Source organism: Trachurus japonicus, chromosome 7 (genome assembly GCF_045865225.1).
Source record: "Trachurus japonicus isolate A0001 chromosome 7, Traja_1.0".
NCBI classification, from domain to species: domain Eukaryota; kingdom Metazoa; phylum Chordata; class Actinopteri; order Carangiformes; family Carangidae; genus Trachurus; species Trachurus japonicus.
In genome coordinates this window covers 1,000,696-1,116,047 of record NC_140913.1, presented here as the reverse complement: position 1 = coordinate 1,116,047, position 115,352 = coordinate 1,000,696, and the positions used below count along the sequence as shown (strand labels likewise).

General features: G+C 43.3%; 1 protein-coding gene across 5 annotated transcripts; it reads left to right on the top strand.

Annotated features, from left to right (window-relative positions):
• The first annotated feature begins 1,254 nt into the window (after window positions 1–1,254).
• On the top strand, window positions 1,255–53,984 carry LOC146983911 (paired box protein Pax-7-like). 5 transcript variants are annotated; one of them, XM_085780699.1, is made up of 10 exons: window positions 1,341–1,491; window positions 1,711–1,779; window positions 2,436–2,671; window positions 2,867–3,011; window positions 3,298–3,426; window positions 23,181–23,380; window positions 31,623–31,788; window positions 31,893–32,092; window positions 48,091–48,358; window positions 53,601–53,983. In XM_085780699.1, the coding sequence occupies exons 2-10, from the start codon at window positions 1,725–1,727 to the stop codon at window positions 53,714–53,716; spliced, it is 1,515 nt and encodes a 504-aa protein (XP_085636825.1). In that variant the 5' UTR covers window positions 1,341–1,491; window positions 1,711–1,724; the 3' UTR covers window positions 53,717–53,983. The 5 variants fall into 5 exon arrangements, with proteins under 5 accessions (XP_085636823.1, XP_085636821.1, XP_085636825.1 ...); XM_085780697.1 differs by having other exon boundaries at window positions 1,255–1,779; window positions 2,870–2,996; window positions 53,601–53,984; XM_085780695.1 differs by having other exon boundaries at window positions 1,255–1,779; window positions 2,870–3,011; window positions 53,601–53,984.
• The last annotated feature ends 61,368 nt before the right edge of the window (window positions 53,985–115,352 follow it).

Sequence of the window (115,352 nt, the reverse complement as noted above, 5' to 3'; positions counted from 1 at the left end):
AACAGGATTTGATGGCCAAAGTGGTGCTGGGTGTTCTACATATTTGTGGTTTTTCAACCAAAATAAATCAATAAGTACATAAAAAACTAACACACATAACACTCCGTAGCAAATAATAATAATGTGGTACTGTTAGATATGCTGCTAATTACATTCATCAATAACTGTGAGTCAAAACTGATTTGAAATGATTCATGCTCCTTGTTCTTGGCAGAGCCAGTGGTCCCTTGTATGTGTGTGTGTGTGTGTGTGTGTGTGTGTGGCCCAAGGGGATCCCCATACACAAATATAATATATCACATATAAAACAATAAGACATTTAAATTGCATACAATTTCATATGGAACCTGTTAGAAATTGGAACAATGTGGTATATTGACATTTAGCCTATACAAATATGTACATGAGGTTATATTGCACATAAATATACATCCGTCTCAAAGACTGTCAGTACATATTAATATTATATGCAGTAGTAGTGGATAATAAAGTTTTCGTATTCGTATTCGTATTCGTAGATTAATGTATTTAGAAAATAAACAGGAAAATAAACGTTGATTTTATATGCTGTTGCTGCATAGCAACCAACAGAACACTAATTCATATACTGTAAACATACTGATGACGTCCAATACCTCATGAAAAAACAAAATATAGATAATTAATCATTTAAGTCCACAAAGTTTAATATTCTTTTACAATGTCTTTTATTACATTTTTGTATGGGTCTCATGGGACAAACCTTAGTGTGCTGTATATCACACGTTACATAGGTATAATCAATCATAAATGTATAAACTACATCACATAGATATTTCTCTTAGCTTCACATTATATATCTTCCCTTTATCATAATGTTTTTGTTTTTTTAATGATCTTGTAGCCGGACAGGCAAAACCACAAAAGCACAGCTGGACATTGTGCTGTTAAGTTAAACCAACCTGCCACTGAGCTCGCGCTGCGCTGCATCATTGGAGGTAAGGTGTTTTGTCTCCAGCTGTGGATAATCATTAAAGACACACACACACACACACACACAGGAAGCAGCGCTGTCTCAACACACACTCGGCGTGTGTGGATGTGTGTGTTATAGATCCGTGGCATGTGACACGATCTGACATGTTGTGTCCAGTGGGTTTTGTGCTTTATTGGCCAATGATGTAGTTACACTGTGTGTGTGTGTGTGTGTGTGTGTGTGTGTGTGTGTGTGTGTGTGTGTGTGTGTGTGTGTGTGTGTGTGTGTGTGTGTGTGTGTGTGTGTCTTTATCCCTCCCTTCCCATTGGCTGCTGAAACTTGTTGGAGCTTTTCCCTCTCGAATAAGAGAGTGCTCCAAGAACCTATCGGTGCTCGCCCCCAGCCCCCCCCCCCCCTCTCCGAGCCCGCCTGGCCCAGACTGGTCCGGGGACTGTCAGAGTAGTCCAGCCTTCACACCGGTTAAATAAGCTGGTGTCAGAGACGGAGCAGCTCCATACTGTGAACACATTAACAGAGTAAGGACTCCCGTTGGCCCTGGTGCTCCGTGGGCTTCCACCCCCACATTAACCCTCCTGTTCTCTCTGGATGTGTCAGACATTTTCTACCTTCACCTCTCTGTGACCAACACGGCTGCACTTGAACGGGACATCTAGAAACTTGTCCATTTTTTTCCTTTTCTTTTTCCATCTTTTCCCTTTCTTTTTTTTTTAATGGTACCATGTCATCTTTGCCAGGAACGGTACCGCGGATGATGCGCCCGGCTCCCGGACAGAACTATCCCCGCACCGGATTCCCTTTGGAAGGTAGGCAGCAGCAGCAGCAGCAGCAGCAGCAGCAGCAGCAGTAGCAGCAGCATTAACAGCAGCAGCAGCGGCCGCTGAAGGAGCGGCTTCCCCCGGCCACTTGAAGCCGCTCGCCGGGCCTTTGCACCGGGAGACAGGACGACGTTAGCCTTGACAGAGACCCTGAGTGCAGGATCAGCACATTATTTTGTTAGTTTTCTAAAGTGTGATGTGTAACAGCAACACAGGAGCTGGTGCTCCTCATTTATTAAACCATTTTACCAACAATTTTAAATCCCGGCGCAAAGCACCTGCAACAGAGGGATTTCTTCAAGTGTCATGCACCTGGAAATTCAAATCAAATTAGACGACAGCACGGAGGAGAGGATGACTGGTGGCTCTTCACCTCCTCTCTAGGGTCACCGGCTCTGAACCAAACATCTCGTCTCCACAGTTTAGGCCTAGATGTCCGTTAACATCTGGAATATAACAGGCCAACATTAGCCGCCTTTATTCACTTTATTCATTTCTTCATTGCATTTATCTGTTCAGGCCTACATTCATTTGGTCAGGCTACATTAGGCCTCTAATTAATCGAATCACCTCTATTTAACCGGTGAAATGTTTCCTCGATGTGTCTGATCCAGACTGTGTCCTGCTGTCCCCCCACCCCACAGTGTCCACTCCTCTGGGCCAGGGTCGGGTCAACCAGCTCGGCGGAGTCTTCATTAACGGCCGGCCGCTTCCCAACCACATCCGACACAAGATAGTGGAGATGGCCCATCACGGCATCCGGCCCTGCGTCATCTCCCGGCAGCTGCGGGTCTCACACGGCTGCGTCTCCAAAATCCTCTGCCGCTACCAGGAGACCGGCTCCATCAGGCCCGGAGCGATCGGAGGCAGCAAGCCCAGGGTGAGGGCCGGCAACAACAGCATAATAATAATAATAATAATAATAATAATAATAATAATAATAATAATAATAATAATAATAATAATAAAATATTTTTTCTAAATAGCCTATTAATTCTTTCTTTCTTTCTTTCTTTCTTTCTTTCTTTCTTTCTTTCTTTCTTTCTTTCTTTCTTTTTCTTTTCCCTCCTTGCAGCAGGTGGCCACGCCGGACGTGGAGAAACGGATAGAGGAGTACAAGCGGGAAAACCCCGGCATGTTCAGCTGGGAGATCCGGGACAAGCTGCTGAAGGACGGTGTGTGTGACAGAAGCACAGTCCCTTCAGGTGAGGCCTCCCCTGGTAAGCTGCATTTCATTCTATTCTCGTCTTTACATGAACAAAACACATAGGAAAACATGTAAAAGTGAACAACGGGCATGATGATGATGATGATGATGATTATTGTTGTTGTTATTATTACAATTATTGTTGTTAATGCTGTTTTATTATTATTATTATTATTATTATTATTATTATTATTATTATTATTATCATTATTATTATTATTATTATTATTATTATTAGCCTATTATTATTCTTAGTGTTGTTGTTATTCTTAGTATTGAGGGTGCCTGTGTGTTCGCAGTGAGCTCCATCAGTCGGGTGCTTCGAGCTCGATTTGGGAAAAAGGATGATGAGGATGAGTGTGATAAAAAGGATGAAGACGGAGAAAAGAAAACCAAACACAGCATCGACGGCATCCTCGGCGACAAAGGTAGGCCAGTTCCCCGGTCTGATCCCCGGTCTGATCCCCGGTCCAGACCGTGTTCCCAGCTGCTGCTCTCTCTTGGTGTTAAACGGCTCGTTTAGCGGCTGCGGCGCGGGGCCTCCTCCCCGCGCGCGCCGGGTCTCCCAGGCCGCTTAATTATTAATGAGGGGGATCCGGCTCCCGCGGTGCCGCTAAACGCTCCCTTGAAAGCGATGCTGACAGATGACCGATGTGCCAGTCAATATCAATTACAGGCGGCCTGACGGGGACTGGAGGGGGGGGCGAGGGGCCGCGGCCTCACAGCGGCCTGAGGAGGCTGCTGGGTGGGAGAATTCACATTTAAAAAAAGAAAAAAAGGGGAAAAAAAGGAAACGTATCATTGATTGTCTGATTTAATAATTCGGCTAAAATCTGATCTGAAGGAAGTGTAGAAATATTTATGAAGGAATAATCATCCAAATAAAAGCATTTCTCGGAGACTAATAATAAACCGAGGCCTGCTATTGGGCAGCGTTTGGCAGTCCGTTTATTGTCGTGTTTGTGTGAATACCGTAGATGCAGTTGTGGTTCTGACTGATGTGACTGTTTGCGGCCTGCTGCTGGGTGCTCGCCCTGGTCCCGGTCCCGGTCCCGGTGCAGCAGACCTGTCCTCCCGCTGCCGCTGCTCGGCAGATCAGCCCCGTGTGTGTGTGTGTGTGTGTGTGTGTGTGTGTGTGTGTGTCATCCCGGCCTGCCTGTCTAATCATTTGAAGACTTAGCCTATTACAGCTGGTAATGAAACCGGTGTTTGTTGAATAGGCGTCTGTGTTGGAGAGGGGTGTAATAGCTCGCGGGCATGGTAAGAAATATATTTATCCCCTATCAGCCCTCACTCTCACAGTTCCAGGCTCACTCGTCCTGTTGAAGGCTTTAAAGCAGATTAAATTGAGCCTTTTATTTCTTTTCACTTTCATCTTTCAGCCGCTGACTTCGCGGTGTAAAGCCCGCGGCGAGAACTCATGAGATTTGAAGGGTTCCTCTCGTGTTGTTTAGATTGTGACTGCGCCTGTGTGTTTGATATATATATATATATATATATATATATATATATATATATATATATTAAATATTCATTCCATTTGTTTTAGTTGGATTGATTTTGGTGGCGTGTTGGCACAGAGAGAGAGCGAGAGAGATACAGAAAAAGAGAGAGTGGGGCACATGGATGAGCTGATGTCTATCACAGGACTTTTATGTGTGTGTGTAGCGGGGGGGGGGGGTTGTGCTTCACAAATGAATCAACTTTATTTATTTTAGCTGCATAGCTATTAAAATCAATACATTCAACAGCCTGTATTTATAATTAAGTCTTTAATAACGAAGTAATAAAATCACGTGATTTTGCGCATCAGAAATGAGTTGTGGAGTTGTGTGCTTTACACTGAGCACCATCACATCTTCTCTATTGCACTTCACTTAGTTTATAGAAGATCAAATATAAAATGATGAAGCAGTGCAGTGCTGCTGGTGGTCACATTGTAAAGTGAATGTGAGATTCTAGGCTGATACACAGTCTCCTCATCTGCTCTTGAAGGCAGCATTTAGTCACACACACACACACACACACACACACACACACACACACACACACACACACACACAACCGTGTCAGAGTCCAGAGTAAGCCTGGCTGAGAGAAAAGAAGTTCGACAGTGAGGATGGAGGAAGAGGACTTCAAACAAATCCAGTGGAAGTGACAAGAAGCAGCTTTACGGAGTGCAGGGCTGTGGGAAGTTCTATTGCAGCTATTAATAACACTTTTCCCCGGGCAGCCGCGCTCGCTCCACTCCATCTGCACTTTCTCCCAGCTATTTTGCCGGGTTGAAATTGAGGGAGACCCAAATGTTGGCTGGAGATAACACAATCATCACAGCCTCGGTCCTGGGCTGTGCATCTGTGTATTAAAGTGGGATTAACCTCCCCTCTCTCCTTCTGCCACACACACGCACACGCACACACACACACACACACATACATACACACACACACACACACACACACACCACAAATTCACATTTTTAAGGGACATATTAAAAAGGGGGGAGATAAAAGGGGGGCGCCAACCTGCAGTGCTATATCATTTATCATATTATCATCATTGTCTTCATGATAATGCACTCACCTCCTCTGTCTGTGGAGGTTTGTTGACCCCACACACACTAAAATAATTCATGTAAAAAAAAAAAAAGAATCAAACAGAATAAAATCACCTGCACCATTTTTCACATCCCAACACCGTACAGTAGCTTCACCATCGTCAACACAACTCAGAGGTGATCACTACAGCCAGAAACATTAAAGGGGCACAGCTGTGATGACAGACACATCTGGATTTATTTGGGTCAGTTAAATGTTTACAACCTGCGATTAATTCAAGCTTTTGCTGCCAATACGTTCTTTTTGACTGCTGGTTGTTTTACGTACAGTAGTCGCTGTGGTGGCTCATGACTGTGAGCAGGTTCAGGCTTCCTGCAGACGTTAAAGAAAAGGGTTCGTTGGACTTGATGGTGAAATGTGACTCTACGGTGTAGAAGACACCAGCAGGGACATGGAGCACAGAGATGTCAGGGGACATGTGTGGGAATTTGTTTTTAATGGGAGTCTGGAAGACAAGGCTCTGTGCTTGGATAGAGTGAGAACAGTGGATGAGGACAGTGGACAGTGGGTGAGGACAGGAGGAGGCAGCTGGAGCTCAGAGGTTCTGATCCTCTGCTGCTCAGAGACACTTGACTTGTGGTGACACTGACACAGTGAGGATTCATCACATAGCTGTGTCAGTGCTGCTGTCAGTGCTGCTCCGTTAATTAAAGACCATTTACCATGAGAGCCCCTCTCCACCAGCATGACCCCCCAGTGGCACTGCTGCCACCCAGCTGATGGTTGTTCAGAATGTCTCCTCACCTCCTCAGGGCAAACCCCTGTGGTCAGTCCCACCCTCTCCCCTCTTTTTTTTTTCTTTCTCGCTTTCAAGAACTGGGAAATTAAATTTCAGCATCACCTCAACACAATAATGATACTATTAAGAAACAAATAGAGTCTGCACACTAGAATATGCTCCTAAATATTTACTATGACTATCACCAGCCTGTGATGACATACTGTAGGTGTCAATATCAAAAACTAATGACAAAAATATGAAAAATATATACATATATACATATACACAACAAAGAAAAACCTGCACAGTACAACAATCCACATAAGAAAAGCATCAAACACTGCGTCATGTAATAATACATTCAATTTACTGAAACTACTAACTATATATAAAAAAATGTATTTAATATATTTGAATAAGAAAATATGTATAATGATATTTGTTGAGGATGTGTTCAAATAACCAACTCACTCATAATGAGAAAAATCAGGATGTATAAAATAAAATACAACACACTTAAAAAATATATAAAGTTGATGTTGTGACTTTTTGGTGTCCAGGCTCAACAAAGCTTGATTGATTAATTGTGCATAATAATAATAATAATAATAATAACAATAATAATAATAATAATAATTATTATTATTATTATTATAACAATAATAATAATTTGCATCAGTGGTTCCCTCTATCACACAAATGAATGAATTTAATTTGTTTATTGATATTTTTTGGTCCTTCATCACTGATGAAAGAATGTGATGTAATGATAATTGGTTGCCGCTGCATGTGATTAGCTGCAGTTGTACTAATTAAAGCTGCAGCTCCAGCTGACTGCTGCTCTCTCCTCTTCCATTAACATGTCTGTCAGGCCTGACCTACTTGTTGATTTCCTTGGTGTCTTGTAGCACTTCTGGACTCCTCGTCAAACGTCTTTTGACAAAACAAACATATAATATAAAGGCGAGCTGCCGGACTGGGAGGGGGCTTTGAATGGGAGAATAGCAGCCCACTTTTTTGCCATGGAGTGTTCAGTAGCCATCCCTTAATCCTCCTTTCATTTTGCCGACAAATGCCAAGAATCTTGTCTGGCGACCCGTTGGGAAGCTGATCAGCCAACAAAAGAAGGAGCAGCGCAGAGAGAACAAACAGGCCGGCCGGGGGTGAGGGCAGTCAGGAGCCTCAGGCAGCCCATTAACAGCCCATTTGCAAAAAGGATACACACAGCACAAAGGCAAACACAACAAGAACAACACATAGTGCAAACAATATGGCGACAACAAATTAATAAAATGTCAATTGAGCTGATCCCTCGCTGCGGAGCCTGAGTGTGTGCAGCACACACGTTTCACACACAGACGAGTAGTTACGAACCACTGAGGAGACTGAGCTTTGTTCAAACTCTAAACTTCACTTAAAATGAGCAAAGATCTAATGTCTCCAGACCCGTCAGAATGAATCTAGGGATGAAAAGCTGCAGTTTAAATTCTTTTATTATTGAAGAACATGGAGAATATGAAGGGAACAAACAGAGCATTTAAAGAGGTTAACTTGCTGTCCTGTGATTGGCCTGTAGCTGCCACTGTGTCAGGATTTGGCAGAGAGACATCTACTTTAATCCAACTGATTTGGCCCCCGGAGCCCGTTCTGAGGTCTCCTCCTCCTCCTCCTCCTCCTCCTCTACCTCGGCTCCTCTCAGCTCGCTGCAGGATCAAACGCTGTTGGCGTCAAACACACAGCTCCTCCACTAAACGCTGCTGTGCTCCACAAGCCTTTAGCTCCATTCTTTCATCCACAGAAGAATTTATTTATACACCAGAGACACAAGTTATTTGTCTCTTTAATTAAATACAGGATAAGATCATCTGCATATTGTCACAGTGACAATAGATTACATGTTGATTTACATTATCTCGTCACTTGCTGTTCAATACGACGACACATACGGCCCCTGAGCCCTGAGAGGTGGAGGACTTTCAGAAGAAAAGAACAAGGTCTCTGGTCCCATTTTGAAAAACCCTGCTGAATATTTTATTATTTCGGATCCAATTATTAGCTGCTTTTTTTTTTTCTGTTTTCATCATTATTATTTTTTTTAGAGACGGTGAAGATGGAGCCGGAGTGTGTATAACTGATTATTCACATTAGCAATGCATGTTGGGATGGCATGCTGGAGATGGCTGCAGTGGCTGAATGCAGCTCTGAAATCCTGATTGAAATTTCCATACAGAGGTCTGTGTGCGTGGATCTATTAGATGGCTTATTCATGGTCTTCTCCATCAATCCATGGAGGAAATCACATTCACCAAATGCACCCATCCAGTGTAATTGGCTAGAAAATGACCTTAAATATACAGAGATTACTGGGGCATAAAGGCCCGGTAATTTTGGGGGTGTAGAGAAAATGTTCACGCTGCTGAAAGGTATGAAAGTGGATTAATGGCCATTTCTCCGTCACTGCATTAAAATAATTTGAGCCACACATTTAACACACTCTCAGGCCAGGGAGCTGAGAGAAGTGTTCACCATGTGGGAATAACACAGGGAGCAGCTCCAGGTTCAGGGAAAACTTCATTTTGAAATGACTGAAGACTGTTGTGGAGGTGAGGAGGAAGAGAGCAGGACTGTGGGGATGAAGGAATGAAGTACCGGACCTTTCCAAAAGACAGACACTGAATTATTTTTCCGCAGAAAACAGGTTTTTATTATGATGGAGTGAAAAACACACTTTGCATATGGAAGATTTCTACTGACCTTTAATGTTGAATATATTCATTTATATATATTTTTTTATTCTTTTTACCGGTCCCTGATGATCAAAGTGTGTGTTTTATTAAATAAATTACTTTTTTTTTTGTTGCCTTTAATCGACAGGACCGTTGCGAGAGACAGGAAATGGGAGGCAGAGAGGGGGGAATGACACACAGGATAGGGCCACCCGGTGCGAGATTCGAACCAGGGCCGTCTGCAGTGAGGACTATAGCCTCAACACATGGGGCGGCTGCTCTACCAACTGAGCTAAACACCGCCCTTTAATTAAAATACTTGAAGCAGTATTTATTTCTCCTTTCTGTTAATATGTCCAACTGTTTATTAATTGCTCCCTCATTCATTTTAAACTACTGTTAATTACAGCTGTACAATTACTAGAAATATTATAAAAATCACACTATAGCCATTTTAAACATTGTGAGACGCTCCGGCCTAAACATAATTTCCCCAGATGTAAGGAAAATTAAATGCAAAAATAACCAATCCCTTTAAAATGCTCACTCATAAATATCTGTCAAAATAATACAATATATATTTTTTATTATCAGTGGAGCTAATTTATCAACAGATGATTCATGCAATCAAATAAATTCTGGGCTGTTTAGAAAGTGTTCCTGAATGTTGTGGCTTCTCTGCTGATAAATGTGCTGAGACCCAGTGGAACAAAATGAACTGAAAACCAATTCATACTTTAAACAAATAGCGTTGTATTTGTATTAGGCCCAAAATGCAGCGCAGCAGTCAGCTGAGCCTCCAGAACATCAGTAATAAGCAGAGCGATGCTTCAGTGTATCCCAGCATCGTTACCATGGAGGCTCACAGCTGATCTCTGTCCTCTGAAGGTCACAGACTCTAAAATCAACCTGCTCATCTGTTCAGTAAAACACTGACATATAAATAGAAACATTTTATTCTTATTTCCTTTTATTCTGCTAATTTCAAATTCCAGATTTTATTTAAAAACAGTCATGGAACCGTTTATAATTATATTTATTTCATGTCAGGGTGAAATGAGGATTATGTCTCTAAGACATTATAGATTTACAGATTTGCTGTCGTCATACTGTATTTTCACCGTTTATACTGACACATGTATAATACTATTTCTGGATGGCCGTGAATGTGAGAGGAGCTGTTTGGTGGATATAACAGATTTACAGTTTTTTTTTTTTAGATGAATGAAATTTATTTTTCAGGTTTTTAAGTGATAAGCTCTCCACACACAGACAGTTCTGTGAAACCATGAATGATTCTCAGAAAAACACCATGATATTGTAGAATAAAATCATGTTTTCCTGTAACAATAAGGATTTATCATTTACCCTCAGAGCTGACTTCAGTATCAGACACATTTACAAACTCATACATCTTTTTTAAAGCTCTGCTGCAAAACCATATGATGTTTGCACACAACATTTTAAATACAACTTCATTTAAATGATCTGATTAATGTGATTAGCTGAGTAATGTGATGATAGGTGAGAGTGTTTAGCCTCAGTGCTCCGTGTCCTGAGAAAGTGGCAACAATGTGCCGAGTTGAGGAGGACTCGGTGAAACGGGTTCAGAAAGACCTGGTCTGAAGAATCTCCCTCTTCTCTGTTTGCTTTGCCTTAAAGTCAGTTGCGTTTAATATCTGTAGCCGTGGAAACTGAGCATGTATCATATAAACACAGTAACTAACAAGTGAAAGAACCTAAACTGGACCAGGAGGCCTGGTCTCTGCTGTTTGTTCCTGGATTTACCATTGAAGGAGTTGATGAACTCCTCCAAGTTTATTAAAGAGAGGGAAAAAAAGATGAACCAAAGGCTCGAGGCGAGCAGGCTGACAGTTTATAAAGTGGCGGCCATTGTGGCCTGAAGGCAGATGCATGAATACCTCTGAATAGACTCCCTCAAAGTGACACGATTGAGCTAGACAACAGCAAAACAGTGAAAGGAAAGCTTCTCCTCTGTGAGCTGAGCTGAGCGGCATTTCTAATGCTCCGGCTCTGAATGGACCTACATCTGCAGGGGGAGGGTCTGCCATACCCCCCCACCGCCCCCCACCCCTCCTTCAACAATTTACACTAACCCTAACCCTGTTAGACTGGAAGTACAACTAGAAACCTTCCTATAGCCTGAGCAGGTCTGGAGCTGCAGTTATCTCCTGATGCTAAGACTCTTTCATTTCATTTGAGGAGGAAAAGAAAGTTAAAGAGAAAAGACAGATAAAGTGCAGGTTGTTTCTCACAGACAGATATAGTCGGTTCAAAACAACGCAAAAACAACGATCATATCAATAGATGTTCTCTCTGTGAAAATGTTTGCGGCCTGCTGTATCCCTGAAGGTGGAACTAAAACTATTCAATCAAAATCTATTCAAAAAAATAAAATATGAACACATTAATAGTATCTAAATGCTGGAACAGTTGTGTCATTCTTAATTAAAATCATATATGCTATAGTAAATGTGTTTGATTGATGAGAGTCAGCTATGAAGATTGTGCCAGAAGCAAGTTAGCTTAGCTTAGCATAAAGACTGTAAGCAGGGTGAACAGCTGCACCAGTGATGAACGTGTTGTGTATCAGATCTGTTTTGAAACAGACAAGACCGACTGCAGGTTTATCTGCTGCTCTGGGATCAGTGATTTTCTGGCATATGTAGCATACTGACATTGAACCTTTCCACCACACCGTACCCTGTTCCCTGTAGCTAAGACCAGCTGAAGTTCAGGTTCTTTGGTCAGACTAGTGTTTCTGACACCTCTGTGTCCATCTGTGAAAGCATCAGACCAGAGCTGACACACAAGCACCATGTTTGACAGAAGAGGTGGAGGCTTTGAGTCATGAGCTGTCTTCTCTTCCCGTCCAGTAAGGCTGTTTCCCTCCACAGACCTTTATTTTTGAAGGTTTTCGTGATCTTTACCCTGAACTCTGTGTTTCTGAGGTTTACAGACATTTGGATCTGGTGCTGAATCCTCTGAGGTTCTGTTCTTGAAGTCTCCTTATGTCCAAATAATTCCTGGACAGGCCTCTTCTCATCAGGGTCTTTTTCTTCTTCACAACCCATCACGACCCATTTAGAACATTCTAATCTTTCAAGTGCCCATACTGGACACTTCAGTCACATACATGCTGTTTGTAACAATTAGAGACAAGATCTCACAGAAACTCACTTGTTCAGATGTGAGTTCAGAAGGAAAACCGATGTGGAGGACGATGGGCTGTGTGCTCTGTTTACAGTAATGCAGCGAAAAACCAAAATAGAGAAAAATGGATATGGCTGAGAAAACAGTATCAGCACAACAACATCTGGTTGATGACGATTCCCGGTCTGTTCGCTCTCATGTTTGATACGCACAATTCCCGATCAGGAACCAGTAAATAATTATATTGACTCAACACATTTGAGGATTATTTGGTTAAATAATCATCAAAGATTAAATTAGGCCACACCCCAGAATGAAGCCTAAAAGTGTCTGTAACCAGATTAATGAACCAAACGAACTAACCGGTCACAGCCTTTAGTAAAACACTCTATATAATAAAGTCTTTGAGATCTCCTGTCTGTGACTCAGACCACTCACAGTGGTTTAGATGGCACATGCAGTATATGAAAAGGCCCAGATCAGCCTGAAGTGACATGAGCAGATGAAAACTCACCTCTCCTCCATTTCCTACAAACGCATCAGTGCTTCTTCTAAGCTTTTGGACCAGAGAAGAGTCAACAAGCACAGATCACTTCATTTTCTTTGCTCGGCTCTGATTGTTAATCTACTTTCTTCCAAAATAAGATTATTCTATTGCTCTTTAAAACTTCCTGCAATTGCTTTCTCTAAGCCTGCAGCTGTCCACTGAGGGCTTTGCTGTGTCGAATATATCTTAAGAGGGCCTCTTATTATTATATTTGCTCCCAGCTCTAATCTTTATCAGTATTTATATTGACAGTCCGCAATTTTTGTTTATGGCTATTTTTTATCTGCTAAATAAAGACACATGCGTGCCAGAGCCTGTGGAGAGAAGAAGATAAAGACTTTGCATTAATAGCAGTTTGCTAAGACATAATGCCCTGATAAAGCAGCATCTTTGTGTGGGCTGGATTGAGTTCAGTGCCAGTTCTATGTAGCGTTCAGTGGCAGCGCTCTCCTCTCCTGTAGCAGCTCCTGCAGCTCTCTGTCTGAGGCTGCACTCAACTGTTCCTCACAGACAAACAACAAAAGTTGGGATTTCTCAGAGTTCCTCCAAATATTTGATCCATCATTTGTGAAAGTGCCTACGTTGCACACACGCTGCACTCCTGCTGCTTACTGTATACTTCTGCTGCATTAGTTGTGACTAAATACCATTGTGCGGAGCTGTGTTGGAACAATGGCGGGAACAATGCTGAACTGTGTGAATGGGAGAGCGAGCAGAGGCAGCGTCGTCGTCGTGCCGCTGGTCTCCGCTTCAGCTCTGTTTTGCCCATTTGGGCTCGAATTTGAGGCCTTTGTTGATGGAGTGGCTCCTCGTGCCAACTGGCAGATTTCATTTCACTTTCTTTTGTGTTCTTGGAATAATTTTTAAAACTTTGGCTTTAGCCTCATTAGTTTAGTGTTCAGACCTTCAATTCAAGGCTTCATATTGTGCAGGAATAAAAAAAAAAAAAAAAAAATCTGCAATTCAAATGAAAATATGCTGCTGCAGCAAAAAATGAAATGAACCTGTGACTGATATCGTAGTAAGCTGCGTTACAAAATCCAGATTTATTGAGTGCTGTTTCACCACAGAAAACAATTTGCAGCAGCAGTATGAAGTTATTTACATTTCAATAGGTGACTACAGTAGTTCAGATTCATTTAGACTCAGTGTTGTGATCCAGCTGATGAATCTAAACGTGTAAAACACCTAAACTCAGGATCATGTCCCCCCTCCCCCCTCTGTGTTCCATTTGACCTCTTTAATTCTTAAAGTGCCGGGCCGCTCAGCTCCACTGACTCGCCCTGGAAGTGTTTACTGAAGCCCTGCAGAGTGCAGCGGGGCTGTGTGCGCTCTTTCATGGCCACCGGCCCCCTGTGGTTCTTCTTCTATTGGCCCTGAAAGGCTCCGGGAGGCTCCTGGCTCTTTAAGGTGAGCCCACTTTGTCACTGAGGCAGCTGAGCAGTAAGAGCTGCACAAAGGACTTTCAGGGCCGGGACAAGAGAGACACAACCTCCACTTAAGGAAACATAGTGCAACATTTTAGTTCTGAAACACGTCTCCTTTGCTACATTCACCTCCTGTCCACACGGCAATCTCCATCTCTACTAGTTCCTCATGCCAAGACAAAATGAAGATGGGGTCAGTTGACTCTGTAGGATGTTTAGTTCAGTAGCTAAATAGATTTTAAGTTTTCATTTTTCACAGCTGGCAATCCAAGATGGCCACAAAAGATGGTCAGAAAACCAGACATGTGATTTGCAGGGATCATCAGAATTAATTTAGGCTACTAGACATCTTAAAGGGACAACGAGGAGTTTCTATTTGGTTATAAAAAAGTCTCACGTTAATGTGGATGAATCTACGTTACCCACACTTGTTAATGGCTCCATTTTCGATAAATATATTGTTTTGTCTCTGTCGTTATTTTGTTATTTTAATTAATGGTGGAAATGCTGGGCGAGCCGACCAGCGTTTCCTTACTTTCGGTTTCGTGGACGCTCATGAGAATAACGCCGCCGTATTGCCGTTTATGGTCGGAACTACGACGGTAACTGAACCTCTTTGAACCTCTGACTTTAATTCTTGATGAATGAAAACATGAGTCTGTCTTGCGCCGGTCGAAGAATTCTACGGTGCGCGCGGAGGCTCATAAATGTAGTGTGAAAACGCTTTGCTTTTCCAAAACTCCTCATTGTCCCTTTAAGGATCACAAAAAGCTAGGTTAGAAAAATATATTTTTCAGAGCATGGGAACCTACAAAGAGTTTCCAACTCCTGAGGCTGAGACTTTTGGAAACGCTGCTAGTCCACGTTTAGTTTGAAACAAAAACCCACAGTGGCTCCCTGACTGGCTCCCAGCAGGTTTACTGTCTGACCTGGTTGTCTTTTCAGTTCAGGAGTTGAATTCTGCATTTTAACAGTGCTACTAGTATTTTTGTCATTAACTGTAGAGTAGACAGTCTGCTTCCTGTTTACACCGGCTCACATGGGCTCAAGTTTCTTTGTGCTTCCAGGTGTTATATTCTGGTCTGTTTCAGTAGCAGTGTGGACTCATTGTGTCCCTGGTTACTGATGCTGGAGGTGTCAACCCTCTGGTCCAGCTGCTGAGCTTTCTGTCTCTGACTCTGTCTCTTGCTGGGTTGCATTGTAATTTTGAACATGAGAAGAGACATTTAGATAATAGTTTTTTCTTTCTTTCTTTTCTTTTCTTTTCTTTCTCTTTTAGAAATGTTGATAAAACACATGAAGGCTAATTAAGTCTAATTAGGCATTTTCAGTCTCTCAGCTCGATTGTTAAAACATTGTGTAATTTGTCCTTATGCTGTGTCAGATATTCTGAGGAGCCACCTCATACAGTGTTTTATACTTTTTGCAACATTTGAGATTGTTTTTAATTCATGTGTTTCCATTTCATCTATTTAAAATCTGAATAAAACACGGAGAGACTGCAGATGTGTTCACAGCGTTACACCTCACACACACACACACCGATACTATGTTGAATGCAGCTAAAGATGTTCAGTGTCAGAATAGAAGGAGGGTCCCTGAATGCATCATATCCACCTGTAAGTGGACATAAGGAGATAAAACCTGACTCAGCATCATGTACATGAGCTCCAGGTGTGTGGCGTTGTGCAGCAGCTGGTGATGAGGAGTGAGTGGGTTGAGCAGGTAGATCCTCATCAGAAAAGACTTGTGCCACTTCCTGCTTCAGTGGTGAGCCAATGTGGGGCCTTTTAATAAACTCATCAGCTGAGTCAATGTGGTCTGTACAACTGGTCAGCGCCTGTGGAGCACAACTGAGAGCAGATCCTGGGTGTAATTATACTGGAACTAATATGATTTTCAAAATGACTCATAATTAGTTTCATGAAGCCCCTCAGTCATTGTCCCAGTGTCTTGGACAAAGTGGGAACAGGGCCGTCAGTGGACTGTTAGACAGTTGTAGGACAGTCATCCACCTGTCTTCCACCTGAGCAGTTCAGTGACTCATCCAGCCAGACACAGTCACACAGTCCACTAGTGTTTCTCACTAGATTGATAGAATGGTTTCAACCTCACAGGCTTAAAATCAAACTCAAGGTATTACAATACACACACAATGAAATAAAACATACTGTAGCTGAACAACAAAATTCTGAATTACAGAAAGCTTTAAAGCAGCTTATATTCATATACATAACCTCACACATAAAATTGATAATATATGATAATTTAATATGAGAGACCAAGTCAGAGTCTGTGAGTCATGTGACCTCCAGTGTTTCTGACCACTAACTGTCATCTATGGAGCTCAGGACATTAACAACACATTTCCCTACTAAAATAATATTTCACACAGATTTGATTATTTCACATGTGTCAGCAGAATTTCCTGTCTACTGCTGTTTCAACCAGTGGAACCAGTTTCCTTGCTTCCCACTGGTCCCACTGGGAAACACTCCCAGACTAAAACCAGACAGAAACACTGTGTTGGTTTAATTCACTTCTTTCAGGAAAGTCAGGGCTTCATTATGAAGCTGCAGACTCAGAGGGACTCTTACTGATCTAACATCCTAAAAACATAATTAGGTATTAATGTGGTGATACATCTCTCCCTGGAACAGGAAATTAAATTACAGCCATCATTAATAACTCATCAGAGTGTCTGTAATTGTTTAATATTAGAGGAAGACTCTCTCTCTCTCTCTGTTTGATGTGAGCATGGATGTGTTCCTATATAACCACATTCACTGTGCAACAAAACCAGGCTTTTGTGTGTTTGTTATTTATACTGCAGCACATTTGTAAACCGTGTGTTGTATGTGTGTGTGTGTGTGTGTGTGTGTGTGTGATAAAACGTAGCATGCCAATCGAGGGATCTGCTGGAGACAAAGATGAAGTCCAGGTTTAGCCTCTCTCTAACGGCTCTAGGCGTCTGTCTCATTACCATAATCTCTGCTCTCCATTATCAGCTGCAGAGAGTGGCCGACCCTCCTGATCCACCGGCCTGTCAAACTTTATTCTCCTCCATCCTGGGGATCTCATTGTGCTGCCATCCAAATCAAGTGTGGAGCTGCTGCTAGCATGCGATACCAAACCACCAGTGCAGTTGAGTCTGTGGGCGCAGCTGCCCCGGACACTGCTCGGCTCCACAACGTGAGCTTACATTTACACATTTACACTGCTTCTCACAGCTGCTGTCAGGTGACCCAGTTTCATAGCCTCCGCTCCCATCAGACAAACTGAGGGGAAAACACACATATAACTCAAGTGTTAATGGAATAGTGCTTTTAAAGCACAGTTCAGCTCAGAGTCTATAGATGTTACCCGTAGTATTAATGTTGACCTGTGGACCAATCAGATAGAAGTGTTTTCTGTCCTCATATGACACTAATCGATTAATCGTTTAAATAATTGACAGATTCATCGATAATGAAAATAACCGTTATTTGCAGCTGTCAAGATTTATTTACTATAATATATTTTTTCTATACCTTAAAAAAACAACAATTTAATTATTTATTATGGGAATAACAATAAAAACAAATAACACATCCACAGCATCGCTTCCTCCAAAATAAATATATGACATTGAACTCCAGCTATCAGCATTGTCTTCAAGAGCAAATAGGTAAATAAAGAGGTAAGATAAATAATTAGTAAATAAATATCAGTGAGGGCTATGATAACAAACTCCTTATCTTGTCTAAAATAGAATATTTATACCTTATACTCATTAAGATACATCCAGAAAGTCTGGATATCAGGCAGTGACATAATGAACCATCTGCTCCACATTTAACAAATGTATTTAGGAGGGTTAGGTTCTCATTAACCAGTTAGATCGGACCAGTTTAAAAAGAGATTTTATGGATTGTGTTTGCCTCTGATGTGACTTGTGTGCCTCTATACAACAGAGGAGGATGAGAACAGAGCTTTAGTTATGGGAAAGCTCAGAGTCTCCCCATCAGCCAAACACTATCTATTTCTGGTACCACTCTACAATAAGACTACACTTATAAAGGGTTTGTAATAAAGTTGTTATGAATCATTAATAAATAACTTCAGAGACAGTTTTCCTACACTTATGCAGGCTTATGTTCACTACACACTAATCAGATTAATAGGTAACATTTTACAATTTATTGTAAAAAGAATTACCACTTATGAATAATAGTAATTTACTGATGAACTTAGCATTCATTCGTTAGCATTAACTTTTGCCAAAGAGTGAACCTGCGTGTGCAGGAACACTGTGTTATATCTTGCTTACAATTGTTTATCTATATGAGTGAAGCGGTAACAACTGAACTAATAACCCATTTATACATCTTTTATAAGTGCAGTCTTGTTTCCCTAATTCTATATAAGATATTCAATAGTCACATAGTAATCTACAGGGGAAAAATGCATAACACATGGTTCAGAAAGTGGAAGTAAAGAAGTGAAAATCAAAATTACTGAAATAAAAATAAACAGACAGTGTGAAAAAAAGATACATGTAAAATGTGTGAGGTAGGTGGCTTTAACATGAGGACACAGCAGGTCCAGGTCCTGTCCCCTCTGGTGGGGACAGAGTCCTACAGAGAGCTCTGAGGAGCACAGTGAGAGAAAACAAAACCAATAATATTTAAGTAAAAAAAACCTTTACACTGTCAAACTGATCAGAAATGAGAGTGAAAGTCAAAGTGCACAGAGTGAAGCAGGTGAACTGAGTCTGATCCAAGTGCAGCAGCTGAGGAGCAGCAACAAGGATCAGACACAGCTCAGTCTGAGAGTCAGTCTGGACTTAGTTATCTTCACAAAGACTCTGCACAAACAAAGTTCAGGGACTGTCCAATGCAGATGCTGGCTGATGCTGATACTGATGTTAGGGAGTAAAAAATACAAATAACTCAATATACATCATGTTAACATTAAAGTAACATTGCGGAGTTTTTCGGCCTTAAAATAATGTTTCCAGACTCATTGCAGTGATAGAAAAATGGTTAATAGGATGAATGGTGCTGCCGCCGCAGCCTGAGCGGGGTCGCGTCGGCTGAAACTGCACTATGTAACTTCCCTGCACGGGTACGAAACACCGCCCCCCCCTCCTCCCCCCCTCCCCTCTGCGTCGGAGAGAGACGTGGTGGGTAAAAGCGAAACTTACGGTTCTCCTCCGGTCGTCGTCGCCGCCGCTGCCCCCCGCCACCCACACACCCCCTCCCCCCCTCCCCCGACCACCCGCCACACAGTCTCCTTGCAAACATGTGGGAAATACTGTCGTTTATTAATGGGAATAGACGCTGGATGCGCTGGCTGATAAGTTTCGTTTTCGTTTTTCCCCCCAGACTATAGCGCTTCTCAACCAGATGGTGGGAGCACTGAGCTGAAACTCCGCAATGTTGCTTTAAACATGAGGGATATTTTTGCAATGATATCTCAAATACTTGTGATAAATCTGTACTGGAGGCTCAACATTTTACTGTTAAACAGTAAATACTTTGTAATTGTTCAAAATGACCTCAGTGCAGCCATGAAAGTCTTGGGAAATATCACTAAAATAGATTAAAATAAGGACAAAAAGGCAAAAGCTTATAATAAATAATTACATCTTTTCTTTTCACAAGCCTGAGTCAGTCCTACACTGTTGTGTGGAGCAAAGATGTTAAATGAAAGAATCAAATAAAATAAATCAAATGAACACTAACATAATTTTTCTCAAATCAAACCCAGACAGTTTACAGTTCAGCTGCAAAGTTAAGGTTGAAGGCACGAAAAAGTCTTCATATTGTTTCCTGTCAGCCAACATATACACAGAATCAGCTGATTGGTCAGGCCCAGCTTGTTATGCTAATTAATTGATTTATTATTATTTTTGACCACTCAGTTCTTGGCATTTTGGAGCCAGCTCTTCTTTGGAACCTCAGTCGTTCCAACATGGAGAGCTGTAAAATCCTGCACCTGGGAGCTACAGCCGTGATTTACCTTGTGTCATGTTAATATGTGGATTGTTAACATCACTGGGAGGAAAAGCAAAGAGGCAAAGTGGTTTGGTAATAAGGTGAATGAAAAGAAAGAAACAGACAAACAATAAAAACAACAACAACAACAAAAAAACCAAAACCTCCTCAGCCACCGGCCAAATTCAGCCCAGAGAGAGAAGACGAGTCAGACAGAGAGAAAAGAGCGTGAGGCGAGAGAGCTTCATTTGTACTCCTCTCCTCCCTCTCCTCCATCTCTGCCCCGCTCCTCCTCCTAAATCCAGCAGCATGTGGAGGGAAAACAAATAGAGTCCATCCCGCTGCAGCTGCACCCCGAGGACTCGGCGGTGCCTTTTGGAAAGTGATCCCAGCCCACTGCAGCGGCCTCAAGTGTTGTCACGCTGAGTTAGTGCCAAATTGCTCTGCAAGCAAACACCCCCACACCCCACACCCCACCGCTGCTGCTGCTGCACCAACCTACCAGCAACAAACAACACATATACAGTACATGGAGGCTTTCTTTAAAGATGTGCATGTGCATAAATATATATATGCTTTTTTTCTTCTTTTTTTTTTACCTGCGTTTATAGGAAAACAAATCTTTGCATGGTAAAAGAATTGATTTAATTAATGCAGCAGCATGTCCTGTGGCCACATGTAATCCGTTGAGAATTCTCTAGCGGGAGCTTTCAAGGGGCACAGCTAGGGGAGAATACAAAAAGATATTCTCCCTGAGACTCTTCCAGTGGCCTGTAATGGGAGCTGCGTACTAATCCCATAATTCCTTGTTTAATTAAACTACAGAGCTGACCCTGTAGTTGTCTCAGCCCGTTTGACGGGCCTTTTATCTCCTTACTTCACCAGCACATGAGCAATTTGAGAATGAATGTGCTCACACAAACAAATCAATAAACTGGGGAGAAATGTTCAGGTGGAGTCTTCACAGTAAATACCCAGAATTCCTTGCGCTGCAACATATTTATATTACAGATACATACGGAGACAAATGAAAGGAGACTGGAGGAGCAGGGCGACTGTGTCTGCAGCCACAGGATAGGAGGTCACTGATGATGTGATGAGGATGATTATGATGTGAACCATTTCCTGCAGCCTCCACAGTCTCCACATCTCAGCCGTGGATTATGGAGTGAAGTGTTGGACAGCACTCTCCACATGAGAATGATCCTGAGGAAGAGTGGTGTTGATCCCTCAGTGAAGCTGCTCCATATACACTCACCTCCATCACAGTGCCTGTATGCGTTTTGCTCTTTAAATGAGCAGAACTGGCCAACAAGAACCATGTCTGATGTCAGTGGCTCAGTATTTCACTGTTGTTACATCTGGAAAATGAAATGCTGTTGAACAGGCTTTGTCTCATCATAAAAAAAGATTAAGATAAAACAGGTAATACATTATGACCAAGTGTTATTATGCTGTTCGTCCATATTCTACATACCTAATTCATAAAAGGTAACTTTTTAAAACTTATTTCAGGGCTGCAGTTCACTTATTCTCAATGTTTTAATCCCTGAGTGCATGTAGCTGCTGGCATTATTTGACTGGCTGGCTGTGTACGTTCATCTGAGTAATTTGACTTGTACTTAGAATTAGAATTTATTCAAAGTAACAGTATTTTAAGTTGAGCATGACTGGACAATACTCCTGTAACCATCTTGTTTTATAAAAATGTGAAAAAGATTTTAGTCAGCATTCAAAAGTTTGACTTGTTATTTCCAGGTGTTTTGTCAGATATTCAGTCTTTCATTTGTTGTAGAAGTTCATATACATATATATTATATAGTAATCTGGGAGATCCCACATGACATCTGATCTGTTTTCATGTGGACCAGGATGTCACTAACATACAGTGGAGCATTATATCTCATTATAAATACTCTCCAATCCTGGTTGGCAGCTTCATTTGAAATGGATATCTGCATGTATCAGATAATCTTCCATGGCTCCTTCTGAGCAGCAGCGTGGACATGTGTGTGTGTGTGTGTGTGTGTGTGTGTGTGTGTATGTGTGTCTGTGAGTGAGTGAAATCAACTGCACAATAAATGTTTTCGGACTATTTTCAGCCTGCCAGTGTGTTTGTCTGGGCTGCCCTTAGGCCCACACTGAAAGAATGGTGTTACACACATCACCAAGGTGGTCTGGAGAGATTAGCACCCTTTATTACGCTGCAACTCTCAGCACTGTGCCCTGGGGGATGCTGGGATATGCAGGTTTAGATACAAATTTGTTCTCACTGAGAACAAGGGAAAGTGTTTTGTCATATAAATAACCACATACTGTAAAGACACCATTGGAGGCTGAGCTGCTCCTTCATCTGCTTCCTTCTCTCTGCAATGGAAGTTGCTGCCTACTGCTAGATCTATCTATCTATCGTTCTATCTATCGCTCCATCTATCTATCTATCTATCTATCTATCTATCTATCTATCTATCTATCTATCTATCTATCTATCTATCTATCTATCTATCTATCTATCTATCTATCTATCTATTTATCTATCTATTGTTCTATCGTTCTATCGTTCTATCTATCGTTCTATCTATCGTTCTATCTATCGTTCTATCTATCTATCATTCTATCTATCGTTCTATCTATCGTTCTATCATTCTATTGTTCTATCTATCATTCTATCTATCTATCTATCTATCTATCTATCTATCTATCTATCTATCTATCTATCTATCTATCTATCTATCTATCTATCTATCTATCTATCTATCTATCTATCTATCTATCTATCTATCTATCGTTCTATCTATCTATCGTTCTATCTATCTATCGTTCTATCTATCTATCGTTCTATCTATCTATTGTTCTATCTATCGTTCTATCTATCGTTCTATCTATCTAAACGTTGAATAAATTACATTTTAAGGAAAAAAACGAAGTGTGTTGTGACATTTTGAAATGAGCCCTGCTGACATGAAGTGTCCCCTGTGTGTGTTTGTCCAGGCAGTCGGATGGATGAAGTCTCGGATGTGGAGTCAGAGCCCGACCTCCCCCTGAAGAGGAAGCAGCGCCGGAGTCGGACCACATTCACAGCGGAGCAGCTGGAGGAGCTGGAGAAGGCTTTTGAAAGAACCCACTATCCCGACATCTACACCAGGGAGGAGCTGGCCCAGAGAACCAAACTGACTGAGGCCAGGGTCCAGGTAACATCCATCCATCCATCCATGCTCCTCTGTTTCCTGCACGCACTACACATACACACTATAGCAAAAAACCATCTGGTCTGGATCTGTAAAACCATGGTCTTGTACATAACAGGCCAACTTTGATTCAGATCAAGATTATTATCTAGTTGTTCCCAGTCCCAGGCTATCTGACTGACCTGCTCCTTAGGGTAGTGGGGGGTGTTTTACCCAGGCTGGTAAACCAGATGAGACTGTAACTTCAATCTGCTGGTTCCAGGTTGATTTGTCTGATTACAAGGTTTAGTTTTTATTTCAGCTCGTCACAGAGTCTCCTCATGTTATTCTGAGCTGCAGTGATGAAGATGAGAGTAAATGCTTTATCACTGTCACGATGCCTGTTGGATTAACAAAAAAAATCTTTGTTCAGTCAATGAATCTATAAGAGGTGTTATGTAGTTGTTACTGTAAACTCTCCTCTGTTTCAAAAACAGTGGACACAAGCAAAGATGATGAACCTTTACTATCTGTCACTATATTGTGAACTCTTCTGTCCGTGTAGGGGTAATGAGCCCACATTTCTAAATTTTCTACTGATCTCATTGGTCTGTAGTCAGGTCGTTAATTGGTGTTACCACCAATTAACGACCTGACAGAATATAGGTTACCATGGTGATCTGCTCAGGTTAAGGTGAGAAAACTTGAGTTAATCCTAAGAATAACTGGATAACACTCTAACTGAAGAGTCACATGGTCACCTCCTCTTTGAATTGTCCAGCACTCACTGCTGTTGCTTTTCCCATTCAACTCTGCTCTGTTGTTCTTCTCAGACCTGTATGATTGGATCAATTTGACAAGATATTGTATTAGTATGATACTATAGATGGAAGTTCATGTACATGATGACCCCATCTAATATTCACCCATGTGTGCGTAATGCTGAAGGACACTGTGCTTGCTCTGTGTTTTGACAGTTCCACATTGTCCCAGTGGTGTTGGCAAAACCACTGCAGAGCTCTCACAACAGCTGTTAGGTGTTCAGCTGTGGGGTGGGGGCTGCATTCCTCATGAATGTCTCACTCCCCAACATCTTGGCTGGTATCTGTGTTTCCCACCACTTTCAAGCCCACTACTCACAGAAAAATTCACAGCAGATCACATAAGAGTCTCAGGCCGTCTCATGGGAGCTTTAATCCACAACAGCAACATGGATCCATCAAGACCCAGGAAAACCAAGAGAGCAGGAATCCAGTGTGGCATGGAAACCGTTGCACTCTCTGATACCTGCAGACCCCACAACTACCACGGTACATTCACTGACACGGTTTTCAGTCAGATGTTAAAAAGGAACAGTTCATGTACATTTGGCAAATGGTCACACCTTGAGGTTGAATGTTCCACTTGCTCTGAGGCTTTCAACTGTATCAAAGGGTCCTCACTCATGTTGACTTGCCAACTCTCAATAGGGTTGCCAAGTTCCTGTAATGGAAATAAGGAATGTGGTGGGATATGTGTTAAAGAATCTCCCTCTCCTCCCCATGTAGTGTGGATCATCCTCAAGAGTGGGTTTTTCACCAGGGGCCTGGGAGTTTGAGGCTTATGGTCCTAACTGGTTTTCCAGACCTCAGATACCTGGAAGCAGCTACTCTCCCAGTGTGGTGGTTACAGCCTCTAATATTCCTTTGCCTCTGGGACCACTTTTTGTTCCAGTTGCTCTTTCAGCCCCTGGTACTTCTCAAGTCTGTTCATGCTCCTTCTCTCTGCTGTTGCTGTCATATGGGATTGCCAAATCTATCACAACTGCCCTCCTCTGCACCATCAGTCAGTCTGGAACCTGAAGTCCCTCAAGATCTTTGCTGTCCTGTTTTCACCCACTTTTGTTGTTATGTTCCATCAGGACTCATGGTTTTCTAATCCATACTGGCACAATCAACTTTCAATGTACACTATCCATACTTGGGGTCCTACTGATCTACCAGAACCTCTGTACTGCCCTTCAGGCTGCACCTTTCTAGCCATTGGTGTGTCAGCCACTTCCTCCAGTGTGAGATGCTTCCCTGACTTGACAAATCTACATGGATGAAGAAAAATCAGGCCATACTTGACCACTCAGCTCTTGACTTTTATCGACTATTACAATGCTGTGGTGACAGACCTCCCTTTGTGCATAATGAAACCTTTGCAGATGGTCCTTCTAGTTTTCAGTTGATCTACACTTGCTACCTATGACCCATTTTCAAACTCAATTGACTGATGCTGCTCTTAGAGTTACTTCTGAGAGCGTTTTGGAGTTGTTGGATTGTGTATTTGATGAAGGAAACCAAGAAATTCCATTAGCCTCCGTAGCGTAGCTCTGAGCAGCTCACAGCTCTGCTGTGCCGTTCTCAAAACAGCTTGCACCGACAATTAAAGGTAACAAACCTACCGCTATGACTACAGGGATTATGGCAGTGGGCCAATGTTGAATTATCCCTTTAAACAAAGATGTACTGAGACATTGAGACATGTACTAAGACAGTGTTGTGAACAATTGCCAATGAGCCAAACCAATGGAGAAAAACTGTAATAAACTTAAACAGAGTGGGGACAATCAATCAGAAAATATATGGAGCTTGGCATGGATCCTCTGAGGCGCCTACAAACTGTGTGACAACATACATATCACAGTGAAAGATGGGTCCACTACAGTCTTGGTCACAGCTTGTGTCACACTGTACCATTTCAATTTTGAGGCCTGTCAGATGGGACAATAAATGAAGAGCTTTGATGTAAATAAAAAACAAAAACTCCTGATGCAAGAGGAGACATGTCATCAACTTGCATCATCCACCTGCTCTACTCAATAGAAAGTGTCAGTGGTAGAATGAAGTGTGTGGTGAATGTATTAGTGAAATTCAGGCTATTTTTTTTTCTTTTATGCCAATTCTGCTTCAGGTTAAAATTGTATGTTTTATTCCACTAAATGTATTATTATTATTATTATTATTATTATTATTATTATTAACTCTTTTGCGACCACACTAATTGCTCAGCACATCCGCTCCGGACCACATGTTTTTGGCTATTTTTTACCTTTTTTCTCACATCGAACCGAACTCTGTACATCACCTAGAAACAAATGGTTTTCACGTGGTTGAAGAGTGACTTTCCAACGTGCTCCTCGAAAAAACGGTGAGTTTTTCCGCCGTTTCGTTCGTGAGTACGAAGGAGAAGAAGAGAGCTGGGTTTCTCCAAAAACGGAGCTCCCGCTCTAGTTTCAGAGAAAAATGCACTTTTGTGTCAAGTGGCAATCGGCTCATTTTACCGGTACTCTGCAGTGTGGCATGTCTCCCAAATAATTTCTACGGCTAAATAAGTATATTTGTAGGCAAATCTGGGGGGTGTGGCGGCGTGGAGTGCAGCGGTGCGGGTCTCTGGCTGCAGCGGAGCAGCTCCGTGACACTCCTGTGTGACTGGCCGCCAGTGAGTGCTTCGGGGCGGGGGCGGCCGGTCACAGCGCCCGCTCCACTGCACGGTGAAAACAGCAGAGATAACGGGCTTTCAGATCTGAGTCTCCAAACCAGAAACGTTTGTAACAGCACCGGAAAAAGTCGCTAGATTTGTCGCCAGTCGCTTTTGTCAAAAAAAAAAAAAGTCGCCGAGAGGGTTTGAAAAGTCGCCAGATTTAGCGAGAAAGTCGCAACACTGTAGCCGACAGCCGCACAGCACGCTGCACGCTGTCCCCAGAGCAGCATTCAAGGAGACCGATTACTCAAACAAAACCAAGATCACACAGTTTATAAAAAACATTATGTTTTGATTGTAGTTTAAAACAGTTTTTACATATCAGAGGACTACCATATTCACACACAGGGTACCTGAGAGTGTCTATTATCACAATCTGTAAAAAAAAAAACGGTTTTGACGAGTTAAAGGACAATTCCAGGCGAATTCAACTCAGGGGTGTATTTTCATATCATTTTAGGTCTAAAAGAATGAATCTGAAGATTTTCAGTTTAATCGCTCCTGTTTTGCGGTAGTTGCGTCTGTCCGCGCATCGCCACGGCAGCAATGAATGGGAGTGGATGTAAGTTCCGCTGTTTAGGCTGTTTCCAGCCCTCAAAGCCGCAATTTTTTTCCACAGACAGCGTCAGATGGCTACTCAAACATGCACCGAGAAGTTTATTTACTTCAAGCAAGCCGACATGTTTGTAAAACTAGATCTAATTCAAAGTCTCCTGGAGTCTCGCGCGAGACCCAGTTGCCGTGCTCGGTGTGTTCAGGTGCAGTGGGAAAAGCTACCGTTTGTGTCATAAACACAGGAATATCAACTCTTTACTTGCGTCAAGTAAAAAAAACTTCTCGGCGCATCTTTGAGTAGCCATCTGATGCTGTCTGTGGAAAAAAATGTACACTTCAAGCAAGTAAAGAGTTGATATTCCTGTGTTTATGACACAAGCGGTAGCTCCTACTGCGCCTGAATACACCAGCACTGCAACTTCGGGCTCGCGCGAGACTCCGGGAGACTTTGAATTACATCGACTTTTACAAACATGTCGGCTTGCTTGAAGTAAATAAACTTCTCGGTGCATGTTTGAGTAGCCATCTGAGGCTGTCTGTGGAAAAAAATTGCGGCTTTGAGGGCTGGAAACAGCCTAAACAGCGGAACTTACATCCACTCCCATTCATTGCTGCCGTGGCGATGCGCGGACAGACGCAACTACCGCAAAACAGGAGCGATTAAACTGAAAATCTTCAGATTCATTCTTTTAGACCTAAAATGATATGAAAATACACCCCTGAGTTGAATTCGCCTGGAATTGTCCTTTAACTCGTCGATGGTCGTGAACGTTCGGCAGGCTGTGACGAGTTTACTCGTCAATGGTCGCGAAAGAGTTAATAATATTAATAATAATAATAATAATAATAATAATAATAATAATAATAATAATAATAATAATAATAATAATAATAATAATAATAATAACAATAATAATAATAATATGGTGTTTTTCTTAGGCAGTGTGGTGCTTCAACCTAGCCTAGCATAGCTTTGTTGTCATGATAACTGATAAAACACACACACACACACACACACACACACACACACACACACACACACCAATGATACATTAGGGGAATATTTGGGTTTGTGGGTTTCCAAAGGACACTTTGAAATGCAGGCTGGAGGAACTTGGAACTGATCCTTTGAACTGTTCGGGACCACATCTTAAAAAACGATAGTAGTGATAGTATCTGCTAGCAAGTTATTAGCCCCTGTAAATGGGCTACTTTTTTCAAAGTTCAGATATTTTAAACTAGAAGCACTTGGAGCGGCCAAGCAGAACAATCTAATTATTTGAAAAAGGCAGAGGAACCTGGGGGGTACCACCACCAGTATTAATTGCATTAACACATCCTGACATTAAATGAGTAGTGTCCTGGTTTCAGTGTTAGATTTAAACTTTTCTATTTTGTTCAAAAGATTCAGCTGATAAATCAACCTGGTTTATAGCCACAACAACTCCTAGATGGTATTTTCTTTCTGTAGCAAAATGAAAGAGTAGGTTTTTAAGAACTTGAGGCCTCAAGTCACATTGAAGAGGCATGAATTCACTCAATTATAGTCATACAATATTTAAATATTTAAATGTATTTATGAGATCTATGGAGGGAGGCGTGAGAGGTACAGAACCACATCATCTGCATAAAGTGAGATACATTGATCAATCTTGGCTCAAATCTACAAGACAATGGAGGAGCGGTACGTGTACTGATAGCAAATATTATTAATAGCATTGTTTACCTTGTTGTCTGCATCTTATGTCAGAAAACTAAGAAACCTCTGGTCTTACTTTTCACCAAAGTATTCGATGCAACGAAGCATCTGCTTTCTGTTTGCTTTGATGCACTCATGTTGAGGTTGTTGCAGATGCTAATGGAGGTGAAGTATTTCTAATATGGGTGTGTCAGGTGAGAGTTGCCTCTTATATAAACCAGCTGTCTACGGATCTAAAGCAGGCATGGGAGCAAGAGACAAAACTGAGAGAGTCTTTTCTGTAGACAAAATAATTCTGTAGAGAAAGAGCGACAAAAGCAGGAGAAAACAGTGAGAGACAGAGGGCAGCCTATGTGTGTGTAATCTATAGGCCTTTACAATGAGATTTGAATCTGGCTGGCTGTCTCTCATGGACATCAGCTCCTTTCCTCACACACTGATGCTCTTTTTTCATCATGTCTGTGTGCTGCAGAGGGAGTTGGACAGTCAGACTCTACTTCTGCTTCTGTTGCAGAAGGACCTCGGGGCAGCAGCACCTGTTCTAATTATTAGAGTCTCCTGTACAGAAATAGGACTCCAAATGATTTTCTCCACTTGAAAGGCATATTTTCATTTGCTCCAAATGAAAAAGGCAGATTCCTGGAGAAAGTGAGCGAGAGGAGAGCTTGAGGCAATACATAGAATCCTGCTACCGCCCTGGATGTGTGCTGCGTGTGTGGTGTATGCATGTATTAACTTGTGGGTAGTATTGTATGGATTGATTCAAATGGTGCAAATGATAAAAATGCCGTTACCTTAGTCTCCTAATGTGGGACAGGCTGTGTGAGGAGCACATGGTGGAGCAGAGGCAGATTCTGGTTCTGAGAGCTCTCTGCTCAGTCACAGGCTGGGACTCGCTCTGAGCCTCTGACTTTTACTTGGCTTTAATTAAGAACTTGGAAATTACTGCCCTGCTGAGCTGAAAATGAGCACAGTTTAGCTTTTGGCAATACACACCTTTGTGATTTCACAATCTGCCTTATTTGGCTCACATTACTGGAGCAGGGAGAAGGTGTGTGCATGTGTGTATGTGCATGCCTGTGCGTGCATGTGCTTTTTTTTTTCAAGCCCTATGAAATTACACGGCAGCTGTGGACAGGTGGTAATATCTCACACATAAGGCTTCTGTCTGTTACTTGAACATGGTTTGAACGTGCAGATGTATGTCTGTTTTACATTACTCCTGAACATCGAACAGGTTCACATCTGACATTTTAGACAGGAAGTCATGTGACCAGTGAGGTATCTTACCTCTGTAAAACCATATCTTGCTCCTTCAATTTGTGCTTCATGCATGAGGGAAAATGAGAGTGAAACTGAAGTTGAACTTTCATCTGGAGAACTACTGGATATAACGGTCAGCGGACTGGAGCCAGGCTTAGTTCATGGCTCATGTAATCCTGACTTAGGCTATATGTAAACAGAAGTGTTTTCCTACTGTGTATAGCTACACTTTTGAATTCCATTGCACCCCCCCCCAAAAAAAATTGATGATGTAATTTTTGTTGGACTTTGTGCCCGACAAACATGTTCCTTTGTTAGTCAGGGCATCTCTGTGGCAACACAACACAACACTTGTTGTTCACAGGACACAACAATATTGTGACACATTTTATCTTTGTTAGGATGAGAAAGAAAAGAGAAACGCCGAAAACTGAGCTCCAAATGCAAGAAATGTATTTGACAACGTTTCAGCTAGACAAGGCCTTTGTCAAGTCATATGTGGAATGGCAAGAGGAGTGGCTAATGAAGCCTTCTGTGAGCAACACACCTGTTGTATATCTGCCACTAATCACAAGTCACATGCAGCCTAGATAGAAAATGTATATATAATTTGTATTTGTTTTAGATGATATTATAATTACCTCTGAGACTCATTGCTCCTGTGTTCTGCTTCAGGCAGAGTTAAATATAATATATAATAGAGTGGAACTCCTTCCTCCACATCCAAGAGGGAGAGAGAAGAGAAGCCTGTGAAGCACTGAGGTGGTGTGGTTGGTGTGCTTACTGCTGTGATCAGTAATGTGTGAAGCGTTTAGCTGTGGGCTGTTGACACCTCCTCTCCCTCCTCTTTGGCCTCCATTCATCCCATTGAGACTCCATTCAGCCATCTGCAGTACCACGCATGATTAATCACACACTCCATTTACAAATAATAAAACACACACACTCCACTGACGTAGTGTTCACTTCCTCTCCCGTGTCAAAGATCAGTGGCTGCTGTGTTTGCTGTCATGTCAGTTCCAGATGATCTGATGCAGGAAGATTCAAACCATCACCATGAATAAATAGCAAACTGATGTTATTTGTGAGGCCAACTGTCATGAATACATTCATCTGCCTTGACAGTTAGTTGGGACATTGTGCATCTTCTTACGAAACCTTTGTCCCTGACAAACCGTGTTTTTCACAGTGACACTGATTCAGATTAATGACTCTCTTTTATTGTCTTTTCTTTTTCTACAGGTGTGGTTCAGCAATCGAAGGGCCAGGTGGCGAAAACAAGCTGGAGCCAATCAGCTAGCAGCATTCAATCACCTGTTGCCGGGCGGATTTCCTCCCACAGGGATGCCAACACTTCCTACATACCAGCTGCCAGAGTCCAGCTACCCAACCAACAGCCTGTCCCAAGGTAGACCAGACCACACCCTCACACACACCCATGATACCAGAGCTGTTCAGATACACTCACACAGTTGACAGAGTGAGCTAAGTGCTGGTGTGTTTGCTGTGTAGATGGTGGTGGTACAGTTCACCGTCCTCAGCCCTTACCTCCGTCCACCATGCACCAGGGCGGTCTGTCCAGCACCGACAGCAGCTCCGCCTACGGCCTGGCCTCCAACCGCCACGGCTTCTCCAGCTACTCGGACACTTTCATGAGCTCTACGGCGCCAAGCAACCACGTCAACCCTGTCGGCAACGGACTCGGTCCTCAGGTAAGTCCTGCTGGACAACTAGCTACTGATTTTTTTTCTTAGGGCGTATTCACACCAGGAAAGTCCGATTAGTACGGAAGTCCGGAAAGTTTTTTTTTACTTGGTGCGGTTTGTATTCACATCGCATTTTTTCACAAGCGGATCAACTTTGTAAACAAAAGCACGTGTATCCCACAGTCCCACAATCCCACAATCATTGGACAAAAACTATCAGCGGGATCTTCCACGAAAAGTACACAATGGAGGTCATGAATGCGTTTCTTGCTGCCCTTTCAATTTGGTAGTATTTCCAGTTGCACCTGTCCTGTGCTTATTCATCACTTGGAGGCTATGTGGCCGTTATGCAGCCGTCCCCGTGAAGGATGGTCAGACAACAAACATACAGACGTGCATGTGCGTCTGAAGGATGGTGCGCTAAAAAAAAGAAAAAAGCACGGCACAGCAAAAAACAAAACAAACAACTAACAAACAAAAAACATAATCATTCTCTTAGGATGCCGCGTTGCCGATCGGCATAAGCCTAGTCACATTTATTTCTGTTAACGGTTATTAATCGGATAACGACTTTCTGTAATCAGTTAAAAAAGAATATTAAGAATGTGCATCCTTAACGGCGACAGGTGCATCCTCTCCAGCATCTGATAAATGTTTTCCACTGACCAAATATCAAGGAGGCAGCGTGTCTATCTGTGCTCCATGTTGATCCACGGCTCATTGTTGATCATTTCCACATTTTCTGACAACAACGGAAGCCTGTTGAATCCAAAAAGGTGTTTGGGTTTTGCATTTGGTTGGGGAAAGGTTCGGTTTGTATTCACACCGGACGCAAATCGCACCAGGGTTCGTTTAGGACTCTGGTCCGGACCAAACAAGTGAACCGAGTCCCAGCTGCAGAGGTGGTCTCGGTCCACTTGTTTGATCCGGTAGTTTGTATTTACACCTCCCCAAAAGGTCCGCACCATAAGTCCGTTTCAAGCGGACCAAACAAGCCTGGTGTGAATACGCCCTTAGTCTTTTGTTTATTTTGTTTCTGGTTTCTGTAGCACTTTGAGATTACTTTATGAAAAGTGCTTTACAAATAAAATTTATTATTATTATTATTATTATTATTATTATTATTATTATTATTATTATTATTAGTACACATACTGTATCCATGAGGATTCTGGGTAAGGAACTAGATATCAGCCTCCTGTATCAGTGTAAGGCCATGAGGCTTGCTAGTCCGGCATGTTTGTAGGATGAGCTGGTGTAGGGCAGATTGGCTGCTGCCGTCTGCCACAACAGGAGGAACAGACTCTTGAAAACAACTGCATGTTGCATGTTGCTGGTACTCCAGGGTGGCTGTGCTGAGCAGGGGGATCCTGCTGTTTGTGGTCACTTGCTGTGGACAATTGCTCCATTATTGGCTGGTTATGACATATTGTGATGTTCCTATAACATATAATTGAAAACAAATACTACTACTGGTAACTGTGGGGGTCCAGAGAGCTCAAACATGTGAAAATAGTCAAAACACAAGCAAATACATTAGACGTGTGTCACAAACACTCACAAAATAACAGAGGCATTTCCAGGTGACACTTAAAAGTGATGAACACGGATGGGGCATACTTGTTGTTCAGTTCTTTGTTAGTTAAATTTTTTAAACAATAAGTGACAATGGATGTATTATAATATGTAATGTAATCTATGTTGCAGCCAGGTAAATGTCCCCTGGAAACACCTCTGTGTTTTGGATTGGAAGGTGTTTTCTTAAAGGGACAACAAGGAGTTTCTCCATCGGCAGAACCAAAAATTCCGCAACAAAGTCTCATATTAATATGGATGAATCTACGTTACCCACACTTGTTAATGGGTCCATTTTCGATAAATATATCGTTTTGTCTCTATCATTATTTTGTTATTTTAATTAATGGTGGAAATGCTGGGCGAGCCGACCAGTGTTTCCTTACTTTTGGTTTCGCGGACGCTGCCCGGCGAGTCATGAGAATAACGCCGCCGAATCGCTGTTTATGGTCGGAACTATGACGGTATCTGATCATCTTTGAACCTCTGACTTTAATTCTTGATGAATGAAAACATTCTTGGCAAGACGTCCGCCTTGTGCCGGTCCAAGAATTTTACTGTGCGCGCGGAGGCGCGGAGACACTTCGCTTTCCAAAACTCCTCCTTGTCCCTTTAAGTTGCAGAGTTTTGAACTTTGAACGGACTGGGAACCACGTCTAAGAAAGTTGGATTGTGGCTTCTAATGCAAAGGAATGTGAGTGGTTGATGGTAAATGGTAAATGGACTTGCACATGGACTCAAAGCGCTTTACAGGTCACATTCATACAGCGCTAGGCACAGCACGGGAATCTAACCATTCACACACATTCGTTCACCCAATGGACACATCAGGGGGCAAGTGTGCGTTCAGTGTCTTGCCCAAGGACACTTCCACATGTTGCCAGGAGGAGCCTGGAATCGAACCACCGTGGACAAGCCGCGCTTCCTCCTGAGCCACAGCAGCTCACCAGTCTATCACAGACAACCTCACACACACTCACACCTACGGCCAGCTCAGAGTCACCAGTGCCCCTGCTGTACATGTCTTTGGACTGAGCTGGACAACTGGAGCAAACCCACACAGACACTGGAGTTCTCCTATAGATCATCTTTTAGATGCTGTACTTATATGGTGCAGGCAGTATGGGTGGTCTCTGCTGTGATGTGGAGGAGCTCCTCAGCTGAATTACTGTCATTATCTCTGGATCATCTCTGTCCACGGAGAACAACAGTGATATTAATAGTATGTGAACGTGCCATGTTTTTCCAAGTTATTAAGGAGACTTGACTTTTAGTCAGTCAGTGCTTCATTAACTGCACGTTGCTAGTGGCTGAACTGAACAATGAAAACTACAATTAATTCTCCCCCTGTCCCTGAGACTGTGCAGTTAACGAGATTGTTGGAGCCCATGGCTCCTCGTGGATTCTGGCTTGAACTTTCAACCAGAAAGATTTGAAGAACAAATCCTTTCCACTCTCCAGGATAGAAAACAGAAAAGAAATAATCTCACTCGCTAATTACTTCAATGATTAATTTCAGACAGCGACTCTTCTTCTGTAATGAACACATGTTGCTGTCAGTTCACCCTGCTTTAATGAAATGTAGCCTATATCTCAGGACCAGTATCTTCTAGTACAGAGGAACAGGGTTTTAGTTCAGAGCTGAGCTGGAGTTACATACTGTAGGGTTACATAGAGTTACATGGGCATAGTGTTACATAGAATTACACAGAGTTACACAGAGTTACATGTTTGATCCACTGATCAGTTTACTGATTATAGTTTAGTTTACTGATCTGTGCAGTGACAGGGTGGTGGCCAGTGTAAAACTGATTAACCTCACTGTTTCAACAGTTCCCTCCAAATTCTGTGATATCTGAGGTTAATTATGATTTGGGGGAAATTAGTAAGTCAGTCCATCCCCCACCTGTCTCCATGGATACAACTATATTTGTTGCAAAACTGACATGATCAAACATAACATCACTAGAATAAGATTGATACATGTTTTTTATATCTTAGAAAATGAGTAACTGGTTTACAGCTGATTAACTTAAAGGGAAACTTGGTTCAACACTATGTTAAGATTTATGAATCAGTGATTAAAGTGTAAATTGAAGATGAGAGTTTTCTCACACATTAGATCCTGTAACATCACTCAAGGTCCATTTACTTTGTACAACTATCGAACTATCAAATATGGTAAAACAACAGAGCTCTGGAAAAAGCCAGTAAATGCACCAGGAATTAAAAGGCCAGTGTTCATCAGAAATACAACATTATAATGCTGATTGGGTTTCCATTAGTTAGTTTAGTTCCAACAGCTACCTGTTGTGTGTCTTTGTGAGTTAAGCACAAATCCTTTGTGCCATGAAGTTTCTACAGTAACCCAGAACAGACAAACCAAACACATGTTCTAGAGAGACTAGTTTTTATGTTATGTGAATGTTACCAGAGCTTCTACTACACACTATGATGGGGAGGGGGAGGGGAGGGCTTATCAGTTGTTTGCAACCTCAGCACTAGATGTCACTAAACCCTCCGCACTGGTCTTTTACAGCCTCGGAAGGTCAGGTGAATGTATTGGTTAACTCTATTGTGTGACACAGTAGGCTACTATAATGCAGCAGCTTCCTGTCAGGAGCTCTGACCAACAACACACCGTGTCGCACATTCACTGATGGAGTAAACAAGTAAAAAAAAAACAACAACAACACTTTAAGTCTCAGGTAGAAAACTCATTGTAATCAGTGTCCGGATTGAGCTTGAAGAAGTGACAGGTAGGTCTTCCCCTGAAGAGCAGCTGCCTTTTAGCTGTGTGCTCAGTTTTCCACACGTACATATGTCTGCTGTGTGTGCACATTGTGTGTTTTATGTTCAGCACACTGAATCTCCTCTGTAATGAAATGCTCTACAGATTGCTCTGCTTTCCTCTGCAACATCGGCTGAGCGAGGTTCCACAATAGATGCACAGAGGTTGTGGGTTAGAAGTGAGTGAATGAAATGAATACAGCAGTATGACTCGGGTGTTTTGCTTGGAGAGGGTGGTGTGGAGGAAGATACAGCTCCTCCATGTGACGTATCTGCAGATAGAGGAAGTGGCATTCGTCCACCATCAATAGAGGCAGCAGGCAGGACCCACAGTCCCACACAGGGTGCATGCTGGGACTTGAATTTATATATGACACCAATTGATGACAAGAGTTATCTCAAGGCAAACAGAGCAGGTCTAAACCTTTCTCTGCAAGGCAGTTTATATAGCCCATTTTTACAAACAGTTTTTTCACAACAGTATTTAGACCTGACAGATACCACTGAGGGCAACAGTGCTGAGGCAGAAACATGGATCAGAGCCAGGCTCACGGTGGGCTCAACCAAAATTGGAATAGAAAGTCTAGTTTTTGTCGTTTTTGTGTATTATATGAACATGTAAGTGATTCCTCCACTTCCTGTACACATTGTGGCTCTCTGACTATTTTCTCTCATCTCGTCTTTCTTCTGTGCATCTGTCACTTGTTGGCTCGGGTTGCTATGATTGGCTCAACAGCACTAAAGATGATTTACAACACCTGCAGTAGATTTGTGAGTGTCCTGGACGTCTCTGCCTCAGGTGGAAAGGCTGTGATGGTTAAAATAAAAACACAGACAAAATGTAACGATTTTCAACAGGTCAAGAGTTAAATGTGCATTTTGGGAACTAGACCCATTAATGCCACAGGAACATCTGTGCAGATGTGGATTAGAAGCTCTCAAATCACAGTGAGTGGGTGAGAACAACAGAGCTGAGATCTTGTTGGGACTCCAGACTGACAAACAGCTGCTGGTGAAGCAAACAGAGGAGGGCAACAGAACAACTGGAACGGATGTCCACACACACACACACACACACACACACACACACACACACACACACACACACACACACACACACACACACACACACACACACCTGCATCCTCTTCTCATTCTCCTCGTCTCCTACTCTAAACACAATTTTATTTTATTCTATTTCAATAATAAACACAAGGAGCACGACTCTGCTGTTGTTCTCATTGGAGGCTGATGGAGAAACAATTGACTAATCAGAGCTCAGTGGGTGGGATGAGGAAAGTATTTCACTAAAGTAACAGCAGAAAATCAGTTTCTGAGTCCAACACTGCTCTGCTCCGTCAGAACAGAGCACAATCAGGTGAGTCAACTGTGGGGGGGGGGGAATCAAATGAAATGTAAATGAAAGCAGCCACAGTTAGTTCATTTGGCTGAGATGCAATGAATGCTGCTGCATTCTGTGTTATTGTCCCCTCAGTCTGCTCTGAATGGCTCAGAGTCCCAGCTGAAGATTTTCCATTATGGGTTCACTGCCGTTGACCCTTTCATCATGTTCCCAGGCATTTACATGAGATAACAATGTAGGGTGAATTTCCTAAGATCCCACTTCAAAAATGTAGGAAGACCACATGCTGTACGTCTGACAGGCAATAATTCAATTTGAAACAGCTATATTGCATTTGGAATGTAATTCACAAACGCCATTTCTGCGCCTCCTCCTCTCAAATTGAATGAGAAAGAATTAGAGGCCGACTTTCATGTGGAGATGGAGTGTGCAGCCAATTCCAAGTCTTGACAGAAAGACAAAATGACAGTATGAAACGCTGTCCCTGTGATGGCACTGCATGTGTAAATAGAAACCCCTTTTCACAGCTTCACCATCACAGTTGTAACACCCACCCCACCTCCCTCCCCCTCCTCCTCCTCTTCCTCCTAAGAAAGCCTGCAAAATAAAGCTTTTTATTTTCAACTACACTTTCTGACAAATTCCCATAAATCTATTCTGCTGCAGAGCTGAGGGAGTGGTGAGGAGTTTTCCTTCACTGGCACAGACACTGATGCCGGACCACTAATCCCTTTCTGTCAGGTCAGACAACTTAGTGACCTGCCACTGAAGATGAAACTATTACTTCCCACAGTGACCCCAACACATCAACACATCACGAGTAAAGCAGAGCACATTTCTGCTCTCGCGCTCTCATTTCCTCTCTGGTTTGTTGTGAGAGGAAGATTTAGCCTGCTTTGGAATGGTGGAGCTCTCTGGCTCGCTATTTGATGTCGGGGTGAGAGATAGAAAGAGAGAGAGAGAGAGAGAGAGAGAGAGAGTGGGCGAGAAAGGATAGAATAGAGTGGGTTTCAGTGTTGGGGGATCAGAGCTGCTTTGGTTCTCCAGCTCTGTCTCTTTGATCCATATCCCCAGGCCTGCCTGCCTGCCTCGCTAACTCAGGCCTCTGCTCGTGATTCCTGACAACTGTCGGCCTGAGATAAGGAGGTGGGGTGGGGGAATGTGGGGGGCCTCTTCTACCGCCCTACCCCCCACGTCCAACCCCCGCACCCTGCACCACTGCACTTTATACACGTCTATTAACATTAACAATAACCTCTGTCTAAAAAAAAGTGGGCAAATATGTTGAATTATATACAAGGAGCTGGGTACAGAGGAACCCTCGCGCCCTATGCACCACCATCACACCCCCCCCCCCCCCACACACACACACACACACACACACACCTCACACCCCCTGATCCTCCACCCCCTGTAGAAAATATACAAATAAAAGCAGCCCTATTCCTGTGCCTGTCCTCCTGCAGCCCCCAGTTCAGAGTGTGTTGACACGGCTGTGTGCACCTGAATGTCAATGAGTGCGGTGCCTAATATTAGTCTCAGCTGCTATTAGACTTTGCAGTACTAAGCCCTTTGACTGGGCACGCTGTCAACTGGCACGCACCCATGTCAACAAATCAAAAAGGATGAGCACATATATTTACATCATTCCCATAATGAGGAGTAGAGAGAGGGGGTGGGGGGGTAGATGTTAATTAGAAATCGCCTGAAAAACAGACGCTGCCGCTTCACTTTGGCAACTATCAAAGCAAAGAGCTTTGTAGCAAATAAATAAATAAAAGACCTACTCAAGAAATCTGTCAGCAAGGAGAGGAATTTAAATCAGAGCCACTGATGGAGTGTTTGTAGGATATATTCTTCTTTATGCATCAGCAAGTGTGCTCTGCTCTGAACAGCCCAGGGTGCTATCTGACTGAGTGGGTAGAGAAGTGTTAAGCCCCTCCACTTCCTGTGGTTTGACTTGATGGTAGGCGTTGTCTGGCTGCAGCCCACTAACAACCACAACCTTAAACTTACACCTAATGTTTTTATTCATGTACTTATACTTTTCACACCGCAAAGGAAAGCTTGAATCTGATTGGCCACAGGTTGAGAGTCACATTTTCAGGTAATGCTTCTCTCAGAGCATGCCATCCTAGTTTAGCCTGCCACAGCTAGCCGTTGTTGTGAACTGAAGTGCTATCTGCTTGACAAGTCTGACACCACGTGACATGTTATCCACGTCCGGGATCTGTTACCCCGACCGCTCACATCTGGAAAATGAAAACAATAGCAACAGAACAAGTAAATAGCCGTGTTTCCACTGCAGGAGTTCCTGGTAAAGGGAGGGGGTAGGAACTTCTACAGGAACCGTCCTCTCTCTCGGCCCTCTCGGTGGCCGTGTTTCCACTGCAGAGTCGGACCCCGCGGCGACGTCATGAGCATGACGTCACCCAGGCAGGTCACAAGCACATGCACAAAAATCATAACAACAACGAAGAAGGATGGAAGGAGCTGAGGCAGTAGGCGCGTTTCTGGTTTGTGTGTTTGTGCACATGGCGGTTGATTGTAATCCTGCTTGAGTTTTTTTTTTTTTTTTTTTTTTTTACTTTTCACGGCATTGTGTTGCGGCGTGATGGATCCCCAGTGTGTCGAGGTGCGCTGCTGTTTTCTTGTTGTTTACAGCGGTGTCTGCTAGGCTAATGCTCCCCCCCCCGCCCCCTCCCCTCACCAGAGACTGCCTTCATCAACTCCTGCTAACATTTCCATATTTCGCACATTCCATGACAAACTGTAAACTGTTTTCTTGTCTGTAACAACATCTATTGCACGTCTGTCCGTCCTGGGTGAGGGATCCCTCCTCTGTTGCTCACCCTGAGGTTTCTCCGATTTTTCCCTGTTAAAAGGGTTTCCATGGAGTTTTTCCTCAGTCGATGTGAGGGTCTAAGGACAGAGGATGTTGTTACGATGCCATGCCCTTTGAGACAAACTGTTTGTAAAAACGGGCTATACAAATAAAATTGCCTTGCCTTGCCTTGCCCTTCTGCTCTCCCCCTTTTGAAAATGCCGGTTGTTTTGGTGCTTTCTGGTGGCGTCAGAGCCTGCTCTAGCTTTAGCCAATCAGTGCCAGGTTAACCTCGAGCCGCACCCAGGAGCTTTTCAGGGCCGAACGGAGTACCTACCCTGGAGTAGGTACTCCGTTGGCCCCCGTAAAAGTTCCTGTAAATGGCCCTGTGGGGGAGGTTCCTGCAGTGGAAACACGCATCAACGGGGCTGGCCCCGTAAAGTTACCCCGAAGTTCCTGCAGTGGAAACACGGCTCATGTCAGAGGTCTCCACATAATTTCAGGTTGGCACATGATAGGAGGTGCTAGCCAATTAGCTGAAGCAAAACTTTGTTTTTTTACTTAAGTCATTTAAGACTGGTTTGGAACAGAATGGCTAAAATTGTGCCTTAAAGAAATGCTCATAACAATTTCCAATGTTTTGCCACCCGTGATGGGAATAACTGACAAAAAAATGCGCCGTTACTTGACTCAAGAAGTACCGTCACAAAATAATACCCTACATTTTTTTCAGTCCATCAACTAGTTGGAAAAAAGCAGACAGAGACAGACAGGCTCCGTGGCCATCGCAGAGCTGGTTAGTTCCAGATAAACGGGAGGTTAGGGGGGCGAGTCCAAGTCATTTCACATATTTGAGCATTTTATAAAAAAGTAACGTAATAGTTACATTTCTTGGTAATTAGTTACTTTATAATGTAGTAGTAGTTACTAACACAGTTACTTTTTGGGGAAAGTAACTAGTAACTGTAACAAATTTCTTCGTGAATTTCTTTGACCGGCGCAAGACAGACTCATGTTTTCATTCATCAAGAATTAAAGTCAGAGGTTCAAAGACGATCACATACCGTCGTAGTTCCGACCATAAACGGCGATTCGGCTGCGTTATTCTCATGACTCACCACGAAACTGAAAGTAAGGAAACGCTGGTCGGCTCGCCCAGCATTTCCACCACCACTTCTGCCGATGGAGAAACTCCTCGTTGTCCCTTTAACAAAATAGTGCTTGACTCTGATTGGACACCAGGTGAAAGTTGTTTTCAGGTATTACTGCTTCTCTCTGAACGTGTCGGTCCAGAGTTGAAGACCAGAATCCTTCTTGTCTGAGCTGTTAGCAGGCTACAGGTAGCATAGCTACAACTTGCTACAGCTAGCCTTCCACACTAAAAACAATCTACACACAAAACTCAATTTACAGACAGCTGTTTACTTTTACGCTGCTTGGTTTGGTTTGGTTTATTAAGATCCCCATAGCTTTTGCAAGGCAGCAGCTATGGGGTCTTTTCATTTTCATAAGTGACAATAGGCTACAAACCAACTGCAAACAACACATACTTAGGCTAATACATAGAAAACAAAGAACACATACAGAAGACACATACTTAACAAAACATCCAAAACCAGCACCAAACATAAATAAAAATGACCAGCTCCTACATTGAATCATTACATTTACTATGTATCCTGTCACACAAGGATGCCATGACCCCATTTACAGATTTACACTAATGGTCAAAATTATGATCCAAATAATAAATAATTTGAATCATAATCATAATTTGCTCTCACGGAAGCTGACTGAGATAATGGTGCTGTTGTCATGTTCTGTCTGAAAGACCCACTACCCTGTCACATGTAGACACATATAATTAACACACTAACAACATGGGAATGTGCTGTGTTCAAGCTTGTCAGTAACTTTGCCCGTTGTGAGATAAGCAGCGAGGTGTTCCCACCGTGACAAACAGACAGTCTGTGTGTGTAGACATGTTAGGCTGCGGTCCATCTCTGCGTGATGACTTCAGGACCCAGCTGCCTGCTGTTTACAGCCGCACTTTTCCTGTCAGCCTTAAGCCGAGAGCCATCTCTCTGCTTATTTACATGCCATTATGGTGAGGAGGAGCGGAGACTGTCAGCTGCTGTTTGACTTGATATCCCTCTGTAGGCCAATCCATCCACTAACTCGACCGCTGCCTGCTCAGCCAGAGAGCCTCTTGGCCTGAAATCAGTGAAGACTTAAGACAGGGACATACAGACATACAGTCACTTTTCAGTTCATTCTACAGCTGAGGGTTCACGTCGGTCTGGTGTCCCAGCCATGCACATTTTCCAGTCCACACTTAAGTTGTTGGTGTTAACGCACAACAATGTTGTTTTCCAGCCGCTCTACAAATCAAGATGTAGAAGAAGAGAGCAAGAGAAAGAAAGAGAGAATAACTGAACAGGGTCAGGAAATGAACATCATTTGGCCTTGGCATTTTTTAAGAAGAAGAGTCATATAAGAATCATTTAAATGTGGAATCCATTTTATTATCTGGATCATGCGTAGCCGATGTCATATCTGGCCCTCTGCGTTGTGTTTCTCACGGCCTGCCCCAGGTGGGGTTCGAACCCTGGTCTCCAGGCGATGATGCTAACCGCTTCGCCAAGAGGTTGACAACCACCTGGCAAGTTGGTTAGCACGTCCTTTATGGGTGGAGTGAGTGCACATCCGTTACACATGCACAGGCAGCACAGTGACTATGTGGACGTCCATGTGGAAGGAATGAACTGGCCTTCAGTAGAGTAGTTGTAGAGCTGGTGCAGGAGGGAACTGCAGGTATAGTGTCAGTGGCACGGAGAAGGTTATAGGGTTAATTGTGGGGCCTCGTTTCAAGAACTGAATTCCTACACCTGAAGAACTAAGAAGCTGCTTGAATGAATGAATAAATGAATGAGGAAGTTAGGAGATGTCTCACTAACAACAGACTACAAACCTATATACAGGAGAAATTATAAAATAAAGGCCTGTCTCCAATATAAGTCTGTTTAATGCTTGCTTTTGCCTGAGCTTTTAACTTTGGTGTCATTACAGATCGTTTGAACAGATCAAAATTAGATCCAGCTGAGAGCCGCGTATATCCGTATAATGGAGTCTACAGGGCAGTAGAATGCAGCCTCTAAATAACACATTATCTGCTGCGAAACTCATTCATTTCACCAATATTTAGTTATGATAGGTTAGTGCTATTCCCCTCTGAGTCCGGGGTTAGCTGTTATCAACATCCGGGGTCTGTAGGTTGACCTACTGACCTCTGACCTGGATGATGTCATCTCTGAGCGCCGTGCGGCTCATTCTGATAATAATTATTCCACTTCGGCATTCAGGTCCATTTTTATCTCAACTAGCCAGAGCTTTAATGAAGTCCAGGTTGAGGAGAAGAAGCCTGTGGAAGATGAACTTCATCCAGCTGCTCATTTTGTTCTGACGAGTCGGAAACACGCAGAAACAAACCATAGTATTAGCGGAAGCAACAAGCCGCGCCACGCTGCACCACGGTCGGAGATGACATCATCCAGGTCAGAGGTCAGTAGGTCAACCTACAGATGTTGATAACAGCTAACCCCGGACTCAGAGGGGAATAGCACTAGCCTATCATAACAAAATATTGGTGAAATTAAGGAGTTTCTCTGCAGATAATGTGTTATTTAGTGGCTGCATTCTGCTGCCCTGTAGACTCGCATTATATGGATATACGCGGCTCTCAGCTGGATCTAATTTCATCAGAACGACTTGTAATGACACCAAAGTTATTTGGGTGAGTAAATGATTGTATTTTATGCTAGAAATAAGGTCCAGAATGTAAAAAAAAAAAAAGGTAATTATCCTTTAAATGATTTTCATCCACCTGCAGAAATGTTGTTATGACTGGTGTGACAGCATCAGTCAGTGCAAACAACCACAACAGCAAAATCTCCCAATGTTTACTGTGGAAGCTTCCACTTTGATATCTCACACCAAGGCCACTGCCATTGATCCGAGTTGAACTCATTTACTCAGATAAGGTGATATAATGTTTGTCTTTCCATTCAGTCAGCTTGTGAGTGTGTCTGTTTGTGGTTGCAGATCAGAGTCTTTAAATATTTATTTTTTTTGAATGTCTTTCTTCATCTCTGATGGGGGATTTGTCATTTTCAGGATTACAGCTTCTGACAAAAAAAACAACAACATATCTGCTTATAGTAAAATGGCATAAACTGATTGCATAATGACCTCGGATTGCATCAGAATTCTGCATTCAACACTGACGCGCTCAATGTGCTTTCCAATTACTGTGACTGAAGAGCCCATGGAGGACAGTGATAGATCCTGTCTGACACCAGCGGCATCTCAGCATCAGCCTTAATCCCAGGCTGTATCCGCCTACAGCAGCAGCTCGCTCTGACACTGCGAGGTGCACCCCCGTCTTTTAAATGCAGATAGTGAAGTGAAAGTTAACATCAAGGATGATATGTTCATTGTTGCACACCTCTCACCATGCTGCAGTCACAGCGATCATGTACGCTCACAATGCAGCCAGGGTGCAGAGTGTTTATTAAAGAATAGTGAGTGTGAGACCAGGCAAATGAGACACTTAATAAAAACCAACTTGTCAGTGCTCTCTGGTGGACAAACTATGGCATAAAGTCTCCTTTTTAATGCAGACCTGTGTTTTGTATGACACTGGTCACCCTGAGTCTGAGGAAACAGTGACACAAAAGTAGGCTGATGCAGTGAAGGAGCTTCACTTGATGATAGGTTTATTTATAGATGGAGACCAGCAGACAGAGAGTTGGCAGGGAAGCTCAGGCAGGTGTGATGACAGGAAGTTGAGTGAGATCTGGTGGATGGATGGAGAATGTCAAACATGGGCTGGAGACAAAGACAGAGGGCAACTGAAGGACAGTATCATAAAGACCAGCTCATCAAACCTGGAGGAAAAACTCACAACCTCCTTAATAAAGCAACATCATATTTGGTCAGTGTAAACTTGAAAGCTATGCGACTCTGCGAGTTTTTGTTGACTGACCCCTGGTGGTGCAGCAACATTTTTAAAAGAAAGAAAATAAAAAAAGAACTCATTGTAACTCAAGCATGCGTTGTCCAATCTGCTCCAGACATTATGTTTGGTGAGAGAGCCACAGCCTATCAATATCAATATTCAATTTTAAACACAGTGGACCACAATGGGGACAAAAATGTCATATTAAGATTATTTTGAGCATTTGTAATTTTCTGTTGTTCTTCGGTCAGTTGTGGTTGTTTGGGGGTAATAGATTTTTTTTTGTATTGTGTATGTTATTTATTCATAGCAGTAGCTATTAACAGTAATTATGTTATTGTCTGTAACTATAGTTGTGTTACGGTTGTTTTTGAAAGCAACACATTACATTAGCATTTATTTTGATGTTTAAAAAGTGATGGAGCTAGATTTAGGTCTGTTTTAGAAAGGTAGAAGAAAATTCCCTCTTCCCACCAATGTCAACAAGTGTAATAGGAGGTAGTGTGATCCAGTAAGGACTTGTTTGTAGTTTTGTCACCTTCAGCATTTGGCCTGCAGCTGATTTTGTTATAGTATCCAAAAGTCCCTACATGATCTCTCTGCTCACTATTTTAGAATTCAGCTCCATACTAAGCATCCAGCTGAACATATAAATAAGTGGGATGATGCAGTGGAGCAGTGTAGGCGTGGTGAGAGGCTGAACCAGGTGATACTACTGTGTGTCTTAGAGATAACTGTAGCACATCTGGACACCTCTGTTCTCTCCATCTCTCCATCTGCTAAAAGTCTTCACACTGTTTTCGGCAGTGGCTTATCACCTTATCCACCTTCTGTCTATCTATCTGTGTGTGTGTGTGTGTGTGTGTGTGTGTGTGTGTGTGTGTGTGTGTGTGTGTGTGTGTGTGTGTGTGTGTGTGTGTGTTATATCTACTAATATCTAACTACCTGCCATCCTTCATTGACCTTGAGTCACTTACATCTATTGTTTCTACAGAAGCTCTCTGCATGTGTCTGATTGGCTACTGCTGTGTGGTCAGGTCATAATCAGTCATACAAAGATTAGACTACTGGGGTTTTTTGTGGGCCCCACTGGGCGCTGGGCCCCTAGAATTATCATCACCTTTCTCCCCTATACAACGGCCCTGCATGTGCGCATGCTCCACAACAGTAGAGACGGCACAAAGTGGAGCAGAGAAGCCGCCCGAACCCGGCAAAGTAAAGAAAAAAAACCAACGTCAGCGCCGATTCGATGCATTTCACATATTTTATTTAAAAAAATAGAGAGCCCGAATTTGCATCTGGTCAGGAACTGCAGTTGAGAATTTATTATTAAGCTTACTAAGTTGTTTATATTCAGTTTTCAGTCAGCAGGACAGGGCGGCGTATTAACCCACTGAAATGACGGGTGACGCCAAATGAGGGGGCGGACCCCGTCAGTTATTCGATTTTCTCAGTTGCATGTAAATTGAGACAAGGACAGAAGTCTGATTAGACGCCAAAATCGAATTTTGATCATAGCTCGATTAAGCTCTGCATGTAAACGTACTGACTGTTCTCTGCAGCTCCAGGGTGGGGATCATGGGTGTTGGTGTTGACTGGTTGTATCACTCATGAGGTATATTGTTTTATAAGAAATATCTGTTAACAAGGTTTGACATTGATATGCAACAGAGGAGGTCTTTTATCAAATGTTTCAAATGTTCAAATGACTTTGATGTGATTTGTGGAGTACATGCATTGCTGACCTTGTCATCTTTGCTCGCAGTTGTTGAGGAGCTGTCTTTGCTGTTTGGTGCAATAGGAAGTTGTTCACAAACCACCACTGATTTCACTAGCAGCAGACTGGGACTGGAATTTCCTTTGAGATCAATACAGTATCTCTAAGTCTACGTCTAAGACTGGGTTTACTGGTCTCTGTGTGGATCAGTTCTATTTAATCTGTCCTGAGTGTGCAAGGCCAGTGATGATGTCAGTTTGAGGACACACACACACACACACACACACACACACACACACACACACACACACACACACACACACACACACACACACCGAGAGGAGCCCTGCTGCTTTCCTCTATTACAGTTGCCTAAATATTTCACCCTCTAATCCAGGCGCATTTAATTGATGTGTGTGAGCTTATGCTAAATATGAAGATTTGAATAATTTCCACTTTCACTGAGCACAATGGGCTGCTGCCTGGTGACAGGCCACCTCCTTGTTGCCCTGAAAAGAGGTGTTAGGCTGCTGGAAGCCCCTCACCTCCTCACCCAAGTCAGGCTTTGACACCTCCTGGGCTCCTGGGCTCCGTCACCCTCTGTGCTCCTCTACCCGTGTCTCTGTTTGTCTCCACCCCTCTGCTTTTATCTATTCTTCAAGCATCTTGTTTTGAGGGAACTCCTGCTGACGGCCTCTCTCTCTGTGTGTGTTTGCAGGTGATGAGCATCCTCAGTAACCCCAGCGGCGTTTCCTCGCAGCCACAACACGACTTCTCCATCTCACCGCTCCACAGCGCCCTGGACTCCTCTCCTTCCAACGCCATCTCAGCCAGCTGCAGCCACCGCTCGGCCGAGGCCTCCATCAAGACGGTGGACAGCCTCCCATCATCTCAGTCCTACTGTCCGCCCACATACAGCACCACCAGCTACAGCATGGACTCGGCTGTAGCAGCTGCCGGCTACCAATACAGCCAGTATGGCCAGAGTGAGTCCTGCTAGTCCAGACCAACATTTAGATGTGATATAGTATGTGTGCCAGACCCAACTCTCTTTGTGCATTCCTATCAGAGGTAGGGCTTTCCTCATTTTCTTTTGGATGAACGGGGTGAGTAGGGCTTAGATGGAGGGGGTCTCTGGCCTTCAAACAAGATTTTTCAGGACCACACTACAAACAGACAAATTTCGAGCACACACCGGATACACCAGCAAGATGGCCGCGCAAGCAACTAAAGAGACACATAAATGCAAATATCTTGGCCATTAATAAGACATTTAAAATTTCAACGTCTATTTTATTTTATTTTTATTTTTTAAAATTTATTTTAAAAATTTATTCGTCCATTCCACAAAACATAAACATACACAAACAAGTCAAAATTTCATGATCAATATGGGCGAAAGGACGAAGGCAGAAGCAAAGCTTATTACAGGAAGAAAAATTACAATAACAAAACAAAACAAAACAAAATTTGTAGGAAGATTACACTGGAAGAGTAGAGTAAGTAAAGTGAATAGTATCAAAACAAAACAAGCAGAACCACCATTTAGTAATAATAATTAACTTACTTTATCCTAGTGTTAAATATTTATTCAATACATTGATTTTAAACATCCTTTTAAATTGGGTAATAGTTGTACATGATTTTAATTCATTGTCAAGGCTATTCCATAATTTTACTCCAATAACAGAAATGCATTTGGCTTTAGTACAGTATTTGTCCTTGCTTTTGGTTTGTTTAAAATGCAGCTCCCCCTGAGGTCATACTGGGACTCTCTAGTGAGAACAGCTTTGGTATGCAGGATGGAAGTAGGTTGTTTATTGCCTTCTTCGAATTTCAATGTTTTGGTACTGGTGAAAAAACTTTTTATGTTACATTCAATCCTGTATTCATATATTATGAACTCATTCTACACAAAAAATATTTCAAAAAATCACTTTATGCTGTTATGTTGTGTAGGACACTAATGTTACATGGCAGTGCTGATTTGCACCACAGTCCAGCAGCAGCAAAGTGGTTGCACTTTTTTACTGCCTGACATCAGTGATGATGTGTTACAGTATGATAGTGGAGAAAAGAATACAAATGATAGATGAGGGGGATATGATACATTTCATCTCGTAATAAAAAAATACATCTGGTAGGGACAGTTGAAGTGGTGACTACTATGTACATTCCAATGTGTTGCCATTGTAATGAAAATAAAGCATCGCTATGTAACGCTAATGACATCTATTTACTATAACTTCTACAGAAAACTGACCTGGCTCTGAAAGTACATGTCTTAAGAACTTGATATTTGCCTCAGAGACAATTTAATATCAGAGGATAAATTTGTATAAATCTGTGAGTGACTTCAGCACCACGGACAGCGTCAGGCTTTTATCAGTCTGTGGCAGTTTGTGCTGCTGTTCATAAATAAACTAGATAGATCAGTCAAATCAGCAGGTGTCTTTAACAAATACACTCATGATCCATAAAACTATCTTATGGCATAATTATTCTTATTTCTTCTTCCCTTTTATGGATTTTAACTACTTCTACATTTTCTACTTTTACTCTTCAGATATTGTTTCATCTATATTAGTCATGGTTAAATGTTATTAAGCTGTCAGTTTTAAATATACTTGAGTAGATTTCAGCTTTTCAATTTCTTCATACTAATCTTTAACATTAAGGTTAGTAGCCTATTGGTTCCTCAGTTTTCTTTACTTTCAGGTTAGCTGCAGATTTCAGCTCTTCAAAATCTTCAACTGTTCCACTTAAACATGCAGGATTTCTACATTTCTTCTACTGTTTTTACCATACTGCTTTTATCCCTTTAAAAGGCATTCATCTCTCAGCTTACAAGTTCCATGTTTCAGCTTTAGTGTCAGCCTTTTTAACATTGCCTCAGCAGTTTCTTCAGCTCATTCAGCTAATGGTGTTCTGCATTCACCCGTATTTCCTTCAGGAAATGCATTATATTTCATTCTAATTCTAATTTATAATTTATTATAAACAAAGTGATCGATCAAACACATTCTTTGATATATTCTTTGATATATTGATCACAAAAGTTTATTTTATTGTCATGATTTGGACAAACACACCAGCAGGTCAGCATCATGGATGTGTTCAGGAAACTAATAACACTGTATTCAAATGAAGGTCTCTGATTTTTGAAATCTGCCTATTGTCTGTGCTAGAGCATGAATATCATCACTTCCACACATTAATGAGATACCAGTGTGTTTTTTTTATTGGACCAAATCAGTCAACTATTGATAATACAAAGAGACATTTTGCAGTCTGGTTATGTACAAGTTATTGTGTATGATCCAAACACATTGTAGAGAATCATGTCCCATCAGTTCAAAGAGGACATCGAAACAGCTTTTCGATGAAACAATTCACAGTTTTTAAAGGGATATTTCAACATTTTGGAAAATTTGCCTATCGCCATAATCCCTATAGTTTTAGCAGTAGGTTCATTACTTTTAATTGTCGGGGCAAGCTGTTTTTAGATCGGCGGGGCAGAGACGTGAGCTGCTCAGCTGACGCAACTGAGGCGTACGGTATGTCCACGTTTCACTCATCAAACTAAATACACAATCCAACAACTCCAAAACACTCTGGTGGAGAGGTTGTGACCTGCACATTCACCACGCTATGAGATAATAACATATAATTATGTAACAATGCGACACCTGAAGCAAATACTCAGAACTACTTTTGCTTTTGAAGTCACTCCGCCCAGCTGCCGTGTCTGGAATGTAGTTCTGGCTACACAATTTCCCCGAAAACAACTCTGTCTCGTAACCTTCCATTATTATCTCATGAATGTTCAGATTGCAACTTGTCCATGAGAGCGTTTTGGAGTTGTTGGATTGTGTATTTGATGAGTTGGGGGAAACGTGGAAATACCATGAGCCTCTGTTGCGTTAGCTAAGCAGTTCGCAACTCTGCCCCGCCGATCTAAAAACAGCTTGCGCCGACAATTAAAGGTAATGAACCTACTGCTAAGAAGACTATAGGGATTATGGCAATAAGTGAATTTGCCAAATGTAAACAGTTAATCAGGACACAGCCGGCTGTGTGAGCAGGGTGTGAGTCCGATCGGAGGACAGATCTCAGCTATAGTTAATTAGAAGCTATGCTGATCCCAGGCCTGCGACTGGATGTGAACTCTGCTGCACAGAAGTCAGACAACCACCTCCACCTCCACCTCCCCCCTCAGTTCTAATTCAGAAAGCTACTGACAGATTAAAGTACACAAATGTCAAAGTAGCTGAGGCATGAGTGTGAGTGTGTGTGTGTGTGTGTGTGTGTGTGTGTGTGTGCGCGCGTGCATGCATGCACCTGTGTTTGCACATGTGTGCATACGTTTGAGTGTGTGTTATCAGATGAGCTCTATCTCCGAGGCAGAGGACTCTCAGTGTGACTGCTCAACAGGGATTTAAGGTATAAACCTGGCTGACAGGAAAAACAGCTTCCCTTAGAGGGGCCTCGCTAAACCCTTGTGAGACACAAACACACACATATGTGCACACATTGCTCCCCCACTAGCTGTCTGGGTGACTGGCACCTTGGCAGACAGACCTGCCCACCCATAGGTGCTCCTCTTTCTCTCAGTCCTCAGCTCAGAGTGACAGCTTCCTTTCTGCACACACTAGCATCCTAACTGACAGGCCTTACTTATCGCCCCCCAATAGCCTGAACACACACACTCACACACACACACAAACACGCCATGTCACCTCACATCTGCTGTCAGCCCTCCTCGCTGCTGCCCTATAAAAGACAAGTTATCACCAGCTAAACCAGGGAGGGGCAACACTGACTTGACTGTGAGGGAGAAACATGCTGAGCATTAGTGCCAGCTTTCCAAGAAGCCCAGTTATTCTGGTGACTACCTGTCTGTCTGCCTGTCTGTCTGTGGAGGCAGAACCACTGGCTGCTTTTGTCTGTGTGTCCTCTTGTCAGTCAGCTTGACGAAACAACAAACAATTCTGCAACAATGCAACATGTTGTAGAGGATAAGTGGTGATTTAATCCTCCTGTCATCAAATCCCAGTAACCAGGACTGTGATCACAGGCTGATTCATCAGTGAGACACACTGTGTCACTGGGTCACGTGTTCTTTCATCACCGTGAACACACCCCATATTTCATTTAGACTCAGTCTCACACACACCTTCCTACTGCCCAACAATCTGGAGATGTTAGTTACCCAGATAGTCAAAACTATCACATGGATGTGCTCCAGTCACCGTGTTGTATAAATCTAATGTGATCCAGATGTTTGCAAGAACCTAAACGTGTAATCTCCAGATTCCTGGAGTCTTGTGTTGGTGTATAAATCCTTTTACTGAAGTGCTGCACTCATGTAGGCAGTCTTGACAGTTATTATAAAAATCAAAAGTCGTTTTCTTTTTTTTTGTGAACAATTATTTTATTTTACATTCATTGTTACAAAAGCACAATAAACATGTTCTCCCCGACATAATAAATTGACAATATAGTAAATAATCCCTTCCCATCCTCCCCCCTTCCTGTGGCGACCTCATTAGGACAAGGTTAAGACGTTCAACATTAGTCTTAAAGCACATGGTACACAGTATAATACAAACAGCAAACACCTGACAACTATGTAACCCAATCATCCCAGCATCACCAACACAGCCATACACTCAAACATTTTCCAGCTTGGAAGTTAGGAGTTCAATAATGTTTCAGCTTCCCCAAAACAACCATCAAATCAAAAGTACAAAGTGACATCACACAGGCATAGTTTACAGCTGCTAAGTGGGTGCTAACAGAGAGATACCGAGATACCGACAAAAGTCGCTTTCTGTTCTTAAATGTCCTTAAGTCTTTGAGGTAAAAGTACAAAGGTGAATAGTTAGAATTGTCTTTATAAACTGTTATTGTTTCTCCCTTATGAAGCACAAGGCTCACACACCTTCTTAAACATGAAATTCAGACTTTTCCAGAACTTTCCAGGTACAATTCCATCAAATTCAAGGACAAAACATGATATATTTACAAAGTGGTGCATTCACTTGTAATCTCAGAGCACTAATTCACCAAACATGCTTTTTTACAGGCTAACACATTTCAACTTATTTTATTTTTAAGCAGCAGTGATGCTAAGGGGAAATAGTACAGATTTTATTTATGCACTGAATCTTGTTTAAATCCCAATGAACTAACTGTCCTCCTCCTCCTCCTCCTCTTCCTCTCCAGCTGCTGTGGATTACCTGGCCAAGAACGTCAGCCTGTCCAGTCAGCGCCGGGTGAAACTGGCCGACCACTCAGCTGTACTGGGACTGCTGCAGGTGGAGACAGGCCAGGCCTACTAACACTCAGCTGACCACACCTGCTCACCAGCACAACCCACACCTCCTGCCACCATCCTCACACATCTCCCAGCAGACATGCATGTATGTGGTGTGTGTGTGTTTGTGTGAGTGAGTGAGTGACAAAAGGCTGATATTTAGCTTTTTTTTGTTGATACTTTGTGTTATTTCTACAGAATTGAAGGCTTGAATGATGCAGCTTTAAACATTCCCCACAGGACCAAACAAAGCCACAGTGAGACTCCCCACTGTTCACTGAAGACACATTTATTACTTCAGGAGCCATGTTAAAGGGATAGTTCACCCAAAATTCAAATTTCACTCATTATCTACTCTCACCCTCATGTCAACTAAGAGCTGTGAGAATTTTCAGAGTCCTCTGTACCTTCTCTGAGTTACGGGGGGGTCTGCGCAGCAGTATTTGTCCATATAATGGTTGTGAATGGATACCAACTTTCTTTGTCCAAAAAGACACACCAAAAAACATCCAAATACCTCCATACTGCTCGTCTGTAATGTCCCACTTGTATTGAAGCCCCGACATGAGAAATTGTTCTGAAAAAAATGTAATAAGTCTATATTTTAAGCTTGTTTGTAGCGGAAGCTCCCAGTTTCTCAGTTCACTGCTCTTCCTGTGTCAGTGCAAATCTCACGGACCGGCGGAACAATTTCTCATGTCGGGGCTTCAATACAAGATCCAGTACAGTTTGTATCCATTGACAACCATTATATGGACAAATACTGCTGCGCGGACCCCCCCCCCCCCCGTAACTAAGAGAAGGCATGGAGGACTCTGAAAATTCTCACAGCTCTTAGTCGACATGAGGGTGAGTAGATAATGAGTGAAATTTGAATTTTGGGTGAACTATCCCTTTAAGTGTAACCTCTCAAATGTGTTTGACCCAACCTGGGCAGGTGTTTCATCGTCTCTGTGTCCAAACTGAAACAGCTGATCAACGGTTCCCGCTCTCCTCCTCCTTTTCCTCAACACATTAGTCAGTGAATCATTTTCATCTCCTCAGATGTGTTTTTGACTGGATTCACATCTGTTTGTGTTGCTGACATTACACCTCCTGTCACAGTCAGTGTGAGCACCAGAAGGAAACACAGCCTCCTCCTGGTCTCCATGACTTTCATTCATTCACACATTCACTGTGCAAGATACTCCAGAATCCAGAAATGTAGTCGCATAAACGTGGACTGGACAAGATTCAAATTCACAAGAAAAAAAATGATTTGTGACAAAAAGATTCTTTTCTTTTCTTTTTTAAGGACATTTCATAATATACCACCTTCATTCATTTGACTATGGAAATACTTTAATGCAGTCTACTTGGTGTTGCTGAAGCATTCCCTCTTCCAACTTTAGTGTAGGGGTGTATTTTCTTCCTTGGACGGAAATGCAAATGTTTTTTTGGGGGTAGGGGGTTTCCTTACAACTTTTTTTTTAGTTTTTTCCCTGTCATTCTTTTTTTTTTTTTGTCTTGTTTGCTCCCAATTCATGGAAGAGCCTAAAATGTTCCCTCTGGGTCCTGGGGGTCTTGGTACAGTGATTGTTCCGGTTGTTCTGTCAGACAACATCATGGATGCTACCTCATGCTACTCAAAGTGTGAAGTTAAACCACTGAGGTCAGCAACAACAGCAACAACCACACCGCTGTCATGAAGACTGATGCAGACTGATCAACCTCACCGACACTGATCCACGCAAATATTGGCAGCTGCTTAAATAGAGAAGACATGTCAGCCTTCAGGAGTGTGTGTGTGTGTGGGGTGGATGTTCAGTGCGATGGTCCCTCTCCACCTGTCTTCAGTCAGCCTGCTACTGCTCATAGCTCTTCTTTTTATTCTTTTGTTCATTAACATCTCACATATATGAAAACAACATCCCATCCACCACAACACACACCAGTGGATGAGGTCAGTCTAACCCTTTCCTTTAACATATCAAGCAGAACACACACATCACAGCATCAGTGATGAGGATCCAGTCTGTTTCCTCTAATTACCTCAATTCCAGAGACCCAGACTTTAGTCAATGATCTGCCCCCGTCTTCATTTGCTGTTGATGCAAACTCAGCAGTTTTTCCACTGAACACATGTCATACTGTTATATCTAGTATAATACAGTGCAGTATTTTTTTTTTTACATTAAAGGGACAACGAGGAGTTTCTCCATCGGCAGAACGAAAAAAATAAACAATAATACAATACAATAAAAAAAGTCTCATATAAATGTGGATGAATCTAGGCTACCCACACTTGTTAATGGGCCCATTTTCGATAAATATATCGTTTTGTCTCTATTGTTATTTTGTTATTATTAGTGGTGGCGGAAATGCTGGGCGAGCCGACCAGCGTTTCCTTACTTTCGGTTTTGCGGCGAGTCATGAGAATAACGCTGCCGAATCGCCGTTTATGGTCGGAACTACGACGGTATGTGATCGTCTTCCAACCTCTGACTTTAATTCTTGATGAATGAAAACATGAGTCTGTCTTGCGCCGGTCAAAGAATTTCACGGTGCGCGTGGAGGCTCATAAATGTAGTGTGAAAACACTTCGCTTTTCCAAAACTTCTCGTTGTCCCTTTAACACCTGAAATTGTTTTCTTTTTTTTTCTTTTTTACCAGGCCTCGGTCTGAACGTTTGAGAATTATGAAAACAGAATATAGGTATTAGACACTTGTAATACAAACACGCAGAATGTATTCAGAGATACATAAAGGAATGACAGGTCTATGATGATAAAGCCATTTCTCACTCTGTACAAACCAACTGAAGGCTTCAGTGAAACTGTGTAGAGCAGCCACACTCACACTAATCACCTGCACTGACCAAAGTGAAGGCTCCTCCTGGCTGAGCGCTGCAGAGACACTGAGCTCTCTCCTCAGCTGCAGGAGAACTGGATCACTCCCGTCATATCATTCCACACATCGGAAAACAGCACACGGACGATTCGAGGTGCTTCTGTGTCGTCACTCTCCTCCGTCTCTCTTTCTGTCACTTTTGCCCCGTCTTTGATGACATTCCAGACAGACGCTCGGTGTCCCATCCTGAGCTCATGTGAACATGATGACATTCCTATAGGACGCTTGTGTCCATGAACCCCGTGATGAGGGCAGCCGTCACTGCCTCATGCATCATCACACCATCCCTCTCAGAGCCATGGGACCTGTGTGGACGTTGGCTGTGTTAACCTTCTACCTTGTGTATATATATTTTTTCACTGCTGACAAACCAAGGAGAACATTAAGGATCAAATGTACAGACGTGCTGATTGGCCCCGCCCCTCCTGTTTACCTCTTGGTCCTTGCTCTGCTTGTTTTGTTCTGCTTTCTGTTTGGCATGATGTGTGTAATATAATTTATTCTACCTGTATGAAGAATTAGACTAGTGAGAATTTTGTATTGGCATTTACTCCCTCAGCCTCTTGGTGTGTCACTGTAACACTGGCGTAACTGTCTGTTCATTAAAGCTGTACAACTGGACCAAGACCAGCGGGCTGTGCTGCTCTTCACTCACACTAAGCTCTAACATGCTGTCAGTCATCTGTGATTGTCTTCAATCTAATGTGTGAAGCACCATGTTCAGTTTGATAGAGGATGGACGGGGGCCGTCATCAGGCTCTGCTTCCTTTTTACTTCACTTTTTTTTCTCTGATGTTTGTTCTAGTCTGGAAATTAATTGAGCGAACTGTGTGTGTTTTTGATTTATTACACTGAGTTCTCTCAGTGGCTGGGCTTTTATTGTTTTCTATTGGTATAATAATACTTTAATAATAATCATCTAATAATGCAAAAAATAAAATTATTACTGTTTTTATATTGTAGACCAGGATGAAATTTACCTTTTTAATGTGATTACAAAGCTGAAAGACAAGCAACAACAGAGTAATTGTCAAAGAGGTATACTATGACTCATTATCAATTTATTACTGTCCCAGTGTCAGGCCTTAACAACAGGCCATAATAATATAATACAATACAATACAATATAATATAATACATTGCATTATATTGTATGTGTGTTATTATTTTATGAATTTCATTTCATTAATTTCAATCCCGTGTGACCAGACACATATACATATACAAAATATAAATATTAGAACATAAATGTGTTTGTATTGGGTGGGTTAGGGTTATTGCTGACGGTATTGTTAATTTAGCTCACCATCAACCTGGACCTCATGTGTGCATAGCCAACAATATTTAAACATTCCATTTAGATTTAATATAGATTCATTTTACTTACATTACATTTTATATTTAAAGCAGTGCCACACTGTTCAAGTGGCAAAGAATTAAATACATAATGTAGAAGAGTCCCTGATGAGTGTTTCAAGCTTTTATTGGGTCTATTATTTATGGTAATATAGTCTTTAAATTTAGGGTCTAAAACGTCTTTTTAATGGTAAAATAATCTTTAACAAGGAAACCTAAAAACATCTCATCATATTGACAGTTTCTGGTGGTGAGGAGTGTTTGTGGTCAGCACTGACTGAGAACAGACAGTGCCATGAAGAATGCAGTGATTAAAGGACGTGTCTATAGAAGTTTGACTCCCCCCACTGAGCGTGCCCGAAGGTATTGTGCACTGGGAGTACCGCTTTGTCAAACACTCAACACTGTCACAATGAAAGCACTTACAAAGCCTAACATATTCCTAAATCCCATAATTATTCCAGGATACATTATGTACCTGGGCTCCAGCTGTCTGATCACCACAGTGAGGGGATTGCACCTTCTACAATCAGCTTACACAGACAGATTGTTGTGATTGGCTAATAATATCAGCTTGTAAGTACTGTGCTTAAGCAGTGTAAGGCAGACAGAAGAATACATGTGAAATAAATTGCTCGACCCCCCCCACCCCCACCCCCACGCTGCTGTTGTTGGCCACTGTTGTTCCTGCTCCTCCATATTTTAGCTTGAAGATTACATATTCCCCTTCAACAAAAGAAAGTGAGACATGCTCCCCCTTCCACCCTGTCCATCCCGCTGTCACCTCCCTTGTCTTTCATTTAGTGTCAGGTTTCCCATAAGTCTGGTGTCTTTTATGTGTCACAGCAGCAGTGGAAACCCCCCAACCCCCTCCCACCCCATCAACCACCACCACCACCACCACCCGGTCTAATCTCTTCATTCCAGTGGCACTTTCAAATTAAAGGGATAGTTCACCCAAAATTCAAATTTCACTTATACTCACCCTCATGTCAACTAAGAGCTGTGAGAATTTTCAGAGTCCTCTGTTCCTTCTCTGAGTTACGGGGGGTGGAGAGGGGGGTCCGTGCAGCAGTATTTGTCCATATAATGGTTGTCAATGGATACCAACTTTCTTTGTCCAAAAAGACACACCAAAAAACATCCAAATACCTCCACACAGCTCGTCTGTAATGTCCCTCTTGTATTGAAGCCCCGACATGAGAAATTGTTCCGAAAAACATTAAATAAGTCCATATTTTAAGCTTCTTTGTAGCGGAAGCTCCCAGTGTCTCAGTTCACTGCTCTTCCTGTGTCACCGGCTTCAATACAAGAGGGACATTACAGACGAGCAGTATGGAGGTATTTGGATGTTCTTTGGTGTGTCTTTTTGGACGAAGAAAGTTGGTATCCATTGACAACCATTATATGGACAAATACTGCTGCACGGACCCCCCCGTAACTCAGAGAAGGAACGGAGGACTCTGAAAATTCTCACAGCTCTTAGTCGAAATGAGGGTAAGTAGATAATGAGTGAAATTTGAATTTTGGGTGAACTATCCCTTTAAGCTAGGAGGAAGCCGGGCGTGTCACTAACCTTTCTGCTCCGGAACCAAGACCTCAATCAGCCTCACTGTGGAAACACATTTCGACACATGTCTGAACTGACATGTCTGACTCCCAGACTTCTGCTGTAAACCACTGCCCCAGAAACTACACACAGCAAACACCTGCAAATATTCACTGTGTTATTGACTGTTGTCATCCCTATGAATGATGCCACATTCCAGAACATGTATATTAAACAATGGTGCTACAACCTTTCATTTAGGAGCGCAGCTTCATTATGTCACTATTAGTCCAGTTTCATGGGTCATTCTGTAAAACAAAAAAAAAGACTGTAATCTATTCTAGCTCTGATACAGGTATCATTAAATATTTAAATTAGGGATTCATATTTGATCATGATAAATCAAATAAGTATCACTAAACTGTACTAACATGTATTTTTCTTAAGAGGCAGTGTTTTGATTTCACCTTGCCTTGTCGGAGATTTTTGCAATTTTGCGAGTTGATTATAACCCATAAAAACAGTGAATAAAACATCAGAAAATGATTCACCTGGTTAAAATATATAGCCTAATTAAAAATGACCACGGTGTAGAGAGTGTAAATGTGATTTAAAAATGGATAAAAGTCAGTTAGAGCTCATTGGTATTGAGAATTACCAAATCAAACAGATCTTGAACAATGTTGTGTGTGTAATTCCCTCACTCAGTCATTGTTCCCTGTTCACCAGGGAGTTCAGAGTAGAGAACAATCTAATGAACTCATTGGTAAAATTAAAGAGACACTTTCAGATGCTGCTCTGCTTATTTTCTCTGCACTAGGCTGTCCTTAGATCACGTGCAATGCATCTTGTTTACTGACCATCAGATTCAGACTACTTTTCATGATGCATTCATGAGACTGTGACTCCACCATAATAATAACCAAATCATTTCTCACTCTACATTCAGATAACACTTCTAAATGGAAAAGTGCAGAGTGCAGACCAGAGTAAGTGGTCTATGACAGTCCAGACCTTCATAGACCATAGACCCCTAAACTGGGACATCAGAACTGGGCTTGTGTTTCTTTATTCCCACTCATCTCTTTGTTCCATAGTAAGGACTGGACCTGGGATTGGTCTGGTTGTCACCACATCCTAACATTCAGACCTGTGTCAGGTCTTGAATTTTTTTTTTTTTTTTTTTTGGTCTTTTGGTCATACTTTTTTTTTTTTATTATTTGCATAAGATTACAAAATGGAGGAAACTAACTTGTGCATACGCACACACACACACACACACATTGAGGAGTTGTATCCCTCTGGTCTTTGTACTCCCTGCCTGTGTCCTTAAGTCTCCCTTTCAGTCTGTAGTGAGGCCTGGGTCCTGAGACTCCGTCTGCTTTCTTGGCAAGATCACCAGAGTCCTGAATGTGTGACGTACATGTGTAAGCAGGCTTCAGCCATCAGGGACTGGATTGTGGATGCTCTCCCATTAAACCACCACAATAGAGGGGCAATAAGAACGGCATCGTCGGTTTGCAACTCTGCAGCTTCTGCCAGGTTTATAATGGAAGAACCCCACCATCGCCCCCACCCCTCATGTCATCCCTCACTTCACTGTGGCAGGTTATCATCTCCTCTTAAGTCTATTGAATTGCAGTCCCAATATGCAGACACACACACATAGTTATGGACTGGAACCAGATCCTGACTGTAGCCTACTGCACCTCTGTGAAATCTGTTCCTGTGTCACCTGACTTGTAGCTTTGTGCCTGATTATTTCTAAAATAACTACTGTAAAAGAAAACAACATGTAGTGTAGTTTTTCATTCAGCTTTGTGAACTGATACAGAACAGAGGAAATGAGTTTGTAATTTGGCCGTCTTGGGTTTTTTTTTTTTAAATCAAAAGATGCCATATTTGGGGGAGAGGGTGGGGCTGCGAAGGGGGGTGGGGTGGGGGAGTCTGACTGAGTATGGCGTAGACATTAACAAGTCTCAAGGTGGCACTCATGCTAGCCGTGCCCTAAAACCCACTCTGCTTTATGTCTTTTTTCTTTTAAATGGGACCATGATGAAGACCATAAACTCATTATGACAACATTTGCGGAGGTAATTGGCTTTATGCACAGCTCCACTACTTCCTGAACTTAAGCCAGCTCCTTTATTTCCTGTCTTACATTGTTGGACCAACTGATTAATCCAGGTGTGTCTGACCTCACAACAATGGTCATAATGTACGACAGGAAATAAAGGAGCTGGCTTAAGATCAGGAAGTAGTGGAGCTGTGCATAAAGCCAACTAAGAGAAAAGTAGGATCATTTTCTCATAGACTTCTATATTGGACAAGAGGTCTCGCCCCCAATGGCCAGTCAAGAGAATGCAGGTTTAAGACACACCCACACTGGCCTGATACTGAATGTCCAATTTTGGACTGTGTGTTTTAACAAGGAGAATTTGTCCCTTTATTGTCAGCCAATGTAAATAATGTTTGAAAAATTATGATTTCCAATATGATATTGAAATGACAAATCGAGTGTTTTAAATATCAGGAACATGACTGCTGTTTGGTGTCGTAAACCTACAAGTATGAATGTTACGGCTAAAACAACAGTAGAACACAAAAGTCTGTAGTTGCAGCTTGTTTGCCCTCTTCTCAGCTCATGTATCTGTTTACCCAGCAGACACACTGTCGGAGCAGAGACTTTCTAAATCACCTGCACTAAACATATTCAGCACGTGTGAGTATCTGCAGAGGAACTAAATCCCCTCCATTGTCCTTGTGAGCTGCCTTGAGAACGGAGAATGTCTCAGCTCCGACTGACCTGCCTTTGGGAACGGAGGCAATTACAGCAGGATTTCATGTACACCACTGCTCAGGATTACAAAAGTCTTATATCAGAGATGGTGTGACCCCACCCTCCATTGTGGCTCCATCAGAGGTATCTGCCGTATCCAGCTGGGATGAGAAAACTCCAGACCTGGGAGGTAAATTTAATTTTTGAAGATCAGAAGCCTTTATGATAATGACTCTGCCAGAGCAGTGGACTATGAGAGATTTCAAAAACGGATTACCAGGGTGAGGTGACTCAATTTCAAAAAAAAAAGGAAAAGATTAATTTAGGGGGTGATGGTACATGAGAAGACAGTGGAAAAAACAATGGCTATGCTAATTCTTCTCACCCCTATCTGCAGTGATGACCTCGTCCACACATGTTCTCTGTGTTCCCAAAACGTACCATGAAAAATTACATCAGACTGCAGCCACTATGGTTCAACTGCAACTGAGGGAGACACATCACTGAATACTGAGCTGCCATATCACATCAACAAAGCTGTGTGTGTGTGTGTGTCATATGGGCACATTACAACAAAAAAAGCAGCTTGAAAGTCAGTGAAAATCAGACAGACGAAAATGTTATTCTTTAAACTGAAACTTTCATTAGTGTTTGTTCGAACATATTTCAAGAATCTTCACAATAGGACAGAGCAATGAAATCATAAATAGTAGAAGTGAAAGTGAGACTGCTTACAGTATATGACTCAGGCCAAAGCATATCACAAGGCAAATACAAGTGAATGTTGTTCAGCCAATTTTTATTTATTCATGTATTTTTATCTGTGAAGCTAATTACAGCTCTTAAAAGGCAATTGAAATTTTAATTAGGATCACTTTCTTACATTTTTTTGCCTATAGGAAAAAACCTTAGATAGATGATTACCTCCCAAAATATTTTTTTCATCGCTCAGGGGCAGATAATAAAACATTCAAAAGAAAAAACACTGAGAAAAATTCATTTTCAAGGCCAACATTTAAAAAAAAAATGTTTTCCTGAAAAATCACTTGCATTTCAAGGGGACTGGTTTTAAAGATGAAAACAGATCACAGAAAAAAGGAAAATAATCAGGATTTCATTTCAGGGCTTTGGTAGATCACAGATACTTGATTTTAAAAATACTTAAGTAATCATATGTACTTTTCTTTTTTTACATTAACAGTTTTGTTGCATATTTTCAGAAATCTAATGATCCTGAAACAAAAGACTGAATATATATATATATATATATATATATATATTATATTTATTTATTTATTTATTTGATAGTACAGTTGAGAGAGACAGTAAATGGGGAGGCAGAGAGAGGGGGAACGACACGCAGGAAAGGGCCGTCCGACGCGGGACTCGAACTGGGGCCTACAGCCTCAACACATGGGGCGCCTGTCTAACCCACTGCGCCACCAGGCGCCCCACAACTGACTGAATTTAAAGATTGTAGAATATAATGCAAAGCGTAACTACAGCACAAAAACAGCAACTATATCTCTTATCTGTCTATCGATATTTAAAACTTAATGTGAAACATGTTGTGACAACAGGTTGAGCAGCAATTTCTTTTTTTTTCCTTTTTTTTGCTGTTTACCTCCCTCGCCAGCACTTTTTGTCTGCTTCCTTGACAGTTTCCATCAGCAGCCCTTGGTATCAGTTTAAAAGTAGCTGAGCTCTTGAATTAATCATACAATCACACACTCACAACTTCCCATGATTCACTGGTGAATAAACACTCTCATGTTTGGGTCCAAATGGTTGTCTAAGACCTCCGGAGCTGCTCTGCTGTCCCAGCACACAGTCATCTACCAAAAATGATCAGAATCACAGCTTCAAGTTTCACTCAGACATGAGTCAGGGCTGAAGGGAAAGACTGAGCAGGCTGGACCAGGGAGTCAAGGCCACCTTGAGGGGGGGTGCCACTTTCCCAGGCTTTTGACAAGCCCAACAGCTGAGACGCCCCCTCCCCCAACACCCAGCCACTGCTCCCACGCACAGATGTATGCACGTATGTACTGTACGTGTGTGTGTGTGTGTGTGTGTGTGTGTGTGTGTGTGTGTGTGTGCTGATGCCTGTGATGTTGGACATATCAGAGAGAGTTGTGTAATGAGAAAGAAAGGGGGTGAGCTGAGAGATGATGATGTTTTTCTTCCCATCAGCAGCAGGATGATGAGAGTGGAACAGCAGCTGTGCTCCCTCTCTCTTCTTATTGTTCTAGAACCACAAGAAGACCCAACATCTGTCTTCCACCTCTGCGGACCCTGACAAACTATGGGCAACCACACTACTGCTCCTAAACGCTGCATTTACTTTCATCCCTGCCAAAACTAGAAACTTCTGTCTATAGTTCCTTTAAAAATATCACTCTCGGTTTTTTTTTTTGACTTGCTGGTGGTCGGGAGCAGGGGCGCCGAAAAGGGGGGGTAAAGGAGACGGATTCTAGGGGCCCATGATGGAGGGGAGCCCAAAGAGGCCCCTAATGATGATGAAATGATAATACAGAAAAAATAATATGACGCTAAGTTATTAACTAACATATAATCACAAATATTTTATTTTCAATGTCCTGGTAACAATAACTTTATTTGTTTTGGAAACATCAACGCCTGCAGGGCCCCCCCTTTCCCCCCTCTATTTCTGTAAAATGGTTCAGTCCGCCTGGATCAGCTGCAGGTAGCGCACCGGCGCTTTGGGCCTGTCCCAATATGCACACTCGATCACACTTACACACTTGGGCACTTGGCGTGCGCGTTCATGGGCCTAGTGTCAGTGCGCAAGTGTGTCCCGATTCTCCAACGACCGAAAGTGCAGCGCGCTTGATTTGCACTTTACCCACACTTATGGTAAGACCGCATCCGAGCGGTCTTTGGCCAAGTATAAGTCCCACAATGCACCACGGTGAAGTCCGCCGTCACGGCCGTCACCCAGAGTCACAAGTCACGTTTAGGAAATGCGATTGAATTAATCTCAATAAAATGAAATTAACTTTCTATCTAATAATTATGACCTTTTAATGTCATATTTTATATTCATCATGCTCTGTTCATGTTTTTATATTTTCGTTTTTCTTGTTTGTCTTATTTAATTACGGAGTTGGGCTTACACATTTATGATTTGAATCTTGCGCATAGAGACACTTTAGGAGTAGATGAGACTGATCCAGCAGTACCGTTTATTAAAACCGTTGCTGTGTGTGTGTGTGTAGTAGTTGTGCTAGTGTGCTGTGCGCAACGGCACAGGCTGCACTTGTCAAGTGTGTCCCGATTGCTTTTAAATATCCCCCCACACGCTTGGCCACTTAATCCATGCTTGCACACTATATGCAAATATACGTTCCGCCGGCAAAACGTCACCAAAGTGTGTGCGTAACCAAGCGCACTGAGCCAAGTGTGGAGAAATGGGACAGCCCCAAAGTCACAGACAGCGCCATAGCAGCAAGGAGGCAGAGACGGCAGTAGGCCTATGCCTCAAAAATCAGGCAGCCAAAAACGAAAAGAAAAGAAATTAAGAGAGAAGGAGCTGAAGGGTCGACAATATGTCACCCAGTATTCCCCCCAAAAAAGGTGGGTTGTTGTGGATAGTTATGGAATATTAACTTTGTCCCTGTCTGTGGTCTATAAGCTAGCTCACTTTTCTCACCATGTTAGCTCAAGAAAACTCTGGATTTTTACATTTCACTGTTATTTTAGTTAAATAATCAATCCAGTCAAACATTTATCAAGCTGTTCTTATTCAATTAGTTGACCTCCCCTCTGTCAAAATGATGCCTGATTCTGAACAGAGTCAAGTGCACCAGCAGCAGCTGTCTGTCAGCCCACAACTTCCCCTGCCCCAGTGCCCCCACATGAGAAAGGAGGTTATAGCAGCTGTGTGTGTTGAAATAATAATAATAATAATAATAATAATAATAATAATAATAATAATAATAATAATAATAATAATACATTTTACTACAGTCTCTAAACAATACAAAGCAGAATCTGTTATGGGAAAGATTAATTAAAATGAATGAAATAAAAATCATTTTGAACAATTTTAATGGTTCAAAAAGCACAAGTCCTTCTAAAAAATATTAATTAAATAAAACACGTGCAGTAAGAACAGAGGAGAAAATCTGTGGTGTGTGCAGGAGACTGGGGTGACTGCTCTCAGTCCAATCTGAGAAGTTCACATGTTGGTGACTATGCTATTAGTTATATTATAGGAAATACTATATAATTGTATGTAATGTATGTCATGTACACTCTACAGAGCCAGGTCCAGGACCCTCTTCTGGTTTGTCAGGGAGGAATGTGGAGGAAGAGATGGAAGAGGGTACAGATGAAAGTGAGAGCGCAGAAACACAGGCGACAGAGAGTGAGGACGAAGATGTTGAAAGTAATTCAGAGGAGGATGGACTGAATGAGTGTACAGAAAGAGTCAGGAAGACAACAGAGAGGCAGGAAGAAAAACAAACTGATGTTGAGGTATTTGAAAGGGAAGAAGATAATCTGACTGGTGACCCTGGTTTCTGGCCAGCAGATTTTACTGATCATTGTTTATTTCCTATTTAAGAATCAGTGTTGCAGCAAATAAATTAATCAAAAATGAATTCTATACATGTCAACTGTCATGTTGTTCTTCTTTCACAAATATGGTAATGATAGTCAAAAATACCATTAAAATGCATAATTGTATGTAAAATAGCATCAAAAAATGTTGCCGCTGTGTTGGGGGCCCTGTAAAGATTCTTTTCATGGGGCCCAAAATCCCTAGCGGTGCCCCTGGTTGGGAGTAAGGGGTTGGGTGTTTAATAGCTTTCTTCCAATGAACTCTCTATAGCTTTGAGTCCCTGCTATATACTAAAGTCTCACTGCATAGACCATGTTTGATTGTAACTGTTAATAGCTCTGTAAAGGACGGTGAGGTGCCACAGGGTTCAAATCTAGTGACTTTTAGTGACTTCAAATGATCAAAACAGCATATTTCATTTCTTTTTCTTTTTAAAGTTGTTTTGCATTTAACCTTTATTAGATATAATAGGACAGTGGAGGAATGACAGGGAACTGGGGCAGAGAATGGGACAACAGACTCTCAGTAAATGATCATCCTGGTTCCCAGTCAAACTGGCGATCACCTGCACATGGCCCAGAGCCCATATGGGACAAGCTCTTTAACCACTCGAGAGTTAATTTATGCAGATTGTTGTGAACAAGCTAAGGTTGGTCAGCTGGCCACCAGGGGTCACCCATATCAAAACAGGCAGTTTGGTTGGGGAGCTATTCTTCTTCTCCTCCAGGTGAATATTACTTCCTGTTCTCCCCGATGCCACCTCGCAGTGGCCCTCATTTATCAAACTTGCGCAGGATCTGGTGTAGATTCTGGTGTAAATATCAGTGTACGCCAAGTGTCACGTGTGATTTACTAAAAGTGTGTATGCTGCCGATTTTGGCGTAGAACTGGCGTGGTGTTGATAAATCCGGCGGCTGAAAACGAGCGTAATATATTCCTGCTTTAGAGGCGACGCCCTGCCCCTTTTACGACATGGAGACACGGAAGACGGCCAAGAAGAGGGACTTTACTGACATTACCACGTTGAACAGGGAGAGGGCGGCAACATTAAATATCTGGACATTGATGACATTGATGAATTGATTTTGTGATTGATAAGCGCCATCCCGGTGGATGGAGGCTGCAGACGCACATGTCACCGACCACGTCAGGAAACCCAGCGACCTCATGAAATGCTCCTGCAGTTTACTAAACACAAGTGATTGAAGAGAAATCATATAGGCGTATTACTGCTGCGAATGCGACTTTATAACCATCAGTACCGCTGGCATAATTCGGCTGATGGAGGGATGTGAAACACCGGCCCGATGTCCTGCTGACAGGTCCCGGTGACGGGGAGAGAAAAAAAAAACACTCCGCCGCGGAGATCAGCTGCACCTGGACAGGTAGCGGAGCTCCCCCCCCACCCCCGTAACCGGGGGCTCCGGTATCCGGCAGAGAGAGAGACTGAGGAGCCGTCCGGTCATGCTCTGGTGCAGGAGATGTTGGAAGTTTGTGTGTGTGATCTAACAATAACAGGTCTGTCTGTCATTGACTGTTTCTGTTTACACAGCTGATTAACGAGCATCTGTCACATCGTGGTTTTTAATTCATCTCAGTTGCTCAAAATAAAAGTCCAGTTAAATTTTCAACACAGACTTGGTTGTATCGTTTTTTTTTTTTGGCTACTTTTTTTAAATGATCTTTTTATCAATATAAACAACAACAACATGTGGTCCACATCGCTGCGTTATTAGACTATGGTTTAATAATCATTCTGACACAGCAGCACTCGTTCCTGCATGTTCTACGCTGGTTCCAAATGTGCGTACACCTGGTCAGAGCTGGCGTGAGATTTGTGCGTACCGTACGCTCACGCTCAGATTGATAAATGCCGATCCTTGCGGTGAATTTGGTGTACACCCATTTTTTTGGTGTTCGCAAGTTTGATAAATGAGGGCCAGTGTGTGTATGTGTATGCCTGCTCGTGTGTTGCAGATAAAGTCCCGTTTACTCTCTAAAGTTGCGTGATCCTTTTTCTTTTTGGGTAGGCTACAAGTTACCACACAGATGATATCCAGCTGCACCTGTCTACTTGATAAATTTAAGACGTTTTTAAAGCCACTTGAAATGAAATTTAAGACCGACTTCACAATAAACACAAACGCAAAAAAAAGTGACTGCTACATGAACGATGTGACATCATTTAACAGCTGTGTAGTTGGGTTGCAGCGTCATCTCCATGTGTGTTTATTGACAACACGACATGGTGTAGTGAGAACATGCGGCTGAAGGAGAGGAGATGATCAACTAAAAAGGACACGTTTGCTCGTTGGTAGGGGAGAGTGGGGTAATGTGTGACACCCCCTGTATCTAGGCAACGGAACACATTTTTGGTCATGTGACCATTATGTTTTCAAGCCCCTTCCATTTCCCCATGGCCATGAAGGAGAGGACCTCATGATGCTGTGGAAAGCTGTTTTTTTTTCACAAAAATATGATTTTTGCATGTAAAAGTAAATTCTTGCTGTCTGTTGTGCCAAAGCAAATTGATTCAGGTAGAAAAACTAATATGATACATGATGATGAACTACCAACACATAAAACCATGTGATGATGCTGGCTGAAAATTTGCCTGAATTTCCAAGAGAGGTCGTTTTTTTCTAAAATGGGGGTGTTGGGTAGCCTGACAAGCCAGGCTACCATAAAACACCAAATAAAGGCCCGGGCGTTTATTTGCTTAAATCGCTCAAATCAACAGGCGTTTATTAGGGACCTGCGTTTATTTGGGACCTGCGTTTATTAATAGTGTTCAACCTGGACCTCCTTCTGGGGAAAGAGGGTTCACTCTGTGGCGGCAGGCGGCGGTGGAATGATACGTGTGTTTCTCAAAGCATATACGGCCAGGGCGGACTCGTTCTCTGTCTCGCTGACCTCCGCGGTCCTGGCCCGCACAGGTACCAGGAGACTGAGACCCCCCGTCATGTCGGTGCTCCGCCCTCTCTGATCCGCCGCAAGTTGCAAAAACCCTGCGGACGCCCAGTCTCTCCACTCCTCTCCCACACTTCAGCACCTGTGTTGGCTCGCACCACCGTCCTTTTTTAGATTGAATGAAGTAGGCTTATAACTAATAATAATGCAACGTATAGCCTAACTAAATATGCGTATGAGTAATCAGAGAACATAGGCTGTTTACGCTACTTTTAAAAGGAGTAAAGTCATTTAAAACGAGGAGCGCGCCGAGCTGAGCCGAGCCGACACTGTGCAGCCCAGGACAGGTGCTGAAGTGAGGATGAGAGGAGTGGACAGACCGGGCAGGAGCAACCAGCCCAGAGGCGTCTCGTCGGTCCTTGGCCATCTTTAACGTCACGAGACACCCGCTATATTTGCATAGAATATTTTTTGGCAACCAGAAAAACAATGTTTGACCCGACGTTTATTTGGGATGGGCGTTTAATATAAAAAATATTTTGCTACACCCGGCGGTTAAAGCAGAAGTAAGCGATATTTTTGTGTTAATATAAGTCTTAAATAGTTATATCTTCTGACAGCAATCACTTACATAGAGTGTTTGGACCGAAACACGGGTCTCTCAGTCACTCTGCTCTGCTCTGGGCCAAGGAGAAAACTTTTCTCGTATCCTACAAGTTTTATCTAATGAGGAGAGAGAACAGCATGAAGGGCTGTGTGTGCAGCCAAGGGATGCGCGTGAATGTGGTGACGTAGGGACGAGGACCAATAGATCCATGACGAGGGCAGGGGCTGCTAACTCCATCGGCTGACAAGAGGTTATGGTGCGTTCAAGGCAACCCGTAACTCGTGTTTTTCCGACCTGTTAAGTCGTACCAGTTCGATCTGGTACGAGTTTATGGGTCGGAAGTTACGAGTGGCCGTTATAGTGCACTTTCACAGGTAAAACAGGTCGGAAAAACACGAGTGGGTTGCCTGGAACGCTACAAAGTCGTAAGTTGTGACTTGAAGCTGTAATTTACGGTTTCAAAAGCCTGCCTGGAACGCAGCATTAGCCAAAACGACCGGATCGCTTCCCACATAGCAGTGACATTTGGCCCAGATCTGGCATGAAGCTGGCACAGGTGGCATGAAGTCGGCAATGGCATAAGGCATATGAACCGAACATGGCCTAGGTGTGGCAAAGGTGGCACTGTCTTGACTCTGGCAGACAAGATATGGGCCAGTTGTTGAGTGTAGTATCTGGCCCTTACTTCTGCTTTAATTGGGACCGGCGGCAATTTGGGACTCGGCCATTATTTGAAGTTTTACGGTATATCATTAAAATGTCTAGTCTGTAAAACGACCGGTAGACCTCGGCTGAATCCAGGGGGCGGGATGAAGGCTGTCTTTCAAACTGCCTCTGCAGGCTATAGGGTAGCGCTACGACCAATCAGAGCAAAGAGCAGGATGACGTTAGCCTGACAACTGGGACCCTGTTAGTACTGTTGATGATGTTTGGTGCCGTTCTGAGCATTATTTGTGGCTGTAAGTGGCTTTTTGATCAGTGGATAGTGGATCCGTATACTGCGCTGTTTGTTATAGTGCGGTCATTGCTAAAGTTGCTACAACTGGAGAAGCTAGCGGTTAGCAGACTTCATCTCTCGAGGGGGGGTCTAACTTGGTGTTACGGTGCGTTGGACCATCGATTAAACTTACGCCGGAATATCCCTTTAAGGTCTGTCAAAGTAAGAGCTTTTTTTGCAAAAGGTTCTAACATGTCACCTGTCTGCCCCGTTCAGGCTGTTTCCACAGCACCTGACTCTACTCAACCAAAGTATTCGGTTTCAGTCTGGTACAGTCAGGTTGAGTAGAGTATGGTATGGTATGGTATTTTGTCCCTCCCTGCTGTTGCTACATTCTGCAGACTGATCGAACAAGAGGTAAATGAGTTAACATCCAGGAATCAGAAGAAGATGCACTCTAATGTCAGCCCAGAAGAAAGGCAAGCCTTATATAATTTATCTAATGACTCTGATATAATCATTCAGAAAGCTGATAAAGGTGGAGCTGTTGTAGTCCAGAATAAAAGTGCATATAAGAAGTGTTGCGACAACTTAGTGACACTGTTTTTCACATTCCAAAATTACAGAAATACATTGGCCCCCCTACTAGTAGTGAAAAAAAAAGTATGCCAAAGTGGCCTCTCTCTTTGCACAAGCATTTCTTATTACAAGTGTAACAAGGACCTGTAAGTACACCAAAATACACTATGTATTTACAATGTAAGTACATGTTATTACATACGGTTACATAGGTAATTACACTGTAATTAATTAGGTAGATACACAGGAACAAGGACCCCTTAAAATAAAGTGTTACCCTTACCTGTGTAGTCTATGAGATGAGAAATGGGTATTCTAACATCTGAGTGATGAATAATAATGAACCAGTATTATTTTTCCTTGTACAGATTTGAGCATTTTAGGTTTATAAAATCAGTATGTCACAATTTGTGTAATTTTGCGAAAAGGAAGCGGTCATCAGCCCAGAAGTATTATTATAGGTATAAGTAGTATTATTTTATGAAATTGAATCTATTCTGTGCATTACTTTGTAGTATTTATGTGGTTTTCAGGATTATATCCTTAGATGTCCATAAGGAAAGGTAGGATTTTTGGCCAAAATACATCTGTATTTGACCTACAATTATTACCACTAAATCCAAAGGAAAAAAATGGAGACACTTGTATTTGTCTTGCTAGGAACCCCAAGAATCAAGATATAACAATCTCCAAAAATTAACAAGAAAAAATGACGGCTATATGATACTGGCTGCGTTGGCCCCCCTACTATATAAAAGAGTTGGTTTTTCGCCTCCTGTCATTTGTTAACCGATTTTCTGAACAAAATTGATTTTTTTTTGCGTACGATGGATGTCACGAGTCTGTACACTACTGTACCACACATTGAATGTTTAGAATTGTTGAAACAATTTTTAGATTGCAGAGAATCCCTTACTCCTCATACTGATTTCTTGGTTAAAATGACTGAACTGATCTTAAGAGAAACTATTATAAATTTGAAGATTCTTATTATTTGCAACTTCAAGGTGTTCCTATGGGTTCAGCTAGTTCACCTAACCTTAGTAATCTATTCATGGGTAAATTTGAGGAGGATTTTGTTTATAATAATAATCTGTTTCTCCCTTTTCTTGTGTGTTGGTTTTGATATATTGATGATACTTTTTTCATTTTTTCTAGTAGGCCTACATCTGCTCAATTTGAGGAATTTAATATACATTAAGTTGAGGATGCCATCTATTAAGTTTTCACTTGAATTTAGTCAGGACAATATTTCTTTTCTTGATGTTAATGTGGTGAAAAAGGAACACTTGAACATGAGCGTTTATAGAAAGTAGACTGACACCAATAGTTTTTTGGACTAAACTAGTTTTCACCCACCTGCTCTTAGGAAAGGTCTCCCATACAGCCAATTATTAAGAGTCAGAAGCATCTGTAATACTGACGTTGCTTTTGAGGAACAAGCTGGGGAACTATATAGGCTAATTGATTTTTACCGAAAGGACACGTTAAAAAAACTCTTGATCAGTCTTTGATCAAGGTAAGAAATATTGACAGGAAATCTTTGTTCGAATAGTGTTCGATCCTCCAAGTCCTCAGGTAGGGCTGCACGATATTGGAAAAAAATGACATTGCGATTTCTTCATTTACTGCAATTTTCCGCGATAGTATATTGCGATATTAAAAAATAACTACAATCAAATGATTATATTTTTTTTATGAGATTAGGGTCAGGATTTATGGGAGATTTCCTGATAGTATTGATCATACATCAACAGAGCAAGCATCTTGATGTAAATAAACAATCTTTGGCTGATCATGTGACCACTCACAGCTCGTCATGTGACGGCACCCGGGTCTCCTATTGGACACCCGATCTTACCGGCTTGACTGCTCGGCTTCTACCATGGATCTATGACTTTTACAGACACACCGATGGGATCGGCGTAAAACCTGAAGTCTCTCGGTTTTAATAAAAAAATAATTATGTCGTTATCATTTTCAGTTATGGAAATAGACGCAAAAGAGTACGACAAACACCTCTGGCATCACTAGCGATGACGCTGACCTTGGTTCCAGGGTGCCATTCCGAAGGGCCGCCGTTCCGAACGTTTACTTTAATGTGTCGGAATGTCGGCCCTTATGGAAAAGGGGTGCCTTTCCGAACCTGAAAAAAGTCCGCCATTAAAAGGTTTAACGCACTGGGTACACAAATTGCAGTGAATGTTTTGGCAGTACAGTGGTTAGAGCATCCGCCTCCGGCGCGAGAGATCAGGGTTCGACTCCTGAAGGAGCTGCATATTAGTAGAGACTTTCTTGGCCGCTACCTGATCTATTTACTTAACTTAACCAACTCCTTTCTACATTGCCTAAACCCAACCAAAGCACAGAGCAAGGTCATTTATTTTTCAGCAGGAGTGCCGCGGCTGCATCAGATTCGCACCTGGGTGAAACTTTGGAGGGGGGGGGTGCTGTCCCCGCGGCGCGATCGTGTCAAGCCGGGCAGGAAGTCAAACCACGGGAGAATCCGGTCAATTTTCTAAATAAAACACATTCGGAACAGCGGCCCCTCGGAAGGAATTTTCGGACTGGCAGACGGTCGGAATGGCGGTCCTTTGGAATGGGGGTCGCCCCCCGCCGACCTGAGAGGGTGAAGCCGCCGCTGCTCTGTGACTGACAGGCGGATACTTGTAAACAAGCAGTGCGCAACACGTTACGTTTCACTTTCATGATGCGGGCTACGGGCTCTGTTAAGCTGGATGCAGCCACCGCACCTTACACAGGGTGAGAAACAACCACAGGCGCGCTTTTACGGGAGAAAAAGTCCGTTGTGAACAACACCTAGTTGTAAACATGCTGCTTTCCCTGAGTGTGCGCATGGGGAGGAGGAGGGGCAATGCCGCTGCCAGGCTGCTGCTCAGTCAAGTGAGGGGGAGAGAGAGAGAGAGAGCGGCGCAAGGAGCTGGTTCAGAGCTTTTCTGAAGCGAAACAAAAGTTGAAATGTTGAAAAGGAGAGAGAGAAAACATCGTGCATCCTGTGATGTGACTATCGCGCATGCGCACATCGCAATTTACGATGTAAAACGATATATCGTGCAGCCCTATCCTCAGGCTTAGTGTGTGCAACTACTTTTTCTAATATTACTGTTGATCTTAAGAATTGCATCAGGAAGCACTGGTACATTTTAAAGAGTGATCTCAAATAGGCCATGTATTTCAGGAGACCCCTATTTTTGCTCAGAAGCGTGCTCCTAATTTAAGAGACAGATTAGTTGAAGCAGATTGTTTCACTCGTCCTCAACATTTTCTATCATCTCTTCCCAATGGTAACTTCTCTTGTCGTAACTGTGTTCAATGTAATACTATTATTAGAGGTCCCCATCCTCATTCAGGTTGTAAATTCCCTGTAAAAAGCAGGATTTCCTGTAGAACTAAATTTGTTGTGTATCTTCTTAAGTGTCCTTGTGGCCTGTGTTACGTTGGGAAGACTAAGAGAGAGCTCAGAATTCGCATTTCAGAGCATAAGAGTAGTATTAGAAATTCTAATGAAAAGTCTTCTGTAGCGAGACACTTTAGTAGTGCTGGCCACGATGTATGTTCATTGAGATTTCAGGGCATAGAAGAGGTTAAACCTTTGAAAGGTTTTAGATTATGGAGACATCTTATACAGGCATGCATCAGCCACAACTTTACATCCACTTGACACCGTTTATCATTCAGCCCTGAGGTTCATTACTGGCGACAGCTACAACACTCATCACTGTGACCTGTATTCCAAAGTTGGATGGCCCTCACTATCTAACAGGCGTGATCGACAATGGATTTTATTTATTTTTAAAGCTCTTACTGGTCTCTTACCACCTTATATTAACTCACTAGTATCTTTCAATGCAGGTCTCTATCGCACACGCTCAAAAGACTGGCTCACACTGCAGGTTCCCTCTGTTAACACCGAACTTGGAAAGACCAGCTTCTCTTACTGTGCACCTACAACCTGGAACACTCTGCAGAATCATTTGAAACTTACCTCACTTTTATCAATGGGACAATTTAAAGCCATAACTACATCTTATTTTACGTCTAACTGCTTGTGCTTTTAACTATGTTTCAATTTACCCTTGTCACCTTAAATTCTGGTATTCTGTTATGTTTTTGTATGTTTCAAATGTCTTGTCTTCTGTCATTGTGTGTTTTGTGTTTCATCACGGCTATATTGTAAATTAGGTTACTCCTCAATATATCTCCGAGTTTAAATAAAGGTTATGAAATGAAATGAAAAGAGGGGGAGATAGAGAAAAAGCTTTACTGCAACGTGAAGCATTTTGGATACACACATTACAGACTGAATACCCTAAAGGTATGAATGAGGAGTTGCTGTTGGGATGTTTTCTATAGTGTTTATATTGTATGTATTTTGTGGCTTGTTATAGGGCTTCAGTTTGGTACTTGAGTAATATATATAGAGGGAACTACAGCTATTTAGCGCTTTATTTTTTCGCTGTGCTGATCTGCTTTGTCTCCTTTTATTATGATAGTCGACTGCACTTTTTTTTTTATTGTTCTATGATACTTATGTGTCCTTGGGTATATTGCAATGGAACACTTGATGCATTTTTCTAATTTTTCTAATATGTCTAATATCTGTGATTTTGTATTATTGCTGCTTACATGACTTCATGGTATCAAGTGATTGACCACAGCTGCGAGTGTGTATGCTATTTGAGTACAACCAGAGCCCATATGGGACATGCTCTTTAACCACTTGCCCGACAGAGCACCCTGCCAAAGAGTTCATTTATGCAGATGATATCCAGCTGCACTTGTCTACATCTGAATCCCTAAACATGGAAATGTGCATATTTACTTTTCACCTTTTATGTTTTTGAGGCGCAGATCCTGTGACATAAATACAGTTCATCATGTCTTAAAAGCATCCTGTCATGTTCAATTTGTGTAAGTGCTGATAAAATCACTCCAAACATTCCTACATACCCTTGAAAAGTGATTTGTTCTTGCATAATGTTTGCAAATTATGTGTGTGCATGACAATAATCTGAAAGGAGCTGCAGCCATCAGAGAATGAAGCAGCGTTCTGGTGGCTGCCCAACATCCTGCTGCCACCTGCTGGCTGGAATCCCAATTAATACTCCATAATAAGTCCCCAGAGGCTGAATAGAAATCTCTTTCAAAACTTAAAATAAATTATCACTTTGAGTTGGAATCACCCACATAAGATTAGTACATCTTATATGAGACACAAAATGTGATTGCATCTTTTGTGTGCATCACATGTTAAATCAATGATTTCTTTACAAAAATAAACGGTCTGAGATATTTTGGACATTACCACTGCACTGCTCCACTGTATATTTTTGTAAAGAAATCATCACAACAAGGAAAAAGTGTTTGTTTCTGTGGCAGGGAGAGAGTAGTAGTAATGTCTTTCCAGGACGTTCCAGAGTTCGGCTGTCTGAGGTGAGTGATAACATGCAAAAACACAAAGTTTATACTGTTTATACTGTAACCATGAGTTCAGTGGTGTGTCATAAGGATTCCAGTCATGTACCATAGATATTTGATTGTTTTTTGAGTGTTTGTTGTGGTTGAAAGAATTGCCCCCATACTTTAGCGTTGTTGCTATTGCTAGCGCCGGGTAGCCATGGTGTAACTCTGGTTTGCCTGCATCAATTTTAGTCGTGTTTTTTGCTCCCCCCAACACTGGGTGACCATCAGGACAACGATTTAGGGGTCAAAAATGGCCAGAATTCTCCTTTAAAGTAGTTCTGTCATCTCCCACTTTGTACCGGATAAGAGACAGCACCTGACAGATGCTAAATGATTGGATGCAACAAAATCACTGTTAACAAAATCAACATCTAATCTGTCCCTTCATATTGTGTGTTTGGATCAGCTGCTGACAGATGTGTATTAATGCTCCGCTCGTGAGTCCAGCCGCATCGGGTCCAGGCTGCTGGCACGGACGAAGCAGCTTAGAAACTGTTTAAACGAGCAATCGTCGGCTGAGAGGATTGTTACATTCACCAGAACTTGCAGAAAATAGATATGAGACAATTTACTCAAACTTAAGAGCCAGACCCGCCTAGGCTACAGGAGAGATCAGAAATATGCAGGGGTCCCGGACCCGCTAACACTTTATAATAACTATCCGTTATAACTAGTTAATAGATCATTAGTAAACTGTTAATTAATGAGTTATTAATGAATTGTGAAGTGTTTGTTTGTTAAGGATTTATAACGATGTCTTACAGATAGTTAATAGACGATTAATAAACTGTTAGTAAATCAGTTATAAATGACTTGTTAAATAACAGTTAACAATTTGTTAAGGATTTATAACTGTGCCTTATAGATAGCCAATAGATAACTTACAAGCTGTTAGTTAATCAGTTATAAATGACTTGTTAACTGTATGTGATTTATAACTACACCTTATAAATTATTAATAGATCATGAACAAGCTATTAGTGAATTACTTACTACGTCACCACGTTCACGCGCATCCCTTGGCTGCACACACAGCCCTGCATGCCGTTCTCTCTCCTCATTGGATAAAAATTGTAGGATACGAGAAAAGTTTTCTCCTCGGCTCAGAGCAGAGCAGAGGGACTGAGAGACCCATGTTTCGGTCCAAACACTCTATGTAAGTGATTGCTGTTGGAAGATATAACTATTTAAGACTTATATTAACACAAAAATGCCGCTTACTTCTGCTTTAACTCACACTTTACAGATCAGTTGTTAATAGTTTGTTAACCATCTACTAATACCAGTGAAACTTTGTAGAACAGCAAATGGGTGGAACAAGTTCAAGGTACAGAAATTTGATGTGATATTTGAAATATCAAATTTTTGTACCTCAACCTTGTTCCACCCGTAGGCTTTTCTGTGTACTGTATTTTACCAAAGAAATACCACAGGTGAAATGTTGAACATTGTGTTTAATGTACAGAAACACACATACTGAGCCATCACATGGCAGAACAGCAGTATACAACAGTATACAGTACAAACCCATGAGGTTTGGGCACTTTTTGTGCAGGACATGAAAACAAAATAAATCAAAATCAAGCCATTGGCATTATTGATATGAACCTGTCTTAGGACAACTTGGACGCTCTATACTTATAGTGAACCAGACCCGAGCAACAACCAAACTGCTCTAGGGCGCAATCCCACAGTGACACAACACCTAAGCTTTCTTAGACAGAGGAATCAGTTTCCCCTTTTTCCTTTGATGTTCAGCATCCCACAAAAGGTTTGGATCATTAATCAACACTTCCAGACATTTTTTTGCAAAGTCCTGCAGTCGTTGCTGTGGTGTATGAGCAACCAGCAACTCCTTGTATTTCTTTGGGGCCACAACAGCCAGCTCACAGATCGGGGCATTGGCGACGACGGTGTTTCGGTCGACACCGACCTTTCGATATGCCACACTCAGCTTTCTTCCTTTCTTGTACGCCTTAAGGACTTTCCTGTATCTCTTGATGACCTCCTCAGGATGATGTGCTGAAACAGAAATTTAGTTAAGTATAACAAACATACAAGTAGTGAATCGACACAGGGAAACAGCAATTGGAGGGACAGAGATGAGATGCACTTCCTGCTCCACTGTGACAAATACTCTTTAATAAGAGACTCTCACTTTAAAGAAATAAGTAAGAGAATCACAAGATTCCACCTACTAACACCAGAGGAGAAAATGTCCGTCCTGCTAGGAGAAGGGACAGCAGCTCCTCTGGCAGCCAGCTATGTGTCTGCTTGCCACAACCTGAGGGACTCTTTAGCATCCTGACTTGCACCATTGTTTGTACCTGATTGTACTGTGGTGTAGTTTTATGGAGTATTGTTTATTTGTTATTGAATATTGAGATGTGTATATGTACTGTATATATGTTATATTGAAATGTATTTGTGAGTGGTTTGTGCAGTGCTTTGGCAACAAAGGGTTTCTGTTCATGCCAATAAAGCTAATTGAATTGAATTGACACAGGCAGACACACACACACACACACACACACACACACACACACACACACACACACACACACACACACACACACACACACACACAAACACACACACAGACAGACAGAGACACAGACAGACAGACAGAGACACACACAGACAGACAGAGACATGGGACAGGATTCCGACTGAAGCAGCAGCAACATTATGAGCTCCTGGAATCAGGCATCATTTTGACAGAGGGGAGGTCTGTCACCAGAGACAGACCTCCCCTCTGAAGAAGAAAAAGAAGAAAAAGAATTCCTAGGAATACAATAGTGTCCTGGCAGCTGCGCTGCCCGGACCCTAAAGAAGAAGAATTCCTAGGAATACAATAGTGTCCCGGCAGCTTAGCTGCCTGGACCCTAATGACATAGATGTGAATCAGCTGTAACAACAGGCAGCTCTGCATCAGCTCCACTGAGGAGGCGTCAGAGGAGCCTCTCCTCTTCAGCCTGCTGCTTGGCTGCACTTTGTATAAGAGCAGTTCAACACTAGACGATCTAACCTTCATATGAACGCGATCAGCTGAGACGGAGCACAATATTGACATCGCGCTGATCAGCTGTTGCAGGCACGTGTGCACGGCGCACAAATAAACAAAACAAAGTGATTGCTCCCGGCCGGGAGCGTTGTAATCTTATCGGTTAACGGTTAGTAAACTGTTAACGAGCATCAGTTAACAGTAACCAATTGTAATCTAACGTTAATCGGTTAACTTAACGGTTAAACTGTTAACGAGCGTCGTCGGTCAGAAAAAAAATTCAAAATGTGCATCCCTAGTTGAACATGCTAACGTTAGCCTATAATGTATGCACTGTAACCAACCGGGCTCGTAAAAACATTGCACAATATTGACATCGCGCTGATCAGCTGTTGATACACGGCGCAGAAAAAAAAAAGAAAAAGTGATTGCCCCCGGCCGGGAGCGTTGTAATCTTATCGGTTAACGGTTAGTAAACTGTTAACGAGCATCAGTTAACAGTAACCAATTGTAATCTAACGTTAATCGGTTAACTTAACGGTTAAACTGTTAACGAGCGTCGTCGGTCAGAAAAAAAATTCAAAATGTGCATCCCTAGTTGAACATGCTAACGTTAGCCTATAATGTATGCACTGTAACCAACCGGGCTCGTAAAAACATTGCACAATATTGACATCGCGCTGATCAGCTGTTGATACACGGCGCAGAAAAAAAAAAGAAAAAGTGATTGCCCCCGGCCGGGAGCGTTGTAATCTTATCGGTTAATGGTTAATAAACTGTTAACGAGCGTCAGTTAACGGTAACCAATTGTAACAAACCTGGCTCGTAAAAACATTAAGTTATAGTTATATGACTAATTACCAACCTGTCCAGAAGAATCAAAGCGAGGTCCGTGTCTGCCCTCAAACCCAGCTGTGTTTTCAGTGCTCTCCACCGTGGGAGTGCGACACCAATTGTTATTCTTGCCTGATTCTGGCGTTTGTCACTCTCCTTCTTAGCTATTTTTCCTTCTTCCGAACGTCTTTGAGTTTGTGAAGGACCAGCAGGACGAGCTCCAGAGGTGTCGGAAGCTTTCCTGGGGCGTTTGTTTGGTTTTTGAGCTTCAGACATCTTATGACTTAGTGCTGCGGGTCGTCTCTAACTTCTTCTCTTCTGTTTACCAACGGTTTCCATCTGCGCATGCGCTCTAAACTCTACGTCAAATGCGTACGTGTTACATTGCATGCGTAATGCAAACGTAATTCCCTGTGCGATAGCACGGGAAAGTCGCTCCTCAGAGGCACTTGACCTTGGCTGTGCTCGAAATCACCCAGCCTCTCGCGGAAGTGCATTTCATTTCATTCCGAGGGAGAGTCTGGCCTCATCCCCATTCTAAGCGTTTGGACTGAAACCCTCAGAAGGCCGAGCCAATCAGCGTCACCCGCTGTGACTGACACAGCACGTTGGCCAATCAGGGACCGACTGGTGCAAAGCCCCGTCACTACACCAACTTGCTGACTGACTGAATGGGGTTGTCTGTCAACGCTACTACCAAAGATATTAAACCGTCTTTGCTACTACTCCCGCCCAGCTCCCGCCCACGCCAGATGGTTAGAGGGGGGATGAGGCCAGACTCTCCCGAGAAATGAAATGAAATGCATTTCCGCGAGAGGCTGGTTTACGAGGCTACAACTCCTGCTCCCCGGGCGAGACAAACGGAGCAAAGGCCAAGGGTGCCGAAAAGGGGGGGTAAAGGAGACGGATTCTAGGGGCCCATGATGGAGGGGGGCCCAAAGAGGCCCCTAATGATGATGAAATGATAATACAGAAAAAATAATGTGACGCTAAGTTATTAACTAACATATAATCACAAATATTTTATTTTCAATGTCCTGGTAACAATAACTTTATTTGTTTTGGAAACATCAACGCCTGCAGGGCCCCCCCTTTCCCCCCTCTATTTCTGTAAAATGGTTCAGTCCGCCTGGATCAGCTGCAGGTAGCGCACCGGCGCTTTGTCACAGACAGCGCCACAGCAGCAAGGAGGCAGAGACGGCAGTAGGCCTATGCCTCAAAAATCAGGCAGCCAAAAACGAAAAGAAAAGAAATTAAGAGAGAAGGAGCTGAAGGGTCGACAATATGTCACCCAGTATTCCCCCCAAAAAAGGTGGGTTGTTGTGGATAGTTATGGAATATTAACTTTGTCCCTGTCTGTGGTCTATAAGCTAGCTCACTTTTCTCACCATGTTAGCTCAAGAAAACTCTGGATTTTTACATTTCACTGTTATTTTAGTTAAATAATCAATCCAGTCAAACATTTATCAAGCTGTTCTTATTCAATTAGTTGACCTCCCCTCTGTCAAAATGATGCCTGATTCTGAACAGAGTCAAGTGCACCAGCAGCAGCTGTCTGTCAGCCCACAACTTCCCCTGCCCCAGTGCCCCCACATGAGAAAGGAGGTTAGCAGCTGTGTGTGTTGAAATAATAATAATAATTAAAGCCGCAAGCGGCTATGACGGGCCCTCGCTCCACGCCACTCGGCGTCCCCGCTACCCCCGGGCCGCTCTTCGAAAACCCCCGCGCGCAACCGGACGCGGGCGGCTGCGTCGAGGGCGGTCCCCTCGTCGAACACGTGACGTTTCGAGCAAATCGGACGACGTACGATGGAGGTAGGGCAGGTTTACGGTTCGTCCACCAGGGGGCGGTAACGGGATGTGGGCCGTTGCGTACGGGGTCGTGACCTCATCACACATGTGAAGTTTCGAGCCGATCGGACAATGTCGATGCAAAACGCGACATTTCCTGTGTCCACAAGGGGGCGTATTGAGCGAGCTAGCGTACGATCAAATGGAGGCGTAGAGGGCGGGCCCCTGATCATGTACTGAAATTTTGAAGTGACTACGACCAAGCATGTGGGCGTGGAAGGCAAACGTAATAGCATGGCGACTGAACGAGCAGTTGACCAACTTTGTCGCCCCCTAGCAGCCACGCCGTTTCACGTAGAGAAAAGCTTTTAATAGTGTTTGACCAGCTCGGTCTCCTGATGATCTGTAGCGAATATGAAGTCAATCGGGCAAAATCCGTGGGAGGTGGCAGTTCACGGTGGAGCGCTATTCCTGTCGCCGCCACAAGGGGGCCATTAGCCGTAGCGTCATAGCGTTCACGAAATACCTTCACCAACTTGTTCGGCATGTTTTAGAAGTGGAATGAAGTTGATGGGGGCAACTATGTATTTTTAATTAATTTTAGCGCACTTCCTGTTACCACCGGGGGGCGCTATGAGTGACGTAGGAAAATAATATGTCGGATCGTTCAGGGTCACGCCATCATCATGTGCACCAAGTTTGAAGCTGCTGCGATCAAATCTGTGGGCGTGATAGCATTTAAACCTTTTTAGCTGAATTCGGGAAATTGGCCGTGCCCTAGTAGCCACGCCCTTTGACCTACACACGTGCGGAGCACAAGCCGTAATCAGCTCAGTCTGGAGATGTTCCGTGCCCAATTTGAAGTCAATCGGGCGAACTCCCTCGGAGGAGTTCGTTTTGCGTCAAAGAAATGCTAACCAAAATGGCCGACTTCCTGTTAGGTTTAGGGCGTGGCTCCAATTCAATTTTTTGTATGTTTGGGTATGATACACGTGTGTTTCGAGTTTCGTATGTGTACGACAAAGTAAGCGAAATTTGTCTATGGAGAAATTCGGAAAAACTTCTAGGGGGCGCTATTGAGGCATTTAGCCACGCCCATGGGAAACGACTCTATCCCCTGAAAGAGCTCGCCATTCTTGACCCGTGTATGAAATTTCGTGAGGACACGACTTCGTTAAAGCCACGAAAAAGGCAAACGTAATTGTACGATAAAAAATCGTCAGTCGCCGCGGCGGCACACGGACGCCGTTCGTCGTATCTTCACAGCGTTCATAATGTAGCTTCAGCAACTGGTTCTGCATGTATTAGAAGTGGAATGAAGTTGATCGGGTGAAGTATGGATTTTTAATGAATTTTTGCGTACTTCCTGTTACCACCGGGGGGCGCTATGAGCCAGGCAGGAAGTCGATACATCAAAACGTTCAGGGAGGAGCCAACGTCATGTCCTTTGAATTTCAAGTGGCTACGACGAAGTATGTGCGCGTGAAAGGCAAACGAAATTTAAATTGGGATGATACACTTTCGCCGCGGCGGCACACGGACGCCGTTGCTCGTAGGGTCAAAGCGTTCATGATGTAGCTTCGCCATCCGGGTCTGCATGTACTAGAAGTGTAACGAAGTCGATTTGGTCAACTACGTATTTTTAACGAATTTTTGTACGTTTCCTGTTACCACCGGGGGGCGCTATGAGCGACGTACGCAAATAATATGTCGGATCGTTCAGGGTCTCTCCATAGATTTTTGCACCAAGTTTGAAGCGTCTACGATCAAGTATGAGGGCATGAGAGCCGTTCGTATTTACATGGCGAGCACCGAAACAGTCGCCAAACTTCGGGGCACGCCAGAGGCCAACCCCTTTGAGCTACAGACCTGCGGAGTACAAGATAAGCTCAGCTAGGTCTGACGATGTTCTGAACCCAATTTGGAGCCGATCGGGCGTAACCCCTCGGAGGAGTTCGTTTTGCGTTTACAAACTTTGAAGCAAAATGGCCGACTTCCTGTTGGGTTTCGGGCTTCGCTATAGGAGGATTTTGCGTTCATCTCGCATTGATGAACATGTGTGGCGATTTTGGTCCGCTTTCGTTAACGTCATTTTTTTCCCTATGGGTTTTTGGGAAAATTGTAGGGGGCGCTATTTAGCCATTTGGCCCCGCCCATATGCGACGCTGGCATCATATATCAATTTTCGCGAAGCCCCACGAGGCTGCAAAGTTTCGTTCGTTTCTCGGCTTGGCAAAGGGGTCAAAATGGCAATTGAATAATAATAATAAAAAGAAACATTACAATATCTGGGGTTTTTGCTGCCAGGTCTATGCAGTACTTGAGTACTTGCTTGCTTACTTGTTGTTACTCGTCGGCTGGCACGTCGACTAATGTGCATGTCGAATAACAATAGGGACCTCCCTGGGTCGTTGACACAGGCTCGGGCCCTAATAATAATAATACTACATTTTACTACAGTCTCTAAACAATACAAAGCAGAATCTGTTATGGGAAAGATTAATTAAAATGAATGAAATAAAAATCATTTTGAACAATTTTAATGGTTCAAAAAGCACAAGTCCTTCTAAAAAATATTAATTAAATAGAACACGTGCAGTAAGAACAGAGGAGAAAATCTGTGGTGTGTGCAGGAGACTGGGGTGACTGCTCTCAGTCCAATCTGAGAAGTTCACATGTTGGTGACTATGCTATTAGTTATATTATAGGAAATACTATATAATTGTATGTAATGTATGTCATGTACACTCTACAGAGCCAGGTCCAGGACCCTCTTCTGGTTTGTCAGGGAGGAATGTGGAGGAAGAGATGGAAGAGGGTACAGATGAAAGTGAGAGCGCAGAAGTCGACAGAGAGTGAGGACGAAGATGTTGAAAGTAATTCAGAGGAGGATGGACTGAATGAGTGTACAGAATAGGGCTGACCTCCAAAAGTCGACTATTCGACGATTCCATTCGGAGGCGTCTGATTCGACTATGAACCTCGTAGTCGAATCTAAACAAGACCATACCATTCTGACTATATGGGGGTGCCCACGGCTGCTGAGCATAAATTGTTACATAGAATGTCTTTTTTCGTTATAAAAAGACTATTTTGATACAAAATCTGCCTACTTTCTGTTAATAAAGAGTTCAAAATTATGTGTGCGTTTAAACGGTAGTCTTAGCTTCTTACTACGTATTAATAAATCACCCACTGCAGTTGCACAATCAAATGAGCGGAGGTTTTTTTTTTTTTTTCAAATGAGCGGAGGTGAGCAGTAGGACCGTCAAAGTCACGGTACTCAGAAGTCACTGCAGAACACTCACGGAGTGGCAAAAAGACGAGAGGCAGAGCCGCCAAAGTTTAAAATCAAGGAAGTCTGACAGTCTAACTTTGTCAGCATTTATCATGCATGATGACCTAACAGCAAAACATTGTGAGGTTACATCTGACTTTGACCGAGTTACATTCAAGAACCTGCTTTCAATCACGGAAAATAAATTAACTCCAGCGGTGATTTTTTTTTTCGATGGATCAGCTGTGTTTACCGTTTCAAGTGTCAATAGTTCTGATGGTTAGACAGATGAATTAGTCCCTAACACATCCTAAAGTTTGACATGTCAGAGTTTTTCAGAAGAGGAACTTGTTTTTTTTTCCGACTTCCGAGTTGTAATGAACGCACCATAAGTGTCGGGAGTCGGGATGCGAGTAACAGCTGTGATCACGTCCCTCTGCAGCCTGTCTATCTCTCTGCCGGTGCCGCGGTCACACTGTGTGTGTTACAGGATTGATTAACGTAATGTACAGATTGTCGAGTCCTTCTGACCTCCGTTTGTTTTGATACTACATGTTTTACCCGGTTTCTCTGTGTCTACGACCACCGCTATCCTTCATCACGTTGAGGGATGTTTGATTTGCCACTCACAGTCCGAGCAAAAGGAGCGTTGTCCAGGGCAACGTGACATAAACACATACCCTGGCTCACAATGGCTACTAAAAATCATCCAAAGTGTGGAAAATAAATAAAGGTATTTGTTTTACACCTACCATATTTTTTGGGTGTTTTAGCTCTTTTGTTTGAAACGGGAAAAAGTCGCAAATTTGCTGCTATCTAAAAAAAAAAAAAAAAAAAAAAAGGTTCGACGATCAGTCGACTACGGCAAAATCTGACGAATCAGATTCGACTATGACAATCCTTAGTCGAAAACAGCCCTAGTACAGAGTCAGGAAGACAACAGAGAGGCAGGAAGAAAAACAAACTGATGTTGAGGTATTTGAAAGGGAAGAAGATAATCTGACTGGTGACCCTGGTTTCTGGCCAGCAGATTTTACTGATCATTGTTTATTTCCTATTTAAGAATCAGTGTTGCAGCAAACCCAGATAGCACACGTACGTCTGGCCGACGTCGGCCTGAGGTTGGACGTCGACCCTATAATTTATAACATCTGTCAAGCATCGGCCCATGGGCGAATATCTTCAAATTTGATACTCATTTGTGCCAGCTCATCAAACGTCTCTGGTGCGTCGGCTTTAAGTCGGCCGCAGACCTGCCCACAGACGGCGGGACCTCCTGTCAGTTTGGTCCAGAGACGTCGACGGAGTGCGTTTCAGGTAAGTTACTTGGGATATATTGCCCAAAAAAAAGAAAAGTTAGGCCTATCTCGTTTATTTTGTAAAAGTTAAAGGTTTCCGGTGAGTGGCGAGGTACAACGCGGTCGAAATAATAGGCTACCAGCACAGGTGCCAGCTTATTTATAACTGTATTTGGCGTTAACGTATAGTTTAACTTAACGTTAGTTATCCTAACGGTTACAGCCGACACCAATAAAATGTTAAGTCCTATTTTTTTCCCTCTATTGGACGTTACCTGGCTGGAAAAAGGTAGAAGTGACGGGACCGGTAAGCCGTTGTCAAAGCAAAAAAAAAAAAAAAAAAAAAAAAAAGCTCCAGAACTAGAGGGGGGGCTGGCCGGCCTGCTGTCCGGGCACAAGGCGCTGGTGTGCGGATGAGTGAAGGAGGGAGACTCGGTCTCTGGAGCTCACCATGGTTACATAGATAGCAGGCGCTTTTTAGGCTACATTTTTGTCCTCGCGCTTATGACACGCGCTGTCCCTGCAGATTGGCAGCTGACTTGAGAATGATATTAGGCTACTCTGGTTAACTGTTCAGACAATTGAAATTGGTAAAAACAAATGTGTATGCTTATCAAAATTACAGAAAGAAGTGGCAGGCAGGGAAGTGAAGTTTTACACGATGGCAGAGGGAAAGGGCTTGAGAGTGTGATTGTTGCTGAGATTTAATCAGGTTGATTTGTCAGTGATTTATGACAAGACCGGACACTGCACAGAGCAGCAACCACGAAGACTTGTCATCTCACTGGTCATTAAATAAGACACATTGATTACTCCAGCACTCCTTAATTCTTTACCAATTCTCCGCCGGACCGCGGCATGTTTTTTCCTTTTTATTTTGCAGAGCAGTGAGCGAGTGAGCAAGCACCTGATAAACAGCGGATGCGCACCAGATGATTGACCGGGGCAAAAACTGAAACGAGAGGCATACAGTAGGGCCCGACCGATATGGATTTTTTGGGGGCGATGCCGATGCCGATTATTACGGGGAAAAAAATCCGATAACCGATTAATCGGCCGATTTTTTTTTTTTTTTTATAAAGTTTTACAATTTTATTAATTTAAGTAATATATCTACATATATAAATTAGGGCTGCCAAATTTTCATTGGTCAATTGGTTGCAGGAAAAAACAACAACATTTGGAGTAGGCTACTGTCATGTCAAAATTAAGTCAAAATCAATATGACTGAACTGTGAAAGGCTATAGGGCTTTTATTTTGAAGGGCCAGATACAGGAAGTCTAAGTCATGACACGTGACACTTTTGTTGTTGTTGTTTTTACACGGCACGGCGGTCTCTCTCTCTCTCTCACTCTCTTTTTTTTTTTTTTTGAAAAGCGACTTTTTCCAGTGTTGTTCCAGACGTTTCTGGTTTGTTGATCTCGAAGTGGAAGCACGTATCACCGCTGTTTTCAATGTTTAGTGGGTGCTGCCGCGAGCCCCGGTCCCACAGCGCAGTGTGTCACGGAGCAGAGACATGATTGTCCCGCTGCAGTCAGAGACCCGCACCGCCGCCGCCCCCGCCCCCCACACAGCCTGAGCTCAGTCACTCACCCTCCTCATCCACTGTGTTTATTGATAAACGGCGTAGCTACTGCCGGTAATAACTGTAAACCCGACCGGCTTGTTGAATCTCGGACCCAACACGGCCGGAGTCACGAGCATTAATTAATTAATTCACAACCCGACCGCGGTGTAAAAAAAAGGAAAAAAAAAAAAAAAGTTAAAAGAAAGCCAGCAGCAACACTGGTTTTGAGACAGTTAACAGTTAATCAAGTTGTTAATAAGCTGTGTGATGTGTGTGAGTGACAAGGCTATGGCGGAGCGTGTCCTGCTGCAGATCAGTCACTCTGCAGGTGTGTTGGTGTTGGTGTGAGTCTATGGCTGTGAGGTGGTTAGTGGATGCAGTTGGATGCGCCCTCTACAGGATAAATAACCTAATGTCGGGGGATCTTTTCAAATGGGGGAACATTTTCAAAGTAAAACCAAGTCTTATTCCCTGCATTTTATTTCTGAAAATATCGGCGACAATCGGCGAGTTTTGGCCGATTACCGATTATTCTCAAACGGACTATAATCGGCCGATTTAATCGGCTCGCCGATAAATCGGTCGGGCCCTAGCATACAGAGAGGAAAACACAGCATATCGGCTACAATATAAGGTAGGTAGGTAGCCTATGTCCAAAAGGCTTTGTCCTGTCGTCACGACGTGAGTGAGGGAGGATGGTGGTTCAAGTTTAGTGATGAGGAAACTGTCACTAGGTGCGTTTCCATTACCCCTTGAAATGCGCAAAACCTAAATATCGAAATTAAAAACTGGTAATGGAAACACCTACATTTCTAAAAAACTCTCAAATATCGCAAAAAAGTTTTTAGTTTTTGAGACGTATCGATACAAACTTGTATCGCAAAAGTGTAATGGAAACACTTTTTCTACACATCACCGGCGTCAGCGGAGTTGTGTGTGTCCACGCTGTGTTGGTTTATGTAACTTGAGGGGACAAATGAACCACGTGTTTATTGTCATGCATTGCTGACGTGGGCATCGTTTCTCAATAAATTAGAAAACCTTTCCTATCATTCCCCTTTTCCGTGCATGGTTGAAGGAGATTGGCTCGCATCCACGCTCCCACTCCCTCCTGCGCCGACATGTCACCTTAAGTCACATAAACCAGAACGGGTGTGTGGACACAACCACCTTGATGTCAGCGCCTCATCACCGCTGGTGTTTAAAGGCTCCGTTCTTTCTGCAGTCAGGTTAAAGCGCACATCCACCGTGTTGGCAAACAATTAATCCCTCTATATATATATCTTCAGCACGGAACAACTGGCCCGTGTGAGTGCGTCCTTATTTGTGGCCGCTGCCAGCGCCACACGGGCTTTGCCTTTCAGTAATCAAGCGCTGTTTTTGTCTTTGTTAAAAACAGTAACAGCAACAGCTGTAGGCAGCTGAGATGGCGTAGCCACGGGTGTGCCAGTGCCACCCACAGAGGAAGCTGGCATACCCCAAAATTTGATGCATTTTTTGTTTTTGTTATAGTCTATAGCTTCTAGCATGTTATCGATCAGTCAATACATTTGTAAAAATCGCCGTCAGGTGATGCGTTGCGACACCTGCACCGGCTCGCGGAGAAACTGGACTAATGGAATAATTAACGAGTTAAAGGCCAAACCACGCCGTCTTGCCCTTTAAATTGAGAGCTGCACAGTGCGCACAGGAAAGCAGCGATATCGTTGTCCTCTGCTGCTTTGCGATATAAAACCATCAGGCCAAGCTGTTACATGTGATGAATGATGAGCCCAGTAGTTGTGTTCAGATGGTTAAATAGCTTTGTTGATCATGCGATCAAAGTAATTTAAGCGCCGTTACGCACGCCGCATCTCTCTCGTCCAGTGCGCTCCTCTCCTCTCCTCCCTCTCCAGTAGCCTACCGGGCTGCTCAGCTCTGGGACCGGGGCTGTGTGATCCCTCTGGTCAGCGTGTTTAGATCCGAGTGTGGCCTGAGTGTCCCACACCTGAGCTCTGTGCCATAGCGCGCAGCTCCAGCTCAATGAATGACAGCAGGTCTCCCAGTTACCTGCAGCTGCTGCTCAACACTGATCAGAGCAGCTCACCCTTTGCTGAGGTTTTCTTATGCTGCAGCTCCACAATATGTTTATTTGTCCCTCTCTCTATTAATGCGTTGGATCAAATTTTTATTCTGCGTTTGTATCCATCCAGCTCTCTGTCCACACTCTCCATGGCGGAAACGGTTACGCGCAAAACCCTCATTTAAATACTGCGGTTTGCGCATGTTGTCATTTAGCATATTACTCATAGTAGATCATTGTGCTTGCGCTAACCAGACACGCAAAAGTGTGTTTTTTGAATGACTTTGTTATTGATTTATTTGAGCACGTCATATCCATAAAACCTGTCCCTCTTCAGTCATTTCTAATCGTTAACACACACACACTTTGTACATGTAGACACTCCGTGACTCTGCTGTTCTGGCCCTGACATCTCTTGCTCATCTTTCTCCTCTTTTTCTTCCTCACCGCAGTTCTCAGCCTCTGCAGATGAAATGAGGAGGGGGGAGCCTAATGCCATTTGATTCGTCAGGGGCCAGCGGAGCCTTCGAGGAGTGAGATGCTGATGAAGAGGACTCACAAGTTATAATCTATTGATGACGGTTTTATTGATTGAATTTATGCTGTTTTGTAGCCTAACCTGAGTGAAGCATGAATAAAGTTTTTTTTAAACTTGACTTTTGCCTCTTAGCCTAATTGTACATGCAGCACACAGGGATTATAATTTATTTATTTATTACGTAGGATTGTAATATATATTGTAGGCTACCTAGTTCAAAAGGCCCGACCTAAATGAATAAAGGTCGTATGAATTATTTATAGGCTAAATATATGGAGCGCCTGGCGCTCCCGCTCCTGCTTTTATTGATCGCCGAGACGTCGGCCGGTGGTCGAGCTCGATCAAAGGCCGACGTCTCGGCGATATCTTGCCAATGAGCAAACGCTCTCCATGTGACGTCTTGGCGACGGAACTTGATGCGTCGGGAATACGTCGGCACGACGTATGTGTGCTATCTGGGAATAAATTAATCAAAAATGAATTCTATACATGTCAACTGTCATGTTGTTCTTCTTTCACAAATATGGTAATGATAGTCAAAAGTACCATTAAAATGCATAATTGTATGTAAAATAGCATCAAAAAATGTTGCCGCTGTGTTGGGGGCCCTGTAAAGATTCTTTTCATGGGGCCCAAAATCCCTAGCGGCGCCCCTGGCGAAGGCAAATACGTCTGAGGAGTTTTATTGGTAAATTGCCTAAATAAATCGTAGCTAACATGCTAATTAGCTTCCTCTTCTTCTCTGGCAAAACACGACCGCATTGCATTGTGGGATACGGGAGTAGAAAGTAGTGTACATCGCTTGTTCACTCAATTTCGCGGTGCATTGTGGGTGTTTTGTCATCCACTACATAGTGGATGAAATTAATCGCGGAGAATTCGAACAACACTACAAAATGGCGAACACACTATATAGTAGGGCCCGACCGATATGGATTTTTTGGGGCCGATGCCGATGCCGATTATTAGGGGGGAAAAAATCCGATAACCGATTAATCGGCCGATTATTTTTTTTTTTATAAAGTTTTACAATTTTATTAATTTAAGTAATATATCTACATATATTATATAATATATAAATTAGGGTTGCCAAATTTTCATTGGTCAATTGGTTGCAGGAAAAAACAACAACATTTGGAGTACTGTCTTGTCAAAATTAAGTCAAAATCAATGACTGAACTGTGAAAGGCTGTAGGCTTTTATTTTGAAGGGCCAGATACAGGAAGTCATGACACGTGACACTTTTTTGTTGTTGTTGTTGTTGTTGTTTTTACACGGCACGGCGGTCTCTCTCTCTCTCTCTCTCGCTCTCTTTTTTTTTTTTTTTGAAAAGCGACTTTTTCCAGTGTTGTTCCAGACGTTTCTGGTTTGTTGAACTCGAAGTGGAAGCACCTATCACCGCTGTTTTCAATGTTTAGCGGGTGCTGCCGCGAGCCCCGGTCCCACAGCGCTCAGTGTGTCATGGAGCAGAGACATGATTGTCCCGCTGCAGTCAGAGACCCGCACCGCCGCCGCCCCGCCCCCCAGTCTACACAGCCTGAGCTCAGTCACTCACCCTCCTCATCCACTGTGTTTATTGATAAACGGGCGTAGCTACTGTACTGCCGGTGTTGTGCCAGAAAAGGACTGCCTGCCAGAAAACGACTGACCCCACTTTTCAGCAAGGCTTTGCCAGAAAGTGACTGCCCCTGTTACAAAGGGATGCAAAGGGTGATATTTTCCAAATTCACTGTACATGCACCTAGGACCCTCTAGCATTACTCCAGAGATTTTTGTGAACATTGCTCTTTGCATTCCTGAAATACAGGGGGCAGTCACTTTCTGGCAAGGCTTTGCCAGAAAGTGACTGCCCCTGTTACAAAGGGATGCAAAGGGTGACATTTACCAAATTCACTGTACATGCCCCTAGGAACCTCTAGCATTACTCCAGAGATTTTTGTGAACATTGCTCTTTGCATCCCTTTGTAACAGGGGGCAGTCACTTTCTGGCAAAGCCTTGCCAGAAAGTGCCTTGCCAGAAAGTGACCGCTCCATCGGAGGCGGTCTTTCGCTGTGGAGAGACAAGTACCACCCATGGATGTGTTGGTACCACCCCGATAGGCGTTCCCGCTGGGGGTCAGTCGTTTTCTGGCAGGCAGTCCTTTTCTGGCACAACACCGGTAATAACTGTAAAACCCGACCGGCTGGTTGAATCTCGGACCCAACACGGCCGGAGTCACGAGCATTAATTAATTAATTCACAACCCGACCGCGGTGTAAAAAAAAGTAAAAAAAAAAAAAAAAAAAGTAAAAAGAAAGCCAGCAGCAACACTGGTTTTGAGACAGTTAACAGTTAATCAAGTTGTTAATAAGCTGTGTGATGTGTGTGAGTGACTGCCCAGATAGCAAAATGACATTGAATCAACGTTGAAGTATGGTCAGGCAGCTACGTTGAATCAACATTGATTCCCGACATTTAATCAACATTGAAAGCGCTCGTTATGATAGATGTTGAATCAACGTCATATTTTCAACCATTAAGCGATACTGAATCAACACTGATTCAACGTTCATCTAAAAGCAATCTGCTGCTATATTTTTAGTTGATTTTACATTGAAAACATGTTACTGAATCGACTGTTATCTAAATGGAAGTATCTGTGTTAATTGTAGGCTATATAAATGTTATTTTAGTCCAAAAATATGGAATCATACTAAACATATTCGAATAGGCTTTTAAGGCTTTTAATATTCAAGGTTTATTCTGAAAAGGCAAGTTTATGTGAAAACATATGACTTAGTTCTCCTAGTTTTATCAGTCTCCCGATCGGAGCCGTGGCACCGCACATGAAATAACAACGCTACGAGCAAAACAAAAACATAGAGCTTGACTCGGGGAACTACACATAGGAGCCATTACATTGTACAGCCAGCATTTTATTAATTATTAATGACAATAATAATCGATTTAACTTATAATGCACTTTTCATTCAAAGAAAGGCTCGCTCACCAGAGGGCATAACGTTACCTAATCCATACAGCTGTTAGTTAAAGGTGTTCAGGCCTGTTTGTAAAGAGTCCAGTCTTTGTGCTGCTGTCCTCAGCTGGATGAGGAGGCAGCTCCAGAGGTGTGTCCCCCCGGTACAGAGCCTGGTGAGGGTCCGGAGGAGCAGCTGTCTGCGGGTGGACTGTGTGTGGAGTGATGAGTTGTTGTAGAAGGAGACGTGTGTCTGTTGATGCACTTGTGGCTGAGCAGCTGAGCAGCAGGACTTTGTAGTGGAACCGGGATGGGACAGGGAGCCGGGACAGGGAGGTCCGGGGTTATGTGCTCATCTTCACGGACTCTTCCCGGCAGCGCTGTGTCCTAGACGGAGGCATGGCTCAGCCTCTCACACCTTTTAACCTACATGTAAAACAAACAAAATGTCAGGCGATTGTCATTGATTATTTTGTCACGTAAATAAGCGTTTCCCTGACACAGGACGTCCAAGCTGCCGCTGAGACGCTCCGGTCGCCGGTAATTCAAACCGCCGTTAGCTCAGGTGGAGCTGCGCTAACGGCAGCTGCTCCAGTCACAACACAGACCAGCAGCCAGTTACCGGGTAGCTATGCCACTAGGTCTCACGCCGAAAACTAGTCTAAAAGCCTTTGGTGGATGTCGAATGCTATTTTAGACCGTGTATTGTATAATATTTAGTCTCAAATTAACAGTTTTTATCACTCACCTGGACAGCTAAACCGAAGTTGTATGCTTGAAAACGTGCCAGTTAAAATACATCATGAACAAAATTTAATAAACTCCATTAAGCAAAAAACACAGCTAATATCTTTATAATCAGTAAAATAAAATAAAAATATTTTTAACTTACTTTAACAGGAGCAGGAGGGTCCGTCCGAGCGCTGTCAAACAGGGGAGAGAAAAAAAAAAAGCCGACTGCTGCCGCCTGGCAGTTGGGATGTACCACCACTAGGTGTAAAGTGGAGCTTTGGACTGCTCCACTCCTTGCTCTCACTGTCTGAGAACAAATTGTAGACGTTTTTGTCATGAACTACAAACAAGCCTTCAGAGGATTTTAACAGTAAAAAAAAAAAAATCACGTCTACAGCATAAGGTGCTTAATTGAATATGTTTGACACCCCCTTCCTCTCATTATGTGGTCTCACCCAGTTCAGTGCATTGAAACAGCATCAGTGAAACAATGTTGATTCAATGTTGGCATTTCAATTTACGATTTCAACCATCCTTCAATGTTGATTCAATGTCATATTTTCAACATTAAATTTTTAGAACGTTGATCTACCATTGATTTTTCAACCATAACCAACAATCAACCTTTCTGACCATAATTCAACGTTGATTCAATGTCATTTTGCTATCTGGGTGACTATGGCGGAGCTTGTCCTGCTGCAGATCAGTCACTCTGCTGTGCTGTGAGGTGGTTAGTGGATGCAGTTGGATGCGCCCTCTACAGGATAAATAACCTAATGTCGGGGGATCTTTTCAAATGGGGGAACATTTTCAAAGTAAAACCAAGTCTTATTCCCTGCATTTTATTTCTGAAAATATCGGCGACAATCGGCGAGTTTTGGCCGATTACCGATTATTCTCAAACGGGCTATAATCGGCCGATTTAATCGGCTCGCCGATAAATCGGTCGGGCCCTACTATATAGTGCACTACATCCGTGATAGGGGGAGATTTCGAACACAGCCCTGGTCAGTGCCCGATTCGTACCCGGAACAAGATCCGTTCCAGACTTCTGCTCATGCGCCGTTTTACGGCATTAGCTTCAAAGCTATGCTAACTGATAGCCTAGCAGTAGAGCAGCTAAAAGTCCGCCGTAGCGTTGTTAAAACGTCACTTTATTAATTTTAAATATTTTTTCATGCGAGAAAGTCACAGTTTAGAGTCCTATTCTGTGGTCAGTTTATCCAACCGACGTCTGTTTGGAAGTTTGCTCCGAGGTTTTGGGAGAAGTGCAGAGCTAGCTGGGAGTAGCCACCGGGAGCTAGCTCGCTGCTCAGCTCATCTCAGAGGCAGCAGCCGGCCGACTGAGGGGATCGACCGGTCACCCAGACGTCGTCATGCCGGTGGAGAAAGCGAGCAGATTAATTTATGGTCTCATTGATTAGTTTGTGTAAATGAAAAGTGAAGCTTCAGGTGTGTGCTGGTCAGAGGAGCAGCGCTGACTTGCTGCTGTCTGTATGTGCAGAAATCACCACATTTACATCAATAAATAAATGTTTTACAATTAACTGATCGGTCTACATTACATTTAATTTAATCAGAAATAGAACAGAGGGGAATTCGTTGCAACGTGCTTGTGTTTTGCCTCATAGAACATCTCTGTTTTCATCCATATCCGCGGTGTCTGCCGTAAACTAAAAGAAGGGGGGAAGTGCGCATGTGCGTGCGCATGCGCAGAAGCGTCTGGAACGGATCGTGTTCCGGGTACGGATCGGGCACTGACAGACCTTTCTCAAAACCCCGCCCCCGAACGGTCATTCGCCAATCAGACATCATAGCAACCGTTACTATGTAAACAAGGTCCGTCAAGCTTCGGACCAGCCCCCCTGTAATCCTCTCAGCAGGCACGCCGATTTTTCCCAGTGGCCACCCGTGGTACTGCAACAAAAAATCCCATGGGGCCCAAAAAGGATTTTTCCCATAGACCGCAATAGTAAAAGAGAAGCCTGTAAAACTGTTCACAGGACACCTCCGGCTGTAACCATACTTGCCAACACTCCCGATTTACGCGGGACACTCCCGATGTCATGTCTGTCAAGTTTCTGTTTGCTATTGCACATTTCATGTTTGTCTTGTCTTTCCTGTTTTATTTTGAAATCACTAACCCTCTGTCTCTGTTCTAGATTTACTTCCTGCACGCCCTTCCCCCGTCCTGTCACACCTGCTTCCTGATTGCTCTCCCCACCTGTTTCCCATCTTCCCTCATTACCTCTTGTACTTTACCTTGTGTGTCTCACAGTCTAGTTGCCAGTTCGTTGTACCTCACAGTCCTCGTCCCAGCTCTTATCATAGACCAAGCCATAGCCTGTTTTCGTGTATGACCCTGCTTGCCCCTTTGACCTGCCTTTTGCCTCTCGATTTTGGAAACCTCTGCCTATCTGACTGCCTGCCCGTGTACCGAACCCTGCCTGGTAATAAACCTGCCTTTCTTGTCCGAACCTGCTGTGTTGTGCATTTGTGTCCACCAGTTCTGCGCTCTGGAGTTCATGACACTCGACTTTTAACCCTATTTCCCGCGATGCTCCCGGTTAGTAATTTCTCCCGCTAATCTCCCGATTTTACAGTGAAGGAAACAAGTGAGATTGTGGGGGATAATTGTTGCCGTATCTGGCAACCCTGGCCTGCCTGCACGTATGAGGCCAGCCGGTGACATGTCACTGACTGGAGTCAGTGATACCAGTAGCGTTGATACTGCGGTTGCCTGCCGCTGTCGACGTCGGCACGAGCGGACCCGCTGGTCCGAGCGGATGCGGCGGCGCACATTCGTTTTTTTTTTTTTCCGTACTCCCCCTCCGTGCATGTCCGCGATGCACCGCTCCACAGACGTGCCCCCCCGCACAGCAGAGGAAACGGGCCCTTGAATGGCCGATCCAGTCCCCTAGATTTAAAATACGAGTTTAGTTTTTGCCCACCAGCCACTGCCCCCCACCAGACCAGCTCTGAGTTCATGTTAAGTGTCACTCCAGCCATTCTTGCCTTCAGTCAGTAGCTACTACCTAAATGTGCTTCTTTTTTTCTTTTTTCTTTTTTTTTTTTTTAGTCTGTTCCCTTTATGTTCTCAGAGTACACTAGAATGCTTCATTTATGTGTTAAAAATTACATTTTTTTGTGGGGGGGAATGCCCCCAGACCCCCCAACAGGGGTCTAGTGACTCAACTTTTTCACCCCTTCTGACTTTACTGACAGATTCTATGCATCTTCAGGTAGGCTTACTGGACAGGGCCACCTTTGGTCAGCCTTCTGGTTTTCATTTCAACAATTACAACTGCTTTTTTTCCCATTGTCCTGATTGGTAAACAGAATCATTTATTGAATAGGCTATCAAAGAAACAGTTTCAGAACAAGTTTCATTCAGGTTTAAAATACAAGGCAAGAAATGATGGCAATTTATAGCCACACCTGGCGAATGAACCCTGATACACTGATGAAAAAAAATCTCCCTATTTTTCACAACCCAATGTTGGCAAGTATGCTGTAACCTCCGTTAATTACTAATCTTTGTATTCTATATTTTTAAGTCATGGACTTTTTATCCGTCAAAATGTTTTCTAACGGCCAGAAAAGCCACAGAAAAGTCTCATTTCTGAGCGTGACGTCACGGCTGTGTCCGTGCACCAGCAGTGCGCGGTCGTGTGTGTCTCGGGACCGAGGATGCCTGAAACTAATGAGACTCTGTCCGGTGCTAAAATCACTCAGAAAAGTGGAAAACACGGCTCAAAGGTGAGTTTTTGTTTGGTCACATCAACTTTATGATATTTAATGTCTGTTATTAGTCTCTTGTCAACTCGTATTCTTAAACGTAACGTTTTAATTGATGAGATCGCCTCGTAATGACTGCTTTTACCCAGATAGCACACATACGTCGTGCCGACGTATTCCCGACGCATCAAGTTCCGTCGCCAAGACGTCGCATGGAGAGCGTTTGCTCATTGGCAAGATATTGCCGAGACGTCGGCCGGTGGTCGAGCTCGATCAAAGGCCGACGTCTCGGCGATCAATAAAAGCAGGAGCGGGAGCGCCAGGCGCTCCATATATTTGGGCGCATGACATCTGTCCGACTACCCATTTCTCCGACCACCCATTTCTCCGACTCCGACCATACATTTCTTTATTTTTGCGTCATCAGTCCGACCTCCCACTTCTCCGACTTAAGTAGCCCTAACCCTTAACCTTACCCTAAACCTAACCTCAACACTGAATGGGTAGTCGGAGAAATGAGCCGTCGGACTTGTGGGCAGTCGGACTGACGTATGCTCCCCCATATATTTAGCCTATAAATAATTCATACGACCTTTATTCATTTAGGTCGGGCCTTTTGAACTAGGTAGTCTACAATATTCTACAATCCTACGTAATAAATAAATAAATTATAATCCCTGTGTGCTGCATGTACAATTAAGAGGCAAAAGTCAAGTTTAAAAAAAACTTTATTCATGCTTCACTCAGGTTAGGCTACAAAACAGCATAAATTCAATCAATAAAACCGTCATCAATAGATTATAACTTGTGAGTCCTCTTCATCAGCATCTCACTCCTCGAAGGCTCCGCTGGCCCCTGACGAATCAAATGGCATTAGGCTCCCCCCTCCTCATTTCATCTGCAGAGGCTGAGAACTGCGGTGAGGAAGAAAAAGAGGAGAAAGATGAGGAAGAGATGTCAGGGCCAGAACAGCAGAGTCACGGAGTGTCTACACGTACAAAGTGTGTGTGTGTTAACGATTAGAAATGACTGAAGAGGGACAGGTTTTATGGATATGACGTGCTCAAATAAATCAATAACAAAGTCATTCAAAAAACACACTTTTGCGTGTCTAGTTAGCGCAAGCACAATGATCTACTATGAGTAATATGCTAAATGACAACACGCGCAAACCGCAGTATTTAAATGAGGGTTTTGCGCGTAACCGTTTCCGCCATGGAGAGTGTGGACAGAGAGGGGTCCATGGCACTCGTCCGACCTCCCATTAGTCCGACCTCCCATTGGTTCGAACTCCCATTGGTCCGACAATCGGAGTAATGAGAGTTCGAACTAATGGGAGGTCCTCATTAGATCGAACTGGACTAGTTATTAGTCAAACTCTCCATTCTTACCGTTCACTATGCATTTATATAATTATTCATATAGGCTCCACCTGTCAATAAGACACACGTGGAAGAAGAGGTGCAGTTTATTGTGTTTCACCAACGAGGAGCTGTCATTACGCACGACTTTTACGCACTGCTGCGCGCTCATTAGTGTCCGTAATTAAACCTTGACACTCATATCAAATCAAACTTACATTACAGACAGATGGATTGGGTTCTCTGTCTCTTTCTCCCACTCCGAACAGACAGACGGACGCAATCAGAAAGGAAACAGAGGCTGCGCATTGATCCTTTTTTCCTTTCTGGGATCAAACGGATCATGTGCATAATTAACTGCAAAACAAGCACTTCATATCAATAACATATAAGGCTCATTATGCTTCCAGCCTGTCTAGCCTCTACCTGGTGTTTTTACTAAACTTAACCAACTCCTTTCTTCATTGCCTGAACCAAAGCCAAATTTACTTTTTTTTCTCTCTCTCTCTCAGTCTGCTGTCAGCAGCAGAGGCGGCTGCAGCAGGCTCGCGCCCGTGAAGTGAGCTCAAGCCGGCCAGGTTCAGCCGTGCTCGAGCGGAGGGGGGGAGAGAAAAAAAAGTGTATTTCTTTTACTCTGTACTCTGAGAGGGGGGGCTTTGATTATCAGTTTACACATCTTGATCAGCATTTATGATGGTTGTGCGCAATCTGACATGATCTGGCTGGCTCTCTGACTGAATATGGTGATATTCTGGGCCGCGCGTGTATGTGTGTGATGTGTGTGATGTGCGTAGAGAGAGAGAGAGAAAGCTGCATGCTCCTATCAATGGAAGAGCTTGTCACAAAGTAGCGATGACAGTTCGAACTAACGGGACCACCCATTGGTTCGACCTCCTATTGGTCCGACTTGTGGTTGATTTTGTCGGAATAACGGGAGGTCGAACCAATGGGAGGTCGGACCAGTGGGTATTTTGTCGTAGTAACGGGAGGTCGAACCAATGGGAGGTCGGACCAATGGGCAGTTCCCGACAGAGAGCTGGATGGATACAAACGCAGAATAAAAATTTGATCCAACGCATTAATAGAGAGAGGGACAAATAAACATATTGTGGAGCTGCAGCATAAGAAACGTAGTTTATAATAAAACCTCAGCAAAGGGTGAGCTGCTCTGATCAGTGTTGAGCAGCAGCTGCAGGTAACTGCAGACCTGCTGTCATTCATTGAGCTGGAGCTGCGCGCTATGGCACAGAGCTCAGGTGTGGGACACTCAGGCCACACTCGGATCTAAACGCGCTGACCAAAGGGATCACAGACGGAATGAAAGCGGTGGTCCCAGAGCTGAGCAGCCAGGTACTGGAGAGGGAGGAGAGGAGAGGAGAGGAGCGCACTGGACGAGAGAGATGCGGCGTGCGTAACGGCGCTTAAATTACTTTGATCGCATGATCAACAAAGCTATTTAACCATCTGAACACAACTACTGGGCTCATCATTCATCACATATGATTATGTAACAGCTTGGCCTGATGGTTTTATATCGCAAAGCAGCAGAGGACAACGATATCGCTGCTTTCCTGTGCGCACTGTGCAGCTCTCAACTTAAAGGGCAAGACGGCGTGGTTTGGCCTTTAACTCGTTAATTATTCCATTAGTCCAGTTTCTACGCGAGCTGGTGCAGGTGTCGCAACGCATCACCTGACGGCGATTTTTACAAATGTATTGACTGATCGATAACATGTTAGAAGCTATAGACTAAAACAAAAACAAAAAATGCATCAAATTTTTGGGTATGCCAGCTTCCTCTGTGGGTGGCACTGGCACACTCGGCTACGCCATCTCAGCTGCCTACAGCTGTTGCTGTTGCAGCGCTTGATTACTGAAAGGCAAAGCCCGTGTGGCGCTGGCAGCGGCCACAAATAAGGGCGCACTCACACGGGCCAGTTGTTCCGTGCTGAAGCCCGAATGCCCCCTCCCCTGTCCCCCGCTGGCCCGCACTCACACCACCTCCAACCCAAGCTGCTCAAGCATGGTTGCCTCCGTTGATATATAGAGGGATTAATTGTTTACCAACACGGTGGATGTGCGCTTTAACCTGACTGCAGAAAGAACGGAGCCTTTAAACACCAGCGGTGATGAGGCGCTGACATCAAGGTGGTTGTGTCCACACACACGTACTGGTTTATGTGACTTAAGGTGACATTTCGGCGCAGGAGGGAGTGGGAGCCTGGATGCGAGCCAGTCTCCTTCAACCATGCACGGAAAAGGAGAATGATAGGAAAGGTTTTTCTAATTTATTGAGAAACGATGCCCACGTCAGCAATGCATGACAATAAACATGTGGTTCATTTGTCCCCTCAAGTTACATAAACCAACACAGCGTGGACACACACAACTCCGCTGACGCCGGTGATGTGTAGAAAAAGTGTTTCCATTACACTTTTGCGATACAAGTTTGTATCGATTCGTCTCAAAAACTAAAAACTTTTTTGCGATATTTGAGAGTTTTTTAGAAATGTAGGTGTTTCCATTACCAGTTTTTAATTTCGATATTTAGGTTTTGCGCATTTCAAGGGGTAATGGAAACGCACCTAGTGACAGTTTCCTCATCACTAAACTTGAACCACCATCCTCCCTCACTCACGTCGTGACGACAGGACAAAGCCTTTTGGACGGGGACAACCCTCCATTCCGACAACCCTCCACTTCGACACCCCGCTGTTCCGAAACACCCCCACTTCGAAACACAGCTGTTCCGACACCCTCCCCCCCGCAGCTGTCCAATGTCCGAGGTGCTGAACCGCGTGACGTTGTTTACACTCTGTGTTGCAGCTTGTCTGTGAAACGTGCGCTGCTCAGGGACTGGGCAAATCTGTCCCACTTGCTTCCTCCCAGACTCCGTTGTTGGAGATCTCCACACAGTAATAGAAATACTCCCCCCCCCTGCTCCGCTCGAGCGCGGCTGAAGCCAGCTTGAGCTCACAGGGGCGCGAGGCTGCAGCCGCCGCCCGTGCTGACAGCTGACTGAGGGAGATGCTTTGGTTGGGTTTAGGCAATGAAGCAAGGAGTTGGTTAAGTTTAGTAAAAAGACCCGGTAGAGGCTAGACAGGCTAGAAGCATAATGAACATTATATGTCATTAATATTAAGTATTTGCTTGTTTTGCAGTTAATTATGCACATGATCAGTTTGACCCCAAAAAGGAAAAAAGGATCAATGCGCACTGCGCACTGGGGGTTTCCCCCACTGGCCTTTTCGGGGTCTTCAGAAAAAATAGAAAACCCCGCTATTACGATGAATGGAAGTCTATTGTCGGAAAGGCGGGGCTTCGGAAAGGCGGGGTGTAACCCTTTTGGACATAGGCTACCTACCTTATATTGTAGCCGATATGCTGTGTTTTCCTCTCTGTATGCCTCGTTTCAGTTTTTGCCCCGGTCAATCATCTGGTGCGCATCCGCTGTTTATCAGGCGCTTGCGCACTCGCTCACTGCTCTGCAAAATAAAAAGGAAAAAACACGCCGCGGTCCGGCGGAGAATTGGTAAAGAATTAAGGAGTGCTGGAGTAAACAATGTGTCTTATTTAATGACCAGTGAGATGACAAGTCTTCGTGGTTGCTGCTCTGTGCAGTGTCCGGTCTTGTCATAAATCACTGACAAATCAACCTGATTAAATCTCAGCAACAATCACACTCTCAAGCCCTTTCCCTCTGCCATCGTGTAAAACTTCACTTCCTTGCCTGCCACTTCTTTCTGTAATTTTGATAAGCATACACATTTGTTTTTACCAATTTCAATTCTCTCAACAGTTAACCAGAGTAGTATAGCCTAATATCATTCTCAAGTCAGCTGCCAATCTGCAGGGACAGCGCGTGTCATAAGCGCGAGGACAAAAATGTAGCCTAAAAAGCGTCTGCTATCTATGTAACCATGGTGAGCTCCAGAGACCGAGTCTCCCTCCTTCACTCATCCGCACACCAGCGGTAAAAGCCGTATTTTGATCACCATTATGTTTACATTGTGACCACGCAATTTTGTAGTGGTGTCAGAATGTTTACTGATTATTAATATTCATAATATAGCGCTCATATGCAAGACGCTCAATACAAAAACACTGTTGACACTCGGGCAGCGTCGAGAAGCTTGTCGGGCTAGCAGCGGTAACTAAGGGGGGCGGGGCTTTTGCGAAAGGTCAATTGCGCTCCTGGGTAAGCCAGGGACTGTTGTGTGGTGGAGATGCGTTCAATGATCATCCTAATAAGTCGTTTGGCAGTGGCTGCAATGTAACGGACATTGTTTTATATGTATAAACTCCACAGGTCAGCTTTAACAGTTGGCAGTTAAGATAGAGTGTTGGCAGTGTGTCACCATGGAGACGGAATCTACCAGCTACAGCAGAGAGGTAGAATACCCTGTTAACTGTAACAATGCTAGGGCCAAGAAGAAACATAAAGAAACAACACTGTTGTCAAACCCTGAACAACTGTTTGCTGACTTCATCTTCTGCAACGGACAAAAGATAAAGAACAATGTCCTCTTCCAAACGGAGAACATAAACCTGTGGAAGGAGATCATCTGCCACCACTACAAACACATTGCCAAAGAAGGCGTTGGTCGTGGTGGCCGCCTCACCGTGTGTCAGGATGAAACCCTGGACACAGACAACCCTCTGCTCACCTTTACCTACTACACCAGGAAAGGTACCATGCTGGTGCTCCTTCAACAACTGAGAGACAGCCTGGCCCTCCTGGAGCTGGACTTCACAGAGTTCAAGGAGCTCACTTTGGCCAAGCTGGCTGAGTCCAACACCACCCAGCTGAGACACGAGCTCCAACAGCTGAAGCAAAACAGCCAGGAGGCCATAGCCGAGCTGAGAGAGGAGAACCAGGGAACCAGGTCAGAACTGATGGAGACCCAGAGGAGAGTCCGACAGCTGACACAGGCCATGCGGGAGCTGGAAGAGGAGAACACCAGGCTACGAGCCCAAGCCCTGAACAGAAAGCAGGAGGCAGCCACCAGAGAGCTCAGCTTCAGCAGAGAGCTACAGGAGATGAAGGAGCAGCTCCAGGAGAAGAGACGCCATGTTGCTGCCCCACCTTCCCTCCCCCCTGCTGCCAAACCACCAGCTCCCTCCGACACCAGCAGCCCCCCCCCTCTCACAGCCTCCCTCCACCTCTGTGACCCCGACACCCAGCGACTCTCCTCCTGACACAGACCCCCTTCTCTGCCGCCCAGCCCCTGTTACACACAGAGCCCAGACCCGACCGACCAGCCAGGCCAGAAGCCCAGGTCGTTCTGCTCATGGACTCAAATGGTAAAGGAGCCCTCAGTACATCGTGGTGCACACAGGCACCAACGACCTCCACACCCTCCACCGGGGCACTGCCGAGGCCATGACCAGGGTGGCCCACAGGGCCTCCAAGGAGTTCCCAGACAGCAGGGTGGTTATCTCCACCCTTCTCCCCAGGACGGACGCCCCTCCACATGTCATCCATGACATCAACATGGAAATCTCCAGGAGCTGTGCAGCCCTCCCAAACATCCACCTCGCCCACCACACCAACATCGGGACATGGGACCTCTACGACGGACTACACCTGAACAAGGCCGGGGTAAGAACTTTTGCCAAGACACTGAAACAGGGCTGTAAACTAACTTTTTGGCTCACCTGCCAAGGGGACCGGTAGATGAAAAAATCTACCGGCCAAGGACATTTTTTACCGGCCAAATAATAAGTTGCCTCTTTTCGTTACATATACATCAGTTTCAGCACTTTTCATTGAGATAACAGTATTTTATAGCAATACATGCTTAGAAAAGAAGCCAAAGCCAAATAAATTGTAATCTTATTGAATAATCAAAACATTCCAAATTGGGAAACCTTAACATTAAACTAACAAACGAAACACTCCTTTTATTCTATTCTATTCTATTATTCTGTTACTCAGAGATGTTCACAAGTCTTTTTTTTTTTGCAAGTCAAGTCTCAAGTCTTTGTGGGGTGAGACTTCATCAAGTCTCAAGTTTTTCGTCAGGAGTTCAAGTCAAGTCTCCAAAAAATAAAAGTCTCCTGTCTTTTCTGGTTGTAATGACCCTTCTATCAACTGCTGCTATCCGGTCTACTAAGAATACTGCACAGCTAAATCTAAGAAATTCAAAGCATTTACTGTATTATTATCACTCCTTTATTAGCATACAGTAGCCTACCTACCTATTGATTAGTTGTTTATGATCACTTTAAATAGGCTATTGCAATGCAATATGAAGAAAACACACAATGGAAGCTTTCATTTAAAGAAAAACTGTATTCTGAGTCAAGAAAGAATCGGGGCTGCTCTGTCCCTCTGCATGTTTCTGACAGAAGAACTGCTGTTATTATTATTTTTTAATTAGCTCAGTCAACTCACGGGGGCGTGTCGACCCGTGCAGACTTCCATAGGGGCCGTCATATTTCGCAGCAAAAAAACAACAACTTATCCTACAGTAGCCTGATATGTGCCAGACTAGCTATGCAGCAGCTAGTCCCCGTGAAGGAGGACCAGACAACAAACGTTGTGCCTCACCTGTACGGACGGTGCGGCTATAGGCTATTAAAAAAAAAAAAAAAAAAAGCCGGTTCACAGTCACCTGTCACTCACTCGCAGCTGACTGAGCTGTCAGAGGAGCTCTGCCTCTGTCCCTCTCTCTGTCCCTCTCTCTTGTAAAAATAATAATGATTGTTCACAAGTCCCAAAACACGAGTCAAAGTCTGAAGCATAGACTGTGGTCTGAAGTCTCTGTGTGTGCAACTCGAGTTCGAGTCGCAAACGGAGTCCCCATCTCTGGTCTATAGCTCCGTGAGCGCGACGGAGATAGGCAGGCAGGCACGCACGCACGCACGCACACTAGTGATGCGCGGGCCGGGTTTTTTTCCAACCCGCGGGTCCCGCATCTATGAAGTATTTTGACCCGCCCCAGCCCGCCCCGCACCACCGTATCTATTTTCACAACCCGCCCCGACCCGCCCCGCTGCTATTAAACGTCAGACAGCGGCCTTTTTTACTTTGAAAGGGCAGACAGAGGCGCTGTGTTGCCGGTAGCTTGTCAGTGTGGACTGTGGAGCTCATGAGGAGTGGGAGAGTCACGGTGCAGCGTGCAGCAGCCGCGGTGGCCGCCGCCTCTCGTCCTCCCCAGTCCCTGCTCTCTGTGAAAGCAACCCCGCTCTGCTGATGCGCCCAGCCGCCGTCTCATCCGGTTCCCTCACACCTCCGCCGGCTTTCCCGTCAACATCAGCGCGGCCCTGATAACACACTCTGGACTTCATCGTCAGTTTTTTTAATGACCCGCCCCGACCCGCACCGCAAATAAAGTAAAGATTTCTTGACCCGCACCGCCCCGCCCCGCGGGCTGACCCGCGGGACCCGCGGGCTACGGGTCAGCCCGCGCATCACTAACGCACACACACACACACACACACACACAGCTGCGGGGCAAAAACAACCGGCGCGGAGAAATGCAAGTCTGGTGTGAAAGGGAGGGCTCCGGCGATTTTCGGTGCGCGGCGCTTTGCAGCGGTGTCCGCGTGTGTCGCTGGCATGAGGCTACGTTGCTTCTGAGGGGAACTGTTTTCTACAGCGGGGTCAAGCGGGACAAACATCTACCCGCCCCCGTGGCGTGTAGCCCTCCAAATTTAAGTCGCCAGGGGAATATTTTAGTCGCATTTGGCGAGTGGCGACCGTTAGTTTACAGCCCTGCACTGAAAGACGTCACACTTGGTCGCAACCCCGACAGCCTGGTCCACACAGCAGCTGCCCCCAGGACCTACAGACCATCCAGGTCCCAACAAGGAAACCCAAGGAACTTTACCCCCCACCTCACTGCATCACCACGCCCCCCAGCAGCCCTCCACCCCCGTCCTACACCCCACCCTCTTACTCCAACCAGCCACAGAAGACCCCCCCAACATCACCAAGATGCAACATATGCATCCATAACTAGACATCCTACCCCCTCCACCCACCACACCTTTGTCTGAACTAGGAGCAATCAAAGACATGCTCCACACTCTGTGTAACAGGCTGCTGCAAACATGAGGTACACAGAGATACCTCACACACACACACACACACACACACACACACACAAGTTTTTGGAATATTCAGGGTCTGTACTCTAGTACGTTTGGTCTTAAGACCACAGACCTGGATATCTTAAATAACATAAATGATTAGGGCCCGACCAATTTATCGGCGAGCCGATTAAATCGGCCAATTATAGCCCGTTTGAAACTAATCGGTAATTGGCCAAAACTCGCCGATTGTCGCCGATATTTTCAGGAATAAAATGCAGGGAATAAAACTTGGTTTTACTTTGAAAAGATTCCCCCGCACCGGCGCCGACCTCATGACAAACTCCATCCACTACCACCTCAGTCACAGCACACAGCAGAGTCTCAAAACTTTCTGTTTCCCTTTTTGAGATCTGTCTCAAAACTTTCTGTTTCCCTTTTTTTTTTTTTTTTTTTTTTTTTTACCGCGGTCGGGTTGTGAATTAATTAATTAATGCTCGTCTCCGGCCGTGTTGGGTCCGAGATTCAACAAGCCGGTCGGGGTCGGGTTTTACCGTTATATACCGGCACGGCAGTATGCTCATTTATCACCAATAAACACAGTAGATGAGGGTGAGTGACTGAGCTGAGGCTGTGTGACGGGTGGGGGGGTCCGCGGTGTGGAGCATTGCGGGACTCTGACTGCAGCGGGGACTATCATGTCTCTGCTCCGTGACACTGTGAGACTGACCGCCGGTGAGCGCTTTGACACGGTGCCGGGCACGGCAGCAACCGCTGATCGCTTTTGATTGAAAAGAGAGAGAGAGAGAGAGAGAGAGACGCCGTGCCATGTAAAAAAACAACAACAAAAAAGTATCACGTGTCATGACTTCCTGTATTTGGCCCTTCAAAATAAAAGCCCATATTGATTTTGACTTCATTTTGACAAGACAGGGCTTCAAATGTTTTTTTTTTTTCATGCAACCAATCGACCAATGAAATTTTAGTCGGCTAATGATTTTTTGGTCGACCAGGCAGCCCTAATTTATATATTATAAGAATATATATTATTATAGTAATACAATTTTAAAACTTAATAAAAAAAATAATAATAATCGGCCGATTAATCGGTTATCGGGTTTTTTTCCCCCTAATAATCGTAATCGGCATCGGCCCCAAAAAATCCATATCGGTCGGGCCCTATAAATGATATTGATATTTTGATTTTAATAGAAACATGGTGTCAATCTGATGCAGTTACTCAGTGTCCCTCAGGCTACAGTGATCATCGTGCCTTCAGTTAAACTGAGCACAGTGCATCATGGTAGAGAATCAGGAGGAATGATAGTCTGGCTCAAAGCTGATCTCAGCAAACACATCACAGCTGTAAAACAAAGCAAAAACCACATTTGGCTCAAAATTAATAAACACGTGGGCATTTGCGAACAAGATTTATATTTGTGTGCAATATACACCCCTCCATCAGAGTCACCATATCACGAAGAAGAGTTCTACAACTCTCTCTACACAGAGATATGTCATTTTCAAGCCCAAGGCAAAATACTCCTGTGTGGGGACTTTAATGCACGGACAGGTTCAGAACCTGACTGTATAGACCACACAGGAGATAAACATATATTCACACAGTCACCTCTGACCCCCTTGCCCATGGTCATGAGAAACAAACCTGACAAGACAATAAATCTGTGCAGAGCCTCAGGCCCTGTATATATGGAAGGATCAGAGGGGACAGTTTGGGGCGCTTCACCTACTGCTCAGCTCTTGGGAGAAGTGTCGTCGATTATGCCATCTCAGACATGGACCCGTCCTCATTTAGTGCTTTCACTGTCAGAACGCAAACCCCCCTTTCAGATCACAGCCAGATTAATATTTACCTGAGAAAACACACTAGAGATACAGTTAAGAAACAGCCCAATAAGCTGTACGACTTAAATCAACCATACAGATGGGCTCCAAACAGTGATGAAAAATTCATACAAATTTTAAACTCAAATGAGATAAAAGATGTCAAACTCATTCAACAATTCCCTCTACCAAAATAACTCTGAGGGTGTTAATCAAGCAACAAAAGATATAAACCATATCTTCCAGAAAGCTGCATTAAATGCAAAGCTTGGAAAAACAAAGAAACCCCACCATCGAAACGGTAAACAAAAAACCCCAGAAAAAAAGTGGTTTGACAGTGAATGTAAATAAATAAGAAAACACTTGAGACAATTATCAAACCAGAAACATAGAAACCAACATGACCCAACACTACAGCATGCCTACTTTGAAACTCTGAAACAGTATAAACAGACCATTAGACAAAAGAAACTTCACTACACCAACACAACACTTGAGGAGATTGAAAATGCAGTAGACCAGGGTCAGTTCTGGGACATGTTGAACAGTCTGGAAACTGTAAAGCCACAACAATTAGCAATACAGGATGGAGACATCTGGAAAAACTATTTTCTTTACAAAAACATCTCACCTGAAGATCTGAATCTAAATCAAATGGAAATTAAAACAAAGCTAGACAACCTTGAATCAGCTATCAAAAATAACCAAAATCTCTTAGACTACCCAATTACACACAAAGAGTTGACAGACAAACTGAAATCTCTTAAATCAAAAAAGGCTTGTGGCACAGACTGCATCAAAAATGAAATGCTGAAGAACAGTACCCCTGAATTACAAACTGCAGTTGTTAAACTGTTCAACATAGTTCTGACCACTGGCTGCTTTCCTGATGTCTGGAACCAGGGGCTGATCACCCCCATCCATAAAAATGGAAATAAATTAGACCCTAATAACTACAGAGGGATCTGTGTGAGCAGCAACCTTGGGAAAATAGTCTGTAGTATCCTGAATTCCAGGATACTAACCTTTATTCAAAAAAAAGATATACTTAGTAAATGTCAAATTGGCTTTCTTCCAAATTACAGAACATCTGATCATACACCTTACACACCTTAATTAATAAACATGTCCACCAAAAACAGGGAGGGAAAATATTTGCCTGTTTCATTGATTTTAAAAAGGCTTTTGATTCCATTTGGCATGAAGGACTTTTCTTCAAAATCCTTCAAAGTGGACTAGGTGGTAAAACATATGATCTCATTAAAAGTATGTACAAGCACAACACATGTGCTGTGAGAATTAATAATCAAAGAACAGAATATTTTACTCAAGGACGAGGTGTAAAACAAGGATGCTGTTTGAGTCCCACATTATTCAACCTGTACATAAATGAACTGGCAGACCAGTTGGACCGCTCAGCAGCTCCAGGCCTCACACTCTTTGACACAGACATTAGATACCTGCTCTATGCAGATGACCTCATTCTGTTGTCCCCAACCAGTGACGGTCTCCAACATAACCTGACCATCCTGGAACAATACTGCCACAACTGGGCCTTGGATGTTAACTTCAAGAAAACCCAAATCATGATCTTTCAAAAAAAAAACAGATGTCTTGAAAACAAATATCATTTTACACTAAACAATAGAGCTCCGGGAGCTGACGTCACGCAGCCCCGAAACTGACAGCGACGCCATTTTGGCAGGAATCAGCAGATTTTCGTAGCGTAGATACAGGGGAGAGACGGGTGCGGAATGAGAATAACAAAGCGATTTTCTCCGAGCCCATATGTATAACTTTGTCAGCATGTAGTATGACCTAACAGAACTGCAAAACATATTGAGGATACGTCTTACTTTGACCGAGTTACGTTCAAGAACCAGCCGTTTTCAGTGACAGAAAAAATTCACTCCACCTTAATTTTTTTCAATCGATCAGCTGTGTTTACCGTTTCAGGTGTCATAATTATGATGGCTAGACGGATAAATTAGTCCTCTAACACATCCTAAAGCTTGACATGTCAGGGTTTTTCAGTATAGAAGCAACTAGGTTTAAGTGTCGGGAGTCACTGTGGGGAGTAGCTGTCCCTCATCCCTCTGCACATTGACAATGAGCCTGCCTGTCACTCTGTCGGTACCGCGATCACAGTGTGTGTGTTACAGGATTAATTAAAACACACAACGTAACGTAAACAATGTGACTGTACATGTAGATAGTGCGGGAGGAGGGCAGACGTGGATCGGTGGACCAGGAGAACAGCTGCATAACATTTTGGCAGTAAAATGGAAGATTTTAAGCCGTCTGTTCACATGATCTCACTTTAATTCCAACACATTGGACTTAATATATAAAAAAAACTAAATAGATTAAATATTACCGACCCTTATAATGCCCCCGGGGTGCTTTTCAAAAGTATCTCCGGCCGGCGGCGGACGTCCCAGACCTGCAGTACAGTATGCGGACACAGCTAAGTTAGGCTACCTGATCAACTTTGCATCGCGCTGCTGCTTTTGTATAGCTTACAAAAGCCTGGAGGGTTACACATGGACGCAGTCTGGCTTTGTGATGAACGTCCAGCTGTGGAATCTACCAGCAGAAACCTGCTGTATCCTCACTAGAAGGGTAAGTGTCGTATCATCCCAGTTAATGCAGTGTAGCATGGCTAACGTTAGCTCGTAGCTGTCCGGGGTGCTACCGGGGTGCCGGCCGGGAGCTCTCCCCGGTGCTGATCAGCCCTCGGCGGGTGCGGCGGTGCGCTGCGACCGGCTTTGGGTCAGCTTGGAAAGGCTGGAGGCGAAGGAGACTCACATCTTATATGTGTTTGCCTCTTTCTTTTCTTTTTGTCACCGTCTTTCCTGCTTGTGTCATTTTGTGGAGCACAAAGAGCATAAAGCCGGCTTTTGTATGCTTGTAGAGTAGTTGATCAGGTAGCTGTGTCCAGATACTGCAGGTCTAGGACGTCCTGTTAGGCAAAAATATTTTTGAAAAGCACCCCGGGGGCATTATTAGGGTCGGTAATCTTAAATCCATTTAGTTTTTTTTTATATTAAGTCCAATGTGTTGGAATTAAAGTGAGATCATGTGAACTCAGACGGCTTCAGCGCTTACAGTCAATGCTTCCGCACTGGTCAGTTTCCTGCCAAAATGGCCGCTCGAACGCTGGAGGTCACGTGGGGTCCGGAGCTCTATAGGCTAATTGAACATACAAAACATTACACTTACCTTGGTCTGACTATATCTGCATCAGGAAGTTTCAATTTGGCAATAGATGCACTCAAAGATAAAGCACGTAGGGCACGTAGGACAAAAATATTTGATCATGTAATTTTACCAATAGCTCTGTATGGAAGTGAGGTCTGGGGTCCACTCAGTTGTTTACAGTGTGAGTTATGGGATAAACACCCAACAGAGGCCGTTCACACGGAATTCTGTAGAAGAATTCTGAAAGTTCAGAGAAAAATTATCATTAATCAATCAAAAGATTTATATTAGATAGATAGATCATTTATTGTCTGCCCCAAGGGTAGCAGAAATTTGTCTTTGACAGGGCTCATCACTTTACATACACTCAATAAAAACACAATAAGGCAATAAAAACATTTACAAAAATAAAAAGCACAATAGCAGCAAGTCAATTTAGAATATTGGGAAAAGAAAAGAAAAACTCAAAGCAGACTAAATTGTTATTTAACTCTAAACAGAGAATATGAATTGGCCGAATACCTCCACTCTGTTAGAGACATAAAACAAAGATGGATCTTGACCAAGTACAGGCTGAGTGACCACCAGCTCGCTGTAGAGAAAGGACGACACCGACAGACATGGCTGCCCAGAGAGCAGCGGCTATGTGCTCACTGCTCCACAGGAGAGATAGAGACAGAGATGCACTTCCTGCTCCACTGTGAGAAATACTCTTTAATAAGAGACTCTCACTTTAAAGAAATAACTAAGCTAATCAAAAGATTCCACCTGCTCAGGGGCGCCGCTAGGGATTTTGGGCCCCATGAAAAGAATCTTTACAGGGCCCCCAACACAGCGGCAACATTTTTTGATGCTATTTTACATACAATTATGCATTTTAATGGTATTTTTGACTATCATTACCATATTTGTGAAAGAAGAACAACATGACAGTTGACATGTATAGAATTCATTTTTGATTAATTTATTTGCTGCAACACTGATTCTTAAATAGGAAATAAACAATGATCAGTAAAATCTGCTGGCCAGAAACCAGGGTCACCAGTCAGATTATCTTCTTCCCTTTCAAATACCTCAACATCAGTTTGTTTTTCTTCCTGCCTCTCTGTTGTCTTCCTGACTCTTTCTGTACTAGCGCTGTTTTCGACTAAGGATTGTCATAGTCGAATCTGATTCGTCAGATTTTGCCGTAGTCGACTGATCGTCGAACCTTTTTTTTTTTTTAGATAGCAGCAAATTTGCGACTTTTTCCCGTTTCAAACAAAAGAGCTAAAACACCCCAAAAATATGGTAGGTGTAAAACAAATACCTTTATTTATTTTCCACACTTTGGATGATTTTTAGTAGCCATTGTGAGCCAGGGTATGTGTTTATGTCACGTTGCCCTGGACAACGCTCCTTTTGCTCGGACTGTGAGTGGCAAATCAAACATCCCGCAACGTGATGAAGGATAGCGGTGGTTGTGGACACAGAGAAACCGGGTAAAACATGTAGTATCAAAACAAACGGAGGTCAGAAGGACTCGACAATCCGTACATTACGTTAATCAATCCTGTAACACACACAGTGTGCAACCCAGTATCACGTCAAAACGTGAAATAGACCCGCCGGTCCACTGGCTCCACCGTGTCAATGTCACGTTTTGCCTCTCTCAGGCGTGACAATCAGTGTTGCCAACTCCTCAGTAAGCAAAGTCGCTATTGGCTGTCGTAAAAGTCGCTAAAAGTCGCTAAATGACGTCATTAT

What these genes read in the sequence shown, in the direction of transcription:
- LOC146983911 (XM_085780694.1), top strand. Translation starts at nt 1,695, where the DNA reads ATGTCATCTTTGCCAGGAACGGTACCGCGGATGATGCGCCCGGCTCCC. An exon ending in CACCGGATTCCCTTTGGAAG is followed by an intron (nt 1,780 to 2,435) that starts GTAGGCAGCAGC and finishes CCCACCCCACAG; the next exon opens with TGTCCACTCCTCTGGGCCAG. An exon ending in GCAACGGACTCGGTCCTCAG is followed by an intron (nt 32,093 to 48,090) that starts GTAAGTCCTGCT and finishes GTGTGTTTGCAG; the next exon opens with GTGATGAGCATCCTCAGTAA.